The sequence below is a fragment of the Rhinoraja longicauda genome, chromosome 1 (genome assembly GCF_053455715.1).
Source record: "Rhinoraja longicauda isolate Sanriku21f chromosome 1, sRhiLon1.1, whole genome shotgun sequence".
NCBI classification, from domain to species: Eukaryota; Metazoa; Chordata; class Chondrichthyes; order Rajiformes; family Arhynchobatidae; genus Rhinoraja; species Rhinoraja longicauda.
In genome coordinates, this window is record NC_135953.1 from 140,736,601 (window position 1) to 140,863,449 (window position 126,849).

The window sequence follows — 126,849 nt, forward strand, 5'->3', positions numbered from 1 at the left end:
TTGAGTAGAGCTACTACTCGCGGGAAAAAGCTGTTTTTATGTCTGGCTGTGGCTGCTTTGACAGTCCAGAGTCGCCTTCCAGAGGGAAGTGCTTCAAGGAGTTTGTGGCCAGGGTGAGAAGGGCCAGAGATGATCATGTCCGCCTGCTTCCTGGCCCTTGCAGTTCACAATTCATCAATGACCTTTGCAGCCAACAACCTTCTCAGCTGAACTATATTCTGCACTCTGTATTTTGCCCTTTGTTGGACCCACAACTTAGTGTTTGGACTCATCGTGAAATTAGATAATCAAGACCGAAGGAGGGTCCTGACCCTAAACATCAGTTTTAGTTTAGTCTACAGATTAATTTAGTCTAGAAACAGGGACAGTCGATTAGTAATTGAACCATCCAATCAACAACTAGTGAGCAGTCATGAGCTCCCATCTACCTCATCGAAGTCCCTTGGACTATCTTTGATCGGACTTCAACGGACATTATCTTGCACTAAACATTATTCCCTTTATCCTGTATCTGTACACTGTGGACGGCTCGATTGTAATCATGTATTGTCTTTCTGCTGACTGGTTGGTTGGTATGCAACAAAGGCAACCACGGTACAGGTGTCAATAAACTAAACTAAACTAAAGGTGATGTTTCAAGTCGGGACCCTTCTTCACCCTTGCTCATTTGATTTCACGCAAAGTCCAAACACTAACCTATTAATAATACATAAATACAATCAAGCCTCCTACTGGTTCCAGTGCTTCTGACGTGGTCTCCTGTACATCAGCAACTGAATCGGCAACTGATTCAGTGTACACCAGTGCGCTCAGTCATCCAAGGCCTACTGGGTCTCCTGGTTGGTAACCGTTTTCACTCCTCCTTCCATTCTGTTTGTCCTTGGCCTCCTCCATTGGCAGTAAGGCCACAGTCATAATGGAGAAACACTATCTTATATCATCACATATTTCATCGGAGATGTCCTCATTCTTTAGGGAATGGGGGTTCCCTTCTTCCATTGTAAATTGAGGCCCTCACTAGGGTCTCTTCGATATCCTGCAGCTCCGCTCGTGTTCCCCTTCTCCTCATTCGTAACAGGACAGGGTCCCCCTTGTCCTCACCTTCCACCCCATCAGCCGTCGCATACAGCACATAATCCTCCGACATTTTCGCCACCTCCAACGGAATCCCACTACTAGCCACATCTTCCCATCTTCACCCCTTTCCGCATTCCACAGACTGTTCCCTCCGAAACTCCCTGGTCAACTCGTTCCTTCCCACCCAAACCACCCCCTCCCCAGATATTTTCCCCCGCAACCGCAGGAGATGCAACAACTGTCGCTATAATTCCCCCCTCGACTTCGTCCAAGGACCCCGACAGTCTATCCAGGTGAGACAGAGGTTCACTTGCACCTCCTCCAACCTCATCTACTGTAACTGCTGTTCCAGGTGTGGACTCCTGTATATTGGCAAAACCAAGCGCAGGCTCGTCGATCGAATACCTCCGCTCAGTCCGCCTAAACCCACCTGATCTCCCGGTTGCTCAACACTTTAACTCCCCCTCCCATTCCCACACTGACCTTTCTGTCTTGGGCCTCCTCCATTGTCAGAGTGAGGCCCAGCGCAAATTGGAGAAACAGCACCTCATATTTTGCTTGGGCAGCTTACACCCCAGCGGTATGAACGTTGACTTCTCTAACTTCAAGAAACCCTTGCTTTCCCTCTCTCTTCATCCCTTCCCCCTTCCCAGTTCTCCGACCAGGCTTACTGTCTCCAACTACATGTTATCTGTTTGCTTTGTTGTTGCCTTCTCCCAACTGACAATGATCTATTCTACATTCTCTTTGATCTCTTTTCTCTTTGTCCTGTTTTTCACACCCATCACTTCCTTATCTATGTACCCTGTACTCCCCTGACCTCAGTCTGAATAAGGGTCTCGACCCAAAACGTCACCCATTCCTTCTCTCCAGAGATGCTGCCTGTCCCGCTGAGTTACTCCAGCATTTTGTATCTATCTTCGATTTAAAACAGCATCTGCAGTTCCTTCCGACACACCACATATTCCACTTGGGTAAGCTTACAACCCAATGGTATGAACATTGAATTCTCCAATTTTAGGAAACTAAGCTACCCCCCCTTCCCCCCCCCCCCCCATTTTAATTTCCACCCTCTCTTTCCCTGTGCCCCACCTAAACTTACCTATTTCTCCCTCGTACCTTCCCCAGAGAGTTGTGAATCTGTGGAATTCTCTGCCTCAGAAGGCAGTGGAGGCCAATTCTCTGAATGCATTCAAGAGAGAGCTAGATAGAGCTCTTAAGGATAGCGGAGTCAGGGGATATGGGGAGAAGGCAGGAACGGGGTACTGATTGAGAATGATCAGCCATGAGCACATTGAATGGCGGTGCTGGCTCGAAGGGCCGAATGGCTTCCTCCTGCACCTATTGTCTATTATCTTCCACCTACATTCCTTCTTTAGCTTCAGCTTTCACCAAACTTCAATCCTTTTCTCACACCTTTCGTCTTTTCAGATCGGGCCTTTGTCCAACCCATCTGCCCATCAACCCCACCACCCCCCCCCCCCCCCCCCCACTCTATCAACATCACTTGTCTGGCTTCTTTCTACCCCTCCTCTCTTCCAGCTTCACCTATTCATGTTCTCCAGAGATGCTGCCCGACTCGCTGAGTTACGGCAGCATTTTGTGTCTTTTTTTTAACTTTTATGCTCTCCGCAGATGTTGTCTGGCATTCTGAGCACTCCAGCATTTGATGCTTATAGAATGAATATAATTAAGCTTGTTAAATTATTGCTCATTGTAGTGATGTTTCAATAATGAATCAGAATTACTTATGTATGGCTATAATCTTCCTGAGACTCGGTCGCTTCGGCAGAAGTCGAACTATCTGTCCGTGGGAGAAGCATGGGGGAAGAGAGAAGATTTTTTTTGCCGTCCATCACAGTGAAGGGGTGCCTGGAGGAGTCACTGTGATGGATGTTTGTGTTAAAATTGTGTGTCTTGTGTCTTTTACTCTGTACTGTTGTGGCTGCGTGGCAAATGATTTTCGTTCAATTCATTTTGAATGACAATAAAGGTAATTCAGATTCAATTCAGGTCTGAATTGTTATGAAGATGAAGCAAGATTATGAGGGACCCCTGCCACCCCAGTAACGGACTGTTCCAGATGCTACGGTCAGGCAAACGCCTCCGCTATCACGCTGTGAAAACGGAGAGGATGAGACGGAGTTTCTTCCCACAGGCCATCAGGACTGTCAACTTTTATAACTCCAGAGACTAAATTTTTGTCTACACTATAGTAACTTATTAACTTTATTTATATGCTGTAACTGTAATTCTTTTTTGTGCACAATCCGCAGGCATTGCCACTTTCATTTCACTGCACATCATGTATGTGTATGTGACAAATAAACTTGACTTGACTTGACTTGAAGAAGGGCCCTGACCTCAAACGTTACCTATCAATGTTCTCCAGAGATGCTGCCTGATCTTAGTGATTCAATGATTCTTTACTATCGCTTGTACCAAGGTGCAGTGACATTTTTTTAGCATATAGATCAGGAAGATTATAGCCATACATAAGTAAAATCAGTAAGATTATTGCCATATATGTACAATCCCTGATTAAGTACAGAATGCATAGAAACAGCCCACTGAGTCCATATGAGAGAGTTGCCAGATTTTGGCTCCATTTTCAAAGTCCCAGCTGCAGCAAGCTATAATGTCCCCTCAATCTGGATTGTCCCGTGAACTGTCGACCCTCCGCACGCCCGTCCAACTTCAGCCTTCGTGCCCTGGGGGCGCCGCTCACAGCTGACCTTCAGGGCGCGGAATGCAAGACTCCCCGATCCTTCTTACCGGCCCTTTGTCCAGCGTCCGCCGCCGACTCCCTCCGTCCTTCTCCCCAGTACCCAGTCTTCGGAGAATAGCAAGGAAGGCACAGTAATGCAGCAGTAGATTTGCAGATTTACAGCGACAGAGTTCTGACTACAAGTTCTGACTGTGCAGAGTTTGTATCCGCAGACCCTGTGGATGCTGTGTCTGTGTGGGTCTTCTCCAGGTGCCCCGGTTCCCTCCTACACTCCAAAGACATGCGGATTTGTAGGTTAATTGACTTCTGTAAATTGTTCCTAGTGTGCAGGATAGAACTAGCGAGAGATCGCTGGTGGGCGCAGACTTGATGGGCCAATCCACACTGTATCTCCGAAGATAAAAGATAACGGTAAAGCTAGTCTGTGTTTGCTGAGAAGTGTCTCTCAAGGGTTGGCCACATTGTCTAGGCTCTCACTGAAACTGTATTGTAGAGTCATACAACCCTTCTTACCCAACTTGCCCATGCCAACCAACATGCCCCATCTATACTAGTTCCACCTGCCTGTGTTTGGCTCATCAATATATTATTAAAACCCTCAACTTGTATATTTGTGGGTTTGTGGGTAGATTTGTTCCCGAAATACAGCCAAAACGGTACACGATAGCGCAACAATTTTCAGCCTACCCTACTCACCATTCGCCTGCGGTCTCGATTGATCAAGTTTTGTTACGTTTTAAAAACAAATAACTAGGTGAGTGGCTCCCTCTCCCCTTTCCTCTCCCTCCTCGCCCGCCCACGGCCCCGGGGGGCACTTCCCGGCTGGCAACGCCTCGTCAGTTGGCGGAGGGTTGGAGAGGTTTGGGCCCAACAGGTCCACGCCCATCTAGTATTCCTCTAAAACTATCTTATTCATGTACCTGTCTAAATGTTTCTTAAACATTGTGGTAGTCCCTGCCTCAACTGCCTCCTCCTGCAGCTCGTTCCACACACCCACCACTCTCTGTGTTAAAATGTTACCTCTCCGGTTCCTATTAAATCTTCCCCCCCCTCTCATGATTTTATACACCTCTACAAGATCACCCCTTATCCCCCTGTGCTCCATGAAATAGAGTCCTATCCTGCTCAACCTCTCTCTTTAGCTTTGGCCCACGAGTCCTGGCAACATCCTCGTAAATTTAAGATAGACACAAAATGCTGGAGTAACTCAGCGGGACAGGCAGCATCTCTGGAGAGAAGGAATGGGTGATGTTTCGGGTCGAGACCCTTCTTCTGAAGACAGCATTCTTCTAAAAACAGCACCCATTTCATCTCCCCAGAGATACTGCCTGTCCTGCTGACTTACTCCAGCATTTTGTGTCGATCTTCGGTAAATCTTCTCTGCACCCGTTCCAGCTTAACAACATCTTTCCTATAACAATGTGCCCACAATTGAATCTACCCTACCATTTGCCCTGTAGGTCCTGCCCATGTTAGACTTCTCAAAATGCAACACGTCACATTTCTCTGTGTTAAATTCCATCGACCATTCGCAGCCCAGCTGCCCAACTGATCAATATCCTGCTGCAATTTTTGACAACCATCTTCACTACCTACAATCCCCCCCACTTTTGTGTCAAGTGCAAACTTGCTAATCATGCTATGTATATTCTCCTCCAAATCATAGATCTAGATAACAAACAGCCAACCCTGAGGCACACTACTGGTCACAGGCCTCCAGTCCGAAAAAAACCCCTGCTTCCTTCCATTAAGCTAATTTTCTATTCCTTCAACTGTCTCCAGAGCAGCCTACCATGCGGAACCTTGTCAAATGCCTTGCTGAAATCCATATATACAACAACTCCAGCTCTGCCCTCAACATCCTTTTAGGTCACATCGTCAAAACACAGACACGACATACAAAACCATGCTGATTATACCTAATCAGGCCTTGTCCATCTAAATGCACGGACCTAATCCCTCAGAATACTCCAGTAACGTTCCAATCACCGATGTTAGGGTCACTGGCCTATAGTCCCCGGCCTTTTCCCTGCAGCCCTTCTTAAATAGAGGCCCCCCTCCAGTCTTCCGGCACCTCGCCTGTATTTAATGACGACTCATAAATCTTAGCCAGAGCTCCTGCAATTTCCTCTCCAGCTTCACACACGGGCGGCACAGTGGCGCAGCGGTAGAGTTGCTGCCTTTCAGCGAATGCAGCGCCGGAGACCCCGACTATGGGTGCTGTCTGTACGGAGTTTGTACTTTCTCCCCGAGATCTTCGGTTTCCTCCCACACTCCAAAGTCGTACAGGTTTGTGGGTTAATTGGCTTGGTAATGTGTAAAAACTGTCCCTAGTGGGTGTAGGATAGTGTTAATGTGCGGGGATCGCTGGTCGGCACGGACCCGGTGGGCTGAAAGGGCCTGTTTCCGCGCTGTACCTCAAAACTAAACTAAGACATTCCCAGTTAATATTGGGAAAGTTAAAATCCCCTACACCCACGTTATTTGACCTGCAACTGCCTGCAATCTTCTGGCACATTTGTTCTTCTAATTCCCGCTGACTATTTGGAGGCCTGCAGTACACTCCCACAAAGGAGATCATCCTTTGCTTGTTGCAAATTAAACCAACATTCCTGCCTTTCTCCTGCCTATTCTGTCCACTAAACCTTGTCTCATCACCCTCCATATCAACTTCTAACCTCTCACCTGCCTCGGTCCTCCATATGTTGAAATGCTTGTATCTATATATGGTATTATCTGATCTGATTGAATAGTATGTAAAACAAGGTTCACGAGGTTAATCCCTGGGATGGCGGGACTGTCATATGAGGAAAGATTGGAAAGACTGGGCTTGTATTCACTGGAGTTTAGAAGGATGAGAGGGATCTTATAGAGACGTATAAAATTATAAAAGAACTGGACAAGCTAGATGCAGGAAAAATGGTCCCAATGTTGGGGGAGTCCAGAACCAGGGGCCGCAGTCTAAGAATAAAGAGGAGGCCATTTAAAACTGAGGTGAGAAGAAACCTTTTAACCCAGGGAGTTGTGAATTTGTGGAATTCTATGCCACAGAAAGGAAGTGGATGCCAATTTACTGGATGAATTTAAAAGTTAGATAGAGCTCTAGGGGCTAGTGGAATCAAGGGATATGAGGAGAAGGCAGGCACGGGTTACTGATTGTGGATGATTAGCCATAATCACAATGAATGGCAGTGCTGGCTGGAAGGGCCAAATGGCCTCCTCCTGCACCTACTTTCTAATTCTTAAAAAAACAAAGCTTTTCACTGTACCTTGGCAAACGTGACAATAATGAACCTAAACCGAAAGATTACTAGGGTTCAGGTGAGCATAGTTCTCGAGTGTATTCACTGCAGGTAACAGTTTATCACTGGTTCTGAGGATTAGTTCCACGCACCCTCAGTTTATTGGAAGTGAGAGACCACATTTCAGAAAGATTGAGAAAAGAGATGAGGCAAAAACGCAGTCGTCATTGACACCGAGTTTTTACTCAGATTGAAACAGAACAACCAGATCGCCTGTGAGTTGCTACTAGAAAAGGTTGACGTTTATGGTGTCCTTGAGAATTTCAACATTAGCATTGTAGTGACACTTGCGACAATGCTGATGTTCCAGACGAGTCGAGTAGAGTTTGTTCTCATAGGCACAGGTACAGTGATGTATAGGTACAGTAAACCTTCACAATAATGGACTTCTATGTAGCAGATTTTGCTTATAGCAGATCGAGACTCCCATTACAACGCCCCCTACCTCGGCCAGTTACCCACTGAACTGGCGCCACGTGGCGGGAGCTTCTGTTCACGGGAGCGGAGAGAGTGAACAGCATGAAGGCGGTGTGAATATTGGGCCCGTTCTCAGCGCATTGCGTGGGGAGGGGAACGCTGTGGCTCCCCGCCCAGCCTTTGAATACCCATTTGTTTAAACCCCCATTCCCCGCAGGGTCTATATATTTTCCACCAGGTGACGCCACGATGGCAGCCTTGCCTACAGTCTGTCTGTCTTTTTCATTTTTTGGGGTTATTTTTAGTGTGTTTAGAAAGTTTGTGTTAATGTTCTCCGGGGGGGGGGGGGGGTCGGGGGAAACTTTTTTTCAATCTCTTATCTTGCCGGAGATGCGATTGTTTTGCGGATCGTATCTCCGGTCGCTCTCCGGCCTAACATCATGGAACTGGGGGCCTTGCTCGGGACTGACTCTGAGCCTCACCGCGGGGACATGGTCTTACCATCGGAGCCTGCGATCCCTTGCCTGGGATCAACGCTCCAACTGCGGCCTGCAGACTTTAACATCGAGGAGCTCGCAGTCTCGGGTAGGGACCGATGTCGGGAAGCTCCATAGCCGCACGAGGTTCAACCAGCCCCGACCCAGGGTCCGATCGCTCGGCGCGGGGAAACTGAGATCCCCCTCCCCGCCATGCAGGAGCTTGATCGCCCGATACAGAAGGCCCGACCGCCGGCTACGAGAATCAAGATCATCCCGCCAACGGAAGATTAGAGGCCCCCGACTGCTAGAGGACAAAGAAAGGAGAGATTTAAATTTTTTTGCCTTCCATCACAGTGAGGAATGTGGAGGTGTCACTGTGGTGGATGTTCATGTTCAAATGTATTTTGTCTGTTCTGTTGCTTTTTATTAGTATGACTGTATGGCAAATGAAATTCTTTGTATGTTGCAAAACATAGAAACAAAAAAAATAGGTGCAGGAGGAGGCCATTCGACCCTTTGAGCCAACACCGCCATTCATTGTGATCATGGCTGATCATCTCCTCAGTAACCTGTACCTGCCTTCTCCCCATATCCCCTGATTCCACTAGCCCCATGAGCTCTATAGAGTATGATTATGATGTCGCGTTTCTTCCCTCCCGGCCTTGGGTTAAAATTTACCCCACTCACTTGGTTAGAGCGGACAGTCGGCAATAACAGACACCATCCTCCCACCCCACCGTGGTCTGTTAAATCGAGGGTTTAATGGACAATGAAATTCTTGCTTGCAGTAGCATCACAGGCACATAAACTCAGACGTGCACACGAAACCCATAAAGGCGTGTCATAATTATAATGGGGCCAGGTTGATGGAGATATTATTACAAATTAGGCTGTGGCCAGTCCTGCTGCAGTCATTTGCACCCAACACCGTGCGTGATGAGGAGATCTTTGCACTCTTTTCTTTTCCAATGATATAACAAGTGTCAATCCTTGTTCCTCTAGTGAAACAGTGGCAGGGAAAGCACATGATATGCTTGCCTCCATTGCAGCGCTGCGCATATGAGTTGGGAAGTCATGTTGCAGATTTATAGGACTTTGATCAGGCCGTATTTTGGATATTGCGTGCAGTTCTGGTCGCCCCATTACAGGGGGGACGTGGAGGCTTTGGAGAGGGTGCAGAGGCGGTTTGCCAGAATGCTGCTTGGATTAGAGGGTATTAGCTATAAGGAGAGGTTGAACAGATTTGGAGAACCAAGGAACTGCAGATGCTGGATTACAAAAAAAGAGACACAAAGTGCTGGAGTAACCAAGAGGCCGAGCGCACGGCCTGCAGTTGCACGAAGGCGTGGAGCACTTAACAACAACTGGGACTTGAAAGTGGTGCCAAATCTGGCGACTGTGTATACTGTCTCAGTGTACTGCTGCTATACACTTGTACTGCATCTGGAATGCTTATCTGTATTTCTAAGAGCTTATGTATACCTGTGCTGAACTGTATGCAAAAGTGAATTTCACTGCACCTCGGTACACATGACAAATAAAGTACCACTGAGCCATTGAACAGTTACACACAGACGCATTCATACACAGGCTAGGACTTTATTTCTTGGAGCACAGGAGGCTGAGGGGTGATTCTGTAGAGGTGGATAAAATCATGAGAGGAATAAACAGGGTGAATGCTCAGAGCCTCTTACCCGTCGAACTGGGAAGGGGGTGGGATGGAGAGGGAAAGCAAGGGTTACTTGAAGTTATGGAAGTCAATATCATACGGTATTCCCAGTTCTCCGACCAGTCAGACTGTCCCTGATTACATTTTATCTGTTTGCTTTGTTGTTACCTTCCCCCAGCTAACAATGATCTATTCTACATTTTCCTTGATCTCCATCCCCTTTGTCTCGTTCTCACACCTTACGCTTCCTTATCTCTGTATCTCCCCCTCCCGACTCTCAGTCTGAAGAGTCTCAACCCAAATCGTCACATTCCTTCTCTCCAGAGATGCTGCTTAACCCGCTGAGTTACTCCAGTTTATGGAGTCTATCTGCAGTACTTTGTGTTTTATTCAAGATTCCACCATGTGTACCTACTTGTGTTTCCATTTTACTGTTGAACCTCCCCTCTGATGGTGCCAGTGACAAATAGTTGTGTTATTGTCAATGAGGCCGTGTTCTAGGGGTGCCAACTATCTCACCGCCCTGCGCCCCATGTGACCTCACCCAGCCAGCGGCCACGTGCTCCCGCTCCACCAATGGCGGCCGCCCAGGCCGGGAGGCGGGTTGCTGCGCAGCCTCTGTTAGGCGGTTTCCAAGCCTCCGGACCTACACTGTCCGGACCTATAGTATCCGGGCCTACAGTGTCCAGACCTACAGCACCCCCGGGTCTAATACGGGACAAGGGTGGTCCCGTGCGGGACAAACCAATTTAGCCCAAAATACGGGATGTCCCGGCTATTACAGGACAGTTGGCAACCCTACCGTGTTCCTCCATTACTTTGTGTTTTACTCAAGATCCCATCACCTTTAGTTATTTGAGTTTCCGCTCCTGTAAGATATTACGGCAGTGGCATGTAGATAGAAACAAGCACAGGTTTTCAATCAAGCCTTTGCCAGCGTGGGTCTTCTTTACTTTACAAAAGTACACAGGGCATACTCTCATATATTCAGGAGACTAATAAGATAATGAATATATCACATGATACAAATCGCATTATTCTGGTACTCAGTTCTTAAAGTTACAGTTACCATTATCTACACAATACCACTGTTGAACCTCCCCTTTGATGGCCACAGCGACAACTAGTCATGTTGTCAGTGAAGTCGTGTTCCTCAATTATTTTGTGTTTCCACTCTACCGTTGAACCTCCCCTTTGACACCTCGTCGTGTTGTAGTCAGTGAGGCCACGTCCCTCCATTATTTTGTGTTTTTCTCAAGATCCCACCATGTGAAGAATGAAGGGTCAGCCATTTAGAACTGAGATGAGGAAAAACTTTTTCACCCAGAGAATTGCGAATTTGTGTAGCTACTTGTGTTTCCACTCTACTGTTGAACCTCCCCTTTGACGGGCCCAGCGACAACTAGTCATGCTATTGTCAGTTACTCCAGCATTTTGTGTCTACCTTCGATTTAAACCAGCATCTGCAGTTCTTTCCTACACACCTTGCTCAATTATTTTGTGTTTTTCCTCAACATCCTTCCATGTGTAGCTACTTGTGTTTCCACTCTACTGTTGAACCCCCTCCCCCTTTGACTAGTCGTGTGGTAGTCAGTGAGGCCACGTCCCTCTATTATTTTATGTTATTCTGATTGTCTGAGGCTTTCTTTTTGACTGGCTACAGCTCTTCTGATTCCAGGAGGTGCAATGCCAGAGAGTAGGTAGATGTTGTCAGTCTTGGTAGGTTTCATGCATCCACTGATGCAGCGACAGCTTGTGTTTAGCATAGGATCAATCTTCCTTGCATGAGCTGAGCGCTCCCACACTGTGCAGGCATACTCGGCAGTGGAGAAGCAGAGAGCCAGAGCTGTTGATCGAATGGTTTTAGAATTTGCTCCCCATTTTGAGGTACTCAGCTTGCTAAGAAGAGCATTTCTGGAACTGACTTTTCCTTTAAGCTTGGCGATATGTGCTTTGTAGGTCAGAGATCGATCAAGAGTCACACTGAGATAGACTGGACTGTCACAGTGCTCCAATCTGACTCCATTCCATATGATCTTCAACCTTCGATTTGCACATTTGTTCTTCAAGTGGAAGGCGCGGACTTGGGTTTTAGATGGCTTGGCTCTCAGGTAATTCTCTTTGTAGTATGAGGACAGGTTGACTAAAGCCTCACACAGAGTAGCTTCTGCCTCAAGGAAGTCAGCAGGTACTTGTGTTTACCAATCTCTTGTTGTTGAACCTCCCCTTTGATGGCCCCCAGCAACAAATACAGTAGTCATGTTATTGTCAGTGAGGCCACGTCCCTCCATTATTCTTTTGTTTTTCCCCTCAAGATCCCACCATGTGTGCAGCTACTTGTGTTTCCCGCTCTCCTGTTGAACCTGTTGAACCTCCCCTTTGACAGCGGTAGAGTTGCTGCTTTACAGCGAATGCAGCGCCGGAGACTCAGGTTCGATCCTGACTACGGGTGCTGCACTGTAAGGAGTTTGTACGTTCTCCCCGTGACCTGCGTGGGTTTTCTCCGAGATCTTCGGTTTCCTCCCACACTCCAAAGACGTACAGGTATGTAGGTTAATTGGCTGGGTAAATGTAAAAATTGTCCCTAGTGGGTGTAGGATAGTGTTAATGTGCGGGGATCACTGGGCGGCACGGACTTGGAGGGCCGAAAAGGCCTGTTTCCGGCTGTATACATATGATATGATATGATATGATAACTAGTGGTGTTGTGGTCAATGAGGCCGCGTCCCTCCATTATTTTTGATTTTCCCCTCAAGATCCCACCATGTGTGCAGCTACTTGTGTTTACCAATCACCTGCTGTTGAACCTCCCCTTTGACAACTAGTGGTGTTGTAGTCAGAGGCCGCATCCCTCCATTATTTTTTTGTTTTTCCCCTCAAGATCCCACCATGTGCATGTGTTTCCCACTCTACTGTTGAACCTGGCTCCCCTTTGACAACTTGTCGTGTTGTAGTCAGTGAGGCCACGTCCCTCCATTATTTTTGATTTTCCCCTCAAGATCCCACCATGTGTGCAGCTACTTGTGTTTCCCACTCTGCTGTTGAACCTCCCCTTTGACAACTAGTCGTGTTGTAGTCAGTGTGAGGCCGCGTACCTCCATTATTTTTGTTTTCCGTCAGGCAGGCGATACAGGAGTATGGTTGCGCGTAACACCGGACTTAAGAACAGTTTCTACCATCAAGCCATCAGGATTCTGAACTCATAAACACATTTCACATCATATATGTTGATTATTTTTAATAATGTCTTTTTACCTATTTTTTAATATTGCCTTTTTACCTTACTAATGTCATGTTTTAAAATTTTATTTATCCTTGGAATATTACTGCTGAGGTGACCCGTTGTCTTGTCAAATGCATTTCATTTTGTACCGTTGACCCTGTGCCAACCTACATATGACAAATAAAAATTATTATTATAAGATCCCACCATGTGTTTACTATTCACCTGCTGTTGAACCTCCCCTTTGATGGCCGTCGTGTCGTGTTTGGCGGCGCCGACTGACGTGGCTCCTGCTCTGTGACAGGGCAGCCGCCCACTGCCCTCCAAAGGCCGCCCACTGCCCGCCAAAGGTACTAGAGGAGCAAGATAGACCACTCGACCCCAACCCGAAGGCGGCACGTCGTGGCGCCATTTTAGTAGGCAGAAACTTGCACAAACATTTAAAAAGCAAAACAATAACACAAAAATCTGTGAGTTGATAAGATGAAATATAGTCTGCATTTTAATGGTAGTGTAAGAAAATAACTGCAGATGCTGGTACAAAGCGAAGGTACTTATTTCACAAAATGCTGGTATTTATTCACAAAATGCTGGAGTAACTCAGCAGGTCAGGCAGCATCTCAGGAGAGAAGGAATGGGTGACGTTTCGGATCGAGACCCTTCTTCAGTCTGCATATTAATGGTATCATCACACATACTTGTTCCCCCAAAACACTGATTACACTGCGAGAGGCATAGAGAACGGGGGGTTTGCTTACTAAAATGGCGGCTCCGTTGCGCACTACACTTCAGTGGTGGGTTTCAAACGGAGTGGTCCATCTTGCTCCTCTAGTATCTTTGCTGCCCGCTGCCCACGATGCGGCTGCCACGTCGTCGGCCGGCCGCGCAGGCGCAGTGACGGCAGAGGCGCCGCCCCCCGACCCCGCCCCTCCCCCCTCTGAGTGCGCAGGCGCGGCGGCGGCGGCTGAGGCTGACAGTTGGCGGCGGCGGGCGGCCATGAACTTCCTGCGAGGAGTAATGGGCGGCCAGAGCGCCGGCCCGCAGCCCAGCGGCGCCGAGACCGTGAGTAGCCGCGACCCGACCCGATCCCCGGGAGAGGGGGGGGCGAGTCCGGGTCCGCCGCCCTTTCACACGTCCGCCGCCGCCGCCGGGCCTGCGAACCGAACCCAGGCCTCGGCCTCCATTTCTCTCACCCGCGGAGAGAGAGGGGGGTGGGGGGGCTGGCTGTCTCGGCCTGGCGGCAGGTTGACCCTGAGGCTGAGCCACGATCCAAGGACCTGGATCCGCTGCTGGCAACCGGCCATTCCGTCACCCATTCCCCCTCTCCAGAGATGCTGCCTGACCCGCTGAGTTACTCCAGCACTCTGTGTCCATGTTCTCCACAGATGCTGCCTGACCCGCTGAGTTACTCCAGCACTCTGTGTCCATGTTCTCCACAGATGCTGCCTGACCCGCTGAGTTACTCCAGCACTCTGTGTCCATGTTCTCCACAGATGCTGCCTGAGCCGCTGAGTTACTCCAGCACTCTGTGCCTATAGCATAGGACGTGCTGGGGACAGCGGATCGGGCAGCGTCTGTCGAGGGAGAAATGGGGACCATGTGTTAAGGTTTATTATTGTCACGTGTACTTCGATACAGTGACAAGTTTTGTTCTGCACGCTGTCCAAACAGGTCAGATAATACTACAGATAAATACAATCAGTTCAAACTCAAGTATCCGACCCCTTCAGCAGCCAGCTGTGCAGGGGCGCCTCAACCCACCCCACACTCTAACCAGAGTAGTGATGTGCTAAAACATTGTTAATTATGTCCTCCTTTGATAATGTCCCTCTCAAATGCTTTCTCTCAGTTTCGCCCCATGCATTGGAGGGACAGCATTAAAGATGTTGCCTCTCCAAGCAAGATTTGTCGTCTCTCCATCTGTCAGGCATTTAATAAAGTCCAGATGGAGAAACAAAGAACTGCAGATGCTGGTTTATACCAAAGAATACTCCAAATGCAGCCCAACAATAGTCCTATAAAGCTGCAATAGGACTTCCGGACTCTTGTACCCAATGAAAGTATAGCATAATGCCTTATTTCCCTCTGCATTTGCTTGGATTAAACTCCATCTGCCATTTCTCCACCCATTTCTATAACTGATCTCTATCCCAGTTCATGAGTTTGGAACGGAAGATGGTGTTGTCGATGAACAACAGCCTGACTTGTGTTCCTGTTGTCTATGTGGTCCAGCACAGAGTGGAGAGCCAGCAAAGTTGCAACCACCTGACAATCTGTTTTGGCAGTGGGTGAAGTGAAGTAGTGGGTCCAGGTTGTAAGAGGCAGGACTTGATCTGTGTCACAATGGATGTGGGTGCCATAGGTCAGACGGCACCGTGGCTTGTCACCTCTTGGACACCAGTATTATGGAGATCCTTTTAAGGCAGGTGGGGACCTCAGACCATTGCAGTGTGAGGTCTACAAAAACACTAGTCATTTGGTCTGTACACATTTTGAGAATACAGCCAGGTATAGGAGCAAAGAGGTCCTTCTGCAGTTGTACAGGGCCCTAGTGAGCCAGCACCTAGAGTACTGTGTGCAGTTTTGGTCTCCAAATTTGAGGAAGGATATTCTTGCTATTGAGGGCGTGCAGCGTAGGTTTACTAGGTTAATTCACGGAATGGCTGAACTCTTGTATTTTGAAAGACTGGAGCGACTAGGCTTGTATCCACTGGAATTTAGAAGGATGAGAGGGGATCTTATCGAAACATATAAGATTATTAAGGGGTTGGACACGTTAGAGGCAGGAAACATGTTCCCAATGTTGGGGGAGTCCAGAACCAGGGGCCACAGTTTAAGAATAAGGGGTAGGCCATTTAGAACGGAGATGAGGAAAAACTTTTTCAGTCAGAGAGTTGTAAATCTGTGCAATTCTCTGCCTCAGAAGGCAGTGGAGGCCAAGTCTCTGAATGCATTCAAGAGAGAGCTAGATAGAGCTCTTAAGAATAGAGGGTATGGGGAGAAGGCAGGAACGGGGTACATTGAGAATGATCAGCCATGATCACATTGAATGGTGGTGCTGGCTCAAAGGGCCGAATGGCCTACTCCTGCACCTGTCTATTGTCTACACTCAGGGTTGACTCTTTCAGAGGTTTTATTCTCCTTATGACAGCAGCCTTGGATCGTAGGGGTTGTGAATATGTTCTTGTGAATTCACAGAGAAACATGCTTAAACCAGCCCGAAATCTATGAGTACTTAAAGTGCTGCAAGAATGAAAACATGAAGGAAATCAGTATTTGTGATGAAAGAGTGTTTGACAAATTGGTGAGACTGAAGGGCATAAACTCCTAAGGACCTAATCGACATTTGAACTTTGAAAGTAGTGACCATGAAGCAAATAGACGCATTGGCAATCATCAATTAGAATTCTATAGGTTCTGGAATGTTTCCGATCGACTGGATGGCAGCAAATGTGATCCTGCTGTTTAAGAAAAGTGGGAGAGAGTAAATGGGGAGCTGTTGACAGTCGGCTGAAAATCAGTAATAGATTAACTGAAATCTTTACTAAACTATGTAATAACAAATATATAGAAAAGAACAATGGCGTTGAGCAAAATGATAATCAATTAAAAATGCACATGCTGGAAACGCCTGTCGGGCAGTATCTGTGGAAAGAGAAACAGTTAATGTTAATGTTTTGGGTAGAAGCCAGTTTATCAGAAACATTAATTCTGTTTCTTTTGCACAGATGCTGCTGTTCCTAGAATTTTTGTCGAAGTAGGGTAAGAATGGAATGATGAAAGGGAATCATGTTTGATTAATCCATTGAAATTGTATGAGAACATGTCCAATGGAATAGAAATTTCCAAACCAGTGAATGTGGTACATTTGGTTTGTCAGAACACTCCTGATCAAGAAATTGGAGTTAATATACTAATTGATTAATAAAGAGTGTGGGAAGAAACAGATCTTTTTTGTTGGGAAGCAGTGATGAGTTGAGTACAAACAGAGATCAATGTTTGGACCATACCTATTGACAATCTATATTGGCTGACAGCACCAAAAAATGGATGGGATTGTGGATCGTTGTGATGTAGATATAATTATAAATCATTTAGAGCTATGGCTCCTTCTTGAATACATTTCAAACCTCCCAAGATAATTTCTGTCCCTGAACCGCATGGACAGTTTTCCAGCCTGATCTTAGCCCTGACATCCAGACTCTGCTCTGGCAGGCATAATTTAATTGGAGCAAGCACAGAGCAGCAAATGCTGAAAATCTAACACGTTGTTGGAAAAGCTCAGCAGCATCTGTGGAGAGAGAAACAGAGTTGAATGCTTATTGACTGAAACATTGTATGCACAGCACTTTTTATTTGGCATGATATAGGCCTGGAACACTCACACATGCCAAAGCCTGGAAAACGTCCCTGTGGCAGCTTCCCAGCAGTCACAAACTTCTTTGACTACTTTCCAAAGCTTCTCCAGAGCTTTAAAAAACTGCTGGATGTTGAGATAAAAGGAGCATTTTACAGACCATCACCTATTTAAACTTCCACAAAATCATACACATGTTGAAAAGTCCAGAAGTTCTACCTCAGTGTTAAATTAAAACAATCAAATACAAGGTCTGTACTACAGTCATCACAGGTTTGTGAGTATGGTGTATTCTTTATTATACTGAATAAAATACTTCTACAACGCTATTCAACATCTGCTGTTACCAAGCCATCAACATGATATCCAGTTTTCTGGGTTAGTTGAAAGGTGGCAGATAGGCCAAACCTTTTTTTCTTTAGAGAGGAACTGTCAGTAATCAGTCTCAGCTAATCAGGTTGTGAATTTTGGTCATTGGACTAAAGGTCAGTTAAGTTGAAAATCCACACGTGAGGTTAAAGTTTGGATAACATTGTTCTGCTTCCTGTTTGGTTGATAAGATAACCCCATTGCATGATAGTGTTTCACTTGAATCTCAGTTGATCTTGTTTAGGTTGTTTGTAGTTTCTTTTATGGAATAAATAAGAGAAATGCTTGTCCTCAAAAGTTGAGGAAAAACTGCTTGAGTAGTTAAAATAAATTCAAAATGAATTAAGTTGGAATAAAGTAACATCATTTGTAGATGGAAAGAGAACGTAAACTGCAGTTACATGGGACAGATTTCTCAATATTCTCCCAGAGATGGTTTGAAACATTTATTGGATTTGGTATAATAGTTTTAATGTATAATCTAGTAAATGTCCCAATTATATTCAACCATGGTCAATTTGCTTCACTTTTTAGCAGCAGGAGTTATGAGACCAATTCAGTGTCTGTAACAGCCATAACTTGACTGCTAATTTAGAGTCACTTTGCAGCACCCTTTAGGATTTCAGGGATTTGGCACAATCCATTTAATCAAGTTGACAGAAGATGTTTAGATTTGATTGATAGTTTTCCGGCAAATGAAGTGATGACATAATTTATTGATTAGTCTGGTGGTGGGAAAGATGCAGCATTAGTAGAAGAGTTAACAGTGACTTCAGGAAAAGGTTGTTCACCTAGATGATGATGGAGCTGTAGAAACCATTTATACATTTGAGAAATATTAGAGGTGGCAATGTAAGAGGGGGTAGAATTTATGATTAGGGAGAACATAATGTTGGTACAGAGAAAAGAATCGGCCAGTAAGGCTGTATGGGTGGAAGTGAGGAATATGAGAGGGCTATAAGAAAATAACTGCAGATGCTGGTACAAATCGAAGGTATTTATTCGCAAAATGCTGGAGTAACTCAGCAGGTCAGGCAGCATCTCGGGAGAGAAGGAATGGGCGACGTTTCGGGTCGAGACCCTTCTTCAGACTGAAGAAGGGTCTCGACCCGAAACGTCGCCCATTCCTTCTCTCCCGAGATGCTGCCTGACCTGCTGAGTTACTCCAGCATTTTGTGACTATGAGAGGGCTGATCACTTTGAGCGGATTGTGCTATAGCACCCCCCCCCCCCCATAGTCAACGGGAATTAGAGGAGCAAATATGTAAGGCAGCATAAAAAGCTGCAATAATATTAGTGTACAATATTTTAATTAGATATTTAATAATCATGTAGGATTTTAGCTTTCCAAAAATCAGCTATGTCTGCCATATTGCTATGGGTTTGAATGAGGTGGAATTTGTTGAGCGTGTTCAAGAAAGTTTTCTCAATCAATGTGTAGAATGCCTGACCATAGAAGGGGCAACACATGGCCTCCTCTTGGGAAATAAGACTGAAAGTGTTCATGGGGAGTGAGGCATTTTGAGACTAATGATTATAATTCTATTAGCTCTAAAATTGTAATGAAAAAGGACAGTACTGGTCCAAAAGCTGAAGTCCTAAATCAGGGAAAGGTAAATTTTAATAGTATTAGACAGGAATGTTCAAATGTTGATCTGCTTGCAGGTAAAGAGACATCTGGTGGGACTATTTTAAAAGTCAAATAGCAAGAGTTCAGAATAAAAGGGCATCCCTTTATAAAGGAGATGAGGAGGAATTTCTTTAGCTGGAGGGTGGATAACGTGGAATTAATTAACACAGACGGCTGTGGAGGCCGTCATTGGGTATTTTTAAAATAGAGATTGACAGATTCTTGATTAGTAAGGGTGTCAAAGGTTACGGGGAGAAGGCAGGAGAATGGGGTTGAAAGGGAAAGATAAATCAGCCATGATTGAATGGCGGAGCAAGAGTGAAGAGTACCTTCACTCACTCTGTCGAGTTAAGGAGGTAAGGCTGACAGGAGCCAGCAGCATAGGATGATGTGGTAATCTGATCAATAATGAGGGTTTGACATGATATCAAGGCTCTGGCATGTCAGGTATAGTTCGCTGGCATCGTGAATTCCCTAAGTATAGTGGGCATACACGTAAGAAGGAAATCTTGAAGGGAAAAAGGGGCTGGAGATAGCTTTGGCAGCTATGGAGAGAATTGGGTCCTTAAAGATCACTAAGGTCCTCTATTTGGGGAAGCACAGAAAGTGGGTGAGGCATTTCTCGTCTGCATTTATGACGGAGAAAGACATGGACATGAGGGAATTTGGGGAAGTTAATAGTGATGCCTTAAAGAGAGTTCACATCACATAAGAGGTGGTGCCGGACCTGTTACACCACATTTGCGTAGATAAATCCCTGGCATCTTATGAAATGTATTCCAGGACATCGTGCGAAGCGAGGGAAGAAAATGTAGAGCCCCCGAACGAGATATTTCTATCACCAATAGCCATGGATGAGGTGTTGAATGACTGGAGATTGGCTAATATTGTGCCTCTTTAAGAAAGGTTCCAAGGAAAAGCTTAGGAACTGAAGAGTGGTGAGCCTTCCATCAGTGACGGGTGAGTTATCGGAGCGGCTTTTAGAGAAAGAACTACATGCATTTGGAGTGTTGGAATATTTGAAGTCTTGCGTACAGTTATGGTCACACCATCAAAGGAACGAGGTGGAGGATTTGGAAAGGGAGCAGAGGAGGTTTACCAGAATTATGCCTTGATTAGGGGATATTAGCTAGAGGAAGAGATTGGACAAGCTTGAATTGTTTTCTCTAGCATTACGGAGGTTCAGGAGATACCTGATAGAAATATAGAAAATTATGAGAGGCACAGATAGGGTTGACAGTCAGAACCTTTTCCCCAAGATAGAAAAGTCAAGTACTCGAGGTATTAAGGTGAGAAAGGCAAATTTTAAAGGAATTGTGCAGGGCAAATTCTTTTACACAGTTTGTGGTGAGTACCTCGAACGTGCTGCTGGGGTGATAGGTAAGGCAGATACGATTGTGGCATTTGAGACTTTTGGATATTGAGGGAATGGGGGGATATGGATTATTTGCAGACAGATGGGAGTTGGTCTTGGCAACATGTGGGGCAGAGACATTGTGGGCCAAAGGGCCTGTTTTTGTGTGCACTGTTCCATTTGGAAAGGCAAGGACTGATTTGGGATCATCAGCATATCTGTTTGCATGGGAAATCGGGACTCGGGGATCAGTGCCAGGCCCACTGGTGTTCATTGCTTATAATAACAATTAGGATGTGGTTGTAGGTGGTATGGTTAGTGAGTTTGTGCATGACACTCGTGGACAGTGAAGAAGATTATCTGCAAATACATTGGGATCTTGATCAACTGGGCCAATGGGCCGAGAATGGTGTATGGAGTTTAATTTAGATAAATGTGAGGAGTTGATAACAATGGCAAAACTTACACAGTAAATAGCAGTTCCCTGGGGTGTGTTGGAGAACAGAGAAACCTAGGGGTGTAGGTACATCGTTCGATGGAGGTGGGGGCACATGTTGTTATGGTGGTGAAGAATGCATTTGACACCTTTGCCTTCATCGGTCAGGGTATTGAATACAGGAAGTAGGACATCATGTTACAGGATATTGTTCAGGCCATATTTGGAGTAGTCTGCACATATTCTGCTGTGGGAAAGATGCCATTAAACTGGAAAGCGTGCAAGTATGATTTTAAGGATGTTCCTGGATCTGGAGGGTTTGAGATATAAGGCGATGCTGGATCGGCAAGGTTTTTTGTTCCCTGGTGGCATAGGAGGTTGAGCGGTGATTTTAGAAGTTTATAAAGTCTGAAGAAGGGTCCGAAACGTCGCCCATCCCTTCTCTCCCGAGATGCTGCCTGACCTGCTGAGTTACTCCAGCATTTTGTGAATAAATACCTTCGATTTGTACCACCATCTGCAGTTATTTTCTTATATTAGAAGTTTATAAAATCACAATCTTTTCCTCAAGTTAGGCAAGTCTGAAACTAGAGGGCATAAGTTGAAGATGATATGGGAAAGATATAAAAGGGACCTGGAGGGCAACTTTTTCCACACAAAGCAAATCAGAGCAGGATTTACAGAGTAATTAGCAGGGCTCTGGGGAGTGCTGTTGAACAGAGACGTAGGGGTGCAGGAACATGGTTTTATAAAGGTGTAGAGACAAAGGCTGTCAGGGTGGTGAAGAAGGCAATGGGCACCTTTGCTTACATCGGTCAAGCTATTGAGTACAGGAGTTAGGACATTATGTTGCCGATGTACACAATATTGGTACGGCTACATTTGGAGTTCTAGGTGCTCTGCTGTAGTCAATGGTCTCTTATACGATCATTCAATATCCTCATACAAAGGATCATGGCTGACCCAAGCTTACGGTCAATACTACTTTCCTAATTTCTCCCCGCCCTCATTAACTCCCTTACAATGTGCAGCTCTAGTCTCAATGCTATAGGAAGGAGAGAGTTCAGGGGAGATTCACCAGGAAAAATCCTGGTGAATCTCCCCTGAACTCTCTCCTTCCTATAACGTGGGATGGAGCTGTTCATTCATTAGGAGTGATTGGTGAAGCTGGATCTTTTCCCTGAGCAGAGCATGTTAAGAGACATAATTGAGGTATATTTGGTTATGAGGGATATAAATAGGGTATCTATAGGAAACGTTCTCCCACATCAGATGTGGATAAAAGTAGAGAACAGATTTAGAGTGAGAGGGAAGAGGTTCAGAGGGGATATAAGGGGTCCTTAATCCAGGAACTCTTAAGTACCTGGAATACAGTGACTTGGGAGTTGTTGAAGCTGGGTCACTAACAGTGTTTAACATGTGTCTGGATGAGCACTTGAACTGCTGAGGCATAAAAGATTATGGACTAAGTGCTGGGAGATGACATTATTATGGATCAGTTGCGCCCAATGGTATGTTTGTATGCTGTATCATTCCATAACTCTTACATTGCCTGTGCACTTTCTCCAGACTAAGCATATACTTCCTAAATCACGCAGAACACAACTCGTCCAGTACACCAGGAAAGGCCTCAAAATATACTGTGAAATTCCACCAAATGTTCCTATTTCCATTCTTCATATTCTTCACAGCAAAGGCCAATCTTATTTATTTGTTTTACCTGCCTGCCAATAATGTTTAGATATAAGGAACAGCTGTAATGTAACGTCCCGACTCTGGTCCTGGTTTACAAAAAAAAGACAAACTGCTGGAGTAACTTATTGGGTCAGGCAGCATCTCTGGAGAACATGGATCGCTGACATTTCTGGTCAGGACACTTCTTCAGAAGGGTCAGACTGCCTGACGCACTGAGTTACTCCAGTAGTTTGTGTCTCTTTTTGCCAACATTCTTTTGTATTTTATATACTAGGAACTCCGACACCTTTTGTAATGTGATGCATTTGTAGTCCTTTGCTCCATTAAAAAATGTTTTCAACCCTTCCAATGTCGATAACCTCACATTTGCCCACATTATACTCTAACAGCCAACTTCTTCCCTCTTCACTTCACCTATCTGTATCCCTTGACTTCCTCAAGCTTGCTAACCTACCTCATCAACAAATATGGCAGTAGTACCTTCATTCAAGTCATTAATACAAATTGTGTATAGTTGCGGCTTCAGCACTGTTCCCTCTGGCATCCTGCCATTTAATGTCTGTAGTCATTAACTGATTTCATTTTATTCATCCTGTTTGTTACAGGATCTGATCTGTTGGCAAACTGGATCCAAGATTAACAGTCATAGGAGGCAGAGGATAGTGGTGAATGGTGTTTTCTCATTGGAAGTCTGTTAAACGTCGTGTACCTCAGGAATTGGTGATTGGACCTTTGTAATATTTCAATGACTTGGATGAGAATGCAGGGATGTGATTTGTAAGTTTAAAGATAGATTGCCTCAGGAAACATATCAGCTGGTAAGTTAGGCAGAGGAGTGCCAAATGGAATTTAATCCAGCCAAGTGTGAGGCAATACATTTTGGAAGTCAAATAAAGAAAGGGATCTTAGGAGGGTTGATGTCAAGACACCTGAGGGTGCCGGTTCATGGCTTTCTGAATGTGCAGCACAGGTAGATAGGGTATTGACAAAAGCATTTTGAACTTTTTGTTGGCTGAGACATTGAGCATAAGAGTCGGGACGTTACATTACAGCTGTAGTAAACGTTGGTTGTATCACTTGGAGTATTGTGTGCAGCTGTTGAAGGAAGGATGTGGTAACAAAAGAGAGAGTGCAGAAGAGACTCACTAAGATGATGCCGGGAGGGCTGTAGTTATAAGGAGAGATTGAAAAGCTGAAACTCTTCGGGGATGTTCTAGTCTTTCAATCTCTTTTTCTGTTCGCCATATGATTGTTTGCCCTCAGTCATTTCTCATAAAGCTGCTGCTTTGGTATTCTGTCATTGGACATTCATCTGATGTCCCAACCAGCTGATCTGTGATTCTTTCATAGAGGTGTGTTTGGGATAGAATCTGTGTGTCTGGAACGTGTCTTCCTCTTGATGTGAAGTGTCTGCACAGCCAGGTCATGTGGAAGTGGGTAAACCATGTGGACTGGCTGCTGTACTCTGTCTAAGTCTCGCTAGCATAGGTTAAGCTGGGTATGACACCTTCAGCTTAATCTTTAGACTAATTCCTCTTCGTTCCCACACTTTACCTCCCTCTTCCAAAAGCAGAACTGGCTTTTGCTATCCTGTATTGATTGACAATGTTGACTGATCTTGCGAGAGTGCTGCCAAGGTATGTAAACTTGTACAATACTGAAACCTCTGACCTTTCACAAGGATGTTTAGTTCTGTGTATGAAGTGTTCAGTGCAGGTTGGTACATGATTTCTGTTTTCTTTGTGCCATGGTTGCCACAAGCAAATGTCTCCAAGCTTTCCTCCATTTCACCTTCTGAGCCTGCACTGTGTGCACAGTCATCAGCAAAGAGGAAGCATTTTAAGGTTGTTTCTGGTACTTTTGGTTTTGGCCGAGGGTTAAATTAAAAAGAGCACTGTCAGTCTGGCTTTTTTAAAAAAGGTATTTAAGGTTGATTCCACCTTTATCAGGCAAGGCACCAGACACCATTGCAGAGAATATTGTACTAAACAGTGTTAGGGCAAGCACACAGCTTTCTTTCCCATCATACTGGGAATAGGTGTGAACACCTTCTGTCGCATATTTCTCTGGTCTGTCTCTGATTTGGGAACAATTGACGGCAAAATTTGCAGAGTTGTGGACGTAGCCCAGACTATCACACAATCCATCCAGTCCACCTTTCCATTGACTCCATCTACACTTCACGTTGCCTCTTCAAGGCCACCAGCAATAATCAAGGACCAGTCTCACCCCGGTCACTCCCTCTTCTCCCCTCTCCCATCGGGCAAGAGGTACAGAAGTGTGAAAACGCACACCTCCAGATTCAAGGACAGTTTCTTCCCAGCTGTCATCGGGCAACGGAATGAATGGTCCTTTCATCAGCTACAGCATTGTCCTGACCTCCCATCTACCTCATTAGAGACCGTTGAACTATCTTTAATCAGATAGATACAAAGTGCTGGAGTAACTCAGCGGGACAGGCAGCATCTCTGGAGAAAAGGAATGGATGACGTTTCTGGTCGAGACCCTTCTTTGGACTGAATATCTCTGATCAGACTTTATTGGACTTTATCTTACCCTAAAAGTATCCGTTATCCTCCATCTATGCACAGTAGATGGTTTATTGTAATTATGTATAGTCTTTGACTGGATAGCATGCAAATAAAGCTTTTCATTATCCCTCGGTACACGTGACAATAATAGGCTAAACTAAACTAAACAACATACTGTCATAGAGTTGTCAAACAACTTTTCGATCAGCCGTACTTTCATCGTGATTTTCCATAGGGGCCTCTGACAAACAGGGTCGAAAGCTTTAGTGAGATTAACAAATGTGGTGAACACATAGCCGATGAGAAACTGCTAAAGTTTCAGCGAGAATAATTTGTGGGCTATGGAGAAAAAGGAGTACAGGACTGCTGGAATTTGTCAAGCTGGAGATAGCATAGATTTGATGGGCACCTCTGTGGAATAATACTTCAATCATTTTAAGTTGAAAACTTTGTTAAAATATTATGGATCACATTTGTTCTATTGCATTGTCAATGTGAATACGTTCCAGAACTCGGTAGACTTTTACCGATCTGCTTGTGCACAAATTGACACAAGCATGGTGTAGTTGACTGAAAGTGCATTGTGCATCTGCTCAATGTGATATAATGTTCCGCATAAAGTGAACATTCAGCTTCAATATGGTATCAGTGTACTAAACCCATTCACAAATAATTCAGCGAGTCAGACAGCATCTCTGGAGGACATGGATAAATTACTTTTGGGTCAGAACCCTTTTTCCGGCCCTTTCATACTGGGAAAACCCCTACAGCTCTCACCAACATCAGCCGATACTCTGTAGAAAGCATTTTATCGGGATGTATCACAACCTGGTTTGAGAACAGCTCCATCCAAGACCTCAAGAGATTGCAGAGAGTTGTGAACATAGCCCAGACCATCACACAAACCAACCTCCCTTCCATGGATTCCATCTACACTTCACGCTGCTTCGGCAAGGCCAACGGCACAATCAAGGGGGGTCAAGCCCTCTTCTCCCCTCTCCCATCAGGCAAGAGGTACAGAAATTTGAAAACGCACACCTCCAGATTCAGGGACAGTTTCTTCCCAGCTGTAATCAGGCAACTGAACCGTCCTCTCATCAGCTAGAGTGCAGCCCTGACCCCCATCTACCCCTCACGTGACAATAATAATAAACGTAACCAAAAAGGGCTCCGACCCAAAAAGTCGCCTATCCATGTTCTCCACGGATGCAGCCTGACCCGCTATGTTACTCCGACAATTTGTTTTACGCAAGATTCCGACATCTGCAGTTCCTTGTGCCTCCACTAAACTTGTACAATGTGAAGGCACAACAAAGGAGGAATTTCTCGGCTGTGGTGGGTGCTTTGATGGGTTCATTCACTTTGAATCATGTTCACAATTTAGCATTTTCCTATTGATTTCGGCTGGATATTTTGTTGGATAAAAATTGTGGGAGATCAGATCTTAGAGCTATTATCCAACTTTGAACCCCAGCTTTCTGTAGCACAGTGGTTTATAACTTCGTATCAGCATGTGGATGGTATTTATTGCTCGTAGGTAAATAGACATTGAAATCCTTAGAACGCTGTTGTACAGTTAAGCTATGTGGACTATGTTCAGCATTCAGTAGTTAACCATTTCATCTCCTGAAACAGGTTCAGAAACTGTGTGACAGAGTAGCTTCCTCTACGCTGCTGGAGGACCGCAGGGATGCTGTGAGAGCAATCAAATCATTGTCTAAGGTACGATCGTTTGTGTTTCAAAAGATTGTGGATTGCTGCAAAACTCCAAGCTATTTAGCCCACCTGGCATTTGCTTCCACTCTTCATTCTGCTGCCCCCCCCGATAAGTTCAGAAGTTATAAGTGCAGAATTAGGCCATTCAGTCCATCAAGTCTACTCCGCCATTCACTCATGGCTGATCTATCTTTCCCTATCAACCCCCCTTCTCCCGCCTTCTGCCCATAACCCATGACATCATTAGTAATCAAGTATCAGTTCATTTCCACCTTAAAAATACCCAATGATTTGGCCTCCACAGCCGTCTGCAGCAATAAATTTCACAGATTCGTGACCCTCTGACTAAAGAAATTCCTCCTCCTCCTCCTTATCTACTTTCTAAAGGTATGCCCTTTTGTTCTGTGGCTGTGCATCCTAGTCTAGGGTCCTAGACACTCCCACTAGACCTGTTAAGCTGCAGCTTGTAAGAATTTACAAGTGCGGCACGGTGGCGCAGCGGTAGAGTTGCTGCCTTACAACGAATGCAGCGCCGGAGACTCAGGTTCGATCCTGACTACGGGCGCCGTCTGTACGGAGTTTGTACGTTCTCCCCGTGACCTGTGTGGGTTTTCTCCGAGATCTTCGGTTTCCTCCCACACTCCAAAGACGTACAGGTATGTAGGTTAATTGACTGGGTAATATGTAAAAATTGTCCCTAGTGTGATAGTGTTAATGTGCGGGCGGACTCAGTGGGCCGAAGGGCCTGTTTCCGCGCTGTATCTCTAAATCTAAATTTCATTGTTCCATTGTCAGTACTTGGGACTCTTGTCCTCATGTCTGATGTCACTTTTGTAAACTGTTGTTGGCACCTTGCATGTCACGCAGGAGTTACAGGCTTGAAAAGCAGCGCGTAAATCAAAAAGCACATAAATCAAACACATACCAGGCACCGAAAGGTGACTACGCAGCCCATTGAAATAAATTAGGGTAAATCACATCACACATAAAGCTTTCCCTTTATGATATGAAATGCATGATGCTAACAGTCGCAGCATTAAACTGACAAGAAACTGAGAACTTTATCTTCTGTAATTGGAAAAATATATACTAAAGGCAGATACATTTAAACATATAACCTAATCACTGCAGGGAATTATTTTTGTTTTCTTTCTGTTAACCAAAACTGAACTTATAAGATAACTTTGAAAGCTGATGTGCACGTTTGATAGGCATAGGTTTGATCGCATTATTCCGAAAATAGGAGCACTTAAAGTAACAAGCGCAATATTCTAAAAACACAAATCAATATTTTTGTACAATGCGAGGCAGGGCATGCATATATTGCTCCAACGTAACAAAGTTGTAAATAAGAGTAATGTCATTATTCATTCTCTATAGAATGACCCAGGTGCCTTCTTTGTAACTTTATGGCTTTGTTAACCTGCATTGTTATCTGTAACAATTTAAAACTTTTCAAAGACTAAAACAGCCCCTCTATTCCTTTTGATCACGGGGGAGTGGGTGGGGGAAGAAGGAGGAGAAAAAACACAAACACCTGCGTGAGACAACCACTTGTTTGCGCAGTAATCAACCAGAACCAAATCTCTATTCAGTTGTCCAAAGCGGATTTAATTTCTTTTCTTAGCCCTAAGCATGTCTAATTTATTTTAGAAATATCGTCTCGAAGTGGGCAGTCAGGCTATGGAACACCTCATCAATGTGCTGCAGATGGACCGGTAAGTGGCCTCAGCTGAATATTAACTGGGCAGGTGCCTCAACACTTAGCGTCTGCAGTAAAAAGAAGGAATCGCCATGCTGATTATTGTGCATAATTGTTGGGAGATGAGTGTTAACATTTTTTCTCTTAAAGTGTATTCTCTGTGTGGTCCGAGTTAAATATAGGAAGATATGGGATGGGTAATGCTTTTGGCTTGTCACCCTAGGCTCTTTAAATTGCCTGTTGGTCAAAATTCAGTTTTGAAAAAAAGTTTGATCCCAATATTGAAATCCTTCAGGAAAAATGCTGTAAGCCAAACTTGCAAATATTTGGTTTGACAACAATTTTTGAAGTCGTTCCAATGCCTTTGGCAAGTGATTTGCTTATCTGACTAACAACCAAAAGTATTATGACCCTGAGTCTGTGTGGATCATAAATATGAGATCCTCCTCACACAAATACTTGTTAAGAGGCACTTGCTTAGGGTTTTATACTACTTCTGAAAAAAAACTGCATGTCCAGCATCTACAGTTTCTGTTATTTCCAAAATCTTTAGTTTATTGTCACAGGTACCAAGGTGGAGTGAAAAACATTTTTTGCTGCACGCTATCTAGTCAATGGAAAGGCTGTACATGATTACAATCAGGCTGTTCACAGTGTACTGATACAGGAGAAAGAGAATAACATTTAGTGCAAGATTATGTCCAGTAAAGTCTGATTGACGATCGTCCAAGGGTCTCCAGTGAGGTAGATAGTAGGTCAGGATTGCTCTCTGGTTGTGGTAGGATGGTTCAGTTGCCTGATAACAGCTGGGAAGAAACTGGCCCTGAATCTGGAGGTATGCATTTTCACACTTCTTGACTGATGGGAGAGGGGAGAAGAGGGAGAGTCCGGGGAATGGATAGGCAACTTTGCTTCTTCACGGCTTGTATTTGTTTATGACCATCTCACCTGCATGACTTGGATAGAAGGTGACAAGGAGACCGAATCGCGTAAAATTATCCCAAATAAATACATCCTTTTTCATTTGTATCCACTCATAAATTCATTTATACCCGGTATCCCAACCTGTGGCCATGTCAATGAAGGTAGTGAGGCAGAGTGGTGAATCTTAGTGAGGAATGGCCGCATGTTCTCAGTTGACCGTATAAGACTTGGTTTTACAATCCCTTCTGTAATTGGCACCTTCTTAATCTCTTAAGTGGGGGTAGGGGTAAAGACTTCATTGAGGTGATCAGGTGGGCACCCTCCTTCCTTGGTGTTTCGTTGATAGGCCCACGACACCTCCAGAAGGCTCAACAACGATACCTGGCGTCCCAGGTGCGCTCCCCTCCATTTTTACCCCTGTTGCTGGTCATTTTGCAGCCCGGTTGGAGTCTTTCCTCTTCAGCCACAGCCAGTTGCTGCTTCGCTCGGCAGCCTCTGACAGCGACCTGACGGAAGGCCTGTCCTCGGACTCCCATTCCCTTCAGGAGTCTGGTTGTTGACATGGCTACAAACCCTCTACAACCAACCTCTACAGGGAGCACCTGGGCACGCCAGCCGCGTTGTTTTGCCTCGGCTGCTAGGTCTGAATACTTCAGGCATTTTCGTTCATGCGCCAACTGCAGCCTCCCAAGGCACAGTTAAGTCCACGATGTACAGGGACTTCTGTGAGGTTGACCACAAGATCAGGTCCGGCCTGAGATTAGTTGTAATCACCTCTGGTGGAAATATGAGCTTCTGATCTAGATCAGCCTGCATTTTCCAGTCCCGGGCAGTGTCCAGGAGGGTCGGTTCCTTTCTTGCAAATGGCTTCTCTGGAAGTTGTCCTGCTCTTACAAAATGGGTGGTTTGGGGGGAGGGAGGGCATTGGTGGTAGTTCTCCTACCTTCCAAGGTAATCGCCAGTTGTCGCAGGACCTGATTGTGCCTCCAGGTGTAGCTGCCTTGTGAAAGACTGGTTTTGCAACCAGTGAGGATGTGCCTTAATGTTGCTAATGTTGCTGGGGTTTGGCAGAGAGAACATGATGGATCTTCTCCAAGCCACTGGTTCAGGTTCTTGGGTGTGGGAAGAACATCGTAGGTGGCTCTGATTATGAAGCTAAGACGGCTTCCTTCCATCTCCCACAGATCCTTCCAGTTAAGCCTATGATGCTCCAGGTTTTCCCAGGTAGTCCACTGGCCCTGTTTGGACTGTGAGACTGCCTTTGTGCATCTCTGTGCCTCCTCTGTATCCACTCATAAATTCATTTATACCCGGTATCCCAGCCTGTGGCCATGTCAAAGAAGGTAGTGAGGCAAACTGGTGAATTTTAGTGAGGAATGGCCGCATTTTCTCATACTGTAATGAAACATCAGGTTTTGAGGATTCGGATCAATGATAAAGAAAAACAAAATTAAAATAAGATTTTTTTTCGTCTTAGTTTTAGAGGGACCCTTTGGCCCACCAAGCCCGCGCCAACCAGCGATCACCCAACACACTAGCACTATCCTGCACGCCAGCACTGTCCTGCACACTAGCACTATCCTGTACACCAGCACTGTCCTGCACACCATCACTGTCCTGCACACCATCACTGTCCTGCACACCAGCACTGTCCTGCACGCCAGCACTGTCCTGCACACCATCACTGTCCTGCACACCATCACCGTCCCGCACGCCAGCACCGTCCCGCACGCCAGCACCGTCCCGCACGCCAGCACCGTCCCGCACGCCAGCACCGTCCCGCACGCCAGCACCGTCCCGCACGCCAGCACCGTCCCGCACGCCAGCACCGTCCCGCACGCCAGCACTGTCCCGCACACTCGGACTATCCTGCACACTAGCACTGCCCCGCACGCCAGGGACAATTCACAATTTGCACAAGCCAATTAAACAGTACATCTTTCGAATGTGAGAGGAAATCGGAGAACTTGGAGAAAATGCACAGGGTCACAGGGAGAATGTACAAAATCCGTCCAGACAGCACCCGTAGTCAGGATCGAACCCGGATCTCTGGCACTGTCAGGCAGCAACTCTACTGCTGTGCCACTTTGCTGCCCCAAAGTATATTAAACGTATAAAAGCACATGCAAAATTAAAAGTATCGGACATTCAAATTTTAAAATGTAACATTGATTAAAACAACAATAACCCAGCAACAGAAGAGTCAAACGGTGAATTTTGTGCCTTTCTGCTCCATGGGGATTCCTTCAACCACAGCCTGCCCTGGAGAACACGAGGGTCCTGCAGAAGTGCGGATCCCCGCTCGTGATGAACTGCAGTGAACTCACTCACCATATGCCCTTGCATAATAAGCTTGCGCTTCTTCCAGAATCTACAAAAAGCAGTCAACTATGTCTTTTAAACTAGGTATCCCCTAGTTATCCTCAGTGATGGGAATAGAGGTTATTTAGTCTAGCTAAATCTCGGATGTCTCTGGGAAGAAAAGGTTTCTTCATCTCCAAGTTTGCGGATGTTTCCAAGAGGAAGGATGTAGATCAGTGCATGTTCCTTTAACATAGTGACCTCACCACTACTAACCACTCCCCATTGTCTTTGGTATAATTGTAACTTCCCCACCTCCAGCTCGCTCTCTAGTGCCAGTGATGACCACGGACAGCTAGGGCATAATGTATGTGCAGTGTTATGAATAAACTTATATATAGTAAAAGACTCTGCCTACGAGTGGCATCCTTTTACAATCTCCAAGTTTGCGGATGACACCGAGCTGGGTGACAGTGTGAGCTGCAAGGAGGATGCTGTGAGGCTGCAGGGTGATTTGGGTAGGTTGGATGAGTGGACAAATGCATGGTAGATGCTGTATAATGTGGATAATTGTGAGGTTATCCACTTTGGTGGCAAGAACAAGAAGGCAGATTATTATCTGAAGGGAGCAAGGAGGTCCTACTGCAGTTGTACGGGGCCCTGGTGAGACCACACCTGGGATATTGTGTGTAGTTTCGGCCTAATTTGAGGAATGACATTCTTGCTATTGAGGGAGTGCAGTGTAGGTTCACTAGTTTAATGGCGGGACTGACATATGATGAAAGAATGAATCGACTGGGCTTATATTCACTGGAATTTAGAAGGATGAGAGGGGATCTTATAGAAAATTATTAAGGGTTTGGACAGGCTTGATGCAGGAAACATGTTCCCCATTTTGGGGGGAGTCCAGAACCAGGGGTCACAGTTTAAGAATAAGTGGTAGGAGATTTAGGACTGAGATGAGGAACTACTTTTTCAGCAAGAGAGTTGTGAATCTGTGAAATTCTCTGCCACGGAAGGCAGTGGAGGCCAATTCACTGGATGTATTCAAGAGAGAGTTAGATATAGCAATCTGACCTTTCTGTCCTGGGCCTCCTCCATTGTTAGAGTGAGGCCCAGCGCAAATTGGATGAGCAGCACCTCATATTTCGCTTGGGTAGTTTACACCCCAGCGGTATGAACATTGACATCTCTAACTTCAGATAACCCTTGCTTTCTCTCTCCATCTCCTCCCCCTTCCCAGTTCTCCCACTAGTCCTACTGTCTCTGACTACATTCTATCTTTGTCCTGCCCCCCTCCCCTGACATCAGTCTGAAGAAGGGTCTTGACCCGAAACGTCACCCATTCCCTCTCTCCAGAGATGCTGCCTGATCCGCTGAGTTACTCCAGCATTTTGTGTCTACGTTAGATATAGCTCTTAGGGCTAACGGGATCAAGGGGAATGGGGAGAAAGCAGGAACGGGGTACTAATTTTGGATGATCAGCCATGATCATATTGAATGGCGGTGCTGGCTCAAAAGGCCAAATGGCCTATTCCTGCACCTATTTTCTATGTTACCTCGGTACATGTGACAATCATCTCAACTGTTTTAACCCTTACATGATGCATACTTCACTAATGATTGGCGGACACTGGTCAGACAACAATTTTCCGAGTGATGTCTGTTAGTTTTGTCGTGATCTGGCAAGCATTCTTCTATTTTATTGAGTAGCGAATAATATCATTAATGGACACAAGCTTTTGGATGTATTTCTGTATAATTGCTAATAAATGAGTGATATTAGAAAAGCCAACTTTGGTTTTATGTTGAGCTATTAAAGTACATTTAAACTTTATTCTATTCCCTCCGTAGCTCAGACTCTGAAATAATTGGCTATGCATTGGATACCCTTTACAACCTGATATCCAATGATGTGGAAGAGGAAGAACCAGGTAGAGTGGAGTGTTTTTAATCTTTTAAAAACTATTCAGATCACCATTCCCACGAATAATTATTCACCTTAAATGTATTTTCTTAAATATATTTTCTTATGCTTTACTTTTTAATATGTTTCACCAAAAATGATTGAAACCTGAATTGAGAGGTCTGCTGTCAGTGTGAGGGGAGGCCTGTTGGTTTATAAGATTATGAGAAGCAGAGATAAGACTGCACAGTCAGAACCTTTTCCCCCAGGGTGGAAATGTCAAAGACTTGAGGGAACACCTTTAAAGTCAGTGGGGAAAGTTTAAAGAAGATGTGCAGGGCAAATTATTTTTTTACACAGAGGGTGGTGGGTGCCTGGAAGGCGCTGCAGGAGATGGTGTTAGAAGCAGATGAGGGTTATGTTTAAGAGGTTTTTAGATAGGCAGATGGATACGCAGGGAATGGAGGGATATGGATCACGTGGAGGTATAGATTCACATGATATATCTAATTTCTCACATAGAGGTAAACCAGTGCACATAGATTTAAGGTTTAAGGTGAACGGGAAAAGATTTAACAGGAATCTGAGGGGTAACGTTTTCACACAAAGGGTGGTGGGTGTATGGAACAAGCTGCCAGAGGAGGTAGTTGAGGCTGGGATTATCCCAATGTTTAAGAAACAGTTAGACAGGTACATGGATAGGACAGGTCTGGAGGAATATGGATCAAACGTGGGCAGGGACTAGTATAACTGGGACACGTTGGCTGATGTGGGCAAGTGGGGCAAAGGGCCTGTTTTCACACTACATCACTATGTTCAATACAGACATTGTGGGCTGAAGGGCTTGTTCTTGTGCTGTACTGCCCTGTTCTTTGAATGAGCCAATATTGATAGATTTGATGGAACACCTTCCGTTAGCTCTATATCAAGTATTTGGAATCACATACAGCTACAGAGATGAGAGCAAGCCAAAAACACGTTATTTTACCTTGGTTTCACACAGATAAAGCTTGAACCAGCATTTTCCCTCTACAATAAAATCTGATGAATGCACAAAGGGCAAAATGTTTTTCTATGTAACAATACAGGTCACAGGTGGGATGGATTGTAGAGTATATAGCACTTGTATGAATGTGCACTATGTAGAAGATACACAATCTTTGCACGATGCGCAAGATGGAATTGCTGTGCTCAAAAACTTGATTTTTTGTGACGAATGTTGTGGCACAGGGTTAGCGAGAAAAAAGAAATATGACCCCTTGTGGTCGGATTAATTCTTGTTGCAATCATGTGAAAATGAAGTAGGTGTAAAAAGTAAATATCTCAAAACTTGAAATATATTTAATTGATTTCAATATTGATTTAGAAACATGACATGAAAATGGATATGGGTTTAGCAAGTATGTAGGCCTCATAATATAATCTGTGAAGTTAAACATGAAAAGAGATTAAGTGCTAGAGTAACTCAGCGGGTCAGGCAGCATGCCTGGAGGACATGAATAGGTGACATTTTGGGTCGGGCCCCATCTTTTGTCTCTGTGTCTGACAAAAGGGTCCTGTCCTGAAATGTCACCTACCTGCCTGGCCCACTGAGTTACTCCAGCATTTTGTGTCTTTCCTTGGTTTCTTGTTTCTATACGTTAGCCATTACTCTGTTCGGGCAATATTTAGATTTAGATTTAGAGATACAGCGCAGAAACAGGCCCTTCGGCCCACCGGATCTATGCCGCCCAGCGATCCCCACACATTAACACTATCCTACACCCACTAGGGATAACTTTTACATTTGCCCAGCCAATTAACCTACATACCTGTGCGTCTTTGGAGTGTGGGAGGAAACCGAAGATCTCGGGGAAAACCCACGCAGGTCACGGGGAGAACGTACAAACGGCGTACAGGATCGTAGTCAGGATCGAACCCGAGTCTCCGGCGCTGCATTCGCTGTAAGGCGGCAACTCTACCGCTGCGCCACCGTGCCCGCGGTATATAATAAAGATTACCAAACATCACAGGTGGTCATCAAATTCCAGACCAAACTTCTTGGAACATTTGGCTTGTGATCTTCTGTCTTTGAATGGATGAATTGATCTCAAATGAGCCGACTATATCTCATCTTGAAAATTTACCTTCTAATTCCGGTTCCTAGACTTTGTCCGAAATGTTTGCCGATTTGAGAGCTTGACCAAAACGTTTGTGAAAAGCTGGGTCTGTTATTGCCATTGTCTTATCCTGCAGAGTTGAAGTCTTCAGTAATTGCAGTGGGATAACCACGCTTGCCATTTATTTTGACTCCTCCCTGCAATTGCATATTCCTAAATATTCCCGATCACACATTGGTCGTCAAGTTCAATGAAGATGCAATGAGAGAGACCACCTCAGTGTCTATCGAGCTTTTGAGTTCATGTTATTAAATGTATTGAATAGTGGTGCAGCAAATAAAGCTGTAACTCACAGTTCCAGCAACCTGGGTTCAGTTGTGACCGCCAGTGCTGTCTGTGTGGAGTTGGCACGTTCTCCCTGAGACGGTGGGGATTTCATCGCATTCCAAATTTGTGCGTTTTGGCAGATTAACTGGGCCCTTTTACATGAGGTTGTAAAGTTTTCTGGGGGTTGTCGAGAATAGGTTACAGGGAAAAGCTAATTGGGGAATGGGATTACTCTGCGAGTCGGCATAGATTCAATGGGTAAAATTGCCTCCTAAATCATTAGGAAAGCTGGAAACATTGGAATAAGGTTGGAAACAAAGATTTTTGGGCCAAGGTGTCATTGCTTTGTTTATCACTTTGCTTTGATGTATGTCTTGAGTCCATTGTTTTAGCATGTCTTGCATACAATGCTTTTCATTTACGGCAACCTGTTTTGTCCCAGTTAATGTCTCTCTTCTCTTTCATGTTAAATTCAGCAGATGGACCTGAAGGTAAATTTTTTATTTCTTTTGCATGGCTCTGCTTAATTTAAGTGTACCATTGGAAAATGGTTCATATTTAACAATCTTAAATATTTATCAACTAGTTCACTTGCTGTTTTTTTATAAAGGTGAGAACGTAAATCATCCTTTTGGAGAAGAGGCAATTAATTGCCTCGACTAAAATGCAGCTTTAAAAATGAACTAAATATACCACATGCATCTCTTTCTAAAATGCATGATGTTTTTCTCCTCGTTTGTCAGGCTGAATAAGTGACAAATTTTACACTTTCAGAAGCTTGTATATGTAGTACTTTCCAGGAAAATTGTAAATTATGTTTCTAAATAAGGTTTGGTGGGATATGGGCCAAACACGGGCAGGTGGGACTAGTGTAGCTGGGACATGTTGGCCGGTGTGGGCAAGTTGGGTCAAAGGGCCTGTTTCCATGCTGTATCACATTATGACTCCATGACTAGGTATTTCATGAAGTTTGCAAAACAAAAATTCCAGTAAATTGGCAAATATGGCAACCAGCAAATATGGCAACCGGCAACCTTATTAAAATTTGGTGAAATATCTATTTTTGTGTTGAACACATGTTAAACATCAGTTTGGATCCCAATCATGCCAACTTGGTAACAATCGATTATCATCTACCAGTGTGAGATGTTGTACTTTCAGTGGCCAACTGTAAGGGGAAAGTGCTCTAAATAGTAGGAGACTTGGGAGCTTTGATGCCGGGGGGGGGGGGGGGGGGGGTGCTTGGGGTGCAACTTCATTGATTCCAGGAAATGGAAACAAGTAAGGTGGTCAATGCATAGTAATCGCATTAATCATTGCATAGAAAATAAAAGTTGGGAGATCATGTTGCGGTGTATAAAACTTTGGTTAGGCTACATTTGGAGTATTGTGTGCAGTTCTGGTTGTCACATCACAGGGAGGATGTAGAGAAGAGGTTTACCAGAATGTGTAAGCTATAAGGAAAGGTTGGACACGCTTAGATTGCTTTCTCTGGAGCTTCGGAGACTAAGGGAAGTTACTAAGATTGTGGGAAGCATTGACAGGGTAGATGGTCAGTCTTGGTCCCTAGGTAGGCATGTCAAGTGCTGGAGGGAACAGCTTTAAGGTGAGAGGTGAAAGGAGATGTGCTAGGTAAGATTTTTTAAAGAGTGATGGGCGACTTTGCAGCTGGGGGTTGTGGGAGAAGAGGGGGAGGGAGGTGCGAAGGTGGTGGTGGTGGTGGAACCAGACAAAATAGGATGCTTGAGGCATTTAGACAGGACACACGAACAGACATGGAATTGGGGGATATGGGTTTTGTGCAGACCGATGGGGTTAGTTTAATTTGCCACCATGATCGGCACAGACATGGTGCGGTTATTCGTGTGCTGCACTGTTGTATGTACCTCACTTTGTCCCTGGATTCCAGTGGTCTGCCCAAGTATTCTAGCTTGGGAACGCTGCCATCTCCAAGTTACCCTACAAGGTGCATAGCCTGTGTTTTGGAAACATATTGGTGTTTCTTCAGTGTCTGTGGGTCTAAATTAGGAAGCAAACCAACCAACCAATACTGCAGAGGACTTTCCCAAGACCTGAGCACCTTGACAATGTCGCTCTCCAGTTCTTTCCCAGGGACAGTAACTTATTGGTATTCATGCCCACATCTTACTTATGAAAAAGAAAGCAGAATCTTAAAATGTGCACACTTGGATTTGACTTTAATCTCTTCCCACCTCTTCAACTTATTTTGTTCTTCAGAGGAGCATGTTCAGAAGCCCAGTTCTGAAGACCTTGCAGTACAGTTCACAGAGATCTTTATCAAGCAACCGGAAAACCTAACCTTGCTGTTATCGTTGTTAGAGGTGAGCTTTTGGTTCCGTTTACATGAAGTTATAAAACCAAATGAATTTGAAAATTGCGTGTTTTTTTTCAAAATCTCAACCAATGGCTGGGCGAAGATCCATCATGCCCCCTGTGTTCAATACCAACCATACTTAAACACATCCTCATTGGGTGTTTCTCCCAAGGACGGTACACCTGGAGATATAATCAAGTGCTCAAATGCCTGGCAGGGACTCTGGAAAGCAGGAGAACAACCAACAATGCCCTGCCGCCCAGAACAACCAACCCAGTTATGCCAATTGCCTTTGTTCGGGAGGGAGAACAAAGGCAATGGAAAATTCCACCAAGGACAAGGTTTGGATAGCTGGAGGCAGCCCGGGACTGGCAGATGCTGGTGGATGTGGACCAACGGCTTACAGTTCCATCAGAGATAGCCATCACCAACTTCAGGCCTGATCTTGTCCTCTGGTCCAACTCAGCGCATAGTGTTATTTATGGAACTCACAGTCCCTTGGGAGGATGCTGTGCAGGAAGCCTTCGAAAGAAAGAAACTGCGATATACAGAGCTTGCAGCGGAGGCAGAACAGTGGGGCTGGAGAGCAAAGATCTGAAGATGGATGTCGGGGATTCGTGGCAACATCAACCTTAAGACTGATGAAGGACCTGGAGATCAGCGGACAAGCTCTACGCCAGGCCATCAAGGAAACATCAGGGGTGGCAGAGTGGCTCTGGCTGAAGAGGAAAGACCCCATCTGGTCTCCCAAATAAGCCGGCTAGGCAGATGCAGAGGGGGGTGGTTCTGGGACGCCAGAATGCCCCGCTGAGCCTACTGGAGACGTTGTGGGCCCAGTCAGCAAAACGTCGATGAAAGTAGGTGCCCACTTGATAACCCCAATGACGTGTCTGCCCAGCCTTTCTCAACATCGGAGAAGCGTAGGTGAGTGCATAAGCCTCCCATCACCACTGGGAGCAAGTTGACATTTGGCACTTTGGATTTTAACATCACGTCCTGTGTATTTGAAAACATGCTGAAATAAGAAAAACAATCAAAATTTTCCCTTTCAGCAGTAGGCCACTCTTTGCTGGTGTGAGACATTTGAAGAATATCAATCTGAGTAAATGACCACGATAACAACAAAATGATGTATATTTGATCATCTAATCACAGAATTGAACCTGTTCAGTGCCTCCCGCCTGAGTATACTCGGGTTAGAGTATATAAGTGAGAAACAAATCTTGGCGGTGAACAGGTTAAAAAGCACACGAACATGGATGAGAAAGGAATAGAGGGATATGGGCCAAATGTAGCACAATGTGGAGAGTATTCTGACGTGATCTCAGCCTGGTATGGCAACTGCTCTGCTCTTCACTGCCTGATCTTACAGAGAGTGGTGATCAAAGCCCAGTCCATTACAGGCTCGTCACTTCCTCCCATCCCGTCCCACCTTTTCATCTCCATTTCATCCTGTCCTCCAGCATCTACCAACAGAATATCACTATGGTTGCACAAGGGGCTGCCGGGCCAATCCATTCCCTCCACAGATGCTGCCTGACCCACAGAGTTACTCCAGCACTTTGTGTTTTAATCTCACTATGAAGGTTGTCTGGCATTTGGGTGTCTTGCCACTGAATCACCGTGTGTTTACACAATGCTTCATCTAGCTCCTTCACACCTTGTTCTGACTGCACCATTGATCACATGATATTTGTGCATTTTCTCATGTGAAACCTATCCTTTCATTTCAGGAGTTTGATTTTCACGTCCGTTGGCCTGCTGTGAAGCTCCTAACTGCGCTTTTAAAAAATCTCGGGCCACAAGTTCAACAGATTATCCTTGTCAGTCCAATGGGTAAGAAAGTGATTTATTCTGATTGTGCATAATATTAAAGGTAAATGATGAAGAGACTGCCTGAGAGTGCCACAAGCTTTGAAGCCAGGCCCAAAGTTAAACGGAGCAAGCAAAGTAATTTGAACTTTGAAATCTAGATCAGTTTTATAATTGCTTCATAACCAATGTGAAAAGGAAACTTGAAAATGAAACTCTGGAAATATCCAAAATAAAAACTGCTGTAAGCTTGAAACATAAAATAGAAAATGCTGAAAATATTCAGTGGGTCGGACAGCGTCTATGGAGGAACGACAAATAATATTCTATGGCAGCGTCTATGGAAGAAAGACAAATAAAGTCCTCGTTGATGGTCAATAGCCATGTATCAGAACAGGAAAATGAGTTTTGATGGTGGAGAGAGCAAAGGGAGCAAAGTCTGAAGAAGGGTCTCGACCCGAAACGTCGGCCATTACCTTCTCTCCAGAGATGCTGCCTGTCCTGCTGAGATACTCCAGCATTTTGTGTCCACCTTTGTTTTAAACCAGGATCTGTAGTTCTTCCCTACACAAAGTATATAAGATTATCAAAGGCATACGGTTCATTGTTTTGACTATAAACATATGGTAAGGGTACCCAAACTGAGGGAATAGGTTTGAGGACTAGTTTTAGAGGAGTTCCGAGGGGTACGGTTTCATTTCTACACTGATGTGGTTGATATCTAAATGTGTTGGCATGAGGAGGTAATGGAAATAGATGCAAATACTAATGTCGAGGCATTAAATATGCATTATATATGATCCGCCTGCAGTCTTTAGTAGAGGTTATATATGATCTGTCTGCAAGCAGATGAAATCAGTGTAAGTGAGCAAAATGGTCAGTGGTCTGAATGGCTCCATGAAGGTCTGTGATGGGGTTGAAATCGGAAGGGGGGGGTGTATGGGGGACTAAAGGGGGAGCTGGCGTGTTTTGTACCTTTGTCAGCGCCATAGGTGGCTGCTATTTGTATACATTGTGTATGCAAGCAAAGAATCTCACTGAGTCACATGTGACAATAAAGTATTCCTATTCCTAAATTAAAGTTGTCCAAGTAATATAATTTGAGAGAACTGCTCCAGTTTTTCTATTAACTGGTTTAGTTTAGTTTGGAGATACAGCGCGGAAACAGGCCCTTCGACCCACCGGGTCTGCACCAACCAGCGATCCCCGCACATTAACACTATCCTACACCCACTCGGGACAATTTTTACATTTACCAAGCCAATTATTACCTACAAACCTGCACGTCTTTGGAGTGTGGGAGGACACCAAAGATCTCGGAGAAAACCCACGTAGGTCACGGGGAGAACGTACAAACTCCGTACAGACAGCATCCATAGTCAGGATCGATAACTAGACTGCACCAACATCATTTCTATTATTGAGAAAACCTCGGAGTCTCAAGCTTCTCACAGACGTTCACTTTGTCTTCTCTGCACCCTCACAACTTAAAACACACATGTTCTGTCGTTTCCAGCTCTGATGAAGGGTCTTGATGTGTTTCTCTCTCCACAAATGCTGGCTGATCCGTTTAGTTTAACGATACCGCATCTAGATTTGGTGTGTTTGGCTTTTAGGAGGTCTTTGAAGTCCCGTGTAAGAAGTTAATGAGCAAAAAATAAAGCACATTGGAATGGGGCACTATACCGGCCAGCATGGATTCAAAATTGGTCGACAGTGGGAATAGCTGGGTCCTTTTCGGGATGACAAATGATGACAAATGGGATCCCGCAAATGGATCAGCGTTTGAGGAAAAACTTTTTCAGTCAGAGAGTTGTGAATCTGTGGAATTCTCTGCCTCAGAAGGCAGTGGAGGCCAATTCTCTGAATGCATTCAAGAGAGAGCTAGATAGAGCTCTTAAGGATAGCGGAGTCAGAAGGTATGGGGAGAAGGCAGGAACGGGGTACTGATTGAGAATGATCAGCCATGATCACATTGAATGGCGGTGTTGGCTCGAAGGGCCGAATGGTCTCCTCCTGCACCTATTGTCTATTGTCTATTGAGCCCTAGCTATTCATAATGTGCATTAGTGATGTGGAGGAGGAAACCATTTGTGATCTTCTAAGGGCACAATGCTAGAGTAACTTGGGTCAGGCAGTTTCTTTGGAGAGCATGGATAGGTGACGTTTTGGATCGGGACCCTTCTTCGGACTAGATACTTCTAGGTTTGCTAACACAGCACTGTGAGGTTCAGTAATATTGGAAGGATGAGAAAATTAAAATCAAAACTCAGTAGGTAAGAATGTACATGTTTCCTGCAGCTTGGAAATGTTGATCTTGCAGGAATTATGTTTTAGCTTTCAAGCGCTCGTGGTTGCAGTAGATGTTGCGAATTTTGAATGATAATATTTAACCAGCATGTTAATCCAACAGGTGTGTCCAGGATGATGGATTTGCTTGCAGACTCCAGGGAAGTGATTCGCAATGATGTAAGTGTTGCTCTACTGACATGCTGGTCAGAAGTTCACTCAAAATGCAATCTGCTGGTGTATGGTTTAGAATAACTTCTCCTTTTCTATGAAAATGATGGATGGAACTGTATCAAGTGTTATGTGGGGGGATTGTCAGTAGTAATTCTGGTCACAGTCCTAGGGTTGCACAGAAACAAGAAGTCCAAGTGAGAACCATTAATGGCGAATTCCACACTTTCCTTAAATATGACATCCAACATCCAATGAGATATATATCATATATATCTCATAGAGTCATACTTGCAAGCATGGAAACAAGCCCTTTGGCCCGACTTGCCCACACCGGCCAACCTGTTCCATCTATACTAGTCCCACCTGCTTGCATTTGCCCCATATCCCTCTTAACCTCCCCTATCCATGTACCTGTCCAAATGTTTCTTAAACATTGCCATCGTACCTGGCTCAACTACCTTCTCCGGCAGCTTGTTCCGTACATCTACCTCCCTTTGCGCGAAAAAGTTACCCCTCAGGTTCCGATGAAATCTTTTCCTACCCTCACCTTAAACCTATGTCCTCTGGTTCTCAATTCCCCTACTCTGGGCAAAAGACTCTGTGCGTCTACCCGATCTATTCCTCTCATGATTTTGTATACCTCTGTCATATCACCCCATCTCCTCCTGCGCTTCAAGGTATAAAGTCCTAACCTGCTCAACCTCTCCCTATAGCTCAGACCCTCGAGACCTGGCAACATCCTGCATCTCTGCACTCTTTCCAGCTTGACAATATCTTTCCTGAAACACTTTGCCCTAAACTAAAAAGAGAGAGAGAGAGAGAGAGACTCTCTGACTGACCCTTTTAAAAGAGTTGTCCATAGTTGATCAACCATTGCAGCAATGGACATTTGGTCCATTCTTTGTCCTTCTTGCAACTCTTCTCTATTGGGCTGTTTGGATTCTAAGCATCTGTAAGAGTTGTTGGGGACATGCCAAACATCTTTGGAACTTCTGAGGAGGTAGTGGCATTTTCTTGACCATTGCTTCGATGTGGCTGGGCCTGGACAAATTACTGGTGATATTTATTCCGAACAACTTGAAGCGTCCAACTTTCTCCTTCAGCTCCATCAATGTACTGCTTTGCCTCCTGAAGTTGATCACAATCTCCTTCGTCTCGCTGGTATTGAGGGAAAGGTTGTTGTCTTGGCACCAGGTCATGAGGTTCTCAATCACCTTCCTGTCTCCTCTTTATTTGATATCCGGCCCACTTACGGTGGAGTCGTCTGCGAATTTATAAAATGAGTTGGATTGGTGTTTGGCTGCACAGCCATCAGTATGTACGGAGCACAGAAGGGTGGGGGGGGGGGGGGCGGGGGTGAGAACACATCCTTGCGGGGCACTATGTTGAGGATTATTCTAAAGTTGGAGAAGTCGATGTCCTTGTTGCGAGTGGGGGGAGGGGGAGCAAGAGCGGAGCTACGGGATGTAGAAGAGACCCTAGTGAGAGCCTCATCTATAATGGAGGAGGGGAAGCCCCGTTTCCTGAAGAATGAGGACATCTCTGACGCCCTAGTGTGAAACACCTCATCCCGGGCGCAGATGCGGCGTAGAAGGAGGAATTGGGAGTAGGGGATAGACTTTTTGCAGGGGACAAAGTCTTGCGGGTGGGAAGAAGTGTAGTCCAGATAGCTGTGCGAGTCAGTGGGTTTATAGTAAATGTCCGTCACTAGTCTGTCTTCTGTGATGGAGATGGTGAGGTCCAGAAACGGGAGGGAGATGTCAGAGATAGTCCAGGTATATTTAAGGGCAGGATGGAAATTGGAAGTGAAGTGTATGAAGTCAGTGAGTTCTGCATGGGTACAAGAGGTAGTCGTCGATATAGCGGAGGTAGAGTTCAGGGATGGGGCCGGTGTACGCGTCCTTGGATGGAGTTGATGGGGCAGCAACATGTTAACATTAGCAACATGTTGAGGATTATGGTAGGTTTCTCTTTTTTTAAACTAATGTCTCCCTGGGAATAAGAGACCCATGACTTTCAGCTTCAAAGAATATTATGCTGAATTCTGTTTTCCTTTATTTTACAAAAGAAAATGAAATGCTAGTCTAGATAGTTTCAGTCTCACCTGGGCTCCCTTTAATCTCTGTGCAGTACATTGTTTCAGATCCAGATTACTGCTGCTGTGGAAATATCTGGGACGGCGGGAGGGAATGGAGGAATCCAATCAGACAGGGTAGTAAGAATAGCTTGGGAAAACAGTTCTTTGTTAAGCCAATGAAAATAGCTTTCTTTTCTTTAAGGGGCTTTTGCTACTGCAACACTTAACAAAAGGCAATGCAGCCATTCAGAAGATTGTAGCCTTTGAGAGTGCCTTTGAACGACTGCTGGATATTATCACTGAAGAAGGAATGAGTGATGGAGGTACATTTTAAACATAAAATTAGTAAATGTGCACTTTTTGTTTGCAACCTTTTTTATGTATCAGTTGCATAATGATTCAATTGGGGTGTTACCTTTGCCTTCATTTTCAAAAAAAAGTGTTAAAAGCAGCACGTGAGTAGAGCTGCCGTCTCACAAGACTAGAGACACTGGTTCGATCCTGACCTCGGGTGCTGTCTGTGTGGAGTTTGAATGTTCTTCCTGTGACCAGGTGGGTTTCCTCTGGGTACTCCAGTTTCCTCACATCCCAAAGATGTGCATTTTTTGCAGGTTAATTGGCCTCTGTAAATTGCCCCTTGTGTGTAGGGAGCGGATGCAAAAATGGGAATACATAGAGCTAGTATGAATGGGTGATCGATGGTTGATGAACCGAACAGGAAGACATGGAGTAATTAAAAGGGTAAGAGAGCCAATGGATTAATTGACTCTGTATGTGCAGGCTTCATATACAACAGTGCTACTTGGGAAGGTTTAAACTGGAGAGCAAGGGGTTGGGAGCCACAGTAGTAGGTCAGAAATTGGAAGGATTGATAGGAATGTAGAAGTTAGGACTAAAACGTCTCAAAGGAGGGAGTGGTGAAGGAACATGGTGATGCTGGTGGACTGAAGTGTATTTATTTCAATGCAAAGTGCATTGTGGATAAAGCGGATAAACCTAGAGTCTGGGTCAGTGCTTGGGACTGTGATGTTTTGGCCATTTCAGAAACATGTTTGGGAGATGAACATGTCTGGCAGCTCAGTGTTCCAGAGCTTCATTGTTTCAGACGCTGACCGAGAGGGAGACAAAAGAGGTGGAGGGGTAGTTGCGCTGCTCATCAGCGAGACTGTCACGGCGGTATCAGAGAGGACATACTGGACGTTGACACAAAAAGCTGGAGTAACTCAGCGGGACAGGCAGTATCTCTGGAGAGAAGGAATGAAGGAGGGTCTCGACCTAAGACGTCACCCATTCCTTCTCGCCAGAGATGCTGCCTGTCCCGCTGAGTTACTCCAGCTTTTTGGGTCTATCTTCAATTTAAACCAGCATCTGCAGTTCCTTCTTACACAGGACATACTCGAGGCTCCATCCACTGTGACAATATGAATGGGTCTTTAAAAGTAAGAAAGGTGCAAGCACTCTAATGATCGCGGACAATGGGCCTCCCAAATAGCAAGCGGGAGATAGCATAACCGTTATGTAGACAGATTACCAAAAGATGCCAAAGCATCAGGATTGTCTGAGTGAGCGACTTTAACCTGATGAGCCTCATGTCAGTGGTTGGGAACCATTGGAGAGGATTCTTCAGGATAGGATTTACTCATAATTGGAAGAGAATGGGTTAATTAAGGACAGTCAGCTTGGCTTTCTATGCTGCATGTCGTGTCTTACTTGATCGAGTTTTTTTTGAGGAGGCGACAGAGGTGATTGATGAGGGTAGGGTGATGGAAGTTGTCTATGTGGATTTTAGCAAAGCATTTGATATTACTTATGGTAGGCTGATCCAGAAGATTTAAATGCACAGGATTAAAAATGATGTGGTCATATGGATTTATATCTAGTTTACTGATAGAACACAGAAGGTCGTGGTGGAAGGGCAATATTCAGGCTGGAGGTTTGTGACCAGTGGAGTCCTGCAGGGTTCTGTGATTATGAGATATATATAGTGTAAGAAAATAACTGCAGATGCTGGTACAAATTGAAGGTATTTATTCACAAAATGTTGGAGTAACTCAGCAGGTCAGGCAGCATCTCAGGAAAGAAGGAATGGGTGACGTTTCGGTCGAGACCCTTCTTCAGACTGATGTCAGGGGGGCGGGACAAAGGAAGGATATAGGTGGAGACAGGAAGATAGTGGGAGAACTGGGAAGGGGAGGGGAAGAGAGGGACAGAGGAACTATCTAAAGTTGGAGCAGTCAATGTTCATACCGCTGGGCTGCAGGCTACCCAGCCGAAATATGAGGTGCTGTTCCTCCAATTTCCGGTGGGCCTCGCTATGGCACTGGAGGAGGCCCATGACAGAAAGGTCAGACTGGGAGTGGGAGGGGGAGTTGAAGTGCTGAGCCACCGGGAGATCAGGTTGGTTAAGGCGGACTGAGCGAAGGTGTTGAGCGAAACGATCGCCGAGCCTGCGTTTGGTTTCGCCGATGTAAAGAAGTTGACATCTAGAGCAGCGGATGCAATAGATGAGGTTGGAGGAGGTGCAAGTGAACCTCTGTCTCACCTGGAAAGACTGTTTGGGTCCTTGGATGGAGTTGAGGGGAGGTGTTGATAACAAGGACAGAATCCCCTTCGTTCTCACCTTCCACCTCACCTGCCAGCGTATCCAACAAATCATCCGCCAACATTTCCGTCACCTACATATATAAATAAATTAATTAATAAATAGATGACTTGGATATAAACTTGTTGGTTAATCGGGACACCAAGATTGCTGGGATCGCGGACTATGAGGAAGGTTGTCAAGGTATACAACAGGATATAGATCAAGTAGAGAGACGTGCTGAGAAATGGCAGATGGAGTTTAATCAGGCAAGCGTGAGGTGATGCACTTTTGGAGGTCAAATGTAAAAGGGAAATATACAATTAATGGCGTGACCCTTAACAGCATTGATGTACAGAGGTATCGTGGGATTCAAATCCGTAACTCCTTCAAAGTGGCAACACAAGTAGAGTGATACAGGAGGCATATGGTAGGCTTGCTTTCATCAGTTGGGTTATTGAGTGTAAGAGAATGGAAGCTAAGATGTAACTTTACAGGACCTTGGTTGGGCAGTATTTGGAGGAGTTCTGGTTGCTCCATTATAGGAAACATATATCTTTTGTACATCCTGACATTTTAATTTCCAAAATGTATTGATTGGAGCTGATTATGCCTAATGAATAATCCGGGAAGCCTTGTCTTCACTGAGGAAGATACACACAATCTCCCAAATGTTCTAGGGGCCGGAGAACCTAGGGTGATGGAGGAACTGAAGGAAATCCACATTAGGCAGGAAATGGTTTTGGGTAGACTGATGGGACTGAAGGCTGATAAATCCCCAGGGCCTGATGGCCTGCATCCCAGTGTACTTAAGGAGGTGGCTCTAGAAATAGTGGAAGCACTGGAGATCATTTTTCAATGTTCTATAGATTCAGGATCAGTTCCTGTGGATTGGAGGATAGCAAATGTTATCCCACTTTTTAAGAAAGGAGGGAGAGAGAAAACGGGTAATTATTGGGCGGCACGGTAGCACAGCGGTAGAGTTGCTGCTTTACAGCGAATGCAGCGCCGGAGACTCAGGTTCGATCCTGACTACGGGTGCTGCACTGTAAGGAGTTTGTACGTTCTCCCCGTGACCTGCGTGGGTTTTCTCCGAGATCTTCGGTTTCCTCCCACACTCCAAAGACGTACAGGTATGTAGGTTAATTGGCTGGGTAAATGTAAAAATTGTCCCTAGTGGGTGTAGGATAGTGTTAATGTGCGGGGATCACTGGGCGGCACGGACTTGGTGGGCCGAAAAGGCCTGTTTCCGGCTGTATATATATGATGATATGATGATATGATGATAGACCAGTTAGTCTGACATCAGTGGTGGGGAAGATGCTGGAGTCAATTATAAAAGACGAAATTGCTGAGCATTTGGATAGCAGTAACAGGATCATTCCGAGTCAGCATGGATTTACGAAGGGGAAATCATGCTTGACAAATCTGGAATTTTTTGAGGATGTAACTAGGAAAATTGACAGGGGAGAGTCAGTGGATGTGGTGTACCTCGACTTTCAGAAAGCCTTCGACAAGGTCCCACATAGGAGATTAGTGGGCAAAATTAGGGCACATGGTATTGGGGGTAGGGTACTGACATGGATAGAAAATTGGTTGACAGACAGAAAGCAAAGAGTGGGGATAAATGGGTCCCTTTCGGAATGGCAGGCAGTGACCAGTGGGGTACCGCAAGGTTCGGTGCAAGGACCCCAGCTATTTACGATATACATTAATGACTTAGACGAAGGGATTAAAAGTACCATTAGCAAATTTGCATATGATACTAAGCTGGGGGGTAGTGTGAATTGTGAGGAAGATGCAATATGGCTGCATGGTGACTTGGACAGGTTGTGTGAGTGGGCGGATACATGGCAGATGCAGTTTAATGTAGATAAGTGTGAGGTTATTCACTTTGGAAGTAAGAATAGAAAGGCAGATTATTATCTGAATGGTGTCAAATTAGGAGGAGGGGGAGTTCAACGAGATCTGGGTGTTCTAGTGCATCAGTCAATGAAAGGAAGCATGCAGGTACAGCAGGCAGTGAAGAAAGCCAATGGAATGTTGGCCTTCATAACAAGAGGAGTTGAGTATAGGAGCAAAGAGGTCCTTCTACAGTTGTACCGGGCCCTGGTGAGACCGCACCTGGAATACTGTGTGCAGTTTTGGTCTCCAAATTTGAGGAAGGATATTCTTGCTATGGAGGGCGTGCAGCGTAGGTTCACTAGGTTAATTCCCGGAATGGTGGGACTGTCGTATGTTGAAAGGCTGGAGCGATTGGGCTTGTATACACTGGAATGTAGAAGGATGAGGGGGGATCTTATTGAAACATATAAGATAATTAGGGGATTGGACACATTAGAGGCAGGAAACATGTTCCCAATGTTGGGGGAGTCCAGAACAAGGGGCCACAGTTTAAGAATAAGGGGTAGGCCATTTAGAACGGAGATGAGGAAGAACTTTTTCAGTCAGAGAGTGTTGAAGGTGTGGAATTCTCTGCCTCAGAAGGCAGTGGAGGCCAGTTCGTTGGATGCTTTCAAGAGAGAGCTGGATAGAGCTCTTAAGGATAGCGGAGTGAGGGGGTATGGGGAGAAGGCAGGAACGGGGTACTGATTGAGAGTGATCAGCCATGATCGCATTGAATGGCGATGCTGGCTCGAAGGGCTGAATGGCCTACTCCTGCACCTATTGTCTATTGTCTATTGAAACAATTGCTTGATCTTTGTGACGGAAACTTTTTTCCAAATCCTTCATTTCCACATTGAATGGATTTGGGTAAACCTCTGAAGAGGATCTGATTTTGGCAATTTCTTGATGTATTTTCCCAGATAATGAGAGGCAGAGACAGGCAGAATCTTTTCCCCAGGGTGGAAATGTAAAAAACTACAGGGCATTTAAGCTGAAGAGGAAAGACTCCAACTGGGCTGCAAAATGACCAGCAACAGGGGTAAAAACGGAGGGGAGCACACCTGGGACGCCAGGTATTGCTGTTTTGCCTTCTGGAGGTGTCGTGGGCCTATCAATGAAACACCAAGGAAGGAGGGTGCCCATCTGATGACCCCAATGAAGTCTTTACCCCTACCCCCACTCAAGAGATTAAGAAGGTGCTGATTACAGTAGGGATTGTAATACCAAGTCCTATAAACTCAACTGATTAAGGTGACGGGTAACGTTTAAAGGAGATGTAAGGGCCAGAGTGGTGGGTGCCTGGAACAAACTGAGGGGTGATGGTGGACGCAGGGACGATTGTGATTTTCGAAGAGATTTTTATTTTTGCGCATGATATGGTGGGATCTGGATCACGTGCAGGAAGAGGAGATTGGTTTAATCTGGTGTCATGTATGGCGCAGAGATTGTGAACCATAGGGCCTGTGCTGTGCTGTTCAGCGTACTTTAATAGTATCGTCCAGTGGATGTGATTGAACTATCTACAATTTTAAAGTTGGTAAATCTGTGTTACTTAAAACAATCTCTAGATGTGATGCGCATCACATTCTTTTAGTTTTTCCAAAGACAATTGTACGGTGATTGTAATTCATTAATCAAGTGATTTAACTTGCAATACTCAATGCCCACTAGAGTACCGTGTCAAAATTAAACAGCAATCCTTCACCCAGTTTTGTGTACTTCCTCTAAAATGAAGTGTTCAAACAGTGGAACATTTTATATTTCATGAAAATCTGTAATTACTTTAAATGTTTTGTGTTTAAGGTATCGTGGTTGAAGATTGTCTTTTACTGCTCCTCAACCTAATGAAGAACAACAGTTCAAATCAGAATTTTTTCAAAGAGGGTTCGTACATTCAGCGCATGAAAACTTGGTTTGAGGTAGCCGAAGAGAATTTAAACTGGTCTGCACAGAAGGTGACAAATCTTCATCTGATGCTGCAGGTATTATTTCTTGACTATTATTTATTAATTAAAACAAGAATAGACGAACAACCCATTAAACAGCACAGTTAGCATCCTCCAGCACTTCATAGTCCACCTCATGGCTAAATGAGCTACATTTTAATTATAGTGTAAGAAAATAACTGCAGATGCTGGTACAAATCGAAGGTATTTATTTCACAAAATGCTGGAGTAACTCAGCAGGTCAGGCAGCATCTCAGGAGAGAAGGAATGGGTGACGGTTCGGGTCGAGACCCTTCTTCAGACTGATGTCGGGGGGTGCGGGACAAAGAAAGGATATAGGTGGAGACAGGAAGATAGAGGGAGAACTGGGAAGAGGGAGGGGAAGAGAGGAACAGAGGAACTATCTAAAGTTGGAGAAGTCAATGTTCATACCGCTGGGCTGCAAGCTGCCCAAGCGAAATATGAGGTGCTGTTCCTCCAATTTCTGGTGGGCCTCACTATGGCACTGGAGGAGGCCCATGACAGAAAGGTCAGACTGGGAGTGGGAGGGGGAGTTGAAGTGCTCAGCCACCGGGAGATCAGGTTGGTTAAGGCGGATAGTCCCTTCTTGTTTTGGTAAATATTGATCTTTTGGTATTTAGCAAGAATCGTAAATATTAGTGGCAGAAATGTCCAGTATTTTCTCAATGTCCAATGTTAACTGAAGCATAAATATCGATTAAAATACTGTTTGGGATCTCTTGCGTTTAGTGAAGCCCGAGAAAGCCTTGAATACAGGTTTCAGTGGGACCTGGGCCTAACCTCAAAGGAAATGTACCAATATTTATTCTTATGGAGCTAAGAACCCAAATTATATATTGACTCTGGCAGTGTGATAGCACTGTAACTATTTGGCTTGCACTTCATACTGCCTTAACCAAACTGTTGCATCCGTTTGGAATTACATTTGAAGGTCAATGGTTTTCTTTAAATGTGTCCTCTTCCGTGAACCTGTGGAATGGTGTACAAAGTTGGCAAATTTATCCATCCACCTAAAATATTTTTCGGAATGCCTGACCCGGTTCCACTGAAACAATGATTATGCACCATTGTGCTGGAACAGGTTTATCAGGATATCTATGGAAATCTTGAAACTGATTTGAATATTCTGATGCACTCAGTGGCATTTTCCTCAACAATATTGAAAATATCGTTACATCTTAGTTATGACACTGTTCCAACAATCTGGGTATTGCCAATATGGAGTCTGAAGAAGAGCCCCGACCTGAAATGTCACCTTTCCACGTTCTCCATGGATGCTAGGTGACCTGCTGAGTTACTCCAGCACTTGTGGCCTTCATTGCTAATGCTCCAATTCAGAACTATTCCAAAGTCTGGAATGGGGCCTGACCAGTAACTCTGTGCTATTACAACCTCTGCCAATCTCTCTGGGGCTTCATGTAATGTATTGCTGCTGTGTGACAATACCATGTTTAGTTGCTCGGTGTTCCCTGATCACATCACCAGACTGCCGCATTTCTCTTTTTGCACTTTTTATTTTTTCGTGTCATCACACAACTGTTTGCCGATAGCGAGCAAATGTTAGTGCCGGGTCGTTGGCCTCTGGAAGATCCTTTACAGTGCGTGTGTCATGCAGCATGTCACAGCTCAGGAGATGTTCCACAGTCTGGAGGCCCCGTCCCCACTCGCAGTCTGCCGCATCTTCAGTGTATCCCCACTTCAGCACGTTCAATTTGCTCCTCCCCATGCCTGTCCGCAGTCTGTTGAGACGGCGCCAGGTTATCCACGGTTGGTTGGAACCTGGTGGGAGTTTCTCAGAGGGATCGATTGCCATGTGAGTGTCTTCCGGAGATTTCTCTAGTCTCTCTTCCCGGAGTTTGAGCCTTCTGGACGATGCACTGCAGTCCAGGGGATGCACAGAAGAGAGGAAACTTCTACGTGATTTCAAACGCTGAGGTAGCAAAGGGTGGTCTTTTTGCACTGCCGCAGGGATTATATTATTTATGTTTAATGAGCTGCATATCGGAGCAAATTTTACTCCACCGACTTTTAAATTCTCACTTAAATCAAGTTGTTCAGTAATTTTTCAACTAATGCATAATAAAGACATTTTTAAATGGGTGTCATATTTTTTTAATGCATTTGTCATGAAAATCCAAACATATTGGGCACCCAGGCAAGCAAGAACTAATGCGAACTTCCCAGAAATAAATATTTGTCTGATACAGATGCTTTTTTGAATATTGAAAAAAATATCAACTTTGTAAAGTAATGCTGATACTTCCAGCTCTACTCATTTTGTTTATAATGTGCTGATCTGATTTTTTTAATAAGAGTGGTGCGAAAGCTTTTTGTCCAAGCAGCTTCATTGTCCTGAGGTGGGTGGGTAGTCCTCAGAGCATCTTTGTTTAATTTATCTTGCAATTTTACATTAAGTATTTTGCCTTATGACAGCAGAAATGGCTTCTAGCCATTTGCCTTTGTGACCTGCTGTATTTTAATGTGGTTGCAACAATCAACAATATTGTTTTTAGTGTCATTAGAATGTCACAAGCAGAGTATTTATCCTGGTAGGCTGACCCCCTCTCATGTTGGTCATTGAAACAAGCAGTTAGAAACAAACAGTGATCCTGACTCTACCCTGTGGTAGAGGCAGTATTTTAAAACTTTGTGGTCTTGATCCTTGGCGGCTGTTTGGAATGCTATTGAAGAAAGTAGGTCTGAGCACTTGGAGTTGCTGCAGGCTATTCAGATTTGCAGTTAATCATAATTGGGGAGACAGCACCTCATATTTCGCTTGGGTTGTTTACACCCCAGCGGTATCAACATTGACTTCTCTAACTTCAGATAGTCACAGCTTTCCCTCTCTAGATTTCAGATTTAGATTTAGAGATACAGCACGGAAACAGGCCCTTCGGCCCACCGGGTCCGTGCCGCCCAGCGATCCCCGCACATTAACACTATTCTACACCCACTAGGGACAATTTTTACATTTGCCCAGCCAATTAACCTACAAACCTGCACGTCTTTGGAGTGTGGGAGGAAACCGAGGATCTCGGAGAAAACCCACGCAGGTAACGGGGAGAATGTACAAACTCCGTACAGACGGCGCCCGTAGTCAGGATCGAACCTGAGTCTCCAGCGCTGCATTCGCTGTAAGGCAGCAACTCTACCGCTGCGCCACCGTGCCGCCCTCCACCCCCTTCCCAGTTCTCCAGCTAGTCTTCCTGTCTCCGACTACATCCTATCTTTGTCCCGCCCCCTCCCCTGACATCAGTCTGAAGAAGGGTCTTGACCCGAAACGTCGTCCATTCCTTCTCTCCCGAGATGCTGCCTGACCCGCTGAGTTACTCCAGCATTTTGTGTCTACCTTCGATTTAAACCAGCATCTACAGTTTTCTTTCCCACACATCGTGCAGCTCCACTGCGAATTCTCCTCGAGGCATGCCCACCAATATCCTTCCTGGACACCTCTTCCAGGAGCAACTGGAATATGCATCAAGAATTTCAATGTAGCCGAGAGGGACCCCAAAGGAGAAGAACAGGGCATCTTCTGAAAGATGTGAAGCTTGAAGCAGTGACGATCCAGAGACTTTGGAGTAGTTGGTCTGTGTCCAGGAATAATTAAGTTGCGATGGACACAGGCTGAGAAACTCCAATGAAAGTGGCTATTTGAAATGCTGAATTCTTTTTTGGAGCGCAGGAGGATGAGGGGAGATCTTATAGAGGTGTACACAATCATGAGAGGAATAGATCGGGTAAATGCACAGAGTCTTTTACCCAGAGTAAGGGAATCCAGATCCCGAGGACACGGGTTTAATGTGAGGGGGGGGTAAAGATTCAATAGGAACCTGACAGGTAATATCAGATGCACAAACTTGTCAACATTGAATTAATGGGTATATGAGAGACTGACTGAATTTTAGATGCATACATATTTCCTGCATGTGGCAAAATGTGGCATGCTGATAATGCATTCTATAAAGAGATCTGGACATGCTATTTTTTTCCCCCTCTTGCAAAATTAAGCCAATGTTGTCCTAATTCTAATCTCCAGCTGGTGAGAGTGCTGGTGTCTCCAGTGAATTCCCCTGGCGCTACGAGCAATTGTCAGAAGTCGGCATTCCAGTGCGGCTTGTTGCAACAGTTGTGCACCATCCTGATGGCAACAGGAGTTCCTGCTGATATTCTCACTGAGGTGAGTTGCATGCAACGTCATAGCAGAAAGATATCATTTGGCCTAGCAGCTCTGTGTCAGTGTTTATGCTGCACATCGGCCCCCTCCCACCTTGAGTTGCCCAGTTGGATATTCTCTTCATTCTGTTTTTTCTTTTTTTCATGTAATATAATGCATGTATTGAGTATAGAAGTTGGGAGGTCATGTTACAATTGTATACGGCAGTGGTGAGGCCTCAGTTTAGTTTATTGTCACATGTACCGAGGAACAGTGAAAAGCTTTTGTTGCGTGCTAACCAGTCAGTGGAAAGATGATACATGATTACAATTGAGCCATTTACAGTGTGGAGCGGCTGTAATATGTGATTGTAGATCTGCTTCTGTGGCTAGCACTCAAATAGTCGCCTGGGCTGGGCGCCATCTTGGAAGCTGAGTTCTTGGAGGCTAGTTTAGAGATACATCATGGAAACAGGCCCCTCAGCCCACTGGGTCTACGCTTACTCGCGACTCCTGCATACCAGCACCATCCCACACACCAGGGACAATTCACGACTTCCACCGAAGCCAATCAACCTACAAACCTGCACGTCCTTGGCACATTTAGAGTATTGTGTTCAGTTTTGGTCACCATGTTATAGGAAGGATGTCAAGCTGGCAAGAGTGCAGAGAAAATTTACGAGACTGTTGCCAGGACTCGAGGGCCTGAGCTATATAGTGAGAGGTTGAGCATTCTAGGACTTTATTCCTTGGAGTGCAGGAGGATGCGGGGTGATCTTATAGAGGTGTTCAAAGGCTTGAGGGGAATAGATCAGGTAGACGCACAGAGTCTCTTGCCCAGAGTAGGGGTATCGAGAACCAGAGGGCTTAAGTTTAGGGTGAGGGGGAACCTGAAGGGTAACTTTTTTTACGCAAAGGGTGGCGGGTATATGGAAAAAGCTGCCGGAGGAGGAAGTTGAGGCAGGTACGATCATAACATTTAAGAGGTATTTGGACAGGTACAATAATAGGATAGGGTTAGAGGATTATGGGTCAATCGGCTGGTGGGACTAGTGTAGATGGGGCATGTTGGTCAGCGTGGGCAAGTTGGGCTGAAGGGGGTGTCTCCACGCTGTATGACTATGCACTTTTATGTTGGGTTTTCAACAATTTCCTTCAACTAGCTTTTGCATTAGTGAGTTCCACATCTGATTTGAGGTCCGCCTAATGAGGTTTCTCCTGATTTCTCAAGTGCTTATTTGGGACCCTTTAAAGATCTCTAGTTTCATACCCGCCCTGTCAAACCCTCTCGACATCTTAAAACTCCCAGGTACAAGTATAAGTTTAGTTTTGTTTATTGTCACGCGTACCGAGGTCAATGAAAATCTTTTTTACAATAAATATTGTCGTACAATGTTCAACTGTTGACGTGGCAGCATCTCTGAAAACACCAGAATGAGATCAATTTATCGAAATTGATAAATAATGGTAACTTGCGATGCGTGCAGTGATAAGATGTGAGAAGGTATTTAATAATTTTTCTGCACAAAATATTCAAAACAATAAAGCAATATGCAGCATGTTGCTATTAAATTCTGTAATTGCCTTTGACAGCAGGTGTAACTTAATTTTGCCATTGTGTTACTGAAACTGTTCCAAGGGCTGTGCTGAAACACCTGGAGGGTATTGTAGCTCCAAATTCCCAGTACTTGTAGTGTAGTTCTGTACTGAGCAGATGAATGAAAAATTATTCACAAAATGCTGGAGTAACTCAGCAGGTCAGGCAGCATCTCAGGAGAGAAGGAATGGGCGACGTTTTGGGTCGAGACTCTTCTTCAGACTCAATGAAATTCAGACTCATTCAGACAGAATGAAAGACTCCTTCGAGCAAGAGTCAGAACCAGTTCGGTTATTCTTTGATAGTCACCAAGAATTTAAAAGGTGGTCCAATTTAAAACAGATGCTGTACTTGAGATTCATTTAAAAGACATTTGAACAGGTACATGGTCAGGAAAGGTTTGAAGGGTCAGATGCAGGCAAGTGGGACAAGGTCGGCATAAATGACATGGTCAGGAAGGGTCTGTTTCCTGCCTCTATGACCGACAGAGAGCTGAGAGGGATTGATTAAAAGTAGTCAGAGTTTTATTTTGGCTCTGATGTGTTTTTGAATTGGGAATATTTGATATTAAGGCCTGGAAGTTGGAATGGAAATGTTCTGTTGCATTTTACTAACAGCATTCGTGCATCTATAATGTCTCTGCAAACTTCCAATAGTTCAAATTGCCGCATTGCCAATAAACTAGTTTTTTAGGACAGTCTTTCATGTAGGGTTCGCGCTGTCTCAGAATCCTACCTTTGGCTAATTTGATTTGCTTCACAAGATATCCAGTGTTCTCGGCTATTTCCTATATAATAAATCCATTAGAACCAGGCATGATCTCAGCTGTACTGCTGAAGACTTCACTTTTGGAACTAGATGTGCTAGACAAGCTATTCTAGAATAGGTAGATCACGTTTAACCTGGCAGTGCGCGACTACTGCACAATTATGTGTGAGGCACAGTTAGTGCACTGCCAATCACAGCAGGCTGATGGAAAGTAGCATCAACAGTGCGATCAAGCAGTACAGTGGGGAGCACAATGGCACAGCAGAAGAGTTGTTGGCTTACAGCGTCATGGACCCACATGCGATTCTGACTACGGGTGCTGGCTGGATGGAGTTTGCACATTCTCCCTGTCACCTTGTGGGTTTCCTCGGTGCTCCAGTTTCCTCCCACATTCCAAAGATGTGTGGGTTTGTAGGTTAATTGGCCTCTGTAAATTATCCATAGTATGTAGGATAGAACAGGTGTATAGGTGGCTGTCTGATATAATGCTGCCTGACCTGCTGAGTTACTCCAGCATTTTATGAATAAATACCACAGGGGTATAGGTGATCATTGATCGGCATGGACTCGGTGGGTCAAAGGGCCTGTTTCCACGCTGTATCACTAAACTAAACTATTTGCTAATAGTCTGCCCACCAATGGTTAGTTTTGGTTTTGCCAGGACTTCATCACAACCTTGGCTTAAACATGGACAACAGAGTTGAATCTTGCGAGGATGATGTCTGATGATCATGAGCCAAGAGTGATGCAGAGAGAGCCCTGGTAAAACTGATCAATGGCCATCTGTGATAACAGCTTCATTGACCATTGTCACACCTCGCACAAAGCAAGATGGTTGTGATTGTCAGAGGCAATCCCAGCACCATATTTGTTAATCCTTTTCAAGGGCAGGTGCGATGAATAATTATCTTGTTAGTGATGGCCTTACTGTGTAAATTAATAAAGGAAAAGCAACACCAAACAACATCCAATTATTGAACAAGCTCCCATAAAACACAGCAAGTCAATGCTCAGCTGATCTGTTTTAATTATATTAACTGAGGGGTGAGTATTTTGTTGCATGAGTCAGTTGACACTTGCCATTTATTGTACCTGTGATCTCTGATTTTTGCCTTTTGCTTTTATGTTTAGACCATTAACACAGTATCTGAGGTTATCAGAGGTTCCCAGGTAAACCAGGATTACTTTGCTTCAGTGAATGCACCTTCCAACCCACCAAGGTAAAATGAAAAGAACTATCTTGTTGGACAGGTAGACACAAAAAGCTGGAGTAACTCAGCGGGTCAGGCAGCATCTCTGGAGAGAAGGAATGGGTGACGTTGCGGGTCGAGACCCTTCTTCAGACTGATGTCAGGGGATGGGGCGGGACAAAGATAGATGTAGTAGGAGACAGGAAGACTGGTGGGAGAACTGGGAAGGGGAGGGGATACAGAGGGAAAGCAGGAACTATCTGAAGTTAGAAAAGTCAATGTTCATACCACTGGGGTGTAAACTGCCCAAGCGAAATATGAGGTGCTGTTCCTCCAATTTGCGCTGGGCCTTATTCTGGCAATGGAGGGGGCCCAGGACAGAAAGGTCAGATTGGGAATGGGAGGGGGAGTTAAAGTGCTGAGCTACCAGAAAATCAGGTTCTTCAGACTGATGTCAGGGCGATGGAACAAAGAAAGGATATAGGTGGAGACAGGAAGACAGTGGGAGAACTGGGAAGGGGGGGGGGGGGGGGGGGGAGAGGGTCAGAGGAACTATCTAAGGTTGGAGAAGTCAATGTTCATACCGCTGGGCTGCAAGCTGCCCAAGCAAAATATGAGGTGCTGTTCCTCCAATTTCCGGTGGGCCTGGAGGAGGCCCATGACAAAGGTCAGACTGGGAGTGGGAGGGGGAGTTGAAGTGCTCAGCCACCGGGAGATCAGGTTGGTTAAGGCGGACTGAGTGAAGGTGTTGAGCAAAACGATCGCCGAGCCTGCGTTTGGTCTCGCCGATATAGAGAAGTTGACATCTAGAGCAGCGGATGCAATAGATGAGGTTGGAGGAGGTGCAGGTGAACCTCTGTCTCACCTGGAAAGACTGTTTGTGTCCTTGGATGGAGTTGAGGGGGGAGGTAAAGGGACAGGTGTCCTTGGATGGAGTTGATGTCATGGGCCTTTCTGTCAGGGGCCTCCTCCAGTGCCATAGTGAGGCCCACCGGAAATTGGAGGAACAGCACCTCATATTTTGCTTGGGCAGCTTGCAGCCCAGCGGTATGAACATTGACTTCTCCAACTTTAGATAGTTCCTCTGTCCCTCTCTTCCCCCTCCCTTCCCAGTTCTCCCACTGTCTTCCTCTCTCCACCTATATCCTTTCTTTGTCCCGCCCCCTGGCATCAGTCTGAAGAAGGGTCTCGACCCGAAACGTCACCCATTCCCTCTCTCCTAGATGCTGCCTGACCTGCTGAGTTACTCCAGCATTTTGTGATACCTTATTGAATCTTGTAATGTATTTAGCACGTAAAACAGAACAGAGCAGGCCCTTCAGACCACCATGTCTGCTGACCATGATGCTAATCTAAACTGCCTGCATGTGGTCGGAGTACCTCTGCTCCCTAGCTCCTCATGTGCATTTCTAAAAGCCTCTCTTAAAATTTGCTTCTTCCACCTCCCCAGGTAGTGCGATCTATTCACTTCCCACTCTGTGTATATAAAACAAAATTGCATTGCTCATCTTTAAACTTCTCCCTTCTCGGCTTAAACCTATTCCCTCTAGTGTTTGACATTCCCACCTGGGAGAAAAAAGTTCGATTATCCATTTGTGAGCTCCTTACCATTATCAGTGCAGCTGCTGAACTTGAGAGGATGGGTCCTACACTCAACATCCCCGCGATAAAGGACTTGCCCCTGCTACATCACACTGCCCTTTGATAATAAAGACTCGCAGTGCAAAGCTGGAAAACATGGACTCATTTCTATATTTTGGACCCATCCCTTTGGAACGGTAGGGTGATGAAATTCACCATTGTACCACCTTTGATTGTTATAGGGAAGGGATATTTAAAGGTCAGGATCTCAGACCAACGAGTAAACTTGACGACTCCATTTTGGCTAACGCAAATGCAAGTCTGCTGTTTCCAGATACAATAAACAACACAAAATGTTGTCAGTCAGGCAGAACCCTTGATGAAAACTCTGGACATGAATCTTTAAATGCCTCTTTCTACACAGATGTTGCCCTATCTGCTAAGATTTTCCAATATTTTATTTTCTTATTTCAGATTTCAAGTAACTGCATATTTTCTAATTTTCTCTCATGTCTGGGTGCAATTTACAAATCCACATCAACCCAAGAATTGAACATTTTGTCTTTTTTCTCTCCAAATGGTGCTGTGGACCCAGAGTTTTCTGTATGAACTCAATTCTGATTGCATTTATCAGTTCCTGTTCTGAATATAAGGCCTTTCATTTTCAAATGCAAATGATTTATTTCGAATGCATGTCATAACGTATGCGGTATGCATCAGTCTTTCATCACCTCACTGAGTTATGTGCCCATATAACTGAGTGTGTGTGTCGAGCTCTTACAGTGAGTTAATTCCATAATAGTTTGGTGCATACTTAGTCCTGTCTTAACCAAGCTATTAGAGTCATAGATTCACAGCAAGGAAACGGGTTCTTCGGCCCGACTCATCCCTGCCGACCAAGATGCCCCGCCTAAGCTAGTCCCATTTACCTGCGCCTGGCCCACATCCCTCTAAACCGTTCCTATCTTTCCCCTCTCTTAAACCTTTGTCCTCTGGTTCTTGATTTCCCCTACCCTGGGAAAAACACTCTGTGCACTCACCCTAGGTATTCCCCTCAAGGTTTTATACACTTTGATGAGATCACCTCCTCACCTCTATTCCATCTATTTAGAATGACATTTGAAGGTCGATGCTTCTCTTTAAATTTGACCTCTTTGTTCCAGCACTGGTATGGTGTACGAAGTTGAAATTTTACTCATCCATCTAAAATATTTTCCAGAATGTCTTTTGAAATTAAAAAAAAAAAAAATCTCATTACAACATGCAAAAGATATTGTTGGAAATGCAAATCATGTTGTACGCTGACTTATCTGATTGATGGAATTCTGTCATTTCACATTGATGGAATGTGCAAATCTTCAAAAGAATTCTTGGTTATGGGCCATAGAAACATAGAAAATAGGTGCAGGAGGAGGCCATTTGGCCCTTCGAGCCAGCACCGCCATTTATTGTGACCATGGCTGATCATCCATAATCAGCAACCCGTGCCTACCTTCTCCCCATATCCCTTGATTCCGCTAGCCCCCAGAGCTCTATCTAACTCTCTTTTAAATTCATCCAGTGAATTGGCCTCCACTGCCTTCTGTGGCAAAGAATTCCACAAATTCACAACTCTCTGGGTGAAAAAGTTTTTCTCACCTCAGTTTTAAATGGCCTCACCTTTATTCTTAGACAGTGGCCCCTGGTTCTGGACTCCCCCAACATTGGGAACATTTTTCCTGCTTGTCCAGTCCTTTTATAATTTTATATGTTTCTATAAGATTCCTTCTCATCCTTCTAAATTCCAGTGAATACAAGCCCAGTCTTTCCAATGTTTCTTCATATGACAGTCCCGCCATTCCGGGGATTAACCTGGTGAACCTACGATACACTGCCTCAATAGCAAGGACGTCCTTCCTCAAATTAGGAGGCTAAAACTGTACACAATGATCCATATGTGGTCTCATCAGGGCCCTGTACAACTGCAGATGGGCCTCTTTACTCCTATACTCAAATGGGACGAGCCTAGATGGAACAGTTTGGTTAGCGTTGACAAGTTGGGCCTAAGGGCCTGTTTCAATACTCTATGACTCCATCCCAAATTTTGAAAATATATGTGTTGTTCACATGTCACTAAAGCAGAAGACCCCACAGGGTGATATTTTGATTTATTCACAAAATGCTGGAGTAACTCAGCAGGTCAGGCAGCATCTCGGGAGAGAAGGAATGGGTGACGTTTCGGGTCGAGACCCTTCTTCAGACTGACCTTGATCAGTTTTGTTTTAATAAATATTTTTGATTCCAAAGCCAGCGTGGTTTTGTTATGGGGAGATCTTGCCTGACAAATCTGTTAGTGTTTTTTTGAGGAGATACCAAGCAGTATTGACAAAGAAGAGTTAGTAGATGTTGTACATTTGGATTTTCAGAATGCCTTTAAGGTCCCACACATGAAGCTGCTAAATGTTGGGGCAGTCCAGAACAAGGGGTCACAGTTTAAGGATAAGGGGGACGTCTTTTAGGACCGAGATGAGAAAGTTTTTTTTCACACAGAGAGTGGTGAATCTGTGGAATTCTCTGCCACAGAAGGTAGTTGAGGCCAGTTCATTGGCTATATTTAAGAGGGAGTTAGATGTGGCCCTTGTGGCTAAAGGGATCAGGGGGTATGGAGAGAAGGCAGGAACGGGATACTGAGTTGGATGATCAGCCATGATCATATTGAATGGCGGTGCAGGCTCGAAGGGCCGAATGGCCTACTCCTGCACCTATTTTCTATGTTTTTATGTTTCTATAAAATAGGAGCCCATGGTATTAGAGTCAAGGTACTTGCATGGATAGAAGATTGGCTGATTGGCATAAGGCAAAGAGTGGGAGTAAAGGGAGTCTTTTCTAGTAGACTGCCAGTGACTAGTGGTGTTCTTTAGGGTCAGTGCTGGGTCTGCTGCTTTTCACATTATATGTTAATGATCTGGATGACGGAATTGACGGCTTTATGGCCAGGTTTGCCGATTATACGAACACAGGTGCAGGGGCAGGTAGTGTTGAGGAAGCAGGGAAGCTGCAGAAAGACTTGGACAGATTGGCAAGTGGGCAAAGGTAAGGCAAATGAAATACAGTGTAGCAAAGTGTATGGTCATGCACTTCGGCATAAGCAATAAAGGCATAGAGTACTTTCTAAATGTGGAGAGGATTCAGAAATCGGAGGTGCAAAGGCACTCGGGTGCTGGTGCAGGATTCCTAAAAAGGTTCGTTTGCAGATTGAGTCGGCAGCAAGGAAGGCAAATGCAAAGCTAGGACTCATTCAAGGGGAAGAGAATACATAAGCAAGGATGTAATGCTGGGGCTTTAAAATGCTCTGGGCAGACCACGTGGAGTATTGTGAGCAGTTCTGGCCCATATCTGAGGAAAGATGTCCTGGCATTGGAGACAGTCCAGAGGAGGTTTCCGTCAATGATCCTGGAGATGATTGGGTTAATGTATAAAGAGCGTTTGAAGGCTGTGGGCCTGGACTCACTGGAGTTTAGAAGGATGAGGGGAAATCTCATCGAAACCTACATCGGATAGTGAAAGGCCTGTATAGAGTGGATGTGGAGAGGAAGCTTTCACCAGTGGTAGAGTCTAGAACCAGATGGCACAGCCTTAGAATAAAAGGACGTACCTTTAGAATGGAGACGAGGAGGGATTTCTTTGGACAGAAGGTGGTGAATCTGTGGAATTCATTGCCACTGACAGCTGTGGAGGCCGTCATTGGGTATTTTTAAGGTGGAGATTGACAGGATCTTGATTAGTGAGGTTGTGGAAAGAGGTCAGGAGAATGGGCGTGAGAGCGGAAAGATAGATCAGCCATGATTGAATGGCAGAGTAGATTGTGCTGAATGGCCTGATTCTGTTCCGAGGTCTTGTGAAATTCATGTTCTTAAATCTCCTTTTTGAACCATTTTCCGGCCCAGGCCTGCGATTGTGGTACTTCTGATGTCCATGGTGAATGAGAGGCAGCCGTTTGTTCTACGCTGCGCCGTGCTCTACTGCTTCCAGTGCTTCTTGTACAAAAACCAGCGAGGGCAAGCGGAGATCGTGGCCACACTTCTGCCAACAACCATTGATGGTGAGCCTTCCCGTTTAAAACCAGTTTCTAAATTATTCCATGTGTACCTGAGAAACCTGCCACGTACAAATCTAGTTGTTCATGCTTGTTTTCATAAGTTCGTAGTTCATAAGTTATAGGAGCAGAATTAAGCCATTCAGCCCACCATTCAATCAAGGCTGATCTATCTTTCTCTCTAAACCCCATTCTTCTGCCTTCTCCCCATAACCTCTGACACCCGCACTAATCAAAATTCTGTCTATCTCCACCGTCAAAATATCCATTGAGGCATGTTAATGCTGATAAGTGTGAGGTGCTGCATTTTGGTAGGACAAATCAAAATAGGACGTACAGGGTAAATGATAGGGAATTGAGGAATGCAGTGGAACAGAGGGGTCTGGGAATAACTGCATTGTTCCCTGAAGGTGGAATCTCATGTGGATAGGGTGGTGAAGAAGGCGTTTGGTATGCTTGCCTTTATAAATCAGAGCATCGAATATAGAAGTTGGGATGTAATGTTGAAATTGTATAGGGCATTGGTGAGGCCGAATCTGGAGTATGGTGTGCAGTTCTGGTCGCCAAATTATAGGAAGGATGTCGACAAAATGGAGAGAGTACAGAGGAGATTTACTAGAATGTTGCCTGGGTTTCAGCACTTAAGCTACAGAGAGAGGTTGAACAGGTTGGGTCTTTATTCTTTGGAGCGTAGAAGGTTGAGGGGGGACTTGATAGAGGTTTTTAAAATTTTAAGAGGGACGCACAGAGTTGACGTGGGTAGGCTTTTCCCTTTGAGAGTGGGGAAGATTCCAACAAGGGGACATAACTTCAGAATTAAGGGACAAAAGTTTAGGGGTAACATGAGGGGTAACTTCTTTACTCAGAGGGTGGTGGCTGTGTGGAATGAGCTTCCGATGGAAATGGTGGAGGCAGGCTCGATTTTATTTAAGAGTAAATTGGATAGGTATATGGATGGGAGGGGATTGGAGGGTTATGGTCTGAGAGCAGGTAGATGAGACTAGGTCAGAGAAAGTGGTCGGCATGGACTGGTAGGGCCGAACGGGCCTGTTTCCATGCTGTAATTGTTATATGGTTATATGTTATATGGTTAAATGATATTTGAGAGCCTTTGACTTAATAATGCAAGCATGAAATAAAAACCAAAAAGATACTGCAAGAAGGTTTGGCTGCATAACCTGTATCTTGTTTCAACTCATCTGCATGATAACATGCCAATGCAATGGTTCAGTTTACAGAGCCTCAGTGTAATTTTGAGTGAACCATCGGCATCTCTTAGAAAGCAGAAGCATGCAGTGAATGCTTCAGAACTAATCAGTGGTTATAGATTTTCCCACAACAGTAACAAGTTAGACACCAAAAAGATTGGGCAAGAATGTCTTCAGCCAGGGATTGCTCATTTCTATTAACGTTCTGGGCACTGAACTGAATCAGATTTAAAAGCAATGAATACTTGAAAAGCAAGGACTCAGGATCAAAATCACTCAGTGGGTTGAATGGCTTTTGTGTGATTAACAATCTGCTGCTCAGAGTCTAGAAAACTGCAGCACAGAAGCGGACATTCAGATATTTAGGCTGATTCTGGGTTGGTCAATTTGAGCAGACAGCTCTACTCCCTGTAGACTTCTGATTTACAGTGTGCTTTTTGTTTTTCAAATACTTTTTAAACTTTGTATAGGTCCTCTTGTTATGAACACCCAACCTGTGTTCAGCCCGTACATGTAAATGAGCATTTGGGAGATCAGCAGAAATGATTTGTTAGCTGCTGTCGGGCTGCAGGCACCAAGTGGTAACTTGGTTTGTGGCAATGTTTGTATGATTCTGTTAAACTTTGTGGCTTAACTACACAATGCCCTTGTTTGGCTTATGTTTTTTTATTTAAATGTATTGGTGGGCAGCTGCATTTCTGACTTGTGAACTGTAACTGTTCAGGTTACAAACAGGTCACAGGAACAGAACCTTCCAGTAGCCTGGGCTGACCTTATTCATTTGCCTCCATCAAGACTGTGAGATGTTTCAAGGGCATTGTATAGTTAAGCCACAAAGTTTAACAGAATCATACAAACATTGCCACAAACCAAGTTGTCACTTGGTGCCTGCAGCCCGACAGCAGCAAACAAATCATTTCTGCTGATCTCCCAAATGCTCATTTACATGTACGGGCTGCACACAAGTTGGGTGTTCATAACAAGAGGAGGACCTATACATTAATTTGGACTGAAGATAAACACAAAATGCTGGAGTAACTCAGCAGGACAGGCAACATCTCTTGATAGATGGGGCAGTTGAGCAAGATATATCTCGAATAATAGAGTTTCAGCCAAGCTTTAAAAAATTTAATTCAGGTTTACAAAGCCCATGCAGATGGAGAACTGAAGGGCTTGGACATCAGCTAGCTGAAGTTCAGTTTCCCAATTATTGTACAGAAAATTGTTAATAATATCTTGGTGGGGCAGTGGTGATGCCTCTCAGTGCCAGAGACCCGGTTTCCATGCTGACCTTGGGTGCTGTCTGCCCCCTATGACCACATGGGTTTTCTCCAGGTGTTTCGGGTTCCTCCCACATCCCAAAGACATGCAGGATTGTAGGTTAATTGGCCCTATGTAAATTGTCCCTAATGTGCAGGGAAGGTGGGACAACGTAGAGCTAGTGAGAATGGGTGATCGATGATCGGCATGGACTCGGTGGGCTGAAGGGCCTGTTTCCATGCTGTATCTCGAAACTAAACTTCTGAGAAATGCTATCCTCTTAAAGTGTTCCTGTTCTGTTTGCTTCTCACAGCAGCCCATATATAATTTCAAATTGATGATGCCTTTTCTTTGTCCAGCTAATTCCATCTCAGCCGGCCAGCTGCTGTGTGGAGGCCTCTTCTCTGCAGACTCGCTGTCAAACTGGTGTGCTGCCGTGGCACTAGCACACGCTCTGCAGGACAACTCAGTCCAGAAGGAACAGCTGCTCAGGGTTCAGTTGGCCACCAGCCTTGGAAATCCACCCGTGTCTCTGCTCCAGCAGTGCACCAATATCCTCTCGCAGGTATGAAGCACCAATGTTACTCACCATATCTTGAACGGCAGGCTTTCAACTCACTCGCCTTTGGCTCAAACTGAAAGGCACAAGAAGCTGCAGACGCTGGTATCCCGAGCAAAACATAGAGTGCTGGAGGAACTCGGCGGGTCAGGCAGCATCTGTGGAGGGAGTGGACAGACGACGTCTCGGGCTGGAACCCTTCCACAGACTGGAGCAGAGGGAGGGTAAATGAAGGGCAAGTGATAGGTGGATACATGTGGATAATTCAATTAGTTGTTTTGTGTTTGAAAGACCAGGAAGGAAAAGTGGGGGACAGTGAAAGGGGTTATAGGATGATGGTTCATTCAATCCGATCACACTGCATCCAAGAAGGGCTTTTGTTTTCCTTTTTTACAAAGATAATTAGCTCAAAGGCAATGCTTGTGGAATGAGTGGAGTGAATGACAAAGACATTTGACAAAGAGGAGGAGTGAAATGTAAAGCTGGAGGGAGGGATGTGGGTGTAAGAGGATAGGGGAGGGAGAATGGGGGAATGACAGGGAACTCAAGGATGAGATCCCTAGCTTTCCCCTCCCTCTGTCCCCAACCACCCATACCCCTCCCTCTGGCTTCTCATTTCACTCCTCTTCTCCCTATCTGACACCCTTTTGTCTCCTTCCTTTGTCATTTATTCCACTCATCTGGCAATTACCCCCACTCACCCGCATCACCATCCCTTGCCAGACTTTGGCCCGCCTCCACCCTTTCTATTCCAGCTTCCCCCTCCCCCCCCCCCCCCCCCCCAATCCATCAGGCAGAAAAAAGAAGGGTCCCGAACCGGAATGTTGTCTGTCCATTCCCCTCCGCGGATGTTGCCTGAGACCTACTAAGCTCCCCCAGCACTTTTTGTTTTGCTTTGGTTCAAGCTGTCTGTTTTCATTACCGGTTCTAGAAAAGGTCACTCGTGGTAGAGCAGGGAGTTGGTGTTGCTCTGTTAGCTTGCAGTGAGCAGATTTACTTCAACTCCAGTGCAATTCCATGGAGCACGGATGTGTGAGAGGTGATCTCTAATGGTCCTTTTTGTCACGTGTACCATTTAAGGTACAGTGAAATTTGATTTACCATACAGTCATTCCAGAACAAAAGCAACAAGACACACAACTACATAAAAGTTAACATAAACATCCACCACAGCGGCTCCCACATTCCTTACTGGGATGGAAGGCAATAAAGTCTTATCTTGTTTCCTCCTCATTCTCCTGCGGACGGGGCAGTCGAACCATCCGCAGTCGGGGAGATCGAAGCTCCCACAGCCGGTGATCGAAGCCCCCGCATGTGGGCAAGTTGGGCCGAAGGGCCTGATTCCCTGCTGTATGACTCTACAATGGGATCTTGGCTTAAATGAATCTATGGGATTCTATGTTTTTCAGGGACAAATGCTCAGAGATTAGTGTTATAAATCAGTTGGTGAAAGGAGAATAGGTTTTCTAAATGGCAAATTACCAGATGTCCCTATCTTTGGAACAAGTAAGAATTAAATTTTTCACTGGGAGTGAATATGTCGAAAATGTTGTTTTCATTTTTTAACAAGCAACTTCAGGATAATTGTGGCAGGGTGGCAAGGGTGACACGGTGGCGCAGCGGTAGAGTTGCTGCCTTACAGCGCCAGTGAACCCAGGTTCCATCCTGACTACGGGTGCTGTCTACAAGGAGTTTGTACGTTCTCCCTATGACCATGTGGGTTTTCTCCGCGATCTTTGGCTTCCTCCCACATTCCAGAGACGTACAGGTTTATCGATTAATTGGCTTGGTATAAGTGTCAGTTGTCCCTGCGTGTGCGTCCCTAGTGTGTGTAGGATAGTGTTAGTGTGCGGGGGATTGCTGGTCGGTGTGGGCCAAAGGGCCTGTTTCCGCACTGTATCTCTAAACTAAAATAATTGAGGCTGGGCAGTCGATCTCAGAATTCTCAGGCAGCTAACTAGAAAGTAAGAAGCGTCTCGACCCGAAATGTCACCCATTCCTTCTCTGCAAAGATGCTGCCTGTCCCGCTGAGTCACTCCAGCTTTTTGTGTCTGTCACAGGAAGTAAAAAACATGGATTATAATGTTTATGCCCCTTTGAAAAGTGAAATAAAGTTTATTGCATATACAAGGGCATGTTGGTTGATGTGGGCCGAAGGGCCTGTTTCCATGCTGCATGGCTCCATGATTCTATGACTCATGGAATGAAGTTAGAAGCTGTACATCATAAACTGAAGAATTCCCTCCGTTTTTAATATCATTACACAAAATGGTGGGGATATGTGTAAATTTTTAGATGTAGTCACAGACCAACCAAAACATTATGACCACGGACAGGCGAAGTGATTAACATTGATTACCTTGTTACAATGGCACCTGTCAAGGGGTGGGATATATTAGGCAGCAAGTGAACAGTCAGTTCTTGAAGTTGATGTGTTGGATGCAGGAGAAATGGGCAGGAGTAAAGACCTGAGCGACTTTGAGAAGGGCCAAATTGTTATGGCCAGACGACCGGATCTGAGCATCTGTGAAACGGCAAGGCTTGTGGGGTGCTCCCGGTCAGCAGTGGTGAGTACCTACCGACAGTGGTCCGAGGAGGGACAAACCGGCGACAGATGCGCGAGGGCAACGAAGGCTATCCCGTCTGGTCCGAACCAACAGAAGGTCGACTGTGGCACAAGTTACAGAAAATGTTAATGGTGGTCATGGGAGGAATGTGTCACAATACACAGTGCATCGCACCCTGCTGCGTATGGGGCTGCACACGGAGGACCAAAAGCACATTAGGCAGGTGGTCATAATGTTTTGGTTCATCAGGTCATAATGTTTTTGGCTGATCGGTGTATACACTGATGGATAGGTCAGAGAGGCAGCGGATACGTCAGAGTGGGAAGCGGAACGAAGAATTGAAGTGGGTGGCAACAACATTGCCCAAGTTGCCCCTGTGGACTGAACACAGGTTCTCTGCAAATGTGTTGGTTTCTCCAACATAGAGGAGGCCACAGTATGAAATCCAGAATGCAGTGCATTGGATTGGTCCCTAGATGCTTCACCTGGAAAGATTGTTGGGTCTCTGGAATGTGAAAGGGCAAGGGTGGCATTGCCTGCCTTGGCTACTGATATTGATTTATTATTATCACGTGTACCAAGTTGCTTGAACGGTCCTTCCATAAGCTAGGGTACTGTCCGATTCACCTCTACCCCATTGCGGACGTTGGACTTTGTCTGTGGAACTGATGTGCTGCAATGCTGAGAATTATATTCTGCACTCTTAATCCCTTATACAAAATCTCAGTGCTTCTCAACCATGGAAACATTATTGGATTGTGGTTATTTAAAGTGAGAATGAAATCCCTTTTTCTGTGTTGACGTGGGCCCCATGTCGTCAGTGCTGTCCACTAAGATGATTCCACAGGTTGGACTCTCAGTTGTCATCAAGCACCTTGAGATAAAACTGATGCTATTTCATGAGTTGGTGGTCAAAAGAATGGGAATGTGATTCTGATGGGGATGACCTTTTTGACATAAAGACCAATAAATAATTGTACGCGGGGTATCTCCATTGCCTTGTTCATTGCCTTCAGAAAAAATATAACATTTGAAAGAAAATAATTACAAAGGCAGGTGGAAAAACTCTCCACTCTGGGAACATCCGTGGGGAAACACAAGGCAGCTGTTGATTCAAGATTTATGAATCTGGGAGGAAAAGTTCTGTGTAAATCTCAACTGTCTAATGAAACAACAGCCAATATTCTGAAGTCTTGTTTGCATAAAGTGACTGTTCTAAACATCTTTTTCTCACTCATGTTTGCTGTGTGATTACAGGGAGATAAGCTCAACAGGCGGGTGAGTTATTTGGTCTGAGATCATGTGCTTATTTGCAGCAGGGTTTTCTTGCCTTGGTTTCAGCTTGTTTTGTTCTTTAACTGCATTGACTGATTCAAATGCTGACCCAGGCTTCTCGTTCAAGTTTAGGTGACTTCTGCTGTAACAGGGAATTTTACGTTTGGTTTAAGCATGGATTTGTGGCATGGAGGAGATGGGATTGTCCCTGATCTTGTTTTCCTCCCGGGGATAGTATATTTAAAAGAAAATCATTTTATTTGAAGAAATAATAAGCCCTCTGCCTACAAATTGAAGGGCATTGGTTAAATTAGGCAGCTCCACCTTTCCATGGTCATGGGTGCCAGGCTTGATTTGTTCAGAACCTTTTCATACCGCTAGTTTCCCTCTCCTCTGACTCTCAGTCTGAAGAAGGGTCTCGACCCGAAACGTCACCTATCCATGTTCTCCAGAGATGTTGCCTGACCTGCTGAGTTACTTCAGCACTTTGTGTCTATCTTTGGCCCATTGGACATCTCCTTGATTGTAAGAATTGGATCAGATGTGAATCTGATCCTCTCCTGATTTCTTCCCCCACTCGGTCCAGGTTACATCGACCAATGGTGTGCTGGGCCAGCTTGGCTTGCTCTTGTACATTTCTAATTTTATTTTAACCCCATGTGGTTGTTGCTGGAATGGGTAACATTTATTGCACATCCCTCTAATTGCCCTTGGCCTGTTCAACCCGTCAAAACTGAACCCATTTACAAAAGCGTGTACCGTTTAATCTATGTGCATCTCAATTATGAATCCAAAGTTCCAGTCATTAAAAAGGTACCAGCCCGAAACGTCACCCATCCTTTTTCTCCGGAGATGCTGCCTGACCCGCTGAGTTACTCCAGCACTCTGTGTCCATGTTCTCCAGAGATGCTGCCTGAGCCGCTGAGTTACTCCAGCACTCTGTGTCCATCTTTGCAAGTTATTTCTCCTTGTTCTCCTGACTGAGCTACTGATTAATTCAAGGTGCATTACTAAATCAAAGTTTCAACTTTGGCAAACTTCCAAATGTTTCCGTTCCAAATTTGCATCACAGGGTGTCCATGATTTGTTACGCTTGGCGTTTCACCCAGTGATTGTGGGGAATGGAAGTGGACTGCATCGGTTCTGTACTTGTGTTGAATGCATGCTGTGGGCAATGTGTGGTGAAATAGTAACTTAACCCATGTGCCTAATGTATAAGTAAGTGCTTCTTCAAAATGCAGTGTAAAAGTTAGAAATATTACATACAATGCTGACCCCAAAACCAGCTAATTCCATGAGCATCTAACCCTCTCTGTTCCTCCTATCTCCCTATGGCAGGGTATGCATTTATTTGGGAAAACATTTGTGACTGCACTTTTAACTCTTGAATGCTGGGTGTCAATGTGTTGCTTGTGGTGCAGACTTTTCAGTGGTGGTTTCCAGACTTTCTGCAGCTCGGAATTGTCGGTGATGGTCAACAGTGTGTGCTTCGAGTTTACGAGCCTTGTATTTATGGTTTGTCAATTCTCGGATACTGCTGTCTTGTTGACATACACGTCAATGGCTTGGAATAAATGATCAAGGTCATTTGGATTCACTGTTACATCCTATGGTTAATATGCAAGAAATGTTAAAGGAAGAGAAATGATCAATTTACCAAGATCAGTGCAACAAGACATCCAAAATTAGAAAATATCGAGAAATATTCTCTGCAGCAAGAAAGCCCAGGCCAAGACTTTCAGATCTAATGCCTACCAAAAAGTTGAAAATGTTGATGTAAAGGATTAAACTTGTGCACCATAATTTAACTTTGGACACTTGCCCAAAGAATCTCCAAATACACCAGTGCTCAGTTACATTTTGCAAAGTAACATATTGGTATTGTTAATTAAATGTAGTTCCAAATGCTCTCAACCGGTAATTTTGAGTATCTTAATTCAAGTAACTTCTATGCTTTCTCGCTCCCAGTTCCCTATGTTATTTGTATTACTGAACCAATGATTAGCTAGATGTCAAACTGGATTAGTTCCCACTTTTGTTGTCTCAGTCGGAATTGCTTTCCACTTTGGTTGTAGGCTGAGACTATGAGAAAGGTCAAAGGGGGGTCAGTAACGTGTTCATGATCTAACTGCAAAATTAATTATATACCTGGATAATCCTTGCCTTTTGCCATCATAATTTACGTGTGTGGCACACCCTAATCAGGGAAAGCTTGCCAATTATATAGTCTTGGAGTTCAGTGTTGCGGGAGCTCTTGGTGCAGTCTGATTCTAAGACCTGTAATGAAGTATTATTTGGAGCTGCACGCCCTTCCTATTAAAATAGTAGAGAAATCCCACTCTTGAATTCTGTGGTCTAATCCAAAATATTTAAGGCGACCATTAAGCAAAATCAACATTTGAAATAGCCACTGAGTAACTTAAAGTGCAGGTTTAATTTACTTTGGATCAGTAATTTCACAATTGGTCCTTAATTTAAAAAAAGTAAAAGTTTGTGTCACTTCTGGAAGAATTTTCGTAATCTTAATTTTCTTAACCGGATGAATATCCGGCTAATTTTATTTAGCTGTGAGACTCTTTACCAATGCATAATTTCTTTAAGAAAGAAGAGCAAGCTGGGCAGCTTCTGTGGAAAGAGAGACCGGGTGTATGTTTTGGCCAGAAGACCCCCTGCTTCACACAGATGATACCAGACCTGAATGTTTTCAGGCGTCCACCTTTTTATTTCAGATTTCCAAAACCTGCAGATATTTTTGATTTCCAGAGCAGGTTGTGGTACCCTCTTTTGAAAAGCAAGGGGGAATTGCTGTGAGGTGTGGGGTAGTGGTGGGGAAGGAGGGAGGGAGGGAGGGAGGGAATAAAGGCAGACCTGGCGCGTGATACTTTGTCACTTTGTGTCAGTGCCTATTACGTGGCGACTATTTGCGTCTGCAAGCAAAGAATTTCACTGTGACTTGTCACATGTGACAATAAAGTATTCAATTTAATTCAAATTCAATTCAAAAGTCTTGAGGGACGCCCTTTTCAAGATCTTTATATGAAGGAGTTCAGACCAGAGAGTTTGCATAGGAAAAAAAACTGCAGATGCGGATTTAAATCGAAGGTGGACACAAAATGCCGGAGTAACTCAGCGGGTCAGGCAGCATCTCGGGAGTGAAGGAATGGGTGACGTTTCGGGTCGAGACCCTTCTTCGGCCTGAAGAAGTTCAGACTGAAGAAGGGTCTCGTCCTGAAACGTCACCCATTCCTTCTCTCCCGAGATGCTGCCTGACCTGCTGAATTACTCTGGCATTTTTTGTCTACCAGAGAGTTTGCATCTTTGGGCAAGTCATGGAAAGCACCAATTATTCCAAAACAGAATTCCAGAAATAGAATCAACTTGGTTTGATAGAATCCTTTTTTTCCATTGAAATGAACTTTGGTGGTGGCGCATATTCTGGGTACTGCCCTCCAGTAAATATGACCCTGCTGGATGGAACTTCAAGGTAACCCTTAATCCCTTTAAGGTAACCCAAGTAGAATTAAATTGAACGCAGAGGCCATTTTGAGGGAATTAAGGATAGAATCAAATGTTGAGGAAATATAATAATTTGCCAAGATTGCTTCGACTGACCGTTCAAACTTTGACAGCGTGTTCCAAAGCCTGCTCCCTTCCCACCCGGAAGGGCAAGGTCAACAGGGGCATGGGGACATCACTGCATGCAGGATCCTCTCCATGTTAAACATCATCTTGATTTGCTCACACATTGGATACATCAGATTACCGGATGATTCCATCATTACCAGAATTACCACGATTCATGAATCACTTTTACATTATTTAGGGATTCCACAAACTGACAATCCTGTAAATAAAGATATATAGCAAGAGAAAGATAGCGGGGCAAAGGCATGAGAACAGGTTAACTAGCCTACGTATAATGTCTCCTTGTGTAGACTCACTTATGTAATATGTCTTTTGTTGAATATCACATCTTCATCTATTATCTGTTTCTATCTGTTATCTGTTACCATTTCTAGTGTGTTTATGGCATGTGTTGACTCACATATGGGTGGAAATCGGGATGTAAATGCAGAGAAGCCTAAACTTGATTGCCTGCCTTTCAAATTTCAGTCTAACCTTTCCCTTAACCTCTCTAACCTGATTCATTTTAACTTTAAAGCACCAATAACATTGCTACTTTCATCATAAAAGACTGATCCTCTTTTTTTGCTGCATTGCAATGGGCTGTCAATGTTTGAGTTCAGATGCCACGGTTCTAATGGCCTGGCAGTTAGAAGTCGGTCCTTCAAAGACTGGGCAATGAACAGTTTGTTAACTGGAGTTAATGCAGCCAGCCCATGTCAGGATGTGAATATTCCTGGGCACAGGTAGGAGTTTTATCAGTTTTATCCTCTTTCTGGATATGAAACTGGAAATAAAGGCATTATAATATTTCTATTGTTTGACATGGGTTATATCAGAAAGATATAACGTAGAACTTTAGACTTTAGGGATACAGCGTGGAAACAGGCCCTTCGGCACACCAAGTCCACACCGACCAACGATCACCCCGTACACTAGCACTGGCCCACACACAAGGGGGAGTTTTTATACAGCGCAGGAAACAGGCCGTTCGGCACACTGATTCCGCGCCGACCAGCGATCATCCCGTACACCAGCGCTATCATACACACTAAGGACAATTTTTACAATCTTACCAAAGCCAATTAACCTACAGACTTGCATGTCTTTGGAGTGTGGAGTAGGCAACCGGAGCACCCAGAGTAAATGAAATGCGGTCACAGAGAGAGCGCACAAACTCCGTACAGACAGAGGTGCCCGTAGTCAGGATCAAACTTGGGTCTCTGGGACTGCAAGGCATCAACTCTACTGCTGCACCACTGTGCCACCCTGACATTTGTTTAACAAATTATTTGGTAAACTGACCCACTGAAACGGGAAGGGGGAGATTATTTATTACTTTGTACTTCTGCGCATGACCTCAATCGCAGCTGGAAACCAACTTTGTGAAATGGAAGCAGCTTAATCCATTTTGTAAGTAGAATGATATCAGAGGTCCTCGTCCTCATCAGTCCTTGTCGACTGATATAATATCATTGGACAACAGGGACAGTGGAGGCCTCTGACCTATTGAGGTAGATATTGGGCTATGGGGCTGCTGTACTTTATGCAGGATGCTAGCAAGTAAGATTACCTCCAGTCTAAATCTACAGCGCTGTCCAAACTTTTGTTGGATCTCTCATTGTGCTGTGTGCGCAACTTGGAGTTTGTACTTTGCAGATGAGTGGCATTTTTGTTTCTTCAATTGCTATCAGTGTTCGCCATTAAATACTGCAAATGATGCAAACTGCATTGCCAACCTAATTAATTGCTCAAGCTTTCAGTTGAAGTTTGGCATCAAAATGTAAGCTTATCAATGTCTTTCCTCTTACATTCAGGGAAGCAACGTACAGACACGGGTTGGCTTGCTGATGTTGCTGTCCATCTGGATGACCGACTGTCCTATCGCCGTCACTCATTTCTTGCACAACCAGACCAACGTCCCATTCGTATCCTTTGTTTCAAAATCTGCAGCTGGTTCCCTAACCGAGGAGAACAATGTGATGGAAAAAAACTGCAGGTGCTGGTTAAAATCTCAGGTAGACACAAAATGCTGGAGGAATTCAGCGGGTCAGGCAGCATCTCGGGAGAGAAGGAATGGGTGGCCCTTCTTCAGTCTCGACCCGAAACGTCACCCATTCCTTCTCTCCCGAGATGCCGCCTGACCCGCTGAGTTACTCCAGCATTTTGTGTCTACCTGAGAACAATGTGATAACTCCTCTATGTGACTCCAATACATGAGTGATAGACATAAGGAACTGCAGACGCTGCTTTACAAAAAAGAACAGGAGGACGTAGATTTAAGGTGAGGGGGGGAAAGATTTAATGGGAAACTGAGAGGTAACTTTCTTACACAAAGCTGCCGGAGGAGGTAGTTACGGCATGTACTATTGCAATGTTTAAGAAACATTCAGACAGGTACATGGATAGGGTATGTTTAGAGGGATGTGGGCCAAACGCAGGCAGGTGGGACTCGTGTAGGTGGGGCATATTGGTCGGTGTGGGCAAGTTGGGCCGAAGGACCTGTTTCAGCTCAGTATGACTCTTTAAAAAGAAAAAAAGACAGTGCTAGAGTAACTCAGCGGCTCAGGCAGCATCTCTGGAGAACATGGACACAGAGTGCTGGAGTAACTCAGCGGGTCAGGCAGCATCTCTGCAACATGGACACAGAGTGCTGGAGTAACTCAGCGGGTCAGGCAGCATCTCTGCAACATGGACAGGTGACATTTCTGGTCTGGACCCTTCCTCAGACTGATTGAGTTTGGTGGGGGGGGATGAGAGGAGGATGACTGGAAGGGAGGAGGGGCAGGACATAGCCTTGCGAGTGAGAGGTGGATACAGGTGAGGGGGCTTTATGAAAGATAGATGGTTGTACAGATGGAAAGTTAATAGCTTTTTGCCATGCGACAGAAAAGATTGGGTAAAATGTACTCAAAGAACAGAGGTGATTCCCATTGTACTATATTCACTTGGCAGCAATGATGACATCAAATGTAAAATCAGAATGCTGTACTACTTATTCAACAGAATGAAAGTCCCAGAACCTGTTATTCCCTGGGCCATTTTATTTCCAAGCTGCTTTTAAAGTCGCCCTTGACAGTATTCTTCAGCTAACTGCGCAGATATCTGAGAATCTCGGAGAGGAGGAGCAGCTTGTGCAAGGCCTCTGTGCCCTTTTATTGGGTATCTGTATTTACGACAATGAAAACTCACTGGAGAACTATACTAAGTAAGTTACTGGTGGTTCAGTTTAGTTTATTGTCACGTGTACCGAGGTACAGTGAAAAGCTTTTGTTGCTTGCTAATCAATCAGCGGAAAGATAATGCATGACTGCATTCAATCCATTTGCAGTTTATAGATACATAATAAGGGAATAACACTGTTTCGCACAAAGTGTGTAGGTGTTTAGTATGTTCCGGCATCACAATTGGATGCAGAGACCCTTTTCAGAACACTTTCTTTAGAAATAAAGAACAAGTTTTTACTTTAGACTTTAGAGATACAGCGCGGAACAGGCATACCCGAGTCCGCGCCAACCAGCGATCCCCATACATTAGCACTATCCTACACACTAGACACAATTATTTACAACTTAACAAAGCCAGTTAACCTACAAACCTCAGAAGGCAGTGGAAGCCAATTCTCAGAATGCATTCAAGAGAGAGCTAGATAGAGCTCTTAAGGAGTCAGGGGGTATGGGGAGAAGGCAGGAACGGGGTACTAATTGAGAATGATCAGCCATGATCACATTGAATGGTGGTGCTGGCTCGAAGGGCCAAATGGCCTACTCCTGCACCTATTGTCTATTGTCTACTTTGGAGGAAACCAGAGCACCTAGAGAAAACCCATGCAGTCACAAGAAGAATGTGCAAACTCCATACAGGATGGAACCTGGGTGTCTGGTGCTGTAAGGCAGCAACTCTACCGCTGCACCACTGTGCAGCCCCGAGTTAAGGCAGCAACTCTACCGCTGCACCACTGTGCAGCCCCGAGTTAAGGCAGCAACTCTACCGCTGCACCACTGCAGCCCCGAGTTAAGGCAGCAACTCTACCGCTGCACCACTGTGCAGCCCCGAGTTAAGGCAGCAACTCTACCGCTGCACCACTGTGCAGCCCCGAGTTAAGGCAGCAACTCTACCGCTGCACCACTGTGCAGCCCCGAGTTAAGGCAGCAACTCTACCGCTGCACCACTGTGCAGCCCCGAGTTAAGGCAGCAACTCTACCGCTGCACCACTGTGCAGCCCCGAGTTAAGGCAGCAACTCTACTGCTGCACCACTGTGCAGCCCCGAGTTAAGGCAGCAACTCTACCGCTGCACCACTGTGCAGCCCCGAGTTAAGGCAGCAACTCTACCGCTGCACCACTGTGCAGCCCCGAGTTAAGGCAGCAACTCTACCGCTGCACCACTGTGCAGCCCCGAGTTAAGGCAGCAACTCTACCGCTGCACCACTGTGCAGCCCCGAGTTAAGGCAGCAACACTACCGCTGCACCACTGTGCAGCCCCGAGTTAAGGCAGCAACTCTACCGCTGCACCACTGTGCAGCCCCGAGTTAAGATTACAACCTGAAAAAATGGATTAATAATCTACTTTTGAATTTGGGCTGATTTTTTTCCATCATGGAAATAGGATTTCTGATTATTTTCGATAAATTACCAAACGGGTGTGATAGTTTGATCTCTGTACTTTGTGACAATAACATTGGCTGGATCTCTCCCATCCCTCTTCCATGAAGCAGGACAACACTTCCTGTCACTTTGCTGATGGGATTGGTTCTCCATTTTATAAACAGGACATTGTGGAGCAATTTGTATGTGGTGAGGTGGATGCTGCCAGTGTTGTTACTGTACTGAGACAACCTGTCTGGAGGCACAGCTCGACATGAGTACAACAGCAGTACTGAAGCTGAGATGTCTGGTCCCTTGCAAATGCCAGTCTCACTAAATGTCCCTGCTATCAATAAGAGCCCAAAATCATTTCCGAAGGTTAATGCCAGCAAATATTTTCTCTCCACTTCATTTAGTTTAGTTAATTGTCAAGTGTACTGAAATACAGTGAAAAGCTTTTTGTTGTTGCGTGCTATCCAGTCAGCGTAAAGACTATACGTGATTGCACTCAAGCAGTCCCCAGTGTACAGATAGAGGATAAAGGGAATAACGTTTAGTGCAAGGTAAAGTCCAGTAAACTCCGATTAAAGATAGTCCGAGGGGCTCCAGAGAGGTAGATGGGAGGTCAGGACCGCTCTCTAGTTGGTGATAGGATGGTTTAGTTGCCTGATAACAGCTGGAAGGAAACTGACCCAGAATCTGGAGGCATGCATTTTCAAACTTTTATATCTCAATCAATACCTCTGCACCTGTACCTTCAAAATGGGTGCACTATCAATTACCCATTCATTGGCAGCTCCTGTAGTCTGGACGATCCCCAATAAACTTGAGATGAATTCTTCCATACGTTCTTGTATCTGGGTGTTGATGCATGGTTCCTGGCTATGAGATGTACGTGGGTGGCTGCATTTCAGTTTGGAGCATTAAATAAAGACATTCTCTACCTATATCTCGGGTATTTCCAGGCTTGTGCCTTAAGTTCCCAAGGATTGTTAATCCCATGGATCTAGGTTTTGGGGAGAAAACAAAGCCTCAGTAACCTCATTGATTCCTGCATTCAGCTTTTCAACTAAATGACATTAACATTGATCCAGAAAGCTGCTGTGCTTAGAAGTTCCCAGTGAGTGCAGCTTTAATTGCCATCTTATTGATAATAATAAAATGGTAAATTCAGAAGAATCTTCTAAAAGTCTTCTTGAGTCTTCACTGGATTCAGACTCTGGGATAAAATAGCCTTTACAACAGCATGTTACAAGCTAATGATCACCTAATTCCTTCTAAATCCAATCAATACCAGTAGCAAAAACAATTGGGCCTTGATTACTTCCCATTATCTCGGCTTCTTGTGCTAAAGGTGTGTAAAATATAGACACACTAAATACTGCCAGACATTTCTGAATGCAATTTAAAGTTTCAGACCACTTTTTATTCTTCCACTGAGAAAGTGGTCTGAAAGTTTAAATGTCGCTGGATTTAGAAATGTTGTGCCGTTTTTAATGTGCCGTTTTTAATGAGTCTATACCTGGTGAACATCATTCTTAAATTTAATCCACACTTTGAACGTATAGTGGAAAGCTTTGTGTGGTATCCAATCGAATCACATAAGTGTATATGAATACAAGCGAGCTATGCACAAGTACAAAGGGGAGAGTGAAGAGAAAGTATTAATTTGCATTTGTGGTCTCAGGACAATGCAAAGCAATTCACCAAAAAGGTTTCCTCTGGGCTTAAAGGCTTCCTTGCTGGTTGACAGATGTTCAAACGTACTGAACATATGTAATAGATTACATTGAAATGAAACATCCTGTAGCAAAAGAGAGTTGGTGCTCATAAATATAATGAGGACCAAAACTGATCAATATATTGACTCGCCCCACCCATTGGAGGGTGGTGGGTATATGGAACAAGCTGCCAGAGGAGGTAGATGAGGCAGTTACATTTTTAGGTTTAGATTTTTTTAGATTTAGAGATACAGTGCGGAAACAGGCCCTTCGGCCCACCGAGTCCGTGCCGCCCAGCGATCCCCGCACATTAACACTATCCTACACAGCCTAGGGACAATTTTTACATTTTACCCAGTCAATTAACCTACATACCTGTAAGTCTTTGGAGTGTGGGAGGAAACCGAAGATCTCGGAGAAAACCCATGCAGGTCACGGGGAGAACGTACAAACTCCGTACAGCCGGCACCCGTAGTCAGGATCGAACCTGAGTCTCCGGCGCTGTATTCACTGTAAGGCAGCAACTCTACCGCTGCGCCACCGTGCTGCGCCACCGTGCTGCGCCACCGTGCCACCCCGTGCTCAAACAGCACACCTTGAGAGTGCTGTCAAGAATGTCCCTGTGGTTGTTTTGGTAAGGATTGCATTTCCTTTTGAGGTAATATGAACTAATTAACAGCGGTATCAATATCATATCATGGGTTATGATGTATCAGCATCTGCAGTTATCTTCTTATACTATCATATCATGGGTTAATTAGTCTGTGGATATAAGGTGCAGTATATTAAATGATATGTGGTGCAGTATATTAAATGATAACGATCTCTTTGACTGTGCACAGGGAGAAACTAAAACAACTAATAGAGAAGAGGATTGGAAAGGAGATTTTCATTGAGAAGTTGGCGTACATCAGTAAGCATGAGCTGTACTCTCGCGCTGGCCAGAAGCCACAGCCCAGCTATTCCATTCCAGAGCAAATGCTGCTTGACCACGAATTCACAAAACTAGTTAAAGAACTGGAAGGTAAGCTTCACAACCCCAATGAGCCGCGTGGATAGAACGGCGCAGCACAGTAATACACAACCTCTATGTTAAAGATTTATTTATTTTCATTGCTTTATTTTTAATACTAGCTGTTAGATGCGCTCTCAATTCACTGTGCATTACTGGTCAATCCCAATGATATCAAATATAATTTCTGACTTCTATCTTCTAGCATTGGCATTTGACCTGGGCAAAGATAGACACAAAGTGCTGGAGTAACTCAGTGGGTCAGGCAGCATCTCTAGAGAAAAAGGATAGGTGACATTTTGGGTCAGGGCCCTTCTTCAGACTGGAGGCCTTCTTTTACCTACACCTTGATTCTTACCCCACAGATGAGTACCAAGCCATTGTCTCCAGGACTACTCCAGGATTCATCACATCTGGCGATCTGCCCTCCACAGCCGCCGACCTCATTGTTCCCCAGCTCCGCACAGCCCGCTTCTACATCCTCCCAGTCTAAAGATGGGTCCTGACCTAAAACATCACCCATTCATTTTCTCTGGAGATGCTGCCTGACCCGCTGAGTTAATCCAACACATTGTGTCTATCTTTGGTATAAACCAGCATCTGCAGTTCCTTGTTTCTCTGTTTGACTTGGGCAGTCGTGATCATACTTAAATTTAGTTCATTCAACTTTACAGCTACTCTAGTCTAAAAGACAATGCACACATTTTGTTTCTCTTTGTGCAGCTGAGTAATTTTGTTCCATTTCCTGTTTTCCAATTAAGTCCTGATAATAAAGGCTGTTCAGAAATCCAGTGAGGATGAGAAGAAGGAAGAGGAAGTGAAAAAGTCTCTGGAACAACACGACAGTATCGTCAGTCAATACAAGGAGCTTATTCGTGAACAGGTAACGAGAACTTTGCATACCTTGCCTCTCGCGGGAGATCTTATCGAAATGTATAAGATTATTAAGGGGTTGGACATGTTACAGGCAGGAAACATGTTCCCAATGTTGGGGGAGTCCAGAACCAGCGGCCACAGTTTAAGAATAAGGGGTAGGCCATTTAGAACGGAGATGAGGAAAAACTTTTTCAGTCAGAGAGTTGTGAATCTGGAATTCTCTGCCTCAGAAGGCAGTGGAGGCCAATTCTCTGAATGCATTCAAGAGAGAGCTAGATAGAGCTCTTAAGGATAGCGGAGTCAGGGGGTACGGGGAGAAGGCAGGAACGGGGTACCGATTGAGAATGATCAGCCATGATCATGTTGAATGGCAGTGTTGGCTCAAAGGGCCGAATGGCCTCCTCCTGCACCTATTGTCTAGTGTGTATTGTCCCTGCAAAGGGGGAATCTAGAGCTAGAGGGCATAGGTTTAAGGAGAGAGGGGAAAGATTTAATGTGAACTTTGTGGTTAATAGAATGAGCTGCCAGAGGAGGTAGATGAGGCAGGTACAATAACAACATTTAAAAGACATTTGGACAGGTGCATGGGCAGGAAAAGAGTAATGGGACAAATGCAGACAAATGAACCTAGCTTAGATGGGGTGTGGTGGTCAGTATGGATGAGTTGGGCCGAAGGGCCTGTGTCTGTGCTGGATGAGTCTATATTTCTCACCCTCTTGGAGTCAGCACAGAAATTACTCTTCTGCCCACCATGTCAATACTGACCTTTTTGCCTATCAACACTCATACATGCTTTCATACCAAGCAGACTTGATTATTATAATTTAACGGTCTGCCTTCAAAGTCCACCAACAAGTTACAGCTCGTTCAAAATGCCACAGCCCGGCTTTTAAATACCAAGAAAAGGGAACATATCACCCCAGTATTATACTCCCTTCATTGGCTCCCTGTAAGATCCAGGATAGACTATAAGGTCCTCCTTATAGTAGTCTACAAAGCCCTAAATGGCTTGGGAGCAGCATATCTTACAGAATCCCTCCTTCCGTCTGCCCCTCCTCGAGCGCTCAGGTCTTCTGATAGTGGCCTGTTAGCCACTCAATGCTGCAGCAGTAAGAAAATTGGGAAAGCAGCCTTTTTCAACTACGCCCCCAAGCTGTACAATACCCTACCCAGGGCTATGAGAGACGCCGACTCAGTTGAGATTCTTAAGCGGCAGTTAAAAACATATCTTTTTACTCAAGCTTTTAACTGATTTTACTTCCTTTGTTCTTTTACATTCTCAATTTTAAATGTTATATTTTTATATAAATCTGTGCTTTGTATGCCTATGTCAATAGACAATAAGTGCAGGAGTAGGCCATTCGGCCCTTCGAGCCAGCAACGCCATTCTATGTGATCATGGCTGATCATTCACAATCAGTACCCCGTTCCTGCCTTCTCCCCATACCCCCTGACTCCACTATCTTTAAGAGCTCTATCTAGCTCTCCCTTGAAAGCATCCAGAGAATCGGCTTCCACTGCCTTCTGAGCAGTGGAGCTTACTGTTTTACTGTTTTTAATGTCCTTACTGTATTAAATTTTATCTTTGTTTAGACATGTTTGTTTTAGTGGAAAGCACTTTGGGCTGCATTAAATTGCACGAAAAGTGCTATATAAATAATAGTTGTTATTATTATTATTATCGCATTTGTCTGTATTAAATCCATCTCCATCTCTGCCTTGCCTACTCGTATGCCAGTCTAAGTGCTTGTTAAACATCGTCATTGTATCTGCCCCTCCACCACATCCGGCAGCTCATTGCAAATATCAACGACTCTGGGTTTTTTTTAAAAACTTGACAATATCAAACTGTGTGTGATACTAGAAAGCCATATTGGTAGGAGAGCTGATTCTCGAAGACGATGAGTATTTTATAGTTAAGCAGTGTGCGATTTGGAATACATTTCCTGGAAATGTAGCCTTCAGAATTGACTGTCACATATAAATTGTAGAAATAGATTTTAGATTTAGATTTAGAGATACAGGCCCTTCGGCCCACCGGGTCCGTGCCGACCAGCGATCCCCGCACATTAACGCTATCCTACACACACTAGGGACAATTCTTTTCACATTTTGCTCAGCCAATTAACCTACAAACCTGTACGTCTTTGGAGTGTGGGAGGAAACCGAAGATCTCGGAGAAAACCCACGCAGGTCACGGGGAGAACGTACAAACTCCATACAGACGGCACCCGTAGTCGGGATGGAACCCGGGTCTCCGGCGCTGCATTCGCTGTAAGGCAGCAACTCTACTGCTGTGCCACCGTGCCGCCCGGAGCAAAATACTTGGAGGAAAATTACTGTTATCTGGAATGAACAGCGTGGAACAGTGGCGCAACAGTAGCGTTGCTGCCTTGCAGCGCCGGAGACTCGGGTTCCATCCTGTGTACGAGTGCTGTCTGTATGGAGTTTGTACGTTCTCCCTGTGACCACTTGAGTTTTCTCCGGGTGCTCCAGTTTCCTCCCACACTCAAAAAACGTGCAGGTTTGTAGGTTAATTGGCTTTTGTAAATTGTCCCTAGCATGTGGGATAGTGCTAGTGTAAGTGGGGTGATCGCTGGTCGGCGAGGACTCGATGGGCCAAAAAGGGCTGCATCTCCAAAGTCTAAAGTAAAATCTAAAGAACTGAAACTAGAACTGGTTAGGTAATGAATGGCCCAAAGGTTGCCCCTTTGCTGAATTAGTCAATAAAGCATGTCTGTTTCTTCAAAAATACAGGACATGCAGCTGAATGAGTTGAAGAAACAAGTAACTGCCCTGACCACTCAGAATGAACTGAGCCAAACAACCATAATGCAACAGGCGTCACAGATTCAGCAACTAAAGGACCAGTACAATCTTCTCAAAATACAAGGTATCACATTTCTTATATTTTCTTACATCATCGGGATGCTGCCTGACCCTTTGAGTTACTCCAGCATTTTGTCTTTCCTTGGTAAACTGTCATCTGCAGTTCCTTGTTACAACGTACAAGGCCATTCACCCCTTTAATATAACCATATAACAACTACAGCATGGAAACAGGCTTGTCCGGCCCTACCAGTCCACGCCGACCACTCTCCCTGACCTAGTCTCATCTACCTGCACTCAGACCATAACCCTCTAATCCCCTCTTATCCATATACCTATCCAATTTACTCTTAAATAATAAAATCGAGCCAGCCTCCACCACTTCCACCGGAAGCCCATTCCATACAGCCACCACCCTCTGAGTAAAGAAGTTACCCCTCATGTTACCCCTAAACTTTTGTCCCTCAATTCTGAAGCTATGTCCCCTTGTTGGAATCTTCCCCACTCTCAAAGGGAAAAGCCTACCCATGTCAACTCTGTCCGTCCCTCTCAAAATTTTAAAAACCTCTATCAAGTCCCCCCTCAACCTTCTACGCTCCAAAGAATAAAGACCCAACCTGTTCAACCTCTCTCTGTAGCCTAAGTGCTGAAACCCAGGCAACATTCTAGTAGATCTCCTCTGTACCCTCTCCATTTTGTCGACATCCTTCCTATAATTTGGCGACCAGTACTGCACACCATACTCCAGATTCGGCCTCACCAATGCCCTGTACAATTTTAACATTACATCCCAACTTCTATACTCGATGCTCTGATTTATAAAGGCAAGCATACCAAACGCCTTCTTCACCACCCTATCCACATGAGATTCCACCTTCAGGGAACAATGCACAGTTATTCCCAGATCCCTCTGTTCCACTGCATTCCTCAATTCCCTACCATTTACCCTGTACGTCCTATTTTGATTTGTCCTACCAAAATGCAGCACCTCACACTTATCAGCATTAAACTCCATCTGCCATCTTTCAGCCCACCCTTCCAAAAGGCCCAAGTCTCTCTGTAGACTTTGAAACTCTACTTCATTATTAACTACACCACCTATCTTAGTATCATCTGCATATTTACTAATCCAATTTGCCACACCATCATCCAGATCATTAATGTAAATGACAAACAACAGTGGACCCAACACAGATCCTTGGGGTACTCCACTAGACACTGGCCTCCAACCTGACATACAATTGTCAACCATTACCCTCTGGTATCTCCCATTCAGCCATTGTTGAATCCATCTTGCAACCTCACTATTAATACCCAACGATTTAACCTTCTTAATCAACCTTCCATGTGGAACCTTGTCAAAATGCCTTACTGAAGTCCATATAGACAACATCCACAGCCTTGCCCTTATCAATTTCCCTGGTAACCTCTTCAAAAAATTCAAGAAGATTGGTCAAACATGACCTTCCAGGCACAAATCCATGTTGACTGTTTCTAATCAGGCCTTGTTTATCCAAATAATTATATATATTGTCCCTAAGTATCTTTTCCATTAATTTTCCCACCACAGACGTCAAACTAACAGGTCTATAATTGCTAGGTTTACTTTTAGAACCTTTTTTAAACAAAGGCACAACATGCGCAATGCGCCAATCTTCCGGCACCATCCCCGTTTCTTATGACGTTTGAAATATTTCCGTCATAGCCCCTGCTATTTCTGCACTAACTTCCCTCAATGTCCTAGGGAATATCCTATCAGGACCTGGAGACTTATCCACTTTTATATTTTTCAAAAGTGTCCGTACCTCCTCTTCTTTAATCCTCATAATTTCCATCACTACTCTACTTGTTTCGCTTACCTCACATAATTCAATATCCTTCTCCTCGGTGAATACCGAAGAAAAGAAATTGTTTAATATCTCCCCCATTTCTTCCGGCTCAGCACATAGCTGTCCACTCTGACTCTCTAATGGACCAATTTTATCCCTCACTATCCTTTTGCTATTGACATATCTGTAGAACCCCTTTGTGTTGAAGCTAACCCTCGGAGCAATTCTATGTTATCAGCGTTGGTAAACGTTTGACTTTTACCCGATATTCCACAAATTCTTCAGCTATTATTTGTCAAATGCTAAAAGTAACGTTTTTGGCATTTTGCCGATTCTTTATTATTTTTGAACTCTCTTCATTCACCAAAAATGTCGTACAATGGTAAGTAAACTCGCCAGATATGAAGTATGACGAAAGTGATTTTCATTTGTTTTGCAGTTGTTGAGAGTTTTTTTTGAAAAATTGAATTATTGTATTTTGTAAACTGTCCAACCACACACAGCAGCAATGATCCTTTGTTCACAATGCTGCTTACTGTCTTAAAAGCAGCGAGCCACTGTCTTGCTTCCCCCCCCCCCCCAAGGAAATCTCATCTTACTTTCCCATCAGGTGCCACCATCTGCATCGTGTTGTTTCCTGCACCAATCATGCCCGGCATCTTGACAGATGATCTATGTTATCTAGCATGCCTTTAAATGTCCCTTTAAATGTCTGCCACCGTTTCTTGATTCATTTATTGCTTTGCCTAATTCCCCTGTCTAATGCTGCAATAATTTATGTTCATGTCAGAGGAGCAGAATTAGGCCATTTGGCCCATTGAGTCTACTGGCAGAGTAGACTCGATGGGCCAAATGGCCTAATTCTGCTCCTCTGATGCATGAACATAAATTATTGCAGCATTTAGTGTTAATTTTTGATTATGTTCTCTTTTGCCAGTTCTGCTGCCCTGCCCTTGAATTGCACTCACGTTAAGAATACTGGTCTTAGACCCATTCATCTTTTGAATAAGATGTAAAGTTCAGTCAGGTTATATTTGCAGCACTCAGGGAATGCCTTCAATAATGTCATAAAGTTATAGAGCAAAGAGGCAGGCCATCCCCTCTGAACATTTCCCATCCATTACTTTTCCAAACATATTTCAAACCTTATTGCACCTGCCACAACTGCTTCCTTCCTCTGGCAGCTCATTCTAAAGACCCACCACCATCTGTGAAAAAGTTGCCTCTCTGGTTCCTATTTAGTCTTTACCCTAATACCTTAAATCTATGCCCTCTAGTTCTTAATTCCCCAACCCTGGGGAAAAGACTGTGCATTCACTATATCTATGCCCCTCAAGGTTATTTTTATTCCTTGCCTTCTAAGCTCCAATGAACAAAATCCTAGCCTGCCCCACCTTGTGATAACACAGTCGCATGAATCCTGGCAACATCTTTGTAACCATGTTCTGCACCCTTTCTAGCTTAATGGTGTCTTTCCAATAGGAGGGTGACCAAAACGACTACTACTTTCGTGTCCATCGTCTGTGTTTCAAATGTTGATTTCACTGTCATTGTCCGTCCTGAAAAAGACGCAAGCTTCCGGCGACAATCAGTGGGAGCCATCACTTATTACAATAGATGATGGTGGTAGCAGAATTAGCTCACGACACTTCCAGTTTCTTGCCCCGCGACGTGGACGCTTCTGCTATGGAGCCGTGACCAAAACTGAACACAATACCACAGTGCCCTCCATAATGCTTGGGACAAAGACCCATCATTTATTTATTTGCCTCTGGACTCCACAATTTGAGATTTATAATAGAAAAAATCACGTGGTTAAAGTGCACATTGTCAGATTTTAATAAAGGCCATTTTCTGAAGAAGGGTCTCGACCCGAAACGTCACCCATTCCTTCTCTCCCGAGATGCTGCCTGACCTGCTCAGTTACTCCAGCATTTTGTGAATAAATACCTTCGATTTGTACCAGCATCTGCAGTTATTTTCTTATACTACCATTTTTATACATGTAGAAATTACAGCAGTGTTTAGACATAGTCCCCCCATTTCAGGGCACCATAATGTTTGGGACACAGCAATGTCATGTAAATGAAAGTAGTCGTGTTTAGTATTTTGTTGCATATCCTTTGCATGCAATGACTGCTTGAAGTCTGCGATTCATGGACATCACCTGTTGCTGGGTGTCTTCTCTGGTGATGCTCTGCCAGGCCTGTATTGCAGCCATCTTTAGCTTATGCTTGTTTTGGGGGCTAGTCCCCTTCAGTTTTCTCTTCAGCATATAAAAGGCATGTTCAATTGGGTTCAGATCGGGTGATTGACTTGGCCACTCAAGAATTGACCATTTTTTAGCTTTGAAAAACTCCTTTGTTGCTTTAGCAGTATGTTTGGAATCATTATCTTGCTGTAGAATGAACCGACGGCCAATGAGTTTTGAGGCATTTGTTTGAACTTGAGCAGATAGGATGTGTCTATACACTTCAGAATTCATTATGCTACTACCATCAGCAGTTGTATCATCAATGAAGATAAGTGAGCCAGTATCTTCAGCAGCCATACATGCCCAGGCCATAACACCATGGTTCACAGATGAGGTGGTATGCTTTGGATTTTGGGCAGTTCCTTCTCTCCTCCATATTTTGCTCTTGCCATCACCCTGATATAAGTTAATCTTCGTCTCAAAACCTTTTTCCAGAACTGTGGTTGCTCTTTTAAGTGGTCATTGACAAATCCACACCTGACTCCTGAAGAGTGTTTCTGATCTGTTGGACAGGTGTTTGGGGATTTTTCTTTATTATAGAGATAATTCTGCTGTCATCGGTTGTGGAGGTCTTCCTTGGCCTGCCAGTCCCTTTGCGATTAGTAAGCTCACCAGTGCTCTCTTTCTTCTTAATTTTGTTCCAAACAGTTGATTTTGGTAAGTCTAAGGTTTGGCTGATGTCTCTAACAGTTTTATTCTTGTTTCTCAGTCTCATAATGGCTTCTTTGACTTTCATTGGTACAACTTTGGTCCTCATGTTGATAAACAGTAATAAAGGTTTCCAAACGTTATGGAAAGACTGGAGGAAAGACTAGGTGCTGAGAGCTCTCTTATACCTGCATTAAGGAGGCAATTAAACACACCTGTGAAGCCACGTGTCCCAAACATTCTGGTGCCCTGAAATGGGCGGACTGTGTATAAATACAGCTGTAATTTCTACATGGTGAGACCAAAATGTGTATAAAAATGGCCTTTAATAAAATCTGACAATGTGCACTTTAACCACATGTGATTTTTATTTTTCCTCTATTACAAATCTCAAATTGTGGAGTACAGAGGCAAATAAATAAATGAAGGGCCTTTGTCCCAAACATCATGGAGGGCACTGTACATGTGTGGCCTCACTAACATTTTGTGCAACTGCAGCATAGCATCCCAACGTCTATACTCAATGCCCTGACTGATGATGGCCAGCATGCCAGAAGCCATCTTCACCGCCCTGTCAACCTGAGCCACCACTTTCAGGGAACTATGTGTCTGTACTCACAGGTGCAGACCTGTACACAGATGTACTCACTCTGCTCTACAACCCTCCTCAGTCCGCTGCCTGTCGTTCACTGTGAAGATATTGGCCTAGTGTGACTTTCCAACACGCAACATGTCACACTTATCTGAATTAAGCTCCATTCGCCATTCCTTGATCCACTTGCTCAACTGATCAAGGTGCTGCCAAAATTCTCGACATCCTTCATCACTGCCTATATTGTCAACCTCTTCACTTCATCACTATCAACCTTTATCACAGTACTATAACAACAATCAAAAGACACTTGGACAGCCACATGGATGGGAAAGGTTTAGAGGGATATAGGCCAACGCAGGCAGGTGGGACTAGCGTAGAGGTGAATCTTGGTCGGCATGAGCAAGTTTGGCCGAAGGGCCAGTTTCTATGACGCCACCTATTGTAACGTCATTTGCAAAGTTACTAACCATGCCATGCCATCCAAATCATTGATTTAGACTTTAGACATACGATGGCCTTGGCACCGACCACTGGTCACAGGCCTCCAGTCCAAGGCCACTGGCGTGCAGAAATAACATCCAGACGTGTTAATAATGGGTTGAGAAAATCTAAGCCCCTCTCTGCTCCTCAGGTAAACCCATTGACAGCCATCATCACACGCACAATGAAGCAGCACAGATCAATGGCATCCAGCCCAAGGCTGACATGGAGGAAATTGGAAGATTACAGCAAGAGCTGGGAGAATTGAAGAAGCAACATGGCGTATTAGAAGGACAGCTGGCTGAAAAGGAGTTCATAATTGATAAAATGGTACACACGTTTTACTTTACTTTAGACTTTAGAAATACAGTGTGTAAGCAGGCCCATCAGCCCACTGAGTCCGCACTGATCACCCCGGACATTAGCACTGCCCTTCACACGAGGGGCAATTTTACAATTTCACCAAAGCCAATTAACCTACAAACCTGCGGGTCTTTGGAGTGTGGGAGGAAATCTGAACACCCGGAGAGAATCCACGCGGTCACGGAGAGAGCGTACAAACTCCGCACGGATAGCACCCATAGTCAGGATCAAACCTGGCATTGTAAGACAGCGACTCTACCATTGCCCCACTGTGCCGCCCTTTAAAGTTGACTCGATGTAAAAGCAAACTCCTCTTTGGGCTCTGGTGTGATTGCATGTGTGAATAGACAAAGAGAAGATGCTTACACACTAGGAACCAATATGATATTGTCAAGTTTAGAGATTTACAACACCATTCAGGAACACGCAATGTAGCAGGAATAGGCCACCAGCTCCTCAAGCCTGTCCGGTTGTTCAACACAATCACAGCTGATCCATGCTGGCCTCCATCTCTCCTGTGACACTTTACCAGAACACTCACTACCTCAATCTTCCAAATATTTATCCATATTCACCTTCACTATATCTAATAATCTCGTCTCCACCACTTTTGGGGGCAGAGCATTTGAGTGATTTACTACCCGCGGAGCAGGCATTTGTAAGCAGTTAGCTACTTAGTAAGGGGCTGGTCATTTAAAACTATATTCCCTTGTTTGGGATTTTGTGGAAGCCAAATGTGGTCTGACGTGCCTTATAAAGCCTCGGTATCACATTCCTGCTTTTATATTCTAGTCCTCTTGAAAATAAATGCTAACATAACATTTGTCTTTCTTGCTACCGATTCAATTTGCAAAGTAACCTTTCGGGAATCCTACACCAGCACTCCCAAGTACCCTTGTACCTCCGATTTCTGAATCCTCTCCTTATTTAGTCTATGCCCTTATTTCCGCTACCAAAGTGCGAGACTGTACACTTCGCTGTGCTGTATTCCATCTGCCCCTTTGCCCACTCTCCTAACCTGTCCAAGTCTTTCTGCTGAGTCCCTGCTTCCTCTACTCAGCCGTTCAGACACCATCTCTGGAGAAAGTGAATAGGTGATGTTTTGGGTTGGATCTTCGATGAATTTCATCTGTGCTGGGCGGCACGGTGGCGCAGCGGTAGAGTTGCTGCCTTACAGTGAATGCAGCGCCGGAGACTCAGGTTTGATCCCGATTACGGGCGCCATCTGTACGGAGTTTGTACGTTCTCCCCTTGACCTGCGTGGGCTTTCTCCGAGATCTTCGGTTTCCTCCCACACTCCAAAGACGTACAGGTTTGTAGGTTAATTGGCTTGGTAAATGTAAAAATTGTCCCTAGTGGGTGTAGGATAGTGTTAATGTGCGGGGATCGCTGGTGGGCGCGGACCCGGTGGGCCGAAGGGCCTGTTTCTGCGCTGTATCTCTAAATCTAAAAAAAATCTAAAAATCTTAACTGATGAAAGTAAAGATTGCTATGAAAAAAACTAATCTTTAATCCAAAATTAGCAACCAGGCACACAACTTCATGAATGAAAACATTATCTACTTATTCCTCTTGTTAAATTTCATCCAAGCTTATCCAAAGAGGGATCTCAACTTCTCTGGATGATGGAATTGATGGCTTTGTAGCCAGGTTTGTAGATGGTACGAAGATAGATAGATGGATGGGCAGGCAGTGCTGAGGAAGCAGGGATTGTGCAGAATGACTTGGACAGGTGGAGAGTGTGGGCAAAGAAGTGGCAAATGGAATACAGAATTGCAAAGTGTACGGTCATACACTTTGGCAGAAGAAATAAAGGTGTGGATTATTTTCTGAGTGGATTCAGGTGCAAACGGACTGAGGTGCTGGATTCCAAGAAGGTAATTTGCAGGTTGAGTGGGCGGGAAGGAAAGCAAATGCAATGCTGGGATTCATTTGAAGGGGATTAGAATATAAAATCGGGAATGTAATGCTGAGGCTTTATAAAGCGCTGGTCAGACCACATTGGGAATATTGGGAGCAGTTTTGGGCCCTGTATCTGAGGAAGGACGTGTTGGCGCTTGAGAGGGTCCAGAGTAGGTTTACGAGATGATCCCGGGAATGATTGGGTTAATGTATGATGAGCGTTTGAAGGCTCTGGCTCTGGGGGGGGGGGGGGGAGGGGGACCTCGGAAACCTACCGAATAAGGGAAGGCCTGGAGAAGGTGGATGCGGAGAGGATTTTTCCACTAACAGGAAAGTCTAGGACCAGTGGGTACAGCCTCAAAATAAAATGTCATACCTTTTAGATCGTAAATGAGGAGGAGTTTCTTTAGTCAGAGGGTGCTGAGTCTGAGGAATTAAGTGCCACAGACGGCTGTGGAGGTCATCATTGGGTATTTTAGATTTAGATTTTTTTAGATTTAGAGATACAGCGCAGAAACAGGCCCTTCGGCCCACTGGGTCCGCGCCGCCCAGCAATCCCTGCACACTAACACTATCCTACACCCACTAGGGACAATTATTACATTTACCAATCCAATTAACCTACAAACCTGTACGTCTTTGGAGTGTGGGAGGAAACCGAAGATCTCGGAGAAAACCCACGCAGGTCACGGGGAGAACGTACAAACTCCGTACAGACAGCGCCCGTAGTCAGGATCGAACCTGTCTCCGGCGCTGCATTCGCTGTAAGGCAACAACTCTACCGCTGGGCCACCGTGCCGCCCTTTAAAGCAGAGATGGACAGGATCTTGATTAGTAAGGGTGTTGGGGGTTATGGGGAGAAGGCAGGAGAATGGAGTTGAGAGGGATAGATCAGCCATGATTGAATGGCGGGGTAGACCTGACCCGATGGGCCAAATGGCCTAATTCTGCACCTCTGACTTATGAACATAAATGATCGCAGCATTTAGTGTCAATTTTTAAATTATTTTTATGCTCGTTTACTCTGAAAGATAGCTGTGTTTGAAAGTGGATAAATAACTGAGAATTGTGGTTTGCTTTTGAACAGCGGACGTGCCAGATATCGGGGGACAAGGATGCAGCCGATTGTACAGATAATAGTGGAGAGCCAACAGCAGTACCACACAAGGTGGGTTATTCCCTATATTTGTAAACATGCTGTTTGTCTTCATTTGTAAACCATTGCGAGCACAGCATAACAATTAAGTGGATGCAAGGAACTGCAGGTGCTGATTTACAACAAAAAAAAGCAGAGTAACTCAGTGGGTCAGGCAGCATCGCTGGAAGACTTGGACAGGCAATGTTTTAGGTTGGGGTCCTTCAGGGTCAAAGTAAGTATTTAATCAGTAGAACCACATTAGAGTCACGGGGAAGTACAGCACAAACAGGCCATTCTGTCGAACTTGTTCAATTGGAAAGCAGTGCCAATCTGCACTGATCCCATTTGCCTGCATTAGGCATATTTAACCACTACTCCTATCCAAGCATCCATCCAAATGCCTTACAGATTTTGTTCTGGAAAAAAGCTGGAGTAACTCAGCGGGACAGGCAGCATCTCAGGAGGGAAGGAATGGGTGACGTTTCGGGTCGAGACCCCTCTTCAGACTGTCATCTTGTCCGCTTCAAGCTTCACGTTCTTAAAACTATAGAGTACTTTCCTTGGCCATAGAGGTCTGTTGTCCGAGATGTGGCAGTGGTTTGGAGTTGACGGGGTCAGCCTGGCGTGCTGATGTTGTCAGTGTCCTCTGCCGCTGCAGGCCATTTCCAATCCGTCCGACTTCTGGGGCCTCCAGCGGCGCGTTCCCGATCCCACTACTGACGAGCCTTTGAGCGGCTTCCCGATCTCACCGACTGACGAGCCTTCGGGCGGGTTCCCGATCCCACCGATTGCTGAGCCTTCAGGCGGGTTCCCAATCCTGGTCCCGACGAGCCTTCGGGCAGATTCCCGATCCCACCGACTGACGAGCCTTCGGGCGGGCATCACGGCCTTTGACATTCTTTCATTATTTGCCTTTGTAACCTGAACTACATGAAGCCTCTGGTGATTTGTCTGAGCTAGTCATGGTAGATATGGAGGAGTAGTTATCTGGTAGGAAAAAAAACTGCAGATGCTGGTTTAAATCGAAGGTACAAAATGCTGGAGTAACTCAGCGGGTCAGGCAGCATCTCAGGAGAAAAGGAATGGGTGACGTTTCGGGTCGAGACCCTTCTTTGGTGTTTCTGGTCGAGACCTTTTGGAAGAAGGGTCTAGACCCAAAATGTCACCCATTCCTTCTCTCCCGAGATGCTGCCTGAACCACTGAGTTACTCCAGCGTTTTGTACCTTCAGTAGTTATCTAGTGACAGTTTAGTGACAGTTCACCCCGTACACTAGCACTATCCTACACATGAGGGACAATTTACATTTTTTACCAAAGCCAATTAATCTACAATTCTGCGCGTCTTTGGAATGTGGGAGGAAATTGGAGCACCCACGGAAAACCCATGCACAGGGAGAATACGTAAACTTCATACAGAGGAGTAGTTAGGATGGGAACGGGGTAATTCCACCACAGTGCCACCCAGTCTCCAGCAGCCCACACCATCAACACCTCACATCATTTCTGTGCAAGTGGAGAATTCTTTAGCCTGTGACTTCCATCAGTTCTAGGAGCACAATTAGGCCATTCGGCCCCTCAAATCTACTCCGCCATTAGATATTGGCTGATCTATCTCTCCCTCTCAACCCCATTCCCCTGCCTTCGCCCCATAACCCCTGACACCCGTACTAATTGACGGAGTCGATGTGTTATATCTGGACTTTCAGAAGGCCTTCGACAAGGTCCCACATAGGAGATTGGTGTACAAACTTAAAGCACACGGTATTGAGGGTTCAGTGTTGATGTGGATAGAAAATTGGTTGGCGGACAGGAAGCAAAGAGTAGGAATAAACGGGTCCTTTTCGGAATGGCAGGCAGTGACTAGTGGGGTACCGCAACGCTCAGTGCTGGGACCATCTTTCAAGATGGTCGCGCCGTTGTGTTTGGCTGCCTGTCGTCGCTCACCTGGAGATCGTAGTGTTCTTCGAGCCACTTTGGTTTACGACCGCCGAACCCTCCTGTTGATCCGACACTCCGTCGTCGACTTCTTCAGTCCAGGTCCCGGACAAAGTTTCTTCCAGCGATCGCTCCTCGATCAACTCCCAGTAGATGTGCGGGCCCAGCCTTACATCCACCGCCGCACGCACCGCGCTAGGAGGCGGGGTAAACGCGCGGGAACATTCGAAAATTTTAAAAACCTCGCCCGCGCTCATCCAACAGCGGCCTACCTCGCTCAGCACTGCGAAGTCGGACCTGGTCGACCTTACTGCTCCATCCACCGGCGCTCCCTCGAGCTCAGGTATGCCGCTCTTCGACCGATCATCCCGGTCCCTGGACTGCCGGCCCGTGGGCTCCCAGCAAGGCCATCTGTGAAGCGCAGCGGCGTGGTCTCCCTGAACCTCCGCCCGCTGGCGTGAGAGCCGCTACCAGACCGAAGCTCACCTGCTGTCCCTGCTAAAGTGGCCCTGATCAACGCAAGATCCCTACAGAACAAGACCTTCATCCTCAACGACTTCTTCACCACCCGTGGATTGGACTTCTTACTGCTCACAGAATCCTGGCTTAACCCTGGTGAGCTTGCTCCACTCGTGGAACTCTGTCCTGATGACTGTAACTTCTTCACCTCGCCTAGGCTCTCCGGACGCGGTGGGGGCTTAGCCACTGTGTTTAAGAAACATTTCAACTGCCGCCTCCTGAACGCTGATCATTTCTCCAGTTTCGAGGTGCAACTAATTAAAGTAGGCCTAGCCTATCCCCTCTTAATTGTTCTTGTGTATCGCCCACCAAAAATGCATAAGGACTTCATCACCCAATTTGCTGATCTGATTTCTAGCATTTTGCCCAAATTTGACCGGATCATGATTCTTGGTGACTTTAATATTCATATTTGCTGTCCCACTAAGCCTCTTGTGAGTGAATTTATGCACCTGGTTGAGTCCTTCAATCTGACTCTTCACACCACGGGACCCACTCACAAGTTAGGCCATACTCTCGACCTAGTGTTATCGTCCGGATTCCCAATCAACAACATTGAAACTACTGAAGCCTGTCTATCGGACCACAGCGCTATCATTTTTGACGCATCTCTGCCTTTATCTCCCGCAAAATCTCATCTCCCTGTTCGCTACTCCCTCGACATAAATTCATTGACTGCCAGTAAATTCTCCGAGGCTCTCACAGCTGCCCCCAACATCTGCACTATTGAGGCCTCTCCCCCCCATCTCAGCACTGAAGATCTCGCCTCTTTATTTAATATCACTTGCTCTTCCATCCTGGATTCTATCGCTCCCCTTAAAATGAAAAAGCCTAAGCCCAAAGGTCAGCCGTGGCTCAATGACACCACCAAAGCCCTAAGAAGGGAGTGCAAAAAATCAGAAAGGAGGTGGAAATGTGACAAGCTTCAAATTTCCTTCGAAATTCTGAGAAACAATCTTCTCAAATACCAGGAAGCAGTAAAGTCTGCTAGAGCACAATACTTCTCCGACCTTATTTCCAAAAACTCTCATAACTCCAAGGTCCTATTTAGAACAATTACCTCTGTCATATGTCCCGCCCCCAGTACCAGCTTAGTTGGGTCCCCTGCTAAGTGCGAAGAATTCGCTAAATTTTTCACCAACAAAGTTGAGAACATTAGAATGAACATTTCCCCTCTCACCCGTGACCTAGCTGTCTCACTAGTCTGTTCGTCTAAATTGGACTGCTTCCAACCCGTCACTCTATCCTCCCTTGCAAAGCTTGTCTCTGCTATGAAACCTGCAACCTGCCCCCTTGATCCTGCCCCCACTGCCCTTCTGAAGGATGTCATTGCAATAGCCGGTCCCAGCATCCTCTCTATTATCAACAGTTCTCTGGCCACTGGCACTGTTCCAACCAGTTTCAAGCACGCGGTGGTCCAGCCCCTAATGAAATAACCTAACCTAGACCCCACCTTGCCTAGCAACTACAGACCCATTTCCAAACTGCCATTCCTGTCAAAAGTCCTTGAAAAGGCAATTCTAAACCAATTAGTGCCCTACCTGCACCAATACACCATCCTGGAAAGTTTCCAGTCAGGTTTCAGAGCCCACCACAGCACAGTGTCTGCCTTGTTGAAGGTACACAACGACCTGCTTCTCGCCATCGACACCGGCGACTGTGCAATCCTGCTCCTTCTCGACCTCAGCGCAGCGTTCGATACAGTGGACCACACCATCCTTATTGACCGTCTCCGGTACGCGGTTGGCATTGATGGCACTGCCCTGAGCTGGTTCGCTTCGTACCTCAAAGATAGGAGTTTCGCCATCAACATAGGCAGTTATTCCTCTGCTCCAGCTAGCCTCTCCTGCGGAGTTCCACAAGGCTCCATCCTAGGCCCCATTCTCTTCTCTCTATACATGCTTCCCCCTTACCCAAATCATTCAAAGGCACGGCATTTCTTTCCACTGGTATGCCGATGACACTCAGCTTTACCTCCCCCTGAAACCCAACAACCAGTCAAATTTAAACAGCCTCTTACACTGCCTTGAGGACATAAAATGTTGGATGGCACAGAACTTCCTCCAATTAAATGAGAGCAAGTCTGAGGTCATCCTATTCGCCCCCCCCCCCCCGACTCCATCAAATCGATAACAGGCAGTTTTGGAAATCTATCCTGCCTAGTCAAACCGCATGTCAAAAACCTCGACATGATATTTGACTCTGCATTAAAATTTGATAAGCAAGTCAACGCTGTGGTAAAAGCCAGCTTCTTCCAACTTCGAACCATAGCTAAAATCAAACCTTTCCTCCAATTCGACGACAGAAAAAATCATTCACGCTTTCATTTCCTCCCGCCTAGACTACTGCAACTCCCTATACACTGGGATCAGCCAATCTTCCCTGTCCCGCCTGCAACTGGTCCAAAACGCCGCAGCGAGACTCCTGACGGGTACCCGTAAAAGGGACCACATCACCCCAATTCTGGCCTCTCTCCACTGGCTCCCTGTACGGTACAGAATCAACTTCAAGCTCCTCCTATTCACGTATAAAGCCCTAAATGGACATTCCCCCCCCTACATCAAAAATCTTCTAACCCCCCTCTCTAACTCCAGGTCCCTCAGGTCGGCCGACTTGGGGCTACTCACTATCCTGCGGTCTAGGCTTAAGCTCAGGGGTGACCGCGCTTTTGCGGTTGCAGCTCGTAGACTGTGGAACAGCATCCCTCTCCCCATCAGAACTGCCCCCTCCATCGACTCCTTTAAGTCCAGGCTCAAAACCTATTTCTACTCCCTAGCGTTTGAGGCTCATTGAGGAGGCGCTGTGAACTGTTTGCGTGCCACTGTATGTTTCATTTTTTCCTTAGTACCTAATCAGATGTACAGCACTTTGGTCAACGTGGGTTGTTTTTAAATGTGCTATACAAATAAAATTGACTTGACTTGACTTGACCCCAGTTATTTACAGTGTATATTAATGATTTGGACGAGGGAATTGAATGCAACATCTCTAAGTTTGCGGATGACACGAAGCTGGGTGGCAGTGTTAGCTGCGAGGAGGATGCTAGGAGGCTGCAGAGTGACTTGGATAGATTAGGCGAGTGGGCAAATGCATGGCAGATGCAATATAATGTGGATAAATGTGAGGTTATCCACTTTGGCGGCAAGAACAGGAAAGCAGAGTATTACCTGAATGGTGACCGATTGGGAGAAGGGGAGATGCAACGTGACCTGGGTGTCATGGTGCACCAGTCATTGAAAGCAAGCATGCAGGTGCAGCAGGCAGTGAAGAAAGCGAATGGTATGTTGGCATTCATAGCAAGAGGATTTGAGTTTAGGAGCAGGGAGGTTCTGCTGCAGTTGTACAGGGCCTTGGTGAGACCGCACCTGGAGTATTGTGTGCAGTTTTGGTATCCTAACCTGAGGAAAGACGTTCTTGCCTTAGAGGGAGTACAGAGAAGGTTCACCAGATTGATCCCTGGGATGGGGGACTTTCATATGAGATAGATTGGGAGAGTCTATCCAGACTGGGCTTGTACTCGCTGGAATTTAGAAGACTGAGGGGGGGATCTTATAGAAACATAAAAAATTCTGAAGGGGTTGGAGAGGCTAGATGCGGGAAGATTGTTCCCGATGTTGGGGGAGTCCAGAACCAGGGGTCACAGCTTAAGGATAAGGGGGAAGTCTTTTAGGACCGAGATGAGAAAACATTTCTTCACACAGAGAGTGGTGAGTCTGTGGAATTCTCTGCCACAGAAGGTAGTTGAGGCCAGTTCATTGGCTATATTTAAGAGGGAGTTAGATGTGGCCCTTTTTGCTAAAGGGATCAGGGGGTATGGAGAGAAGGCAGGTACAGGATACTGAGCTGGATGATCAGCCATGATCATATTGAATGGCGGTGCAGGCTCGAAGGGCCCAATGGCCTACTCCTGCACCTATTTTCTAATCAAGAATCTGTCACTCTCTACCTTAAAAATATCCATTGACGGCCTCCACAGCTCTCTGTGGCAATGAATTCCACAATCTCACGGCCCTCTGGGACTAAAGAAATTGCTCCTCATCTTTCTCAAAGTATGTCCTTTTATTCTGAGGATATGGCCTTTGTTCCTAGATTTTCACACTATTGGAAACATCCTCTCCATATTCCATCTATCCAGGCCTTTCACTATTCAGTCATTTTAATGAGGTCCCCCCTCATCCTTCTAAACTCCAGCAAGTACAGACCCAGTGCCATCAAACGATTATTAACCCGATTATTCCTGAGATCGTTCTCGTAAACCTCTGGACATTCCAACACCAGCACACCCTTCCTCGGATGTGGGGCTTAAAACTGCTCACAATGGTCCAAATGCGGTATGCCTAATGCCTCATAAAGCCTCAGCATTACATCCCAGCTTTTGTACTCTGGCCCTCTCGAAATTAATACTAGCATTGTATTCGCCTTCCTTACTACCGGTTCGACTTCCAAATGAACTTTTTGGGAATCTTGCACCAGCACTCCCAAGTCCCTTTGCACCTCCGATTTCTGAATGATCTCTCCATTTAGAAAATAGTCTACGCCTTTAGTCCTCCTACCAAAATGCACGACTCCACACTTTGCTACGCTGTATTCCATCCACCACTTCTCTGCCCACTCTCCCAATCTATCCAAGTCCTTTTGCAGAGTCCCTGCTATCTTTACACCACCTGATCCTCCATCTATCTTCATATCATCTGCAAACTTGGCTACAGAGACTTCAATCACTGTGTCCAAATCATTTATACACACCATGAAGGGCAGCGGCCCCAGCACCGACCCCTGTGGAACTCCGCTAGTCACTGGCAGCCAACCCGAAAAAGCCCCCTTAATTGCCACTCTTTGCCTTCTGCCATCCAGCCAGCCTGCTACCCATGCTGGTGTCTGCCCTTTGATTCCGTGGGCTCAATAGACAATAGGTGCAGGAGGAGGCCATTCGGCCCTTCGAGCCAGCACCACCATTCAATGTGATCATGGCTGATCATTCTCAATCAGTACCCAGTTCCTGCCTTCTCCCCATACCCCCTGACTCCGCTATCCTTAAGAGCGCTATCTAGCTTTCTCTTGAATGCATTCAGAGAATTGGCCTCCACTGCCTTCTGAGGCAGAGAATTGCACAGATTTACAACTCTCTGACTGAAAATGTTTTTCCTCATCTCCGTTCTAAATGGCCTACCCCTTATTCTTAAACTGTGGCCCCTGGTTCTGGGCTCCCCCAACATTGGGAACATGTTTCCTGCCTCTAACGTGTCCAACCCCTTAATAATCTTATATGTTTAGATAAGATCCCCTCTCATCCTTCTAAATTCCAGTGTATACAAGCCTAGTCGCTCCAGTCTTTCAACATATGACAGTCCCGCCATTCCGGGAATTAACCTAGTAAACCTACGCTGCACGCCCTCGTGGTGTTCTGTAGCTTCACGTGTATGGCACCTTATCATAGGCCGTCTGAATATCCAGGTAAACCACATCCACTGACTCTCCTTTGTCTATCCTGCTATTTACTTGTTCAAAGAATACCATCAGGTTTGTCAGGCAAGATCTCCCTTTCACAAAACCATGTTGACTTTGGCCTATTTTATTGTGTGCATTTAAGTACTCAGAAACCTCGCCTTTTATAATGGACTCCAGAGCATTATAACAGACACTAGAGGCTGATTGGGGAGTTGGGCTATAGGGATCGGGAGAGGTGAGGAAAATGGACACAAAAAGCTGGAGTAACTCAGCGGGTCAGGCAGCGTCTCTGGTGAGAAGGAATGGGTGATGTTTCGGGTCGAGACCCTTCTTCGGACGTCTGTATGCCTGGAGTGGAACTGAAGCCACTAGTTCTCTCAGTGGGTAATGCCACCTCATAGAGTCCTACAGCACAGAAAGTGGCCCTTCGGCCCATCTGATCTAAAAGCACGATGAGAACAGTTATCAAAACAATCAACGTGTATAATGTACACAGGATGGTCATTAGAAACAGAATGAAGATAGGTACTCTTTAGAATTCAGTTTTCCAAAGCTCGACTGTCACAAATTTATCCCAATATCACCGACAGCTGTGACAGATGTCACGCTTCATCCTGCAATTTAACCCATATGTTCTATTCTTGTCCATTATTATTTTGCTTTTGGCAGAACTATTTCAATACTATGTCAAAAACACTTTTGATAACTATAAACATCTCTCCCCATATTGCCATATTTGGGCTTCCAGAAGACCACAACCGTTACACCTCCATGCAATCAGACATTCTTGCTTTCACTTCCTTACGGGCAAGATGCCATCTGCTTCTTCACTGGAAGTCTACTAAAGCTCCCTCCAGCTCTCAGTGGCTCTGTCATATCATGTCCTTTCTAAAGTTAGAGAAGATTAGATATTCAGTGAGTGGCAATTCTGATAAATTGGCAATCTTTTTTTAACGTTTTTCCACTCTCTGCAATCTCTGTCTCCTGACTAACGGACCCCCCCACCCCACCCCTTCTCCCCTTTTTTTTTTGTCTTTTGTTTTGCTTTGTTTTGTTTTGTTTTATTATATCTTTGAAGCACAAAGTATGACTAGTTTTTATTTCAATCTATTGAGATGCACAGTACTTTGATTGTAGTATTGCCATTTTTGTTTCTATCCTTTGACTGTGATTCTCATCTTTGAACTGACATTGTTTTTCATTTTCATGTGTCATATTTCTTAATAAAAATATAAATTTTAAAAAAAAGAACAGCACAGCAGAGGAACATGCCCTTTAAACCGCAACGCCTGCCTCCTTGACCTACCTGTGATTCCACTTTCAAGGAACTATGTACCTGCACTTCTCGATCCCTCTACAACATTGCAGCACTCCTCAGGGTCCTGCCCTGGTTTGACACGGCCAAAGTGTGACACCTCCCACTTATCAGCACTAAACTCCATGAACCACTCCTCAGATCGCTTGCCCACTTGATCACCATCCTGCTGTGATTTTTGATGGCCATCTACATTATCTGTAGATTTCGGCTGTCGTTAGGCTCACAGGTCTGTAATGCCGGACTTCCCCGCTGCCCTTTCTGAAAATGGGGATGGTGTTTGTTGTTTCTCCAGTAATCACTTGTGACCAGTGAGGATTTAAAACTCCAGAATCCAGCAAACCTCTTCCTTGCCTCCCGTGGGATGAACTTGTACCGACCTGGGGATTTATTCAGCTTTAAGCCCACCAAGGCACAGAGTACAGCTCCTTTATTTATAGAGGCTTGCACTAGAATGCAAAGATTTGGAAATAATTTAACTCATGAATGAAAAGCTTTGCAGGAGTTTTCAGTACACCAGCGGGAGGTCAATTGTACGATGTTTATACTCGGGGCAGTGTTGACATAAGAAACAATTTATTTCTTGCTTGATTCTGTAAATAATCTTTAATGGGGTGGTCAAAATAGTTAAGAACAAACTAAGCCATTTGTTTAAACTGAATTGATTGCAGCAAATCCTTGCGGTTATGGTTACCTCTGCACTTGAATACCAACATTTCTGTCATCAGTATGGCTAAATTTACGAACTTTCTCAAAGGAACTGGAAACCTTGCGGACTCTAGTACAGACACAGGCTGCCGAAATCAGCCAGCTTCAGGCCAAGAAGCAAGAGGTGGAGAATCAGGTAAGCGATGATGCAGTTAGCCTGGAGATGAAGAGGAATTTCTTTAGCTGGAGGGTGGTGAATGTGTGGAATTCATTGCCACAGACGGCTATGGAGGCCACGTCTCTGGGTATTTCTAAAGCGGAGATTGATAGGTTCTTGATTAATAATAGCGGCAAAAGTTCTAGGGAGAAGGCAAGGGAATGGGGTTGAGAGGGAAAGATAGATCTGCCATGATTGAATGGCAGAGTTGACTCGCAGGGCTGAATGGCCCAATTCTGCTCCTATGTGCCGGCACAGTGGCGTAACGGTGGAGTTTCTGCCTTACAGCGCCAGAGGCCTTGGTTCAATCCTGACTATGGGTGCTGTCTGAACCAAGTTCGTACTTTCTCCCTGTGACCGCATAGGTTTTCTCCGGGGGCTCCGATTTTCTCAAACACTCCAAAGCCATGCAGGTTTGTAGGTTCATTGGCTTCTATAAATTGTCCATAGTGTGTGGGGTAATGTTCGTGTACGGGGTGATCGCTGGTCAGCGAGGACTCAGTGGGCCGAAGAGGCTGTTTCCATGCAGCATCTCTCAGATAAAGTAAAGTGGATGTCTTATGGTCTAAGTCTTTCTGGAAAGCTTTCTTGTTTGGTTCAAACCATCAAATCTTATTTATAAAAAACAAACTGCTGGAGGAATGTGGTGGGACAAGCAGCATCTGTGGAAGCAAACTGTTGGTCGATGTCTGGACCTTGCATCAGTCTGATGTACGGTGTCAACCTGAGGCATTGACCAAGCATTTGTTTTCACGGATGCTGCTTGACCTGCTGACTCCCAGCAATTTGAGTTTTGCTCCAGATTCCAGCATCAGCAGTCTCTTAGTTTAGTTTAGAGATACAGCGCGGAAACAGGCCCTTTTGGCCCACCGGGTCCGCGCCGACCAGCGATCCCCGCACATTAACACTATCCTACACTCACTGGGGACAATTTTTACATTTACCAAGCCAATTAATCCACAAACCTGCACGTCTTTGGAGTGTGGGAGGAAACCGAAGATCTCGGAGAAAACCCACGCAGGTCATGGGGAGAACGTACAAACTCTGTACAGACAGCCCCCTTAGTCGGGATGGAACCCGGGTCTCCGGCGCTGCATTCGCTGTAAGGAGCCTCTTGTGCCTCTATCAAACCTTTTGGCCTGACCTGTGGAAATCACATTGGTGGATCAGAGACAAGGGCCAGACCTTTGACGTTTGATAGCCCAGTTCCCAGAGCTTGTTCATTGGTGGATCAGAGACAAGGGCCAGACACATTGACACAAGGGCCAAATCACATTGGTGGATCAGAGACAAGGGCCAGACACATTGACACAAGGGCCAAATCACATTGGTGGATCAGAGACAAGGGCCAGACCTTTGACGTTTGATAGCCCAGTTCCCAGAGCTTGTTCATTGGTGGATCAGAGACAAGGGCCAGGCACATTGACACAAGGGCCAAATCACATTGGTGGATCAGAGACAAGGGCCAGACCTTTGATGTTTGATAGCCCAGTTCCCAGAGCTTGTTCTTGTCCACAGAAATAGGAGAAACATGGATGCCTCATCAATGGCCAATGTTTCAGTACGATGTCAGTCATTAAGTATAAATAATTGATGTACCGTAGTGACATTTAAGAGGATTTTAGATAGGCACATGGATGTGATGAGATAAGGGTCACATGTAGGCAGAGGAGATCATTTAAACTTGCCGTCATGTTTGGCGCAAACATTGTGGGCCGTAGGGCTTGTTCCTGTGCTGTACTGTTCTATGTTCTATGTAATACTTGTCTTGTCAAGTAACAGGAACTGCTCAAAGTGATGTTTATCCACAGTATGTCATTTTAAATTAATTGACCCTCTGAACATAGACGCCAGCCGCATTTCAAAGTATGTGACCATAATAGAGAGGTTCAACATTCAGGCTTGCTTTGCAATTATTTGGGCAAAGTTTATTTTGGATATGAGAAGCGTTAGAATTTTTTCAATATTAAGCAAGAACGGCAAATGATGAAAATATCCAGCAGAACAGTCAGCACCTGTGTAAAGACAAACAACTAATATTTCAGCTCCAAGACCCTGGTCAGAGCAGGAAATGAGGAAAAGAAATAGGTTGTATAGCAGAGAGAAGGTGGGAAGGATGTTTAAAATACATGGAACATTACTGATGGGATGCTTAGTTTGGAGATAGACCGTGGAAACAGGCCACAGTAGGGAGAGTTTACACACGCCAATTAACTTACAAACCCGCAAATCTTTGGAATGTGAAAGGAAACAGGGGCACCCGGAGAAACCCACGTGATCACAGGGAGAACGTACAGGGAGCGGCACGGTGGCGCAGCGGTAGAGTTGCTGCCTTACAGCAATGCAGCGCCGGAGACCCGGGTTCCATCCCGACTACGGGCGCCATCTGTACGGAGTTTGTACGTTCTCCCCGTGACCTGCGTGGGATTTCTCCGAGTTCTTCGGTTTCCTCCCACACTCCAAAGACGTGCAGGTATGTAGGTTAATTGGCTGGGCAAAATGTAAAAATTGTCCCTAGTGGGTGTAGGATAGTGTTAATGTGCGGGGATCGCTGGGCAGCGCGGACCTGGTGGGCCGAAGGGCCTGTTTCCGCGCTGTATCTCTAAATCTAAAAAAAAACTCTGGTGCAGACAGCACCCATAGTCAGGTTTGAACCTGGGTCTCTGGCACTGTGAGGCAGCCACTCTACCACTGTGACACTGCACTGCCTTATACAGATATGTCCAAATGGATTCATGGAGGCAGCAGGTTAAGGTTTTGTGCCATTCGTAAATGGTGACTCTGTGGAACATGCCTCGGAGGGTAGATGAAAAATAGAATAAGAAAACAGTCGTGCCAGACTGGAACAAATCAAATTGATGTAGTTCAACAGTTCAACAGAGCTTTACTTGTCATTCGGTACCAAGGTACCGAACGAAACTACATAGCAGTCACACAAAAAAGAACACAAGACACATGACCCCAACACAAACGTCCATCATAGTGACTCCAAACACCCCCTCACTGTGATGGAGGCAACAAAACTTCCACTCTCTTTCCCACGCCCACGGACAGACAGCTCGTCCCCGACCGACCCGCACAGTCCCCGCAAGGGGGTGGAAGTCCCCGCGGCCGAGTCGCACCGGGCGCTGAAACGTCTCGCGGCCGAGCCGGGCGATGGAAGGCCCCGTGACCGAGCCTTGCGCAGTACTATAGGTACGGGACTTGTATATAGACACAAAATGCTGGAGTAACTCAGCAGGACAGGCAGCATATCTGGAGAGAAGGAATGGGTGTCGGGGGAGAGGGAGACATCAAAATATGGAAAAGTAAGGTGTAAAAACGAGAGAACGTATGGGATGAAGATCAAGGAAAATGTAGAAAAGATCAATAGACATTTTTCATAACAGCACATCACACTAATCCAAATCAAAATAATGCAGATGCTAGAAATCTTAAGTAAGTAAAATAAACAGCAGAAATAAAAAATAAATCTGTAGAGAAAGAAGCAAGACAAATTTTGCATTTAATTACCTTTTATTAGGATTGGGGAAAAGCTAGAAATGATAAGTTTAGATTAGTTTAGTTTAGAGATGCAGCGTGGAAACATGCCCTTCCACCCACCGAGCCCGTGCTGACAGTGATCCCTGTATCCTAGCACACCAGGGACAATTTACCATTTTTACCAAAGCCAATTCACCTGCAAACCTGCGCTTTTTAGGAGTGTGGGAGGAAACCAGAATACCCAGAGAAAACCCAGGGAGAATGTACAATCTCCATACAGACAGCACCCGTAGTTAAGATCGAATCCGTGTCTCTACCCGCTGCACCACCCTTAAGTTGCAAAGAGATGGTGGACTGAGAAACCACCAGCTTCTTTGCAATATATTTCTGCCTTTCATGGAGTGAGAGGCCTTTGGGCAGATGCAGTCATTCCCCCTTGCATGTGTTAACCTCACCTTCCCAGTATCTCAAGCATTCTCTGTTCTTTTTTATTATTCCGACTGTATTTTGGAATAACTTCCCACAAAGGCAGTTACAATGAGTTACATACACCGATCAGCCAAAACATTATGACCACTGACAGGCAAAGTGAATAACATTGGTTATCTTGTTACAATGGCACCTGTCAAGGGGTGGGATATATTAGGCAGCAAGTGAACAGTCAGTTCTTGAAGTTGATGTGTTGGATGCAGGAGAAATAGGCAGGAGTAAAGACCTGAGCGACTTTGACAAGGGCCAAATTGTTATGGCCAGATGACTGGGTCAGAGCATCTGTGAAACGGCAAGGCTTGTGGGGTGCTCCCAGTCAGCAGTGGTGAGTACCGACCGACAGTGGTCTGAGGAGGGACAAACCACAAACCGGCGACAGACAGGGTGTTGGGCAATGAGCGCACCAAGGCTCATCGATGCGCGAAGGCAACGAAGGCTATCCCGTCTGGTCCGAACCGACAGAAAGTCGACTGTGGCACAAGTCACAGAAAATGTTAATGGTGGTCATGGGAGGAATGTGTCACAATACACAGTGCATCGCACCCTGCTGCGTATGGGGCTGCACACGGAGGACCAACAGCATATTAGGCAGGCGGTCATAATGTTTTGGCTCATCAGGTCATAATGTTTTGGCTGATAAGAAAATATGCAATAATTATATTTTTGAAATATCTTCTCAGCAAAAATTTGCAACCCCTTCAAAAGGGGTAATTGCAGACCACCCTGTTTGGGAATGAAATCTTAAGTGTTTTCATTTTTGTATGTCCTTATTTAAAGCCTGCAGCCATGTCTGGGCTGGGTTCAGGAAATGTTGACAGTGATTCTGCGTTACGAAGGATTACACAGCTGGAAAGCAGAGTATCAGCATTGGATGATGAAAATCAAAAGTTAAAGGTATGTTTCCAATTGACCTGTTCTGGCGTAGCTATTTACTGATCTGCCGAGCTCTCAAATTGCTGTATGTTTATATTGCTTGGGTGTATCATTCTGGTTGTAGTCTCATTTTTATCGGTGTTGAACCGTCATGAATGTTAAATATATTTAGCCAACGCCACGCTCAATCTGCTGTTGTAGAAAAGGGTTTGGGGGGAAGGGGGGGTCGGACCAGCTGGTAGAACTGCTATCTCACCGCGCCAGAGACCTAGGTTCAATCCTGACCTCTGGTGCTGTCTGTGTGGAGTTTGCACGTTCTCCCTGTGACAGCGTGGGTTTCCTCCGGGTGCTCCGGTTTCCTCCTACATCCCAAAGGCGTTTGTAGGTTAATTGGCCTGGAAATTACCCCTGCTGTGTAGGGAGTGGATAAAAACAAGTGGGATCACCTGAAACGAGTGTGAACTCGTGATCAATGGCCAGCATGGACTCCTTGGGCCAAAGGGCCGGTTTCCATGCTGTATCTCAAACTAAACTAAACACTTCATTTAAAATGGAATGCTAAAGCCCTTAAGTGTTTATTAGTACAACCATGTACTGCGTTGTTGTGATTTAATGTCTTGTAATACTTGAGATACATGCAGAGGTGTGGCTTTGATAATGATTTGACAAATCCTAGGTGAGAATTTTACAGCACAGAAAAAACAATTGATGGGTGGCACAGCGGTAGAGTTGCTGCCTTACAGCGCCAGAGACACGGGTTCATGAGGTCTTAAGTGGTAGGAGCAGAATTAGACCATTCGGCCCATCGAGTCTACGCTACCATTCAATCATGACTGATATCTCCCCCTCCTAACCCCATTCTCCTGCCTTCTCTCCATAACCCCTGATACCCATATTAATCAAGAATCTATCTATCTCTGTCTTAAAAATATTCATTAACGTCCTCCACAGCTTTCTGTGGCAAAGAATTCCACAGATTCACATCTGTCTGACTAAAGAAATTTCTTCTCATCTCCTTCCTAAAGGAACGTCCCTTAATTCTGAGGCTGTGACCTCTGGTCCTAGACTCTCCCACTAGTGGAAACATCCTCTCCACATCCACTCTATCCAAGCCTTTCACTATTTGGTGTTTCAATGAGGTCCCCCCTCATCCTTCTAAACTCCAGCGAGTACAGGCCCAGTGCCGACAAACGCTCATCATATGTTAACCCACTCATTACTGGTATCATTCTTGTAAACCTCCTCTGGACCCTCTCCAGAGCCAGCATATCCTTCCTCAGAAATGGTGCCCAAAATTGCTCGCAATACTCCAAATGCGGCCTGACCAGCACCTTGTAGAGCCTCAGCATTACATCCCTGTTTTTGTATTCATGCCCTCTTGAAATAAATGCTAGCATTGCGTTTGCCTTCTCTACTACCAATTCGACTTGTAGATTAACTTTTTGGAAATCTTGCACCAACATTCCCAAGTCCCTTTACTCCTCTGATTTCTGGATTCTCTCCCCATTTAGAACATAGTCTGCGCCTTTATTCCTACGACCAAAATGCATGACTCCACACTTTGCTACACCATATTCCATCTGTCACTTCTCTGCCCTCTCTCCCAACCTGTCCAAGTCCTTCTGCAGAGTCCCTGCTTTCTCTACACTACCTGCCCCTCCACCTATTTTACTACGGGTGCTCTCTGTATGAAGTTTGTACGTTCTCCTTGTGACTATGGATTTTCGCCGGTTTCCTCCCACACTCCAAAAACATAGAAACATAGAAAATAGGTACAGGAGTAGGCCATTCGGCCCTTTGAGCCAGTACTGCCATTCACTATGATCATGGCTGATCATCTAAAATCAGTACCCCTTTCCTGCTTTTTCCCGATATCCCTTGATTCCTTTAGCCCTAAGAGCTATAACTCTCTTCAAAACACACAGGTTTTGAGATTAATTGACTTCCGTAGATTATAAATTGTTCCTGGTTTGTAGGATAGAGACCGGGGTTTGATCCTGACTACGGGTGCTGTCTGTATGGAGTTTATACGTTCTTACCGCGACCGCGTGGGTTTCTTTGAGATCTTCGGTTTCCTTCCACACTCCAAAGATGTACAGGCTTGTATGTTAATTGACTTGGTATACGTGCAAATTGTCCCTAATGTGTTTGTAGGATAGTGTTAGTGTGCGGGGATCGCTGGTTGGAGCGGACTCGGTGGGCCGAAGGGCATGTTTCCGCGCTGTATCTCTAAACTAAACTACCTCAGCACACGTGACAATAATAAACTTAAACCTTCAGTAATTGTCCATTTTGTTACTCAGATGGTGCATTTCGAGCAACTTTCCTCTCTGTTGAAGTATGCATTGTGCAGCTTTATCTGGACCATGCTCTCTGTTACTTAGACATAAAATGCTGGAGAAACTCAGCGGGACAGGCAGCATCTCGGGATAGAAGGAATGGGCGGCGTTTGTGTCTGTCTTCGGTGTAAACCACAAATGCAATTCCCTCCTACACTCTCTGTTATTTACATGCACAGGACCAATTGCTGGTGTTGACTGAGGAGAAGGATTCACTGGATCAGCAGCTGACCAGGACAAACAATACCGTTGTCATTCTTCAGACTGACAAGAGCAAGCTCCAGCAAGAGGTGATAGAGTCGAAGAAGGAACAGGACGACCTGCTGGTGCTGCTTGCAGACCAGGACCAGAAGATCTTCGGCCTGAAAAACAAGCTGAAGGAGCTTGGGGAACCGGTTAGTACCATGCAGCAACACTGAGTGAGAGATCCAGCAGGGAAACAGGCCCCTCCACCCACGCACCCACCTTCCATCACCCAACTAGCTCTATTTATCAAACTTTTACATCCACTCCCTTGCAGCGCCCCAGATTCAGGTTCCATCCTGACTGTCTGTACGGAGTTTGTACCTTCTCCCTATGACCACGTGGGCTTTCTCCAGGTGCTCCGGTTTGTAGGTTAAGTGGCTTCTGTAAATTGTCCCCAGTGTGTAAGATAGAAAGAACTAGTGCACAGGCGATTGTCAGCGAAGACTGGGTGGGCTGAAGGGCCTGTTTCCGCACTGTATCTCTGAACCAAAGGCAAGGCGTTTACTTATTGCACATTTCAGCAACAAGGCAATTCAAAGTGCTTTACATCTATATACTAAAACTCTCGTTTGTTTGTTTGCTCCTACATCCAAAACGGTACACGATAGCGCGACAATTCTAGGCCCACCTGACTCACCGTCGTCCCTTTGGTGCTAATGGAAGAAGTTTCATTGAAATCGGTGTTATATTTTTAAAGTTATTCACATTTTAAAGTTTACATCTATCTCCTAGGGAGGGAGGGGGAAAGGAGGGGGGAGGATAGGGGGGGTTGAGGGGATGGAGTGGGGGGAGGAGTGAAGGGGAGGGAGGGAGTGAGGGGGGGAGGAGAGGGTGCTGCACCAATGCAGGAAAGGTTTGGGCCCAATGGGTCCACTTGGTCTAGTAAAATATTAAAGAGCAATTAAAAGCAATTTAAAAACCATCATTAAAGAGAATAGAAAATAAAAACAAGCTAAAATAGACATAATAATAGAATAAGACAGATATAAAATACAAGAATAAAAGTTACAGTGCAGTGTAAGAAATGAATAATTATTTGATTTAATAAAAGGCAGTGTCAAAAAGAAAAGTCTTCAGCCTCGATTTAAAAGAACTGAGAGTTGCAGCGGACCTGCAGTTTTCTGGGAGTTTGTTCCATGTATGTGGTGCATAAAAACTAAACGCTGCTTCTCCATGTTTAGTTCTGACTCTGGGGACAGAGAGCAGACCTGTCCCAGACGACCTGAGAGGTCTGGATGGTTCATGATGTAGCAGAAGATCAGAAATGTATTTTGGCCCTAAACCATTCAGTGCTTTATAAACCAACAGTAGTGTTATGAAATCAATTCTTTGACAGACTGGAAGCCGGTGTAAAGACCTCAGAACTGGACTCAGTGAGGACTCGAGCACTAAACTAAAGCGCCCGAGGTCATGATTGAGCCTGGGTTTCTGGTGCCGTGAGGCAGCGGCTCTACCAGCTTTGCCACCCTATGAAGCTGAAAGTAAAATGAGGTTTTGCCAAATTAGTTAACGTGGGTGTGGTGCAAGCAACGTGTCTGTTCCATCTCGTCCTTCAGACAGCAGGGAACCTGAGATTAGACCTGCACAGAAATGTGTCTATAATGAGGAAATGCAGCCCCCTGAAAAGGAACATCGCATTTAATTAGGCCCGTTTCAGTGGCTTTGCGACTAGTTTAGGCTGCATAGGAATCAGGCACGGAATTTGTTGAAATTGTCCAAATTTAACAATGAATTAGAACTTCATTGCCTGTTCTGCCGACGCACAAGGTCATCGTTAATCTCTGCACTACTTGACTACACTAAACAGATAGTCATTGCTTCCCTTAATATCTAAAGTTGATCAGTCTCGGGTAACTAAGGCAGAGCAGTCGACGTGGTTGGCATTGGCTTCAGCAAGGCTTTTGGACCGGCCTTCCATGCAGAACTTGTCAGAGGTATAGACACAAGGGGCCCACATGTACTTTGGCCAACTGGATGCAAAGTTGGCTTGGTGCGGGGCTCTGGGTGCTCCAGTTTCCCCCCCCCCCCATTCTAAAGACATACAGGTTTGTAAGTGAATTGACTTATGCAGATTGTAAATGATCCCTAGTGTGTAGGATAGCGCTAGTATACGGGGTGATTGCGGGTTGGCGCCGACTCTGGCCGAAGGAGCTGTTTCCACACCGTATCTGTAAAGACCAAACCATATTTATTTCCCTCATAATTTTGAGGGTGGACACACCGGGCTACTCCTAATTTCCATCAAAACCCTTCCTATCCATACATCTGTCCAAAGTCTTCCTCGAGCTTTTGCTCTCCTCTCGATCAACAACAAAGTAAACGCTCAACCAACCCAGTGCGTGCCGTGGTAACTCTGAATCTGTATCTTCCCCTTTGCTCTACCTGTTGCACTTGAGTTTGGCTTGATTGTATATTTTGTGTAGTATTATCAGATCTGATGGAAAGCATACAAAACAAAGTTTTTCACTGTACTTGTGACAATAAATAGACAATAGACAATAGGTGCAGGAGGAGGCCATTTGGCCCTTCGAGCCAGCACCGACATTCAATGTGATCATGGCTGATCATTCTCAATCAGTACCCCGTTCCTGCCCTCTCCCCATACCACCTGACTCCGCTATCCTTAAGAGCTCTATCTAGCTCTCTCTTGAATGCATTCAGAGAAATGGCCTCCACTGCCTTCTGAGGCAGAGAATTCCACAGATTCACAACTCTCTGACTGAAAAGGTTTTTCCTCATCTCAGTTCTAAATGGCCTACCCCTTATTCTTAAACTGTGGCCCCTTGTTCTGGACTCCCCCAACATTGGGAACATGTTTCCTGCCTCTAACGTGTCCAACCCCTTAATAATCTTATACGTTTCGATAAGATCCCCTCTCATCCTTCTAAATTCCAGTGTATACAAGCCCAGTCGCTCCAGTCTTTGAACATATGACAGTCCCGCCATTCCGGGAATTAACCTAGTAAACCTACGCTGCACGCCCTCAATAGCAAGAATATCCTTCCTCAAATTTGGAGACCGTACTCCAGGTGCGGTCTCACTAGGGCCCTGTACAACTGCAGAAGGACCTCTTTGCTCCTATACTCAACTCCTCTTGTTATGAAGGCCAACATTCCATTGGCTTTCTTCACTGCCTGCTGTACCTGCATGCTTCTAAATCTAACCATAAATGGTTTTGCCATGAAATTAGTTTAATTGAGACAACATGCTGCAGTGGTGAACGATGGTGGCCGAAGGGCCTGTTTCCACGTGGTACGACTCTCTAAAATGTCTCCTCTTTCTGCAGATTGACGATGAAGACGACATGGAGTCTGGCGACCAGGATGATGATGACTATGACGAAGATGAACCCAACTAGTTATATCTGACTTGCACGCAGACAAAGTAGGGAAATAGAATGGAAAGAGGGTCAAAGCTTCGAATATCACAATGAGTAAAAGTAGAAGCTGGGTTAACCACGTTTGGGGTTTTTGAAAAGGGGTTTTGAAATATCTGTTCATTGTATCTACCCATTACAGAAGTTTTCTCATCAGGTAGGGCAGAACCTTTTAATTCTTAAAGTATTAAAATTTTAACAAAGCATTTATTTTTCTCCGCGTAAGGGAAAGAAATAGATAGCTTCCTGTCCCCAGCCACCGGTACAGTCAACAGAGATTCGCTCTTGTTCTCGTTTAACCTGCACCATTATGGAACTGTAAACTTAATCATGTGTTTCTACAGGATGTGTTGTTCTGGGTGGTTGTTGACTTCACTGCAAACTCGGGAGGGGAGAAATGTTGGATGCCAGGCCAGGAATTGGGGCAGTAAGATGCTGTGCACTGGGTGGCGGCAGCACGAGAACTTGTAGTTCTATTCATTCGCATGGCGTGGTGCCCATCCCAGTACGAGCGGTGTGCTGCAGGGGGGGGAGTGTGGTGCCACTGCTATTGCCTGCCCTGTGCATTGTTGGGAGCAGGTGAGGGGGCCGTTGCATCCTCACTTGTGTCTCTGCAGCAACGCCAAAGTTGGGCGGCTCTCTGACGGAGGCCACGCGCTGGGAAGGTTCTATCTGAGATCCGTTACTGTCTGTCACTCACTGTTCATTGTGCCTTCACATAGATCCAAGCTGGGTTCTGTCCCTCCAAATCGACACTTGTTGTAAAGTTAACAGCGGCACGACATGGGAACAGTTTGGGATTAACAGACACTTGAGTGTAATTCTGGTTAATGTCCATTTATTATTTGTAGACAAAACTGCAAGCAAAGACTCATTTCTAAATCTGTTCACTGCATCGATGAGAGACGTGATCTGTATCATTTATGTAATTTATTGGCTGTTAGGCCAAATTGGAATAAAATGAGATAGCACACTTTATAGAGAGAATTTAATTGTTTTAGAAATAAAGTTCATATCTAGGAAATTTCAGGTACAAATGTTTTCACTAATTTCACGCAGTAAAATATAATGCACGTTATCTGGTTCTAGCTTTAACTGAGGATTGACTTTCATTAGATATCTTATTGCAGTGTTATTTACTATTAGGTAAGTACACAAGTCAGCAGAATTAGGCCATTCGGCTTATCGAGTCTACTCCGCCATTCAATCATAGCTGATCTATCTTTGCCTCCCAATCCCATTCTCCTGCCATCGCTCCACAACCTTTAACGCCCTTATTAATCAAGAACCTGTTAATCTCTGCCTTAACAATACCCAATGACAACCTCCACATCTGTCTGTGCAATGAATCACACCCTCTGACTAAAGAAATTCCTCCTCGTCTCCTTTCTAAAGATACATTCTATTATTCTGAGGCTGTGCCCTCCGGTCCTAAACTCTCCCACTAGTGGAAACATCCACTCTATCCAGGCCTTTCACTATTTGGTGAGTTTCAATTAGGTACCCCCCTCATCCATCAAAACTCTCGCCACTGCAGGCCCAGTGCCTTCAAACGCTCAGCGTACGTTAACCCAATCATCCCCGTGATCATTCTTGTAAACCTCCTCTGGACCCTCCGACGCCCACACCAGCTTTCCCAAATATGGGGCCCCAAACTGCTCACAATCAGTCGTTTGTGTCTGATATTTTTGTCCATTGTCAAAGTCCACACACGCCAGGCGGAACATCACCTTGGGTAGCTTACACTCCAACGATAAGAGCATTGAGTTCTTCACTTTCAAGTGATAACTCCCCCCTACGACCCCCATCCCCCTTATCAGGTGCACACACATCTCCTACCATCTCCCACCACCTTGGTCACCCTGCTCCTTTCCACACTTTATACCAGGCAACTGAGCCCTCCTACCAACAACCAGGGAGCTGTCCTGACCTCCCATCTACCTCATTGGAGACCCTCGGACTATCTTCAATCGGACTTTACTGGACTCTATCTTGCACTAAACGTTATTCCCTTTATCAAGTATCTGTACACTGTGGACGGCTCGATTGTAATCATGTATTGTCTTTCTGCTGACTGGTTGGCACGTAACAAAAGCTTTTCACTGTACCTCGGTACACGTGACAATAAACTAAACTGAACCTTCAAATGCTCATCTTCAAATCGTCACATCTAGTCATCCGGTTCCCTTTTATCCCCCATCCCCTCCCACCCATATCCCTTCCTCCAGCTTTACATTTCACCACTCCTCTTCTCTCCTTTTCTGACCCCATTTTATCTCCCTTTCACGTCCAGCCTTTTATCACTTACTCCACCCATCTGCCAATTACCCCCCTTCACCTGTATCCACTTATCACTCCTCTTCCTCCCCCCCCCCCCCCCCCCCCGACTCTTCCCAACTTTTCCCCCCTGCTTCATCAGTCTGAAGCAGGGTCCCAACCTGAAACGTTGTCTGTCCATTCCCTCTGCAGATGCTACCTGACCCAGAGTTTCTCCAACATTTTGTTTTTTTGCATAGGGTTCCAGCATCTGCAGTGTCTCGATTCTCCTCTTCCGGTTCTTAAGTCTTGAATTGGTCGAAGCTACCTGCCGATTCCACATTTTAAATCCATTTACAGAATTCTTTTGACGGATTGATATCAATCCATGGAATTACTTTTGGATGTTTCAGTATGTACAAAGCACACGTGGCAGACAATGTTATGAGATGCAGGAGATAGTCTCTCAATTTTAATGCTGTGTTTCATGGCAAACGTCAAGATTCACTTGCAATGCACAATATTGTAGGTTTACAATGATGAGCGCTTGCTGCTGCTGAAGAGTAACTTTAATCTGGTACTTGTTGCAATTTCCAAACGATAAACCACGGAACGTGCTGGGTGCTGGACCTGCAGAAGGCCTTTGAGTTGTTTTTTTAGTTTAGAGATACAGTGCCGAAACAGGCCCTTCGGCCCACCGGGTCCGCGCCGACCAGCGATCCCCGCACACTAACACTATCCTACAACCACTAGGGACAATTTTTACATTTACCAAGCCAATTATTAACCTACAAACCTGCACGTCTTTGGAGTGTGGGAGGGATCTGAAGATCTCGGAGAAAACCCACGCAGGTCACGGGGAGAACGTACAAACTCCACACAGACAGCACCCGTAGTCGGGATGGAACCCGGGTCTCCGGCGCTGCATTCGCTGTAAGGCAGTAACTCTACCGCTGCGCCACCGTGCCACACAAGAGATTATATAAAACAGACTTGCAGTGTGCAGTACTGGGAGAAATACATTGCGCAATGAGAGAGTTAATTTCAAAAAGAAAGAGCATCCGTAATATGACCAAATGTCACTTTTGACAAAGAAAGTTTCATTTTATCGAAAACAAGATTTTCATTCTAAATAAAGGATGTCATTAATTTGGAAAAGGTGCAGAAGAGATTCACCAGGATGTTATTTGGGCTTACGGGTTCGAGTTTCGGGAGAGATTGGTTAGACTGGGAATATTACCAGCTGGACCACTTGTTGCTGATGGGAAGTGATAAATCACAAAGATCTAGCAGTCCATATATCCTGAATCGACACTGAACAATGGAGCAACTCAGCGGGTCAGGCAGCATCTCTGGAGAACATGGACACAGAGTGCTGGAGTAACTCAGCGGGTCAGGCAGCATCTCTGGAGAACATGGACACAGAGTGCTGGAGTAACTCAGCGGGTCAGGCAGCATCTCTGGAGAACATGGACACAGAGTGCTGGAGTAACTCAGCGGGTCAGGCAGCATCTCTGGAGAACATGGATAGGTTATGGTTTTGGTTGGGACCCTTCTTCAGACTGATTGTAGGGGGGGGGGGGAGGAGAACTGAAAGCAGGAAAAGATCAGACAAACCAAGGCCGACAACAGATGACATCAAGCAGGGTGGTTGTTGGCTGGAGAGGGTGCGATCCCATGCTGAATACATCATTGTGTACCCTGGAGCTGGTTCATCAACTTTTAATGGAGGGAGGGGGAGGGGAGTGTTTATAGCAGTTGCCTAAATTTGAGAATTCCACATTCATACCACTGGGTTGTAAGCTGCCCAAGTGATAAACGAGGTGCTGTTTCTCCAGTTTGTGTGTGGCCTCATTCTGGCAATGGAGGAGACCCAGGACAGAAAGGTCGGTGTGGGAATGGGAAGGGGAGTTGAAATGCTTGGCGACCAGAAGATCCTGTCTGTGTTCAGCGAAACGGTGGCCGAGTCTGTTGCTTGGCCTCACTGATGTACAGGAGGCCCATGTATCATCCGCATAGATGATCAGTATCATGAGGTGGCTTCGGAGGCAGTGAGTGCTCTGGATAGCTTCCAAAGTTCTGTAACTTTGCGCGGATTGGAGGGCAATGGACGTGATCCTACTAGTTAAGGAATAAGCAGAAGAGGAAACTCGGATCTATTGACCAATTCGCCCAGGTAAGGCATAAACAGGCTTCTAAGAATCGCCAAATGTTTCCAGCAGATGGATGCAGCCATTTGGACCACTGATTCCACACTTACCAGTTCCTCAGCCTCTTCTCCACCAATGTATTTATCCAGCCCCCTCTTTTGACTTTGGAGATACAGCACCAAAACCGGCCCTTCGGCCCGGCGATCATCCCGTAGACTACCACTATCAAACACACGAGGGACGGTTTATCATTTACAGAAGCCAATTAACCTACAAACCCGCACATCTTTGGGGGTGGGGGGAAACCAGAGCACCCAGAGAAAACCTACGCAGTCACAGGGAGAACGTACAAACTCAGTACAGACGGCAGCCGTAGTCAGGATCGAACCCGGGTTTCTTGCGCTGTAAGGCAGCAACTCTACTGCTGTGCCGCCCTCTTGAAGACCGCATCTGTCGACAGTATGTTCCAAACGACAACTGCACACTAAAAATACAGGCTCTGTGGTCCATATACTGTGAGGGCTTATGAATGAGAATTGATGTTTGCCTCGTGTACTGGAGTTCTTTGTGGATGTATCTGGAGAGAGTTAGCAGCTTCACGTTTCTGGACCTTAACATCTATGATGACCTGTCCTAGTTCCAGCACAGAAACGGAATGGCAGCACCTCTACTTTCTTAGACCTTTAAACAGATTGGTCATGCTCTAACAAACTTTTATACACGCACTGTGGAAAGTGTCCTGACTGGCTCCAACATACAGGAACACAAGAGGATGTGGAGAATGATGGACTCAGCTATCACTGGTCCATCACGGGCACGGCCCTCCCCACCATCGAGAGCATCTACACCAGGCGCTGCCCCAAGAAGGTGGCATCGGTCATCAAGGATCCCCACCATCCGGGCAGTGCCCTCCTCACTGCTACCGTCGGGCCTGAGGTCCCACACCCCCAGGTTCAGGAACAGCTACTATCCTACAACCACCAGGCTCTTGAACAGATCCACACAACCCTAATCCTACCTCGGCAACTGAGTATCGTGGACTACTCCCTGCGCTACCATGGACTCGTTTTCTATTTGTGTTTTCACCAACGGCCAGGTTTTTTTGATGTAGTCCATGTATCATTTGCCTGGGGTCTCTGGATGGAGGGAGGCAAGGGAGAAGGTTATAGGGACAGGTGCTGCATCCCCTGCGGTTGCAGGGGAAAGTACCTGGGAAGGGGGCGGGTAAACCAAGGAGTTGCGGAGGCAACAGTCTCTGCAGAAGGTGGAAAAGGGTGGGGTGGGAAGATGTGACCAGCGGTGGGATAACATTGGAGGTGGCGGAAATGCCAGAGATTGGTGTGTCGGATGTGGAGCCTGGTGGGCCGAAGGCTGAGGAGCAAGGGACCTCTATCCTTGCTTATTGAAGGAGGGGGGGGGGGGGGGGGGGATGAGAGCAGAACCAAGGGACACAGGAGAGGGAGAACATCTCGGGTGGTGTAGAATGGAAAGAAGATGAGATGGAGGGGATTGAGAATGGGGGGCAAAAAGTAGGGTGGGAGGGGGTGGAGTCCAGGTAACGGACTCAAAACGGTCTGTAGTCAACATCAGTCAATAGTTTGCCCCCTGTCATGGAGATAGGAGATCAGAAAAGGGGAGAGAGGTGTCGGAGATAGTCCATGACTCTCGATCTAATGTGTGCGAAAGAACTGCAGATGCTGGCTTAAATCGAAGACAAGACACAAAATGCTGGAGTAACTCAGCAGGACAGGCAGCATCTCTGCTAGGTTAGAGTAAGAAAGGGGAGTGGAAAAGTTGAGGCCGTTGATGTCCCGCCGACAGTTGGCAATTAAAAGGTGTAAAGAAGGAGTCCAAGAAGGGTCTCGACCCGAAACGTCACCCATTCCTTCTCTCCAGAGATGCTGCCTGTCCTGCTGAGTTACTCCAACATTTTGTGCCTTACTCTATCCAGATCTAATGATGTGTGTACCGATATATCTGTGTCTATTGATCTGCCTACTGACATTCCCTGATCCACTGATGTATGTGCTAATATATCCAAATCTAATGTTTATACTGATATCGCCAGCAACCGTACTGCTTCAACCCATGAAGTTCATTTTCCAAGTAATATCGGACCCTCTAGTCCTGGCAACATCCTCGTAAATGTTCTCTGCACCCATTCCAGCCTGACAACATCTTTCCTATAACATGGTGCCCAGAACTGAACACAATACTCTAAATGCGGTCTCACCCACGTCTTATACAAGTGCAACATGACCTCCCAACGTCTATACTCAATAGACACAAAATTCTGGAGTAACTCAGCGGGGCAGGCAGCATCTCTGGGTAGAAGGAATGGGTGACGTTTCACGTCGAGACCCTTCTGAAAAACTATTTGGTGCCTACAGTTTAAACCAGCGCCTGCAGTTACTTTCTATATTCAATATTCTGACTGATGCAGGCCAATGTATGATGCAATGTATGATGCAGACTGATGCAGGCCAATGTATGATGCAATGTATGATGCAGACTGATGCAGGCCAATGTATGATGCAATGTATGATGCAGACTGATGCAGGCCAATGTATGATGCAATGTATGATGCAGACTGATGCAGGCCAATGTATGATGCAATGTATGATGCAGACTGATGCAGGCCAATGTACCAAAAGCCTTTTTGACCACCTTATCAACCAGTGACTTGATCTTCAAGGAACCATGCACCTGCACTCCGAGCTCCCTCTGCTCTACAACACACCCCAGAGCCCTGACTTTCACTGTGTAGGTCCTGTCCATGTTAGATTTTCCAAAATGCAACACCTCACATTTCTCTGCATTAAATTCCATCAACCATTCCTCGACCAACCGATCCAGATCCTGCTGCAATTTTTCACATCCATCTTAACTATTTGCAAAACCGCCCACTTTTTATAAACCACTTATTGTGCTTTACTTTCAGTCTCTTAAGGATAGCAGAATCAGGGGGTATGGGGAGAAGGCAGGAACGGGGTACTGATTGAGAATGATCGGCCATGATCACATTGATTGGTGGTGCTGGCTCGAAGGGCCAAATGGCCTCCTCCTGCACCTATTGTCTATTGTCTTTCAGACTTTAGAGATACAGCGTAGAAGCAGGCCCTTCGGCCCACCTAGTCCACGCGATCACCCCGTACTCTAACCCTATTCTACACACTTTTACCAAAGCTAATTAGCCTATAAACCTGTATGTTTTGGTGGTGTGGGAGGAAAATGGAGCGCCCGGAGGAAACCCCCGCAGTTACAGGGAGAACATCCACACAGCACCCATAGTCAGGATCGAACCCAGGTCTCTACCACTGCGCCACTGTGCCTCCCCTATTTCTACCTATAGGCATCTCCTCAGAGTCGCACAGCATGGAAACAGGCCCTTCAGTCCAACTTGTCCAAGCTGATCAAGGTGCCCCTTCTAAGCTAATCCCATTATCCCTATGTTCATGTGTACGACTGCCTCCTCCATTGTCAGAGTGAGGCCCAGCGCAAACTGGAGGAACAGCACCTCATGTTTCGCTTGGGTAGTTTGCACCCCAGCGGTATGAACGTTGACATCTTTAAGTTCAGACAGCCCTTGCTTTCCCACTATCCCCTTCCCCCTTCCCAGCTCTCCCACCAGTCTTCCTGTCTCCGACTACATCCTATCTTTGTTCCGCCCCCTCCCCTGACATCAGTCTGAAGACGGGTCTCGACCCGAAACGTCACCCATTCCTTCTCTCCCGAGATGCTGCCTGACCTGCTGAGTCACTCCAGCATTTTGAGTCCATCCCTGTGTTCATCCCGTACACCCACCTCCCTCTGATTGAAAACGTTGTCCCTCTCTCACCCTAAACCTACGTCTAGGTTTTGAATCTCCTGACCTGGGTAAAAGACTGTACATTCACCCTATCCATTTCCTTCATGATTCTATAAGATCACCCTTCAGCCTCCTGTGCTTCAAGGATTAAAGTCCTAGCCTGCCCAACATGTCCTTATAGCACAGGCCCTCCCGTCCTTACAACATCCTCGTAAATCTTCCCTTCATGCGTTCCAACAATGACAATCTACCCATGGCAGGGTCAACCCCTCATCTGTTCATTAGTGTAGTTTAGTTTAGTGTCACGTGCACTGCGATACACTGATAAGCATTTTTTATTGTGTACTATCCAGTCAGCGGAAAGACTTGATCTAGGATAATTATCTTGCCCTTCAGAAGGTTGAGTTTCACACAATCCAGACTGATAATTTATTGTATATTTATTTGTTGTGTTGTATCTAATGTACTTGTAACACTGCATTAAGAATGTCTTCTTTTTTGGTTCATACCCAGCAACATTAAACACCGTTGGAAATTTAAATATACATTTGCATTATGCTATGCTTGTTCAGTCTCTGTTCATTCTTCATAGAATCATACAGTGTGGAAACAGGCCCCTCGGCCCAACTTGCCCACACCGGCCAACAATATCACCAGCTACACTAGTCCCACTTGCCTGCACTTGGTCCAAAACCCTCCAAACATGTCCTATCCATGTACCTGTCCAACTGTTTCTTAAATGATGGGATAGTCCCAGCCTCAGCTACCTCCTCTGGCAGCTTGTTCCATACACCCTCTGTGTGAAAAAGTTACCCCTCGGATCCCTATTAAATCTTTTCCCCCTTCACCTTGAACCCATGTCCTCTGGTCCTCGATTTCCCCTACTCTGGGTAAAAGACTCTGTGCATCTACCCGATCTATTCCTCTCATGATTTTGTATACCTCTATGAGATCTCCCCTCATCCTCCTGCGCTCCATGGAATAGAGACCCAGCCTGCTCAACCTCTCCCTGTAGCTCACACCCTGGCAACATCCTCGTAAATCTTTTCTGATCCCTTTCAAGTTTCAATTGTTGATCAAACAAGATCTTTCCTTCAAAATTCACGTTGAGTGCTGATGATATATTTTGTTTGTGTGATTTTTGTAGCCTGGACTAGAGCCCCTGTGGCACGAGTGAGTGAACGGGAGCCACAAGATAACGATGGCTAATCCAGCCAAGACCATCCCGGGGCATCAAGATGTTGAGTATCATGGGCTGGTGTTGGCTGGTGACTGTGAGCGAGGTTTCTGACCCATACATCCTTTTAACACGAGGAACCACTCAAGATCACCGCAAATCTTGTACTTTTACCGTCCAATTAAAACGCTGCTAAGAGATGTTTCCGCAAATGTTTTATTAGAAATGAGTAGGTGGCAAAGTAGAAATACAAGAGACGGCATACACTGGAATCTGGAGCAAAGGCCAAGGTATGGGGAGAAGGCAGGAACGGGGTACTGATTGAGAATGATCAGCCATGATCACATTGAATGGCGGTGCTGGCTCGAAAGGCCGAATAGCCACCTCCTGCACCTATTGTCTATTGTCTAAGGTGCTGGAGGAACTCAGCGGGACAGGCAGCAACTGTGGGAGGGAAATGGATGTTTAGTGTCAATAGCTTCATTTGGGCTGAAAAGAGTGGAGAGGAGATGATGGAGGACAGAAGGGCAAGAAGTGGGGACGTGCGCGAGGGGTCCATCGGAGTCCTGTTTACAGAAGAAAGAGGGCATCTCAGACGTCTTTAGACTTCAGAGATGCAGCGTGGAAACGGGCCCTTCGGCCCACTGAGTCCATTCCGACAAGCACTATCCCACACACTAGGGACAATTTAACCCAAGCCAATTAACCCACAAACCTGGACGTTTTTGGAATTGAGGAAACCGGAGCACCTGGAGAAAACCCACGTGGTCACAGGGAGAACATACAAACTCCATGCAGACAGCACCCGGAGTAAGGATTGAACCCAGGTCTCTGGCGCTGTGAGGCAGCAACTCTGCCGCTGTGCCATCATTCCACTCCTGGAGGGGAAAGTTCATAAGTTATGGGAACAGAATGAGGCCATTCGGCCCATCAAGTCTACTCCGCCACTCAATCATGGCTGATCTATCTCTCTCTCAACTCCATTCTCCTGCCTTCTCCCTGTAACCCAGATACCTGTACTAATCATGAATTAGGCCATTCGGCCCATCAAGTCCACTCCACCATTCAATCATGGCTGCTCTCTCTCTCCCTCTCAACCCCATTCTCCTGCCTTCTC

At 45.3% G+C, this 126,849-nt stretch overlaps 1 protein-coding gene across 2 annotated transcripts; it reads left to right on the forward strand.

Annotated features, from left to right (window-relative positions):
- Positions 1-13,832: 13,832 nt before the first annotated feature.
- Positions 13,833-117,413, forward strand: uso1 (USO1 vesicle transport factor). 2 transcript variants are annotated; one of them, XM_078407640.1, is made up of 25 exons: positions 13,833-13,957; positions 26,903-26,989; positions 28,637-28,701; positions 33,765-33,844; positions 36,719-36,733; positions 38,481-38,584; positions 40,311-40,413; positions 42,803-42,858; positions 45,132-45,252; positions 51,201-51,379; positions 55,401-55,541; positions 59,013-59,101; positions 64,579-64,733; positions 67,555-67,760; positions 77,038-77,148; positions 78,310-78,428; positions 82,369-82,550; positions 83,300-83,421; positions 86,172-86,307; positions 92,201-92,379; positions 95,402-95,482; positions 105,428-105,514; positions 110,285-110,401; positions 112,899-113,114; positions 116,252-117,412. In XM_078407640.1, the coding sequence occupies exons 1-25, from the start codon at positions 13,892-13,894 to the stop codon at positions 116,321-116,323; spliced, it is 2,889 nt and encodes a 962-aa protein (XP_078263766.1). In that variant the 5' UTR covers positions 13,833-13,891; the 3' UTR covers positions 116,324-117,412. The 2 variants fall into 2 exon arrangements, with proteins under 2 accessions (XP_078263766.1, XP_078263775.1); XM_078407649.1 differs by lacking the exon at positions 36,719-36,733 and having other exon boundaries at positions 116,252-117,413.
- Positions 117,414-126,849: the final 9,436 nt, after the last annotated feature.

Coding starts and splice junctions, on each gene's coding strand:
- uso1 (XM_078407640.1), top strand. CDS start 13,892: ATGAACTTCCTGCGAGGAGTAATGGGCGGCCAGAGCGCCGGCCCGCAG. Junction 40,414..42,802: donor TATCCTTGTCAGTCCAATGG/GTAAGAAAGTGA, acceptor TTAATCCAACAG/GTGTGTCCAGGATGATGGAT. Junction 64,734..67,554: donor TCTGCCAACAACCATTGATG/GTGAGCCTTCCC, acceptor TTCTTTGTCCAG/CTAATTCCATCTCAGCCGGC.